The sequence below is a fragment of the Biomphalaria glabrata genome, chromosome 13, assembly GCF_947242115.1.
Source record: "Biomphalaria glabrata chromosome 13, xgBioGlab47.1, whole genome shotgun sequence".
NCBI lineage: Eukaryota > Metazoa > Mollusca > Gastropoda > Planorbidae > Biomphalaria > Biomphalaria glabrata.
The window spans coordinates 37830830-37975008 of record NC_074723.1 but is presented as its reverse complement, the minus strand read 5'-3'; the positions used below and the strand labels follow the sequence as shown (position 1 = coordinate 37975008).

Sequence of the window (144179 nt, the reverse complement as noted above, 5' to 3'; positions counted from 1 at the left end):
CCCTCCCTGATGGGCCAAGGAGTCTGTTGCCAGTCACACCTATGTGACTCGGTACCCACTGCATTATTACAGGAGTGCCATAGCGCTGCTTTATGTTGTGTGAGGCCATGATGACAGTGTCGATATTGGGTGCCCATGGTCCAGGGCTTTGCAAAGCCTGTAATACAGATTTTGAGTCAGTGACCACAACGATCTGTGTTGCCCTCAAATGTCCCTCGCCGAGTTGAGAGTCGATGACTTTGAAGGCTTCACAGACCGCTAAATACTCAGCATTTCCGACGTGTTCCGTTAAGGAAGATGTTTGGGAAGCACTGATCTAGATAATACTCAGAGTGAATCTAGTGATCCTCCTTAGATCAGAGTGATTGTCAATTTTTTTTTGCAAACAATACGAAACATCTGTGGGAAAACTCTGTGAGAAAGCGTGTGTGTGTTTGAGTGAATAAATCGTCTACAGATTGAAATGTCCAGAGTTTAATTAACACTAACTTGCTGAACAATTTAGAACGACTAGATCTAGACCTACACGTTGGCCTCTATTCTGAATCAATAATTATAAATCCTAAAACATTGTCCCAGTGAATATAAGAGCCAAAAAAAAGTATGTGTATGTTTTTTTCTTTGGAAAAAAACGGGGGGGGGGGGTGTATAATGCGGTTTGTGGAGTTGTTGTTTTTTTCTTAATGACTGACAAAATATTTTTTTAAAAATGTGTAAAGAATGGACTAAGCTGCGAATCGGTTCTTATTTCTGTTCCGTGTTAAGAGCAAAGCTTCAATGATCTACTTATCAGTAATTTACGGGTACAAATATGTTTGTAGTACTTGGGGGCAACATGTGATTCAAAGAGTTGTATTTTTACTACTTAAAAGGATTGAAGAGACGTTGACGATTTAAATGTAACATTCAAACTAATAATGTAACACAATAATATAATAAAACTAAAGTGAAAACGTGAGAATTTGATCACAAACAAAAAAAAGAGAACAAAGGAAAAAAAAAGAAACATGCAGAAGAGAACATAAAAATTGGGGTAAGGTTATTAGAGATACATGGGAATTAAAAGTGTGGTGTTGTATGTGCAGTCATTGCTTGAAACTTTTGATGCAGCAACAACTGTTGTGAATGTCTGAGAGTTTCACTTACCTTACGGCTAATTGGATTACTCTTTCCAACCTTACAGTGGCAGACGTCAATTGCAGCACGATTAAGGAGATTAAGCATCATTGTGTGTGTGTGTGTGTGTGAGTGCATTAAGTGTGTACGTGTGTGTCCAGGGCCGGCCTTATGCAAAGTGAATTTGGTATCCCCATATCAAATCGAAAAATAAAATAAAAAACAGCGAAAAAGAAAAGAAAATTAAGCAATTTATTTAAAACCTAGTCAGGCTGCCTGGCTAGTGTATACTAACAATAAGATTGGGCACACAAGTTTTGCTATTTTTTCTTTTAAAAAATGTTTTAAGTCCTGTGCGATGCCCCCGCCAATTGTAGCCCCCCTAGGCCTTGGCGGCTGTCTTGTTTGCCTATGCCAAAGGCCGACCCTGATATATGTGTTTTAAGTGCGTGCGTATAATAATTAGTAATTTAAATAATTAAAAGTTCTTGGGACGGGTAAGATGCATTCGATTATATTTTTAAAAAGAAGAAAAATAGAAGAAAAAAATCTTCTGCATTTTAGCTATAAATTAAATCTAGAGAACGAAGAAGATCTATATAGATTCTAGTAGATAGACTAAATATATAAATTTAGATCTAGTTAAACTAGTAGATGTAGATCTAGAGATCTTTATTTCATTGAGCATCAAATGAAAACTGGAAAATGCTAAAAGTAAAAGATCTAGATCTAGTAATCGATCTAGACTCTATATGACTATATCAGTATATCTAGATCTACAATAAATCTCTCACAGATCTAGAGTCTATAATGAGTATGTTTATATAATTTCTTCATTATTTGTAAGATTTCATCAATACTTAATGTTATAGACAAATCATTTAGATCTAGAAGCTAGTAGACTCTATCAGTCTATGTAGTATGTATCTAATGATCTAATCTTGCCTACTCTAGTCTCTACATTTAATCATTTAGATCTAGATAATAGATCTACAATCATCTAGATATATATAATATAGTATATAGATCTATTAATCTAGATCTAGAATCTAGTTCTCGATTCTCCTTATGTAGATCTACAAGCTCTCCCGACAAGTCAGTTGATCTAGATCTATCTAGATTCTATATATCTAGAATCTAAAGTCTAAAGATAGATGTAGTCATCTGTCATGCGAGTGAATTTTAAACTTACGAGGTTCAAAGTTAGTTTTTTCTTCTATTTTTGATTCTAAGAAGAGTCCTACCTTTGAGTAATAAATAATCCAATCTGCTCCAATAATCCGTGCTATTTCAATAATCCAATTTGTAAGGAATATCCAATAGTTGAATCACATTAAATTATCCAAAAAAGAAATATTGTACACAAGAACACCAATTATGCCAATAACAACAACACGTCTGCTTCCACTCAAAGTAGGTCTATTCTAGATCTAGAGGTGGCCTCAAACTATTAACTTCCGGTCAATGCAATGTTTTGCTTCGCTTGAATGAATTACGTTACGTGTAAAACTAATGTAGCAGTTGGAATTCGTTCAATATACTGATAATAAGGCGTGTCTTCGAGTCCGAAGATTAATTAGGTATGCAGTATTTCTCGTGGTTAACCAGTCCCAGCTGCGGCCTACATATTTTGCCACATTCAGCGTAGACAAAACCATTTTCCATTTTGGTGGATTTAGATTTTCTTTTCGCCGTCGACATCAGTCCTCGGCAGTAGATTTTCGTTTGGCCTTAAATGTGTGTCCCGCGGCCTTTGAAAGAGAAAATCCAGCTGTCTGCTTTCTTTATTATAAATATGTAATGAGAGAAATTTGTAGTGATGGGAACTAAACTAAATTTTTTTAGTTAAACTAAAACTAAGTTTGAACTAAAAAAAAGTAATTAAACTTTTAGTTAATCACAAATTGAAAAAAATTAGTTTAACTAAACTAAGAAACTTTAGTTAAACTTTTACTAACTATTTTGACCTTTTTTAAGGATGAAACAGCCAAAAATGAAAAATATAAACAACAACCAATCTCTTTAGCAAAATGTAATAAACATTTACTTGTGCACATGAAAAAAGATTTAAATGTCTTTATGGGATAGATGTAGATCTTAATAGAATCACTAGATTAGACTAGAATGATACTATTATAGAAAGAAATTAGAAGTAATTGTCCAAGTTCTAATATAAGTTACCTTTTTAGAAGTAATGATAAAACTGCATGTTGACTCGCTAACTAACTCTAGATTCTAGAATATTCTGGATCTAATATCTTCTACAAACGAAATGATCAGAAATATAATCTGGATCTAGAATTAGATCTAGCTACTAGAGTCTAGTAGATATCTTAGTAACTCATCTATCTAGAGATTTTAGATTATTATAATTATGATTATAACAAGATATGGGTATTTAGATCTATAATATACTATAATATAATATACTCTAGTAGATAATACTAGATCTAGATCTAATAAATTCTAATAGATCTAGATTCTAGATAGTAGATATAAGTATAAATTATAATAGAAGTAGATGTAGATCTAGTCTGGATTTAGTTAATTTAATAATCTAATAAGTAATCTAGAATTTTCTAGATATATCTAGATCTAATCTAGACTCTAATTCTAGAATAGTAGAATCTCTAAACTAATAGATTTATATTATTGACTTATAATTTTAAATTTACATTTAGATCTAAGACTACTAAGAGTTAGACTCTACTTAAGACTAAGAGACTAAAATAATTAAATATAGACTATTACGACTATGGATCTAATAGTAGTAATAGATTAATACTAATACTAATAGTAGTAATAGACTAGACGTCATTAGTCTAGACTCTAACTTTAGATCTAGTCTAGATCTATCTAGACTAGTAAAAAGTTTTTAAATAAAAAGAGTCGACATTTCTTTTAGAACTATATAGTAAAGCAAAATTATTTGCCTGCAGCTATACAGGAACACACTGGTGTTTAATAAAAAAAAAAAAAAAAGCAGCAAAATGTAGATCTATAGAAGCAAGGAATTATCAGGATTTATCAAGCAGCGAAACTTGCTAGAAATATAATGAACATGTTTATTTTTTTTTAAAAGGCGGGAATAGCGGCCATTATAGGGTAAAGGTCAAAAGGCTTTCTATTGACCTGTGCACCCTCTAGTTTATTCTCCTCTCTATCCTTCATTATATATATTCTCCGAATTACATATATATCTAAATATTTATTGGTTTTGACCGTAGGCCTATGTATGTTAAATAAGTTTGTAAAATTTGTAATTAAACTTTTTAGTTTGTAACTAAAAAAAAATTAATTAAACTAGGATTTTAACTACACTATTTTTTTTTAAATTAAACTTTGGCCTTAACTAATTTTTTTTTAGTTAAACTAAAAGTTAGCAACTTTCCAGTTCACTCTTGCCCATCACTAGAAATTTGACAGTTCTCAAATAAAAAAAAAAGAAACAAAAATGTTTGTAAAATGTTTTGTAAAATGTTTTACATGTTTCGGATGTTCCTTCAGAGTTGAAGATAATTACTTCCTAGTCCAAACCTCCCGCAGGACGACGGGGGATGGGAGCGGGCAGGGTTTGAACCCTCGACCATCGATAAATGTGAACGACAGTCCAGCGCGCAAACCGCACGACCAGGCAGCCATCCTGTCGAGCCTATCTAGTATAGCAAGGTCTTATTTTTTTTTACTCAAAAGACGTCTTTGTTTACTTTTTTTTTTTTTTTTTTTTTTGAGGTTTATGTTCCAAAATTTATTTATAATTTAAATAGAAATAAAATTAGTTTTTTTCCCCTGGCAACATTAATAAAACTCCCCTCTCCTTATCACAGGGTTCTTAGCGCTCCTAAAATCTCCTAAAAAATTAAAATTCTACTAAAAATTGCCATAATTCTCCTAAAATGTTGTCCACTCTCCTAAAATTGTTACCCAATATTTTTTTTTTAAATTAGAATTTTGCTTATTTCTTGCTAAAAATGTGGGTGGAAAAAAACAACAACAGCGTAACTAGGCATTCTTGATCGCATGACGTTACGGGCTGGCTCTGTTAATGAGCTGACATGTGACGCGTTTACACCGATAGTAACCCCACGAAAAAACAAGAGGGGGGAGAACAAGTGGGTATTCACATGTCGCTACGAATGGCTGCGCGCTGGACTGTTAAACCCGCACTACAAACAGCGATATTCTTGCGGACGTTGGTATGGACAGTATAGATGGACTTTTTATAGTCCGACAATTATGCTTGGCAGAGTTCGTCTCCCTTATGGGGGACGACAGTATGCCAAAGGCAATCTTTTTTGTTGAGCTGAATTGGTCAGCGTAACAGAGATGTCCCGCAGAAACGCTTTAAAGATTGCTTAGGCACCAAATTACTTTAACTGACATAGAAGAGAGCTCCTGGTTGCAGGCGGCTTCGGAACGAGACAGATGGAGATCACTTACAAAGGCCTCGGGATACATATTTCAGACCAAAAGAAAATCCGCTGCCGATGACAGACGTAGACGGCGTAAAGAAAATCTAAATCGACACGCAGTAGACAATTTTTATGCCTGCGCTGGATGTGGCAAAATATGTTGGTCACAGCTGTATCCACGAGAAATTATGCAATCCTCTTTAATATTCAGACTCGAAGACAAGTTTCATATTTAATGTTAAGTAAATGTAATAAAAAGAAGATGAGAAATAAATCCAACATTTTGCAAATGCATTTTTCATTTTATTTACTAGATCTAGATTTTATAAACTCCTAATTGTTATCAATACTTTTTTTTTTATCTACTTTTTTTTTTCATTGCAATGTGGATTTTTTTTTTTACAAAAACTCTTTTTAGTCTTTTATTCAACATGGACATTTTTTGCTTTGGTCGCTAAACGAGTGTCATATCAGACACTAATATTCGTACGATGCCCTGACAGTGAGAAAGTATTCTCCATTCCCCTCTATGTCGCTGGGCTATGATCCGCTTTGGGATCATGTTAGAACGGTGCATTTATTTCTTTTGGTGGCGATAAAATTTATCCCACAGAGACATGGATTAAAACATTATTTACGTGTATTTCCTGACTTTTCCGTTGAAAGTTGAAAGTTTGAAAGCCTTACATATTTATTCTGTAGGTCTACCCCTCCCCCTTCCCCTACTCACCCTGTATCATCTTAGAACTTGAATAGATTCTAGTTCTTCTTTTTGGCATAGTTTTCTGTTTTAAATGGCCTACCATAGCTTGGCTAAATCTGCACCCGTCACCGAATTAATGTGTATTTCTACCTCCTTCGCCTCCCGTCCCATATACAGCTGTTTACAATTATTCGGTATTCGCGATAAGTTTACATTGTTTGAATAATTAGTTTCTTTTCCTCTTCTACTAGTAATAAATCTCCCCCCTCCCCTCCCAATTTCACACGATTCACAAAAATTGAAATTGTCATCTAGAACCGAATTACAATCTAGGCGAGACATACTGCAGTGGCGTAGCTAGAGTGTATGATGCCTGGTGCGGTACCTCATCTTGATGCCCCCCCCCAAAAAAAAAAAAACAACTAACTAATTAATAACATTGCAAAACCTGTTCAAAATAATATGTATTCATAAATCAAATATTGTTAATTCAAAAAAAAAATCACTTTTACAAAAACATACTACAAATGAATTTTACGCGCTTTCTTGCTGGCAAAAGTATCAATAATTTTATCGAAATCCATTTTTTTTCCACCAGCTCTTGTTCAATGAACAAAAAGGCCAAATTAGTGAGTCATCGTTGATCGCAAGTAATTCTTGATCAGTTTAAGTTTGGAAAAACTTCTCTCGCGTGTAGCGACGCTTACCGCAATAGTCAAAAATATGCGAATCATGATGACGATATTCGGGACTGAATCATCAGGCTGATATTTATTTATAAATTTCAAGGGCTCAACAGGTTTTGGAAGTTCGGAGGCTTCTGATGAAACTGTGACAAACCGTTGAAGCCTCTTTCGCTCCAGCAGAAATTTGTTTTTATCAATGTCGCTAGGAGTACTATCGAGATTGATTTCGACCTGAGGATTTAATAGCTGGGAAGGCGACAAAAATTCATATCTATCTGCTACATCATGAAGTTGCTCGAATCGGGTGATTATTTCTTGGACAATCCTGTCCAAGGTAGTATAAATTTCCCTTAGTAGCTCTTATTTGTGTGTAAGTACAGAGTAGTTTCTTTTCTCACCAAACATCTTTTTCTTATGGCCAATACGTTTTTGAGGTTCTGTACTGATTCTCAGATCTGAACACACGCTTTCGGCAAAGGTAATGCTGGCTTCAGCGATGTCCTCTCGATTACTACTTAAAAATGTCTCTAATGTTTTTAGTTTGAGTGAGCAGTCTCGAATAGACAATCCTTTTTGTTTGAAGGTAGAATTGCGCATCACTAATTTCAGTTAATACAGGAGCCCAAAATCCAAGATAGGTGAGAAAATTAAAAGACTGAACAGCAACAGCAATGAATAGTGACTTCTAGAATACGTTTTTGGACACCGTAGTTTTGACCTTTCATGACCGCAGCATTATCATAGCCTTGACCCCTGCAGTCCATTATGTCTAAGCCATCCGAACGCAGTTTCTCTAGAATCATCTCAGCGATTCAAGCAGCATGCTTGTCCTTTGTGTCGATGAAGTCAATAAAAGACTCACGAACCTGCACCCCGTCATTCTCCATGACAACGTACCGTAAAATTTTGGAAGTTTGATCCAGCTTTAAGATGTCAGGTGTACTGTCAAAAATAATAGAGAAATATTTGGCTTGTTTTACTTGCTGTATGATTTGTTTTTTAGCGTGATCCCTCCAAGCAAGCGATGTGAGCTCTGCTGGTCTCATGTTTTTCTATTTTCGGGGATAACCTCCACCACTCATTGAATCCATCTTTGGATTTAAATGAAGATGATGAAATCTTAACAAACGTGGCCCCTTTACATTTAAGGAGGGAGAGGGCGGTACTTACGGCCTACGAGCGCTACAAAAGGGGCGACCTGGCTACCCACCACAATCTTAGTGCAACAGTGGAGAGAGAGGAACCGCATAAAAATGCGATCGTTCCTCCACATTGCGGCCAATTTGTCAAAATCATCTGGGCTCTCCACTGATAGAATTCCTATTAGAAGTATTAATACTTGCTCTCCGTGGAGGAGATTGCCAGCCCCACAAATAAACATGTCCCTTATAGGGCAAGAGGGAGCCACCAAGAGGCGATTAACACCTGCCATACTCCAAAACTTGGCATCAGCTACACTAAAGTCCTACCCATCAGATGCCATTTTCTGCTACACCGATGGGTCGGTAATGAGGGACCCCGATAGATCTGGGTATGGGGCCCTTATAGACTACACAGACTGGACAGAACCAGAGATGCCGATTTCTCCGTCTGAGCTTAAAAGGATTTGAGGCGCCAGCCAGACTAGCCAGTCTTGAGCACTGTTCATCATTTTGTTTACGTTACAATATTACAATTAACTAGTTAGTTAAAAAAAAAACTCGTAGAAAACAAAGTTTAGCTTATTTAAAAATATTGACATTACAATAGAATTATTTCAAAAATTAAACTATTAAGAATCATAAAGAAATGAATAAACTAAGACAATTGTTTAGAGCTAGAGTTTAGAAATATATTTGTAAACTCAATATCTAGATTAAACCAATGGACTAAACAATGAAGTAAAAAAAAAGGTTGGCCTATCTTCTTCTTCTTCTTTATATTACAGAGCATTGATCAGTGTAGTAACAACATGTACCGTGTGTCCGAAATAAATGTAGTAAATTAGATTCAAACTGTTCTATAGCTTACATTGTATTGAAGAAATAGTCTAGGAGATGAAACAAAATAGCGACATGACTAGTTTATAAATCGTTAGTTCATGTTTAAAATACAGTAGTTTATGTTTGTTCGTGTCTATACAATTAGTCGTTTTTACTGAAAAGCTCAGGGAAATAGGAAATTAATACACACTGGGGGAATTTTGGTGCCCCTCTCCACTTGGTGCCCTGTGCGGCATCACCTATTTTTTGGTGTACAAAATTGACACAAAAAAATTATATCTTCACAGTGTTGCCTACAAGTATCTTGCGTATTTTTGTACGCAAATGGACACGGAAATACGCGATTACGGTTTAACATCTGAAAAGGAAATGCGCATTCCTCCCGCGAAAGCAAAAAAAAAAAGTTTTAAAAATTTTTATAAAAATTTATAAAAAAAATTAATACAAAAAACAACAACAACAACAAACTAACAAAAACAAAAAGAACAAAACCAAAAACAAAAAATTGTTTCAATCATATAGAACTATATAGATCAGTGCATCCATGCCGGAAGTGGATTATTCTTACCACGAGATTTAACTTTTTCTTTTCTTGCGCTGATGCGCGAAGATTTCAACTAATTATTACTAGAATAGATCTAATTAGACCTAGAATATCTAGATCTAGATCTTGCTGATGCCAACAAAGTGGAGTACCTTTCAATGTGTCAGCTTATTCCTAGACTTGTTATCTAATGGTAAGTACTAGACTTAATTAATTTTTATCTATTTTGACTACTAACTACTATAGTAGTATAGTACTATATTTAATATTACTAGATCTAGATCTAGTCTAGACTCTATTAATTATACTCTATATTAATATTTATTTTATATTATTAGTATTATTATTAGACTAGATAGATCATAGTGATAGTCTACTACTAGATTACTAGATCTAGATCTAGACTAATCTAGAGTCAAATCTAGACTCCTAGACTAATCTAGAGTCTAGATCTAGATCTGATCTACTTCTAGATTCTAGAATCTAGATCTATAATTATAATCTATATATCATAATATATGTCTAGAATCTAGATTCTAGATCTATATTATATAGAATTTATAGATCTAGAGTCTAGATCTAGAGTAATCTAGACTCTACTCTCTAGTCATCTAGTCTCTCTGTCTCTAGACTCTAACTCTAGTCCTAGTAATAAGTAATTCCTACTAATAGTAAATAGATCTAGTAGTATTAGTATTTACTACTAGAATAGATCTAGTTACTAGAATACTAGATCTAGTATTCTAGTTAATTCTAGTATATAGGCTATAGCCATAGATCTGATCCTGATCATAGATTATGATAGATAGGTCTACTACTATTCTAACTACTAGTACTAGATCTACTACTAGAACTAGAGAGTCTATATTTATTAGTATATATACTAGACAATATAATATAGATATAGATCTAGTATATATATTTATATATATAGTTAATATAGATCTAGAAAAGTAGAACCAGTTACCAGTATCGAGTATCCTGAGTATCATGAGTATGACTATGCCGTATGAGTATAGATCTATATATTATATAAATATGAATCTAACTCCAACCTCACAAAGTATATCTTATTATCTAGATTGAAATTTTGAATCTAGAATCTAGATCTATTTATTAAATTCTTTTAGTTTTAGCATTACTACAAGTAGTACAAGTAAGTACTAAGAGTCTAAGTATTAGTATTTTATTTATCGACCTAAAAAAAAAGGCTAAATTTAACTGACTAGGTACATTGTAGCTTTAAAAATTGGGCAAATATAGGTCTAGTGACTAGTCTAGTAGTAGATCTAGAATTCTAGATTCTAGTATTTAACATTCAGGACACATTTCCATTTTGGCATGTAGGCATCTCTTGAGTCTTTATAATTCGTCCTATTGCGACGGCCTAGTTCTTTGGGAGATGGTATTACTACTTCTAATCTTTAAAATGAGTAAAGCATCTTTAAATGGTATTTTATTTCTCAAGGGTGGCCAGTCTTCAGAGACGACTTTAGCATTGGATGAGGCCCTGATCAGGTGTCTTTAGGGGCACGAATATTTGTTTGATGAGCTGTAGATGACGAAAGATTCTCTTTGTGGCGGGGCTCCGATCTCTCTCTCTCTCTCTCTATATATATATATATATTTATCTCTTTCCCTCTGTATCTTTCTCTTTCTATGTCTATTTTTTCTTTCCCTCTCTTGTTATCTTAAAATAATGATACACTCATTAGCCTAATATAACACTAAAGCACGCTAGATACATGAGACTCTTTCATAACACACTCTCTTACATTTACGTTTACAGCATTATTGCTCGTACCCACTGAAGCTTCTATATGTAATGTGTTTATGTTGTCCACTTGTCTTTGTGAGGGATAAACAATTAGATAGAGCCATCGTTTGTCTAATACATGCCTAACGGCTGTCTGTGTCTGTGTCATCTGTGGGGCAGAGGATAGCTGGGCTTGTGACCTTTGACCACTGGGGTGGTAATTTGTATACGGGCGAAATGACTCTGGATCAGAAGAATGTTTTTTTGGACATTCCGATGGTCTAGAGCAGTGATTCCCAAAGTGGTCTATATAGACCCCCAGGGGTCTACGAAGACTTCCAAGGGGTCTACGAAAGTGAAAAAATAAATTGGGGGTCTATGAGATGTCCACGGGGGTCTACGATAATAGATTTCACTTAAGTAGGTCGTGAATTAAATTTTCACATCCCATTAAATGTAATTATTTCATACACAAATATATGATTTATCATTTTACCTTAGTTAAACCTTTCAATATTTATTCTGCTATTCTAAATAAATTATTGTTGTATTTGATTTTAATACTTATTTTAATTAATTTAATGGCTTAATTTTGTCTTAATGAAGCTGATGTTTAACAAAAAGAAATTTTAACGCGTTGATTATTAAAAATCTGGATTCATTCCTTCTTTGTCAAACAAGCGGTTGCCTAAGTGCCTTTTTATGATGATATGAAACTAATTATGCTGGAGGATCATTTAAGATGACACCGCCCTGACGAAAAGATAAATATTTAAACAACTTTTGAACTAACACAAACTCTCTCTTCAACATCATAGAGTGAAGAGGTTTTGTGAAGTTAATTGATTTTACCAGCTGTTGAAGTAGTTTTAAATCTGTTTTACACAAACCTGCATCTGATATTATGAACGAATTGCTTAAAGCAACAATACAATTCAAGGACACATCGGTGGTATAAGTTATAACAGCTAAAGCTTTTTATGGAATTCTTTGCAAACAACATACACAAATTAGGATCAGCGGCGTCACCAGCTCTGACAGGGTGTAGCACTGTGTGCTGCATACTGCCTAACGTTCGCCGGCTCCTTATTTTTCATGTTTGGGTATAGCTGCAAAGCAGCAGAGGTAGGTTTGAATTCAGTTTACCTTCTGTCAGTTGGGTTGCAAGCCAAAGCTAAATGAGTTCCTCTTGCCCAAAGCTTACTAGTTTAGGCACCAGTTACTCGCCTTTGCCCCTTCTCCTATAAATGAAAACAGTTCCGCGAACCCAACATTTGAGCCTGACATGAAAGATCAATAAATACATGAGAAACTACTCAATGCGAAAACTTTTGCAATATTACTCAAGCCAAATTAATTTTTTTTTAATTTAAGCTTTAATAATACCGCTACTTTCATGGACCAGTGGGGGAGAGGGGGTACTTCAGTAAAAACAACTCTGCTCGAGTGGGGTGTCGAACCTCAAGCCCCATTCATATGTAGTCAAGCCAAGTTCAAGCTTTCACAGAACAAAAGAATTCCTATTGAAACATAATATCCATAGCAATGAATGATGAAACAGCAACAACAACAAAAAAGTATAATAAAATTTTCAGTTTGTTTAATGATTCTAGTGATACATATTGCTATTTTAATTGGTTTAAATCTAAATATTTTATCATAAAAAAAGGATAGACCTCTATAACGAATATGTAGCTTTTAATTACCTCCTCACTCTTCGATTCACTACATTTGGAATTTGTTTAAATGTTGGAGTTGATGAATTTGCGAAAATGCAATATAAATTAAGCAGGGGTCTACCGAAAACCATAAAACATGGCAAGGGGTCCACCAGACAAAAAAGTTATGGAACCACTGGTCTAGAGGCTAGTTTCGCTTGGTGCGTTATCGCTAGGCGGTGGTGTCGATTCCAGTGTCACAGGTTCGAGCCTCGGTCGGCGCATGCCCTTATTTTCGTAGCATTTTAGTTCACTACTTTCTCTCTTAAAAACTTGGTCCCTGGTGCTGTTATTCATTTATGTTTAATATATGTATACACAGTATGAACTTTCTTACCAAGGGGAACAACTACATACAAACACATACACATAAATAAAATGTCAACATGTCTATTTTTTCTCTCTCTTTCTTTCTCTCTGTCTCTCGTTGTCTCTGCCTCTCTCGTTTGGTATGCTTTGAGTCTAGTATCCTCATTTGGTTTCTAATAAAATTTATTTTTAAAAAATGAGGACAGCATTACTACAATAACGCATTGGACGGGGCGCTGGGCGAGTATCATCGGGGCTCCAATCTCTCTCTTTTTCTCTTTCCCTCTTATGTTAGCTTAAATAATAATAATAAGGCTTGTCTTCGAGTCCCAAGATAAACGAGGAATGCAATACTTCTCGTGGATACGCAGTCCCATCTGTGACCTACATATTTTGCCACTTCATTGTCCGCCGGTAGTCGATATTAGATTTTCTGTATGCGACGCTGGGTACATCAAACTCTTTCATAACACACAACACACAATAGGAGCTTTCTTACCAAGGGGAATAACTCTATATACAAACACATTCACATAAGCACAGTGTCAACATCTCTATATTTTTCTTTCTCTTATTCTCTCTGTCTCTCTCTCTCTCTCGTCGTTTAGTATGCAATTATTCTTGTATCCTCCTTTGGTTCCTACAAAAATTTGTTTAAAAAAAATGAAAATAGCATCACTACAATAACAAATAATCAGAGACTGTCTCATCACTGGACCTGGCCCTGGGCGAGTGTCGTTAGGGACACGAATATTTGTACGATGGGCTGAAGGGGACAAAAGATTCTCTTTGAGGCGGGCTTCAATCTTTCTCTTTCTCTTTTTTTTCTTTCTGGTTTTCTATTTCCCTCTCGGTTTAGCGAATTTAGGAAATTTAGGCACCCGGATAATTAGGCACTTTTTTGACAATACGGAAAATTAGGCACTGGAAAATAGGCACTCTTTAATTAGCGACCTTAATTTTGAAAATAATTTTAAAATTTTAACGTATATTTCATCCTTAGACCATGGGCTATCGGTGACGTTATAAAAAAAATAGCAACTATAACGATTCTTTCTGAATTTTCTTGATATAAAAGAAAAGCTGACAAAACGGGGGAAAATGACAATCACGAGAATGTGTGGAAAAAATGACTCCGGATTAAGAGCCATTATAAAATGATGATTCTCCTCTCATTTCTTCACCTCCTTAGCCCTCCCCCCTCCACGCACTTCCACTAAAAGGAGAGGATTTGTCGCGGGTAGATGTTGAGCTAGGTCGTGAAAATTACGCAATGAGTCTCAAGGCTACACACTGAAATTAAGGGCAGGGAACAGCATTGTACCAAGGTGTTAAAATTAGAGTGGGAATGAGGAGGAAGGCTTTATGCGCGTTACTTATAGGAATTAAAATATACTGATCAACTTACGTAGTATTCATATTTTATAAACAGTCTTAATCTCTTTTATCAAAACTCCTTCTTTCTATTGTTAATGGGTAGGCCCTTTGTGAAGATCTATTGTGTGAGTGTATAGGTGTGTTACCTCCTTCAAATATTATTTGTGGTAATTAATTTTTTTTGAATATATATGTAAATTTATGTAATATAATATTTGTATAAAATGTATATGTTTGGAAATTGCAAAACGGCTAGAAATCACGATCAAATATGTTTTGAAAAGACAGATGAGTTGAACATTTCTATGTCATGTTTTTTTTTAATGGAATATTGGTCTCTTGTAGATACTTAGTCTGCTTATAGCAGATCGTTGATGTTCCAATTTAACCCCGCCTTCTCTATCATAAACCAAATTTAATATATGACCTATTTACTACAATTTTCGAGAAGGTATGATATTCCCCCATTCCTTTTATGTTCAGTACCACATACAATTTTTTTGCTCTTTAGAATGAAAAATAAAAAAGTCAAAAAAGGTTTCATACACTCATTATTAAACAAACACTTACACACACACACATATATATGATTAAAACAACAACAACAAAACATTCGTTTCCCTTTCAACACTGCCCAATGAAATTTAACTATCTGCATTTCCTTTATATTATTATTTGTATTACTGTTATTAACATTATGATGGTTAAAACTGAAATTCGTCTACCAAAGTTTTTGAAAGCTCTGCAAAGCCTATAAAATTGAAATCCCCAAACGTCCATTTGTACTATATGCTGATCTACTTTCCTTACACCGCCAGTGTGTAGCCTTGAGACTCATTACGTAATTTTCACGGCCACGTTCAACATCTACCCACGACTAATCCTCTCCTTTTAGTGGGAGTGCGTGGAAAAAAGGGGGGGGGGCTAAAGGGCATTACGCGCGTTACTTCGAGGTTTAAACAAGACCAATCGTTGGTATCGCTATAACAATAGGCAATATGTCTCGATTTTTATGTTAATAAACTAATACAAGTATTTAGTTTATATACAATATACAATAGTAATCCAAATATCTATAGTTCTCTCTTTTTATATTAATTAAAAATGAACAATTCTACTTGGAAGAGGTAGTTCCGAATTCCCCCCCCCCCGAGTCACGTGGTTGTGTGTATACAACGCGCACCGTGCTTAGTTTTAGTTAGTTTGTACTGGGACTCTGGAGCGTTTTAAGTCAATATTTAGTGGTTTCAATTTACTCATTAGCGCTAAACTATAATTTGTTAATAACAGGAGAATCTAGAGATACGTTTTTTAAATAGTTTCAACTAAAACAAATAGTTACGTTGGCCTATAATCTGCCATACTGAGATCAAGATTACTTGATCTACAATGAATGATTACACTTACAGTTCTTAGCATTCGGGTAACCAGTCCTAGAAAAAAAAAGTAACACTTTCATCCCCCCCCCCCTTTTTCCTCTGCCCAAAAGTAAACAAGCTTGAACTTGAGTAGAACACTAAAAGTTGGACAGCAGACCAATGTGTATTGGTCAGATAGCTCTAGGGCTAGTATGTAGTCGATATGTCGACTAGTTGTTATAAAAGATAAAAAGACTGCCATGAGTTTTCCTTGTGCGTAATAGGCTTGAGTTGTTTAGCGAACCAATAACACATCTGATAGTCAAGGATAAATCGAGATCTACTCTAAAAGTTACACAGGCCAAATGTGTCTTACCCCGCCCTTTCATTGTTAAATTTGGTTTCTAAGTAATAAAATGGATCTAGATCTATTTCGTAGACGCATTTTTGAAACTTTAATGTAACATTTTGTGAATTTGTTAAAAATGATAGAACTTTTAATAACATAATAATGCATCATGTATCCAACACAAAAAATAATTCTTAATGTTATCGATGTGCATAATATATTAACGATTGGCGGAATATGAAATACATATAACGTTAAAAAATAGCTGAAGTTTATGAAAATAACAATGTTTCAACTAATATGCATATTATCCCATATATAGGCCTATAAATATAAATAAATGAATAAATAAAAAATTAATAAAAAAAAATATACATGTATGTGTGTGTGTGCGTGCGTGCATGCGCGCGTGTGTGTGTGTTTTGTGTAGTTTATACCAAGCCTTTTTTTAATCTTACAAGAACGTTTGTAAAAACATCTTTTTCTGAATGTATCATCGGCAATGTGTTGACGCTTGCTGTGGACTATAAAGGAAATATCATTGAATGATTGATAATTTAAACCAGGGGTGGGCAACATTTTTCTACCGAGGGCCGCATTAAAAACAATTGGGGACTGGCGGGCCGCATAATTTTTTTTTTTACTCTCAATTGAGGAATTACAAAAAAAAGTTAGCAATAACTAATTTTATGAATAGTTTTTTAAATTTTGGTATTGTCCTTTTACATCACAACATTTCACCACAAATGTACAATTGCACTTAATGTGAAGCATTTAAATGTTTACATCCAGTGCATCTGTAACTGTAGAACTAGCCTACTAGTTTTTTTATTCTTGCGACTGCTGTCAAATTACAGTCAGTGAGCATCGGCCTGTTATAACACTTGATAATTTTGAAACAAACGAAATAAAGCGTGTTCACAGATAAATCAGGTTCAGAATAATGTGAAAGCTTCGCAGCAAAGTTTTCATAAGTATAGGAATACAGCTTCTGGCAGTCATGAAACTTCTGTGGAAGAACTCACTGGAATTACTCTTTCATGTCATATTTTGCTTGGAGGTATGTCATCTGGAGCTGAATCAGCTTCTGCATTAAATGGTGAGCTGATGGTATAAAAACTAGTTCCAATTTTTAAAATTTATTTTTAAATTCCACAATAAAGGAATCCAAATAAGTCTTGTACTTTCAACCATTTCAGTAGAAATAGTTTCACCTTTCAGCTAAGGAAAATGATAAGACCCAATTTCACTCGCCGCCTCAAGAAGTGGAATAACTTTGTTTGAAAAAATTTAAGATGCAGTTACATTTCATTTGCAAACAAAACATTGCAATGTCTCCAATGATAAGCATGAAGTTTGTCTTCAACTTTTCATTAGAAATATCAGTAACACAGTCAATGTCCTTCAATGAACCTAACTATTTCTTCCTTGAGATTCCATATTCTTCTAGTCCAGCGGATGTAACCGAACATCGGAATGTTTTGTTTCCAAATCGTCAAGTACTTCTCGGAACTGCCAGTCATGGCCGGCAGATAATTGGAAGCCCTTGGCAAAGTGACAACAGTAAAATATTCAATTTATTAAAAACCTATTGTTCTTCAACAATAACATTGAGGACAAGTTTCGCTATTTCTTCTCTAAATAATAAAACAGTAGTTAGTGCAAGGCCCTCACCAATTGGGGACCCTAAGCTGTTTGTCTATGCCTAAGGCTGGCCATGTGCCAATAATAAGATCATTGAGAAATCAATTCCAACAATATATTTGATATTCAATGCTTTATTTAATTAAAAAGCCTGTTTTTCTTAGTCAAAGCACGAGCTCCGTTAGTTGTTACACTTGCCATCTTGTACAAGCCGACCCAACACTTTCAACACAGTTTTTGATAGAATTGAATAAATACTGGCCCGTGTTTGTCTTTGACTTAATGCTTCGAAATATTGCCATTTTAAATAATCTTCGCTTACTTTAAACTTTTTAGAATGACGTTTAATGATGTTTATTTTGCCCCTTCGTGATAAGTGATAAGAATCAAAAGTTTCAATAATTTCTAGATCTATAGATATTTACAATTATTTATTTAAATATTTTTTGCATTTTTATATGTGTAATGTGTGGAAACATCTGATCGAATTAGGCGTCGGCGGACCGCATAAAACACTTCGGCGGGCCGTAATTTGCCCACCCCTGATTTAAACCCATCCTTAAACAGTTCTTGGCCCTTTATGAAAACATTTGTAAAGTTATTTGAAAATTCAGGGAGTTCGTTGATGTACTCTATATATTTTAAAATGTTTGTAAGTGTAAAATTTCGTAAAAATATTGGATCAACAGCAATGGAATTATAAGAAGACAAGGCCATTCTCCTCTTTGTTGTCCAACAATCACGTGACTTTGGTTAAAGTAGGTCAGAAATAAGGAACTACCTCATTCAGCGGTAGAGTTCTTACTATGAGTATTACCTTGAGTTCTTAAAATAAAATAACCAATGAATCAGGCTCCCTTACACAGGCGACTATCTCACAAGAAATAAAGGTTTATGTGCCGATCATCAACATCCACATTTTTACCGCCCCCTCCCCGTTTCAAAAGTACGAGCCCCCCTTTCCTTTTTCAGTAGCACTTCTTAAGGGTTAAAGTAGATGAGGAGAGAGCGATTATATTTATCACCAACACTCTCCGACATAATATACAATAAATATTTTATAATATTATTTAATCTAACGTATTTACATTGGTAACTAAACATGTACACAAATCGCGCAATTATCAATTTCAAAAACTCATCCGACAACCATGGGGGTTGGTGATGGAGGTGAAGCAATGAGCGGAGAATCATCTCTACCTCCCCTCCCCTGAATCATGTGATGTCTATATTATATAATGACTCTTAATTGGGAGTCTTTTTTTTTTTGCCACACATTCTCATGATTATATTTTTTCCCCGTTTTGTTTCAGGTTTTCTTTTGTATCATGAAAAGTAGTAAGAATCGTTATATTTATTTTTAGGTCAACGATAGCCCATAGCCTAATGATAAAATATCCGTTAAAATTGTTTAATTATGTTCAAAATGAAGGTCGCTAAATAAAGAGTGCCTAATTTTCCGCCTTGTCAAAAAGTGTCTAATTATCGGGTGCCTAATTATCCGGTAGCCTAAATATCCGGTGCCTAAATTTCCAGACATCCATGTTAGCTTAAATAATAATAAAAAAATAAGGCTTGTCTTCGAGTCCGAATATTAAGGAGGAATGCAACATTTCTCGTGGATACACAGTCCCAGCTGTGACCTACATATTTTGCATAACAATTGTTCGCCGGTGGTCGATTAGATTTTCTATATGCGACGCTAACACTCGATGCTGGGTACATCAAACTCTTTAATAACACATAACACACAATAGGAGCTTGCTTACCGAGGGGAATAGCTCTATATACAAACACATTCACATAAGCACAATGTCAACATCTCTATATTTTTCTTTCTCTTATTCTCTTTCTCTCTCTCGTCGATCGGTATGCTTTGATTCTACTATCCTCCCCGGTATGCTTTGATTCTACTATCCTCCCTTTGTTTCTACAAAACTTTATTTAAAAAAAAAACAACGAAGATATTGTTACTACAAGAGCAATTAATCAATGGCGTCTCAGCATTGCACGGGACCCTGGGCGAGTACCAAAAGGGACACGAATATTTGTACGATGGACTAAAGGTGTCGAAAGATTCTCTTTGTGGTGGGGCTCCAATCTCTCTCTTTCTTTTTCCCTCTAAGCCTTAATCTCTCTCTTATTCTCTATCTCTTCCCCCCTTTCTATCTCATTCCTTCGCTCTATCTCTTTTCTCTCTCTCTTTTTCTCTCCTTTTCCTCTCTTTGACCCACTCTCTCTCTCTCTCTCCCTCTTTCTCTCTCTATATCTCTCGCTCTCTCGTTGTAGTTTTGACCTGGTATGCTTTTCGCGCCATTTGTCACGTGAGCCATTTGTCGATAAACTCTTTGTCCAGTGAACTAATTATTGTTTTCAAAGAATTGTCATTGAATCTTCTTCAGAGTTAACATACGTTTTATATTTGACGGACAGGCGTGGGAGCTCCAGTTGCACACGTTCACAGACCACGGGGACCGCCACTCTAGCCACGGGTATCTGATGACGGCCCCATTTGTGGAACGGCGTGTCGGACTTTTTGGACTGGGGTGTACCTTTCATTCTCAACATGGAGATTAAAAAAAAAAACATAAACAAAACACATAACAAAAACAAAAAAAAAACCCGGACAGAAGCGAGGCTCACTACCCGATGTTCGCCTATCTGCTTCCACTAACATTTCTACCGAGGCGCCACCTTAAAGGTCAGGGAGATCTGGAATTAACTCGGTGTCATTGAACCAGCTGTCTCTGCACCATTTGTCGTGGCGCCTTTATTGACCTCAACCTATCCCTTGGTTTGTTAGCCCGTTGGGGCACCACTAATGATCGGTCAACCGTCTTCCTCCTTCCCTCTCTGTCCTTTGCTTTGTATAAAATCTCTTCCAAAGACAGGCACGTCCATTCTTTTTGTTGTTTTCTAATCGCTTTCTCTGTCTGCCATATTTTTTTTTTTACAATGGTAGCAGGCCTTCATTAACCTATTATAATGTCTTGAATTACTTCCCTTATTTCCGACCCAGTGCAGTCTTGCCAATGTTGGCATTATTTTGACGAGAAACTCGTGCGCTAATGGACACACGCGATGGCTGTGTTGAAGCACGGAGATACTTTTGGGCTGTATGACACGTTGCGGGGTTGACTGCAGACGCTTGGTACTAGATTGACACGTGATATGACGTAATTATTTTCCTTTTTTGAGGAACGTTTGTTAATATGTAAGATAACTTTATTGATCCAATCGAATGGAAATTCAGTTTGACTACAATTGACACCCTCAGCGCAACTCCTGTACAATAACAATATAGATGCACATACGAACAACATTCACACACTAAAAACACATACACACTCATAACCAGCGCTTTATAAATAGACTTCTATGAATTCTCGATGACGGAATGTTTTGTTTTATGTTGGTCATCCAGGCCAAGTCCAGGGTCTATTATTACTGAATGTTTTAATTTTCTTCGTTGATAAATTATAGTTTCCACAGAACTGGATGTACGAATTAACAGTTGTGGTAAGTTCATCTGTCTGGGCAGTTGTTTACAAACATGTCCCAATCTGTTTGCTCCAGGCAACTTTGTGGCTGTAAAACAGCGTCGTCAGACCATGACTGAATGGACTGTACTTCGGGTTTTTTTTGTTTTTAAAACCGATTTGTACACGGGTGTAAGTGTGGTCCGACTCTCCGAGGGGAAATAACGATCGAGATGTGTAGGCCATTTTTATGTTGCTATAACAAATGTCCAAGGTTTTATCGTGCCTTGTGGGACAATTAACATATTGACTATGTGTTGGCAAGTGTTGAGCTAACGAAAGATGATTGAAATCTCCCATAACTAGTCGGACAGCATCAGACCTTTTTGTCCCAATTATATGTACAATGTTTAGTACCGGGTATATGTTTTGCTGCTTTCTCTGTGTTGGCTGTGGGTTTTATATACTCAAGTATGACGTAAAATTGTGTAAACTCTCTCGGCAGGTAGTATAGCCTGAGATTGTTACATAGTAGTTCAATATCGGTCGTGCACACTTTAGTTTTGATTGAGATATTGAGATATAAGATAATATAAGGTTGCGCAACAAGATCCACTTTATTTAGAATCTTAGAATGGCAAGCTAGGAAGATTGATTTATGTGTTAAGTTATGAACCTTGTTGATGTCCAAGGGCTCTAAGTTTGAAAAAAAAAACCTGTTTGGACGCCAAACAGTAAAAAAAAAAACCCTGTGAGAACACAGTTCTGTTTGAGAGAGACCCGAGTCAATGCCTATGTAAAGCATTGCTGTTTCCAATGCCTTTGGCCCCCGACGCATGCTTGGCTGCACATGGCCGAAGACCGATGACACCGGGAGCCTCCGCCATTTTCCTTCGTTATACCAAGCTAACCGTGGGGGACTCGCCATTTATGTAACGGTCCCTTTGAGGAACAGCGCATGGGTGTGTGACAGGTTTGTGGGGACTTTTTTACAACCCCGCCCGTGCAAGAGGTGGACTCTCGTCTACCCGTGGGCATCCCCACGGGAGTTATGTTTCGCCATTCATTTAGCCTAGCTACCCCCTCAAGTAGCCGTTTCCACCCAGGTGCCACGATGAGACAGAACAGCGTACCCGGGAAATTATGGACCTAGATTTAGTCTAGAATCTAGACTTGAAAAAGGTGTGGGGATATTATAGATCTAATTGTTATAACAATAAGCTACATATTAGAAATTTAGTTTTCGGTTTTTCAACACCGGGAAATATAGATCTATTTGAATATGAATTTTTTACAATTTATTGTAGTAGCGGTATCGTAATATTATTGGGTTGGAAAGATTCCATGTCTCTTGCAAAGCAACACCAAGTATGCAACGACATCTCCAACCATTAATAACCTTGACCTTGTGCTAGTACACGTAGGGAAAAGAATTAGGCCATCAGACGTCTGCACACCCACGCAGACAACTCTTGCTACCTGTCATGTCTGAGTGTCAAGTTTTAGTGTCGCCGCTAGGGGTGGGGGAGTTAGAATATCCATTCAGAGACAAGACAACAAGTTTATAATAAATGTCTTTAAAAACATAGATTTTAAAAAAATCGGCTCATAATTTATGGCTGTGTACCAACCAATGATTGTAAATAGCCTACTAGGTAATGTACCAATCAATATCTTTCTTATCTTATCTAATACAGTCGTTGCTTCAAAAAAGAGGATGATTACACAATTGTAGGTAATCAGTAGTGTAGCAATGAATCAGTGTTGGTAATTAACAATAGACCAGTCAGTGATTGTAGGTAAAAGATTGTTTGATTTGGAATAGTTTATTTTGATTTGATTTGGAATAGTTTTGTCACCGTGTGATTTTATATGTTATGAATGTGGCTGTGGTTATCAATGTAGGCGTGGTGGTGACATTGGGTTCTTGTTATAAATCACTGAATAATGAAATGACGCTGGGTGTAGCAGATACAATAAGTTTAATATAACACCACATAGTGAATACACCATACAATTCGACCCAGGAATGGTCAGTATTAATCCAACAGTAATATACGAATATCACAACTTAGTACTTGTTCTATAACCAACTACTTTAAACATCTAACTCTACTGCTTATATCTTAAGTGACTCAATACAAGTGCTTGCTACAAGATCTCTATGTGGACTGACTGCCTTTAACTCTCTCTGGTTCACCTAAGGTCAAAAGTGTTCACCTTAGTGCAACATGGGTTGTGAATAAGATTCACAATATGGAATTAACATACACAATACAGAATTAGGGTTTCTACTCTATGGCACCAACTTTGAGGTGGTGACAAGTTTATTTTGGGAAAGGGGGCGATATGGTATGACCATTACTTTTCTTTTGACGCTACGCACCGCTACGGCGTACTGGCACCTTTTTCAATGTGGGCAAAAAATTGCTTTTCTTGTATTTTAACGTTTATTATTAATTTATAAATAGTTAAAAGTAAGGCAATCCATCACTGAGTGCCGGCATCTATTTTCTTTTTACAAAAATAAAAAGCAGTGGGTAAGACCATTAACTTATTGGCACGAGTCGCCGTGGTCAATATTAAATCACGATGTTTTGCACTGAGCCAACTTCTGCACTGATCGCGAAGGTCCCGCTCGGGAAAGACAGCCTTATGAACTCTCCGTGACTTACGCCTTCTTCGATGTAGCGCAACCAGAAAAAAAAAAAAATCTCAAGCATAGAAGATTACTTCATAGACGGTTGTGATGGTAGACTGGCAGACGTCTGTAGCGCGGGAAGACCTGTAAGACTAAGACGGAACTGTTCGATGGGTCAACCGAACTGGACACTTCGTAACAGTATAAATGTCAGTTGGTCGACACAGGGGAACGTGGGTGGGTGCACTATGAGCTACAACCCCAGCTCCATTTTGTTTTATCCGCTCTAAAAACTCCAAGGGGGGGATAAGTACCTGTATGGTGAAGCACTTGGCTTCCTAGGGTTCTCAGCAAGAATTTCTGAAGACTGGTATTTTTAATTTCGTGATAATTATGACGCCTGTGTCTACACAACTCTAATGGGTACCTGGCATTAATGGGGCGGGGTAAAGGAGGTTGGTCGTTGTGCTGGCCACATGACACTATCGTTAAGCGTTGGCTTTTTAAACAGACAGGGCCGGATTAAAATGCGTCCAGGCCCCGTGGCAGGATTTTGTCCCATACACTTTTTGGAAAAGCTTTAAAAAGACTTATATGATTATTATGAATAACAATACCGGTACTTAAATCCGGAGCTACATTTACATATTATTATTATTATTATTAAAGACTCATGAGCATGCAACAAGCGGGCACTTGTAAATCACGACAATGTTGCCAACCGACGTAAGATTGTGGTGGCAAAAATACAAATAGAATGTTTGACCCAAAAAAAAAGTTCAGACCCGTCATAATTCGGTAATATTTTTCTTTTTTTTTTTATAGAGGCTGTAGCCCGGCATGATCTCACTTAAATCCGGCCCTGAAAACAATGGCCTTTACATCATCTGACCTACAAATGGTGAGGTCTGAAAGGATACTTTTTATAATACCGGTACTAAAAACAAGAGAGAGAAAGCATGTTTGTTTTCACAAATTCAGTTAAAAAAAAAAAAGTCTAATTATGCTTCCTAACGATTTTCTACATGTTTCACTTTTGTTCATTTCCCCATTATTATAACATGTAGTTGATAAAGTTTAGACCTGACCCTGAATTCTGAGATCCAGCTAGGCGCTCACAATCTCGGGGACTTTAAACCAGTCGTGCAGACCGACCTCCGTCTCTATTTCGTAGGTGTTGACTCGCACCCTCTTTTTTTTCAACACACACAAATGAAGAGATGGGGCGAGAATGGATAAGTAGGCCTATTGCAACAGTGGGCATCTGTTCATTAACAGCACATCAATCTCTGGTCAGGTGTGTTGTGGGGTCACGGAGGTCACGGTTGTGGCAGCGAGCAGTGAGAAAAGATTACATCATACGAGATCACCAGCTGCTTGCTTCATAGTAACTTTATACATACTCATCTCTTTGCCTTTGATTCCGAAGATTGTGTGACTAAAGATGAATGCCCCATTTTACGTGGCAAAGCAGACCCAGTTGCGACCTGCATATTTTGCCACAACTTATGCATAAAAAGCAGGTTCTCTGAGGCCTACGTTCTTTTTTTTTTCGTCGACTGCGCCTGTCTTATCTGATGAATTACAGACGTTACTTCAAAGGAAAATTGCGGCCTATGAGAATCCAGTTATCTAGTTAATTAGTGATTTAGTATTTTCCAAGTCATTGCTTTTCCTGGCTGATTCAGACAACCCATTCCATGCTCTAATAGCACCATTGAAGAAGGAGCACTTGTACACATTTGTCCTAGCACGTGGAACAAGTAATGTGGTTTACCCTGCTGTCTTTCTGAGTATTTTATTTTGTTTTCAGAAAACTTTAAGACTAGATAATTTTTATTGATCCAATCAAATGGAAATTGTTTGTCTAGAACTGTCTTTGTCTTTGACCACCTCAAGTAACTACTGTAACAATAACAATATAGATGCAAATGCGAACACCATTCACACACGGAACACATACACCCTAACAACCAGCGCTTTATCAGTTAGACTTCTATAGACTTCACAACCAGCGTTTTATAAATTAGACTTCTATTGACTTCACAACCAGCGTTTTAAAAGTTAGACTTGTATGGACTTCTCGATGAAGAGAGATGACCTTTCGTGTTTGTAAATTATGGTACAGCTAGTGTCATGTAGTATTGCTACTTTACTTTTTAACCTTTTGAGTGATTTCGATCATTGTGCTACTCTAATCAAATGTATTCTTTTCTGGCAGTTGTTTTTCTCTGTCGCCTCGATCAAAATGGCGCCTCATTTGATCTTTATAGCGCCTGGGGGAAGGTGGTCTCTGTTACGCCATCCTTCATTACGCTTGGTTTAAAGATCGCATTTGGCATGCAATCATTCCAATACACAATACTCATATATAATAGAATAATTTTGGGATTAATTTCCAATTGAATGACTAATACGTGATGTAGATTTAGCAAATTTTATAACTAAGTGCTTTAAAAATTAATTCCATTAGGAAAAATAAGAGTTTAGATTTCAACAATTCCCGAAATTCGCAAAGTAGACATACTTGAATTGTATCTAGTGATCTTTATCTTCGCACATTTTAAGAATTTTTAATTGAAGTAGAGCGAGAGAGAGTGTGTGTGTGTATCTATGATGCAGATATTCTGCCCTATGACAAAGTTCGTTGGTTATAGAGAGAGTGGGTGTCTATGATGCAGATATTCTGCCCTTTGACAAAGTTCGTTGGTTATAGAGAGAGTGTGTGTCTATGATGCAGATATTCTGCCCTATGACAAAGTTCGTTGGTTATAGAGAGAGTGTGTGTCTATGATGCAGATATTCTGCCCTATGACAAAGTTCGTTGGTTATAGAGAGAAACATTTTAAGCTTCAATTTTTACCGATAAAAAAAAATCATCTTATTATTCACTATTCACTGTGCAGAGATAACGAACGATCTGTAGATGACAGCTCTTTTATTTTTATTACGAACATGTAATGCTAATTTAAAAAAGATCAACAACGTCATAAACATAGTCAATATTTGATGGAATGGTTATTAATTATTTACGATGGGGGATTATTTACGAGGATGGTAGTGCGGTATGCGCGCTGGACTGTCGTTCGCGATGGTCCCGGGTTCAAACCCAGCTCGCTCCCCTCTCCCGTCGTCCTGAGGACGGTTTGGACTAGGAAGTAAATTATCTTCAACTCTGAATGAACATCCGAAACATGTAAAACATTTTACAAACAAACATAATAATTTAGTGAAAAAAAAAAGGACATGTTATTACGCAATCCTTTGTGTAATCTAACCATCGAATTTGTCGGCACATCTGGGAAGCGTGGTCGAGAGACTAAGAACGCTTGAACTTAACTTTGCTTGGCCACCTATAAAAGGGGCTCGAGGTTCGACACCCGACTCGAGCAGTTAACAAACAAAAAATGTAGGCTCAAGGCCATTACAAACATTAACAGGAGAGCTAAAATGACACAAACTAATCTAAATAAAAAGTTTTAAACAGATATGTCTTATTAATGTTCTTCTTGAATTTAGTGTAGCATGTCTGTCTGAGATCAATGGGGAGTGAGTTCCAAACCTTTGGTCCGTGCACAGAAATTGCCCGCAGACCGTAGCATGTGAGGAAGTTATAGTTCTAACATGTGTTGCCTATAGGTAAATCCGGCCCTGGTACTAAGTTTAATTTGATGTAGGCCCCCCAACCTAAGACAAAGGTAACGGTAGTCGCGAGATTGTACTTTAAATCCTAATTATTTCAAATAAAAGTGTCTCCAGGGCTACTAACTCTGATCAAACTTCAATTTTGTATTGTTTATATTGCTCTCTTTTGGATGACGAGTTTGCCGACCACTGGTTAGTATATTGTGTGTATGTGTATTGAGGTTTCACGGGTCAGAGTAATTTAAGCGATCTATTGTGTCATAGCAACTAAACGTCGAAGTGTGGGTCTATCTAGTTCCGGATGTAACAAATGCACATGTCTCGGATAAACTGGCCAATCCCAATCTATTAGACCTAATCTCGGTCAAGTTTTGACACAGAAGCCTATTGGTCACGTGCGGTCGAAGTGAATAGAGCTCAGTGTGTTGCCAGCATTCAAATGAAATGGGACGCTCCTATGAGGCTAATCCTATCTATTGCCTATCTCGTTATGTCCCTTGTGTCTAATCTTCGGTTCCAGGTATGTTTGCAGTGTCTTCTAGATCTAATTTAAATTTAGTAATGCCATCTTATTATCTAGTCAATATTTAGATCTACTTGCTTTGGCAACTAACTCTTTATCAACTTTATTAGACTTTATGGTAATTCTGTCAAAGATTAAATAACTTTTATAACATGATTAATTTATGTCTAGATTCTATAGACTATAATATGGATTATAGATATAGACTATTCACTCTTATAGGGAATATAGGCCTTTTAGATAAAGTAAATTTGCTTACGTCACGATAACCGGCTCATCTGTATCTAGATCTAGAGACTCTTAGTATCTAGAAGTCTAGATAGATCTAGCTCTAATCTAGATTGAGATTCTAGTGGTCTATAAGCCTAGATCTACATATTTATTACTATATATTTCTAGGCTAAAGATCTATATATATAGTATATTATATATATATATATATATATATATATATATATATATATATATATATATATATATATATATATATATATATATATATATATATATATATATATATATGGAGGCGCAGCGGCTGAGCCGTAAAGCGCTTGCCTTCTGAACCTGGGGTCCCGGGTTTGAATCCCGGTGAAGGCTGGGATTTTTATATCGGGATCCTTGGGCGCCTCTGAGTCCACCCAGCTCTAATGGGTACCTGACATTAGTTGGGGAAAAGTAAAGGCGGTTGGTCGTTGTGCTGGCCACATGACACCCTCGTTAACCGTAGGCCACAGAATCAGATGACCTTTACATCATCTGCCCTATAGACCACAAGGTCTAAAAGGGGAAATTTACTTTATATATATCTATATATATCTATATATATATATATATATATATATATAGAGAGAGAGAGAGAGAGAGAGAATTCTAGATCTAGTAAACATCTAACTACTGTTGTGTTATTGTTACCTGCATCAAGTGTATCCTAGGCCTAGTCTTACTTTGTACTTATCATATTTGTGAAAAGAAAATGCTGCCTTAATAACATAACTAGTTACTTAGTTTAGATTTTAGGTCTTAAGTTGTTCATTTGTGTCGAAATATGCATTGACAACTTGGTCTGCATAGCCATGTGAAATACTGCAGGCCTACTCATCCATAATCTTTGTATTAAAGATGGTGTCACTCATCCATAATCTTTGTATTAAAGATGGTGTCACTCATCCATAATCTTTGTATTAAAGATGGTGTTACTCATCCATAATCTTGGTATTAAAGATGGTGTCACTCATCCATAATTTTTGTATTAAAGATGGTGTCACTCATCCATAATAATCTTTGTTTTAAAGATGGTGTCACTCATCCATCATCTTTGTATTAAAGATGGTGTCATTCATCCATAATCTTTGTATTAAAGACTGTCTGCTTATCCATAACCTTCAGTCCTTTGTATTAAAGATGGTGCCTTATTATGCTAGAAATATAACTTAGATCTAGTGGGAAGCGTGGTCGAGAGACTAAGTGTGCTTGACCTTGTCTTGTCTTGGCTACTTAGAAGGGGGCTCGAAGTTCGACACCCGACTCGGGCAGAGTTGCGCTTACTGAGCGCCTAAAGGCAGCACGGAAAACCAATTCCTAGATACCCCCCCACTGGTCCACAAATAAGATTGGACCAAAGCGCTCTGAGCATGCTATAGGCATGAAAGTAGCGCTATATAAAAGCTATAATAATAGTGTTTAAAAAATTTAGCAACCATTTATATTTTAAACAGGAGTGTTGTAATGAATAGTTTTTAACTTTTCTTTTCAGATCAAAACACATCTCTTCTTTGTAATATAAAAAGGGAACATCATACAGATTGCTAGAAATTATTACCTCTGAGAAGCAGACAGTAAATAAAAACGCTAACAAAATTGGTGTATCAAGGATGCCGGCATTCTTTAAGGCAAGTAGTCATTGACAAAGGTAGAATTTAACAATTTTGAATTTAATGTCATTGTCATAAAATTTTCCTAATAAGCAAGGGCAAGCTATTAAACCACTGATTTAGCAAAGCAAATATCTGTAAGTTTCATTCTTTTTTTGTGTGTTGCTTTATCTTTTGTGTTATTGCATGCAAATTGAGCATGTTTTTAATTGAAGTTATTTAAAGAATAATTATGTTAATTAATAACTCATTAAGCTTCATATAGTTTTTATAGATCTATTTTTAATAGTTAAGTTGAAATTTTATCTTCAAAAAAACTTAACAACTCTGATTTCATAGTCCAATGTTTTATATATTCATTATCATAATTAAATTTGTGAACATTTTCAGATCAATGTCTAGTTATCAGATGATTATAACCATCACTTGTGAGGAACTGGTCAGAAGTTAAAACATGTGTAAAGTGTTATGCTACAAAGTGTTATTTAAGGCAAGTAATCCATTCATTGTGATTTAGGCATTTTTCATTTAAATTCATTGTTTCATTTGAAGTATGCTAATTAGGAACAGGAAAGCTGTGGAACTACTGATCTAGCAAGTTGGTTTTTTTTTGTTTTTTTTTTTTAATGTTTCAGTTATGTTTTTTTTTTTTTTTTTTTTTTGCATGCAATTTGAGAATATATTTTTAATGTTTATATAACATTTAAAGAATAATTTTCTGATTTTATAGAACATTTTGTAATTAAAAATATATGCATAACAATGGTTGAATTTCATAATGCTTGATGTGCATCTCGAAATAATGAATTCAAACTTTTTTTTGTTAGCAGCCAAAGTTTCAACACAAGCTTCATATCACATTAAAAATGTTCAGAACGAGATATTAAGGTGTACAGCCTTGTGAGCGAAGTGAAGGACAGTTGACAGATTGTGTGTGGTGCCCCAGCAGTTCAACAAAGGAACAGGTGAGGGTGTTGTGATGGAAAGTAGTGAAGATAAGATGATCAATTTTTTTTTTCCAAAGACATTGCTTCAAATGCTATAATTTATGTAATTTAGACTTAAGTTTCTTTTGATGCTTGCTTAATAAAGAATAGGCAGGCAGTTGGTATATATAGATATTGAGCAGCACAGTAAGTAATAGTATAGTTTTTTTGACTTTGTACTGCATGCTAATTAAACTTGTTTTTAATATTAACATAACACTTTGTATATTTTTCTGTTATCTTAGTTTTTGGAAACTAGTTTTAAATATATGCATATTAGAAAAGCCTGATTATGATTGATGTATTATTTATGAGATAGGTAAACTCAGGTTTAGCCTTACTAACTTGATAATAAAGTCAATATCTTCAAAATAAACTCTTTCTCTTTGCAGTCATAACATCCATATTCTCATATTTTATAAATTTTCAGTTCCAAATGCAGTTTACAGCCAAGTGATCTAGAAATGGGATCTAGATTATGAGAACTATGACTAAGAGACATCTGAGAAATAAAAAGCACCTATAATCAGAATTGTAGCAAGCTTGTACCATATTTCTCTTTTTAAGGCAAGTGGTTCTTTCCAATGTTACATTTAACTACTTTAATTTAATTCATTTCTTTTCATGTATGTTAAATAAGAACCAGTTTCTTACTACAGACCTATCAAAGCAAGTATATTTTTTTTCTATGTATTTGTATATTTTAATTGCATTTTTTTTTTTTTTTTTTTTTTTTTTTTTTTATTGCATGCTAATTGAAAATGTTTTAAATATTTTCCTAACAATTTAAGAATATTTGTTTTCTGTTATCTCTTAGCCTTATGGTAATTAGTTTCAAATGTATACATAACAACTTTAATAAATTTTCTTCACTTTAACATTTAAAGTGCTAGATCCAATTGGGGATTATCTCATTATGAAGCTTAGTCAAAATCCCAGTATCTTCACTAAGACTTTTGAATAGCAATTTTTTATTAGATGCCATTTATTTGTTTAAATGCTCAGCTACTTGATATCTAATTGAATTCAAATGATAATAATTGCATCTTAATGTGTAATTATACAATTATTTATTTACCTTGTAGTTGTTTTTTTAATCAGTTCAAGATGAGTATTGATTACTAATCAACTACTAGCCTGGAAGATAAAAGCCAAAGCTGTAAACAGACAGGTCAGGTAAATATATGAATGAAGAAATTGAAACTAGAAGTAAACATCATGGGAAGTCTAATTATAGGGCAAGTATTTTTCCTTCATATCTTATTTAACATAGTCAAACCATGCAATACTTATAGGCTTAACTATTGTTTTCATAGAAATAATGTTATTTTAAATATCATGAGATAGCAACAAATATTCCTTGGTAATCTGCTATCAGATGACAGTTATCTCTTTGGCATTTTTATGAATTAAAGCTTTCAAAGCCAAAGTAAGACTTAATTTTTTCTTTTCTTTAACTGCTAATTCTAAAATAATTTATCATTGCATGTTAAAAATAACTTGTTATACATTTTTCTGTGTTTTTGGTCAAGCTTCAGATTTGCTTAGCATATTCCTGTACTACATATCAACAAATGTTTGATGGTTTGTCTGGTTCATCTCTTAACAGTATGAAGATGGCTACACTGTGAGTACAAAGTTTTAATTTCATTCAAATCACATTTTACAAAAAAGATAATGGAAATTAAATGAATTATTTTACTATTATTATATAACAATGTTATTTTAATATCATGAGATAGTGTATTTTAAGAGAGATTCTAATTCAGTATATGATGTTTCCATATTTCAGAATCTTAACAAGCAAACATTCTGTTGCCAACAGTACCAATTTGTCATCCTATCCAAGCAACTACTATTCCTTGGTAATCTGCTATCAGATGATTACAGTTTTCTCTTTGGCATTTGTATGAATTAAAGCTTTCAAAGCCAAAGTAAGACATTTTTTTTCTTCAACAGTTAATTCTGAAACAATTTATTCAAATTTTTTAAACATTATTCTGAACTATTTTCTGTGTTTTGGTCAAGCCTTAGATTTGGTTAGCATAACCCTGAACTGCATATCAACAAATGTCTAATGGTCTGTCTGGTTCATTTCTCAAGACTATGAAGATGGCTACACAGTGAGTACAAAGTTTTATTTTCATTCACCAAACAAATTTTACAAAAGAAGAAAATATTAAAAGCTATAGGTATTTATTTTGTTAGATAACTATCTTTGTTATTTGATGCATTACTTAGCCTTGGACAATGCATCATCATAACTAATATAATATTAAAAGGCATTTATTAATTTACCACATTTAGGTCAATCAAATAAGATTATGTAATCACAAACTGTTTTCAGGGTATCAGCTATCAGCAGTGCACCCCTATGATACACAAGTCTTCATTGCCAAGTCACTCTGCCAAACAGTGTGTACACCTTTCTTGCATTGGTAGTGACCCACTTTACTGTCATGAGTCTGGATATGTCAGGCCAAGGAGATCAAGTTTGTGTCCAAGGTTACTTAGTTAATTCTCTAAGAACAATAGGTGAGTTGAATTCTAGTGTACCAGTCAAATATCTTAAAGCAAAGTAAAAAAAAATAAATTTTAAAAGCATATAAAAATCTGTTATAAAAACATAAAATGTTAGTTTTAGAGTACTAGTTTTAGAGTACTCGTTTCAGACCAAGTGATCATGGGTCAGATAGTGTCAAGCTCAACTGTTTCTATGGCCATTGGTTAACCATGGGTTGTTTGGCCAGCAAATTTTCAAACATTGCTCTAGTTTTAGGTTTATAAGCTACATGTTTTCTTCTAAAGTTAACAAATTAGGACCAAAATGTGAACTTTTAATAAGGTGGTGTAGTTGCAACCACACAAGAGCTGCTTCACATTTACTGTTTGAATGGTGCATACATTTTTATAATAACTTACCTTCTGATTTGTAAGGTTGATATTTTATTAATATATATATATATATATTATATAAAGCAGAATGTTTGGCGTATGTATGTATGTATGTTCCAGTATAGAAATAAAAACTTGATAAAACTTGGCAGAAATGTTCCTTGGGTACCAACTTAGACCGTAGTGTATGTATTGTGGCCCTAAAACAAACTTAAGACCATCAAAAAAAAAAAAAAAAAGACCAGCTCTATTACAGCTATAGTATTTTATGGATCTAGGCGATGTTTACAATGTTGACATGAGAAAAGATCGAAAGGATTTAGATCTAGATCTAATTTTTAGAACTAAACTTTGCACTTATTTTTTTTTTTTTTGACACATGAAAATACAAAATATAGTTTATTTATTTCATTATTTAATAAAATTAACCTTCAAATTTGTGTTACAAAATCATTTTTACATTAGTTCGTTATAGTCTATGCCTAGGTCTAAAACTCTTATTGAACTCTAAGATGATAAAACTTTTTTTTGCAAAGATAGTTTTATGCTTTAACACATGAACATACTAATTATAGTCCATTCATTTCATATTTTAATGAAAGTAACATTTAAATTTTTTTAATACATTCGTTCGCTGTTCGCTAAAGCTGCGTAGCCGTGTTGAGATAGGCCTATATTCATTCATGAAAAAAGTTCACGCATGCGCAGCACAGAATGACTCTATAAAAGCCAATTTTTAACTCTAGATTAGTCTAGATCTAGATCTTTGTCTACCTCAAGATCTACTTTATACTTTAACACATGAACATACAAAATTAAGTCTATTCATTTCAAATTTTAATCAAATATATGTAGGCCTACAAGCAAATGTTTTAATTTGAAAAAATGGATTTAAGTAGATTAGCTATTTTGATTTGATGGCTTCATTTATACTATTTTTACATTTACACATTCGCTTTATTTATTACATTATTATTTCGTTTAAATGTTTTAAAAACACTATGTCGACAGTAATAAGCAAATAAAGACCCGCGGGTCGCTGGTAAAATATATCTAGTATATATATATATATTAATACACTTGGGCAAGGGCTATTACTGTTTCCTTTTTTTTTTTTTTTTTTTTTTTAAGATTGACATTTTTCTTTCAATTTGTAAATTTGCTTCAACATTCAAGTTTTTTTTTTTTAAAGACAGACTCTACATGCTACTGATCTGGAGGTTAGTGGCTCAATCATTGTGCACTGATTCTTCACTGATGCCTTGATTCCCCACTGTCAACTTTATTGTCATAAAGTTTATCTAGTGATCTACATATCAAGGTAATAAATATTTTTTTACACTATAACCCAAGAGCTTTTGCTTTAAGATGCATTGTTTTTACAATAGGAGCCTAATTCTGATGTATTTTTTTAGGACCCTAGCAATAGTTTCTTAAACTTTCAGACAATAAGAGCTAGTTTAGAACCGAAACACAAAACTTAAGCCAGATCTGTATAGTCTTTTGTTTTTCTAAAAATATTTTAAATAAAAGTCTAGATAGGGTAGCTTATAAGGCCTACTTGTGAAATTAGATATTTTTAAAATGTGTACTTATACTTTTGATATTTGAAGTATTTTAAAACTAGCTATATTTTTCTATTTATGTAATTTATTTATTTTGTTTGTATTATTTACTTATTTATTTATTTATTTAATTATTATTTTAAAAAAAAATTAGTTACCTCCTTTTGTTTAATTGGATAGCATTTCAAAACCTAAAAGATGGAGCTGTTGGGTTAAAAACACAAATTAATGAACTCACATTAGACTGCATTACTTCCTAAAAATTTAAAATAAGCAATTTGCTTCATTCTTCGTGGCATATTTATGTATATAGCCAAATGAAAAGTTGAATGTGATTTTCTTATTTAAAAAAATGTTCCCCTTTCAGACCTTGCGATCTATAGGAAGGATGATGTAAAGGTCATGTTTTGTGGCCCACAGTTAACCAGGGTGTCATGTGGCCAGCTCAACAACCAACCGCCTTAACTTTCCCCAACTAATGTCAGGTACCCATTAGAGTTGGGTAGAATCTTGACGTACCCAAAGGTCCCAAAATTTAAAATATCAGGATTCAAACCTGGGACATCAACTTTATAAGCTAAGTGTGTTACCGCTCAGCCACTATACCTCCTATCAAAGAGAGATACATAAAAAAATTGACATTAAAATACCATGAAGTCTCATAAACCTTTTCTATTTTTCCATCACACAGTGAGATAGTATGACTATTATTTGAAAACAAAATGACCATCACTAAAAAACACATTCTTTTTAAACATTAGGTCTGAGACAGAAAAAGCTCTTCTTGAATGAAAAGAAATTTTATCAATATTGCATTTAAAGGTTATGCATTTAAATGTGATGTATTTGTTAAACAGTGCATTTTTCTTATCTCACTTATAGACTAAATGGTCAATTAAACATGAGGTCAAGGAAAAAGGATGAACATTTCAAGGCTACTGAAGGAACATTAAACGTCTCTCTCACTGTGAAAAGATTCTACCGATCTACAAATGATCAACATGTTTTATCTTAAGTTCGTCTGCCATTTCTTCAAATGGAGCCATATTAAGAATAAGGTAAGAAATATTCTTATACTTCACAGCATTTATTTTTTTGTAAAGTGATGATCCTGCATTAGTTGTATGTTGTTTGTGTATGTTACTTTAAATATCCTGCATTAGTTTTATGTTGTATGTGCATGATAATTTAAATATCCTGCATTAGTTGTATATGTATGCATGGTTCCTGTATTTGTTTTGTATATTATGATGTCAGTAATTACTTCACAAACACTTCACACACAACTTGTAAGTTCACCTGTCTAGTTAAAGAAATCTGTATTGTATTTGTTTTAGTAGTGTCTAGTTATGAAAGTAAACTGAATTTTCATTTGTTGAACTTAAATTTTTCAGAAAAACTGCATTGCTCTGAAATAATTCCAACTGTATAAATGTAAATATATTTCAACAAATAATGGAATTGGATTCTTTGTCATCTGGATTAATTCAATAGTAATGTATTCTAAATATGGAATTCAAACACAAAAATGAAAAGTTGTGAATCACCATCAACTTTCACTTTGCCACTTGGAGATTGGGATGATTCAAGTTACTGGAGATTGGGATGATTAAAGTTACTATTGTAGCAACTATGTGTTAATGTGCATGGTCTTAACACCCCAGTACTTAATTGGACAAAAAAAAAAGGATCTCCAATTCACAGTGATATGTACTATTGCATAAACAAGTTGACTTGACTTCAAGTAGATCTTAAACTAAATAAACTGTTACAATTCTTCAGTGTGTGATAGTGTGAAAAAAAACATTTATGGTTTCTTGTGATTATGTGCAATATAATGACATATTAAGTTGACTTGAATACTCTTAAAATGTTTCATTTCTAAGGTGTGGAAAAATGTGCATTATATTTTCATGTTGGGAGTTAATGTGAAAACAAAAATCTACTATTCCATGTGATACAATTGCATGCAAAAAATCCTAACCCTAACACATTCAATGAACAATCAGTATGAACGTTTCCACCAAAGGAAATGTTGCCGCTCATGATGCATCTATTTATTTGGCTCCAGATATTCAACTGATGCACATTCGCAAAACAAATGTAAAAAAAAAAGATTTAATCCATTACATGTATATAATTGTGCAGGAACATTTGGGATTGTCATTTGTATCACACTCATCTCTCATTCATTGAGACTCTACACTTAATCTGGTGATCTAGATGTATTTGCAATTCACAGTGAAATCATTCTTTGAGTGCTTAAAAAAGAAATTCATACGGATGTATAACTGTGTTAGACGTCTTCATTTATATTCCAATTGAACGTTTGTAACAATAAATATAACAAAAAATGTGTGATAATTAGCAGGTCTTTGACCTCTGCACTTAATGTGGTGATCAAAATGTGTTTGCAATTCCCAGTGAAATCATTCTTTGAGTGCTTAAAAAAGAAATTCATACGGATGTATAACTGTGTTAGACGTCTTCATTTATATTCCGATTGAACGTTTGTAAAAAATCAATAATTAAGTCACACTCAAGGAACATATGAACGTGTCCATCAAAGGAAATATCGCCGCTCGTGATGCAGCGCACACTAATCAACATTTGCACTTGCAGACCAACTAAATAGTTGCGGAGAAAACACATTTAATTGATGACATTACTGTGTTTAGCTTAGGACTTTTCAAAAGCGAAGACTGGACTCTTTAGCCATCTTCGTGTTTATAGGAATGATTAATGGAGGACTTTTAAAAGCGAAGACTGGACTCTTAGCCATCTTCGTGTTCATAGGAATGATTAATGGAGGAATTTTTAAAAGCGAAGACTGGACTCCTTAGCCATCTTTGTGTTCATAGGAATGATTAATGGAGGAATTTTTAAAAGCGAAGACTGGACTCCTTAGCCATCTTTGTGTTCATAGGAATGATTAATGGAGGAATTTTAAAAGCGAAGACTGGACTCCTTAGCCATCTTTGTGTTCATAGGAATGATTAATGGAGGAATTTTAAAAGTGAAGACTGGGCTCTTTAGCCATCTTCATGTTTAAAGGATGTAGTTGAGGATTTTTTTTCAAAGAAGATCGGTCTCCATGACCATCTTCGTACTTATAGGACAGGATATTGTATTCATTTTTGAAAAATGGAGGATTTTTAGCTGAGGACTAGATGTAGTAATATTGTCATCAATTGAATTGTTGATCCAAGACGAAATTGTTGGTTATGTCTGTGCATTTGTAGACAACCCAACAGTGCACATCCTTTTTCTTGTTTTGCATTTTTTTCACGTGCTACAATGCCTTGGACAAAGCATCATCATAACTTGGAATGTTAAAAGGCATTCAAAAAAACAACAAAGAAGAATGAGTTTGTAAAATAACCGGTTATTTCGGCTCAGTTGAATAATAGTTGGGACATAATTAGTTGAGTGCAAGCTTTGACGCTGATTCAACTCACTCGACATTAGTTGAGTGCGAAGTTTGTGAGGCTGATTCAGCCCTCAAACCGGATGCTTGTAGACCACCTTCAATAGCTTGAACACGACGTCATCAAAAATATTGTTACAGTCAGTTCATCAAAATGAAGCTGTAGGTCAACAAGCTCAAAACAGGAGTCAGTGAAAAAAGCAAGCCTGAAACTTTTTATTGGGCTCCAACTATTCAACTGATGCACGTTTGCAAAACAAGAGTTAAAAAAAAAGGATGAAAATATAAGCCATCAGATATATGATGATTGTGCAGGAACAGTTGGGATTGTCGTTTGTATCACGCTCATCTCTACCCTATCCATTGAGACACTGTGAAGTGATGTAACCAGTGAGGTTTTGTAACAACTTTATTGAATTGTAATGAGGATATCTACAAACATTTGTGTACAAATGTGTGCTAATTAGCAGGTCTTTGACCTCTGCACTTAATGTGGTGATCAAAATGTATTTGCAATTCCCAGTGAAATCATTCTTTGAGTGCTTAGAAAAGGAAATTCATACGGATGTATAACTGTGTTAGACGTCTTCATTTATATTCCGATTGAACGTTTGTAAAAATCAATAATTAAGTCACACTCAAGGAACATATAAACGTGTCCATCAAAGGAAATATCGCCGCTCGTGATGCAGCGCACACTAATCAACATTTGCACTTGCAGACCAACTAAATAGTTGCGGAGAAAACACATTTAATTGATGACATTACTATGTTTAGCTTAGGACTTTTCAAAAGCGAAGACTGGACTCTTTAGCCATCTTCGTGTTTATGGGAATGATTAATGGAGGACTTTTAAAAGCGAAGACTGGACTCCTTAGCCATCTTCGTGTTCATAGGAATGATTAATGGAGGAATTTAAAAAGCGAAGACTGGACTCCTTAGCCATCTTTGTGTTCATAGGAATGATTAATGGAGGAATTTTAAAAGCGAAGACTGGACTCCTTAGCCATCTTTGTGTTCATAGGAATGATTAATGGAAGAATTTTAAAAGTGAAGACTGGGCTCTTTAGCCATCTTCATGTTTAAAGGATGTAGTTGAGGATTTTTTTTCAAAGAAGATCGGTCTCCATGACCATCTTCGTACTTATAGGACAGGATATTGTATTCATTTTTGAAAAATGGAGGATTTTTAGCTGAGGACTAGATGTAGTAATATTGTCATCAATTGAATTGTTGATCCAAGACGAAATTGTTGGTTATGTCTGTGCATTTGTAGACAACCCAACAGTGCACATCCTTTTTCTTGTTTTGCATTTTTTTCACGTGCTACAATGCCTTGGACAAAGCATCATCATAACTTGGAATGTTAAAAGGCATTCAAAAAAACAACAAAGAAGAATGAGTTTGTAAAATAACCGGTTATTTCGGCTCAGTTGAATAATAGTTGGGACATAATTAGTTGAGTGCAAGCTTTGACGCTGATTCAACTCACTCGACATTAGTTGAGTGCGAAGTTTGTGAGGCTGATTCAGCCCTCAAACCGGATGCTTGTAGACCACCTTCAATAGCTTGAACACGACGTCATCAAAAATATTGTTACAGTCAGTTCATCAAAATGAAGCTGTAGGTCAACAAGCTCAAAACAGGAGTCAGTGAAAAAAGCAAGCCTGAAACTTTTTATTGGGCTCCAACTATTCAACTGATGCACGTTTGCAAAACAAGAGTTAAAAAAAAAAGGATGAAAATATAAGCCATCAGATATATGATGATTGTGCAGGAACAGTTGGGATTGTCGTTTGTATCACGCTCATCTCTACCCTATCCATTGAGACACTGTGAAGTGATGTAACCAGTGAGGTTTTGTAACAACTTTATTGAATTGTAATGAGGATATCTACAAACATTTGTGTACAAATGTGTGCTAATTAGCAGGTCTTTGACCTCTGCACTTAATGTGGTGATCAAAATGTATTTGCAATTCCCAGTGAAATCATTCTTTGAGTGCTTAGAAAAGGAAATTCATACGGATGTATAACTGTGTTAGACGTCTTCATTTATATTCCGATTGAACGTTTGTAAAAATCAATAATTAAGTCACACTCAAGGAACATATAAACGTGTCCATCAAAGGAAATATCGCCGCTCGTGATGCAGCGCACACTAATCAACATTTGCACTTGCAGACCAACTAAATAGTTGCGGAGAAAACACATTTAATTGATGACATTACTATGTTTAGCTTAGGACTTTTCAAAAGCGAAGACTGGACTCTTTAGCCATCTTCGTGTTTATAGGAATGATTAATGGAGGACTTTTAAAAGCGAAGACTGGACTCCTTAGCCATCTTCGTGTTCATAGGAATGATTAATGGAGGAATTTAAAAAGCGAAGACTGGACTCCTTAGCCATCTTTGTGTTCATAGGAATGATTAATGGAGGAATTTTAAAAGCGAAGACTGGACTCCTTAGCCATCTTTGTGTTCATAGGAATGATTAATGGAAGAATTTTAAAAGTGAAGACTGGGCTCTTTAGCCATCTTCATGTTTAAAGGATGTAGTTGAGGATTTTTTTTCAAAGAAGATCGGTCTCCATGACCATCTTCGTACTTATAGGACAGGATATTGTATTCATTTTTGAAAAATGGAGGATTTTTAGCTGAGGACTAGATGTAGTAATATTGTCATCAATTGAATTGTTGATCCAAGACGAAATTGTTGGTTATGTCTGTGCATTTGTAGACAACCCAACAGTGCACATCCTTTTTCTTGTTTTGCATTTTTTTCACGTGCTACAATGCCTTGGACAAAGCATCATCATAACTTGGAATGTTAAAAGGCATTCAAAAAAACAACAAAGAAGAATGAGTTTGTAAAATAACCGGTTATTTCGGCTCAGTTGAATAATAGTTGGGACATAATTAGTTGAGTGCAAGCTTTGACGCTGATTCAACTCACTCGACATTAGTTGAGTGCGAAGTTTGTGAGGCTGATTCAGCCCTCAAACCGGATGCTTGTAGACCACCTTCAATAGCTTGAACACGACGTCATCAAAAATATTGTTACAGTCAGTTCATCAAAATGAAGCTGTAGGTCAACAAGCTCAAAACAGGAGTCAGTGAAAAAAGCAAGCCTGAAACTTTTTATTGGGCTCCAACTATTCAACTGATGCACGTTTGCAAAACAAGAGTTAAAAAAAAAAGGATGAAAATATAAGCCATCAGATATATGATGATTGTGCAGGAACAGTTGGGATTGTCGTTTGTATCACGCTCATCTCTACCCTATCCATTGAGACACTGTGAAGTGATGTAACCAGTGAGGTTTTGTAACAACTTTATTGAATTGTAATGAGGATATCTACAAACATTTGTGTACAAATGTGTGCTAATTAGCAGGTCTTTGACCTCTGCACTTAATGTGGTGATCAAAATGTATTTGCAATTCCCAGTGAAATCATTCTTTGAGTGCTTAGAAAAGGAAATTCATACGGATGTATAACTGTGTTAGACGTCTTCATTTATATTCCGATTGAACGTTTGTAAAAATCAATAATTAAGTCACACTCAAGGAACATATAAACGTGTCCATCAAAGGAAATATCGCCGCTCGTGATGCAGCGCACACTAATCAACATTTGCACTTGCAGACCAACTAAATAGTTGCGGAGAAAACACATTTAATTGATGACATTACTATGTTTAGCTTAGGACTTTTCAAAAGCGAAGACTGGACTCTTTAGCCATCTTCGTGTTTATAGGAATGATTAATGGAGGACTTTTAAAAGCGAAGACTGGACTCCTTAGCCATCTTCGTGTTCATAGGAATGATTAATGGAGGAATTTAAAAAGCGAAGACTGGACTCCTTAGCCATCTTTGTGTTCATAGGAATGATTAATGGAGGAATTTTAAAAGCGAAGACTGGACTCCTTAGCCATCTTTGTGTTCATAGGAATGATTAATGGAAGAATTTTAAAAGTGAAGACTGGGCTCTTTAGCCATCTTCATGTTTAAAGGATGTAGTTGAGGATTTTTTTTCAAAGAAGATCGGTCTCCATGACCATCTTCGTACTTATAGGACAGGATATTGTATTCATTTTTGAAAAATGGAGGATTTTTAGCTGAGGACTAGATGTAGTAATATTGTCATCAATTGAATTGTTGATCCAAGACGAAATTGTTGGTTATGTCTGTGCATTTGTAGACAACCCAACAGTGCACATCCTTTTTCTTGTTTTGCATTTTTTTCACGTGCTACAATGCCTTGGACAAAGCATCATCATAACTTGGAATGTTAAAAGGCATTCAAAAAAACAACAAAGAAGAATGAGTTTGTAAAATAACCGGTTATTTCGGCTCAGTTGAATAATAGTTGGGACATAATTAGTTGAGTGCAAGCTTTGACGCTGATTCAACTCACTCGACATTAGTTGAGTGCGAAGTTTGTGAGGCTGATTCAGCCCTCAAACCGGATGCTTGTAGACCACCTTCAATAGCTTGAACACGACGTCATCAAAAATATTGTTACAGTCAGTTCATCAAAATGAAGCTGTAGGTCAACAAGCTCAAAACAGGAGTCAGTGAAAAAAGCAAGCCTGAAACTTTTTATTGGGCTCCAACTATTCAACTGATGCACGTTTGCAAAACAAGAGTTAAAAAAAAAAGGATGAAAATATAAGCCATCAGATATATGATGATTGTGCAGGAACAGTTGGGATTGTCGTTTGTATCACGCTCATCTCTTATCCATTGAGACACTGTGAAGTGATGTAACCAGTGAGGTTTTGAACTTTATTGAATTGTAATGAGGATATCTACAAACATTTGTGTACAAATGTGTGCTAATTAGCAGGTCTTTGACCTCTGCACTTAATGTGGTGATCAAAATGTATTTGCAATTCCCAGTGAAATCATTCTTTGAGTGCTTAGAAAAGGAAATTCATACGGATGTATAACTGTGTTAGACGTCTTCATTTATATTCCAATTGAACGTTTGTAACAATAAATATAACAACAAATGTGTGATAATTAGCAGGTCTTTGACCTCTGCACTTAATGTGGTGATCAAAATGTGTTTGCAATTCCCAGTGAAATCATTCTTTGAGTGCCTAAAAAGAAATTCATACGGATGTATAACTGTGTTAGACGTCTTCATTTATATTCCGACTGAACGTTTGTAACAATAAATATAACAACAAATGTGTATTAATTAGCAGGTCTTTGACCTCTGCACTTAATGTGTTTATCAAAATGTGTTTGCAATTCCCAGTGAAATCATTCTTTGAGTGCTTAAAAAAGAAATTCATACGGATGTATAACTGTGTTAGATGTCTTCATCTATATTCCATTGAACGTTTGTAACAATAAATATTACAACAAATGTGTGATAATTAGCTTGTCTTTGACCTCTGCATTTAATGTGGTGATCAAAATATATTTGCAATTCCCAGTGAAATCATTCTTTGAGTGCTTAATAAAGAAATTTGTCTTATATTTACCTGTCATATTTTCTTAGTTTTACCTGTCATATTTTCTTAGTTTAACATGTCATATTTTCTTTGTTATGCCTTTCATATTTTCTTAGTTTTACTTGTCCATTTTTCTTAGTTTTTCCTGTCATTTTTTTCTTAGTTTTACCTGTCATATTTTTTTAGTTTTACCTGTCATAAGTTCTAGTTTTACCTGTCATATTTTCATAGTATTACCTGTCTTTTTTTCTTAGTTTTACTTGTCATATTATCTTAGTTAAGCCTGTCATATGTTCTTAGTTATACCTGTCATAGTATCTTGTGTAACACGTTTATCATTTGTAATGACTGTGGTATATTTCACTAGTACACCATTAACATATGTTGGAAGAAATTATAGTTCTAGTTTAATATTATACACTGTTGCTTGAACTTCATTTATATTAACATTATTACTTTGTTACCTATTCTGATTTCCGATTCCTTATCTATTTATTTCTTGGTACATTATAGTTTGGAGAATTAGATTCTTGTCTTTGATGTTGATAATAAATTTCTCTTTGGTGATCTAGATTCCAATAATATTGCTTTTAACAGGATGCATTTCTTTCTTTGTTCTTCTATTAATGAGTTAATAACACTCAAAGTCTTGCCACTTAGTTTACAGATGAATATATTAGAACAAGTATCTTCATTGTAATTGCAAGTTTTACAGATAGTCTGAAAATAACTATTTATTTCATCAGTTTCATAAGGTCCCTCATTTTTTGCCTATAAATATTCTCTTTATGTTCACGCTTGGTAGTTTTTTTTGTCTCCCTTGTTTTGAATTGCAGCTTTTATTTTTCAGTTGTTTTTTTTTTTTAATTTCTGATTCTTTGTCTGGTTTTGCATCCTTTTAATTTCTTTCAGCATCTAGTTGCATTTCACTCTTCTCTTTGTGCTTTGTAAATATTCTCTATATGTTCACGCTTGGTAGTTTCTGTTTTGTCTCCCTTGTTTTGAATTGCAGCTTTTATTTTTCAGTTTTTTTTTTTTTATTTCTGATTCTTTGTCTGGTTTTGCTTCCTTTTAATTTATTTCAGCATCTAGTTGCATTTCTCTCTTCTCTTTGTGCTCTCGCCAACTCTTTCAATATCAACTTGATTTTCTTTCCTTTCCATTTATGTCAAAACATCTTTCTTTTCTTCATCTTTAAGACCAAACGATTCAGCAACTTTCTTTAGTTCAGTATATCCATCCAAGTATCTAATACTTATCAAAAGTACAATGGCATTCTATACTTTTTTATAGATAATAATGATATCTAATATCTTTTATAGTTTACAATCACTTACAATATTATCAAGCCAATACTATTGTGATTAACATAACACACTAAATTGTCAACAATCTAATAATCAATGTCATAATCAATTATTATGTTTTTACAATATATTATTTGGTCATATAGAAAGAGAAAACAAAATTAATAAAATATTATAATGTAAAAAAAAAATGTAACAAAGTTTATACCAAAATGTTACAATTATATAAATGATGATATGATGATGACTCAGTGCACTGAAAACTTTGATTAAATTGAGGAGGATTCGAGCAACACATTGACCTCACTCTCTTACCCTAAAGCACATCCTGTTCCAAAAGCAAGATTTGGTCAATATATAAAAACAAACAAGTACAGCAGGAAAAAAAGACAGAAAATTTTCAAGAAATACTACATATACTTACAAATATAAATAAAAATGACTTAAAGACCCCAAGAAATTGTGCACAATATTAATACAATGTAAACATTAAAATAAACAATAGTCTAAACACAAAAATCTACTAGTGTTAAATCTGCGACCTCTAAAACCTTATGTTCTGATCATATATATATATTTTTTTTACACATTGAAAAAAGACAAAATTTAACAAGGACACAATATCAGTGATACCAAATTTTGACAAGAACAATACTGTCAACAGCTTTCTAAATATAGAACATAAAAATTAAAAATGAAAATCAAAATTATCAGTAATATATTTCAATACTGATTATCTTCCTGTAATGTCATTGAATACTAGCACTGATATAGCTCATCACTTTGAAGAGTGCTTCTTAATCTTTTCACTGTCCAACTTCAATAGAATGTATATATAAATATATATACTTTTACTGCACAAAATTACTGACTATTACTTGAGATGTATAATATACATCAGCACAAAATTACTGCCTGTGTCCAAATTTACAATTACTGTCCAACTTCAATACAATTTTATATACTTGTACTGCACAAAATTACTATTATTTGATGAGATATATAATATACACAAATGTAATGTCTGCCTGTGTCAAAATTTACAATTACAGTTCAACTTCAATGCAATATATATATTTGTACTGCACAAAATTACTGACTATTACTTGATGAGATATATAATATACATTGGCATAAAAATATTGTCTGCCTGTGTCAAAATTTACACTGTCCAACTTCAATATACTATTTACTAATTAATTGTTGGTGCACCTGAAGTGTCTGGTCGATTTTTGGGGCACCTTTTTCATCCTTCAACTGTCTACGAGTGTTTACATACTATTTACTAATGAGATATATAATATACACAAATTTACTGTCTGCCTGTGTCAAAATTTACAATTACAAATCAACTTCAATGCAATATATATACTTGTACTGCACAAAATTACTGACTATTACTTGATGAGATATATAATATACATTGGCATAAAAATATTGTCTGCCTGTGTCAAAATTTACACTGTCCAACTTCAATATACTATTTACTAATTAATTGTTGGTGCACCTGAAGTGTCTGGTCAATTTTTGGGGCACCTTTTTCATCCTTCAACTGTCTACGAGTGTTTACATACTATTTACTAATGAGATATAAAATATACACAAATTTACTGTCTGCCTGTGTCAAAATTTACAATTACAAATCAACTTCAATGCAATATATATACTTGTACTGCACAAAATTACTGACTATTACTTGATGAGATATATAATATACATTGGCATAAAAATATTGTCTGCCTGTGTCAAAATTTACACTGTCCAACTTCAATATACTATTTACTTATTAATTGTTGGTGCACCTGAAGTGTCTGGTCGATTTTTGGGGCACCTTTTTCATCCTTTAACTGTCTACGAGTGTTTACATACTATTTACTAATGAGATATATAATATACACAAATGTAATGTCTGCCTGTGTCAAAATTTACAATTACAGTTCAACTTCAATGCAATATATATACTTGTACTGCACAAAATTACTGACTATTACTTGATGAGATATATAATATACATTGGCATAAAAATATTGTCTGCCTGTGTCAAAATTTACACTGTCCAACTTCAATATACTATTTACTAATTAATTGTTGGTGCACCTGAAGTGTCTGGTCGATTTTTGGGGCACCTTTTTCATCCTTCAACTGTCTACGAGTGTTTACATACTATTTACTAATGAGATATAAAATATACACAAATTTACTGTCTATGGTGTCAAAATTTACAATTACAAATCAACTTCAATGCAATATATATACTTGTACTGCACAAAATTACTGACTATTACTTGATGAGATATATAATATACATTGGCATAAAAATATTGTCTGCCTGTGTCAAAATTTACACTGTCCAACTTCAATATACTATTTACTAATTAATTGTTGGTGCACCTGAAGTGTCTGGTCAATTTTTGGGGCACCTTTTTCATCCTTCAACTGTCTACGAGTGTTTACATACTATTTACTAATGAGATATATAATATACACAAATTTACTGTCTGCCTGTGTCAAAATTTACAATTACAGTTCAACTTCAATTCAATATATATACTTGTACTGCACAAAATTACTGACTATTACTTGATGTGATATATAATATACATTGGCATAAAAATATTGTCTGCCTGTGTCAAAATTTACACTGTCCAACTTCAATATACTATTTACTAATTAATTGTTGGTGCACTTGAAGTGTCTGGTCGATTTTTGGGGCACCTTTTTCATCCTTCAACTGTCTACGAGTGTTTACATACTATTTACTAATGAGATATATAATATACACAAATTTACTGTCTGCCTGTGTCAAAATTTACAATTACAGTTCAACTTCAATTCAATATATATACTTGTACTGCACAAAATTACTGACTATTACTTGATGAGATATATAATATACATTGGCATAAAAATATTGTCTGCCTGTGTCAAAATTTACACTGTCCAACTTCAATATACTATTTACTAATTAATTGTTGGTGCACCTGAAGTGTCTGGTCGATTTTTGGGGCACCTTTTTCATCCTTTAACTGTCTACGAGTGTTTACATACTATTTACTAATGAGATATATAATATACACAAATTTACTGTCTGCCTGTGTCAAAATTTACAATTACAGTTCAACTTCAATTCAATATATATACTTGTACTGCACAAAATTACTGACTATTACTTGATGTGATATATAATATACATTGGCATAAAAATGTCTGCCTGTGTCAAAATTTACACTGTCCAACTTCAATATACTATTTACTAATTAATTGTTGGTGCACCTGAAGTGTCTGGTCGATTTTTGGGGCACCTTTTTCATCCTTCAACTGTCTACGAGTGTTTACATACTATTTACTAATGAGATATATAATATACACAAATTTACTGTCTGCCTGTGTCAAAATTTACAATTACAAATCAACTTCAATGCAATATATATATTTGTACTGCACAAAATTACTGACTATTACTTGATGAGATATATAATATACATTGGCATAAAAATATTGTCTGCCTGTGTCAAAATTTACACTGTCCAACTTCAATATACTATTTACTAATTAATTGTTGGTGCACCTGAAGTGTCTGGTCGATTTTTGGGGCACCTTTTTCATCCTTCAACTATCTACGAGTGTTTACATACTATTTACTAATGAGATATATAATATACACAAATTTACTGTCTATGGTGTCAAAATTTACAATTACAAATCAACTTCAATGCAATATATATACTTGTACTGCACAAAATTACTGACTATTACTTGATGAGATATATAATATACATTGGCATAAAAATATTGTCTGCCTGTGTCAAAATTTACACTGTCCAACTTCAATATACTATTTACTAATTAATTGTTGGTGCACCTGAAGTGTCTGGTCAATTTTTGGGGCACCTTTTTCATCCTTCAACTGTCTACGAGTGTTTACATACTATTTACTAATGAGATATAAAATATACACAAATTTACTGTCTGCCTGTGTCAAAATTTACAATTACTGTTCAACTTCAATGCAATATATATACTTGTACTGCACAAAATTACTGACTATTACTTGATGAGATATATAATATACATTGGCATAAAAATATTGTCTGCCTGTGTCAAAATTTACACTGTCCAACTTCAATATACTATTTACTAATTAATTGTTGGTGCACCTGAAGTGTCTGGTCGATTTTTGGGGCACCTTTTTCATCCTTCAACTGTCTACGAGTGTTTACATACTATTTACTAATGAGATATAAAATATACACAAATTTACTGTCTATGGTGTCAAAATTTACAATTACTGTTCAACTTCAATGCAATATATATACTTGTACTGCACAAAATTACTGACTATTACTTGATGAGATATATAATATACATTGGCATAAAAATATTGTCTGCCTGTGTCAAAATTTACACTGTCCAACTTCAATATACTATTTACTTATTAATTGTTGGTGCACCTGAAGTGTCTGGTCGATTTTTGGGGCACCTTTTTCATCCTTCAACTGTCTAAGAGTGCTTACATACTATTTACTAATGAGATATATAATATACACAAATTTATTGTCTGCCTGTGTCAAAATTTACAATTACAGTTCAACTTCAATGCAATATATATACTTGTACTGCACAAAATTACTGACTATTACTTGATGAGATATGTAATATACATTGGCATAAAAATATTGTCTGCCTGTGTCAAAATTTACACTGTCCAACTTCAATATACTATTTACTAATTAATTGTTGGTGCACCTGAAGTGTCTGGTCGATTTTTGGGGCACCTTTTTCATCCTTTAACTGTCTACGAGTGTTTGATTTGTGATAGGGCAAAGCAATTGTGAATATATAATATTAAAAATAGATTTTTATTAATTTATGTAAATGTTTACTATTTTCACCATCTGAGCTGTGAATGAATCTTGTTTTTAATGACCCAACTGTATAAAACTTAGCTCTTGAGCTATGAAGGGGGAATAACCCTTGAGAGATTATGGGCATGACATAGCCTTAATTGTGCTGATGTGCCAAAAACAAAAAATATCAATACCTTCCAACTGTTGGGCACCTATATGGTCATCAATTGTTGGAATACTTCATCCCTCATACCAACTGCTGGGCACCTCAAGTGTGTCCTGTCAGCTATTGGGGCACCACAAGTGTCCTAACAACTGTTTGGGCACCTCAAATATCCTTTTAACTGTTGAGGCACCTTAGGTATCGTATCTATTGTTGAAGCACTTCAAATGTCCTATCATTTGTTGGGGCATCTCATTTATCCTAACAACTGTTCGGCACTTCAATAATCTTATTTTTGGGCACTCCAAGTGTTCTATCAATTGTTTGGGCACTCCCAAGTGTCCTATCAATTGTTAGGCACCTCATCGATCATACCAACTGTTGTCCACCTCAAGTTTGTCCAATCAGGTGTTGGGGCACCACAAGTGTTTCAACACTTTTTAGGCACCTCAAATGTCCTTATAACTGATGGGGCACCTCAATATCCTATCAATTGGTAGGGCACCTTAAGTATCCTAACAATTGGTAGAGCACCTCTAGTGTCCTATCAATTTGTAGGGCACCTCTTGTCCTATTGTTTGGTAGGGCACTTCAAGTATCCTATCAGTTGGTAAGGCACCTCTTTTTCCTACCAACTGTTAGATAACCACAAGTCTCCTATTAACTGTTGGGGTACCTAAAGTATCCTATCATGGGGCATCTCATTCATCCTAACAACTCAATGGTCTTATTGTTGGGGCACTCTAAGTTTCCTATCAATTGTTGGGCACCTCATCCATCATACCAACTGTTGTTCACCTCATGTTTGTCCTATCAGTTGTTGGGGCACCACAAGTGTCCTAACAACTGCTTGTCCTTTTAACTTATGTGGCACCTCAAGTGTCCTATTAACTGTTGGGGCACATCAAGTATTCATTCAACTCTCTCTCTATATATATATATTATATTATATTATGTTAGTTTTGATTACCATTATAAATAAATATATATGATTATGGTTATTATATATTATATATAATCTGCAGTGTTTTTACAAATGTGTAGTCCTGCTTATTACTCCCAGAACCACTTTTTTTTTTTCATTAGCAACATATGAATTTATATATTTGAAATGTTTAATCACACTTCTTTTTACTGAAGTTTAATTTTTTGTTAACAGATATCAAGCTACAAAATAAAATTCCAATTTTTTAGGTTCTCGCCTATATCTGCAATTTATATCTATATATTAAGTTTTGTTACCTTGAACTCTTTCAAGTTTTTGTTACACAACTTTATATTTCATATTCTTTTTGTTCTTCCTTAGGTTCAAATGTATCAGTTGTTTTTGTTGACAGATATCAAGGTACAGAAATAAGAATCTAATTTAGAGTTTTTTAAAGCTTGATTAGTCATAATATTTGCACTATTATTTCCAATATGTGCCAGAGTGTCTGCTAAATGTAACTAGTATGATTAAAAACATGGTCATTGCAAAGTCTAACATATGGACAAGTAGGATGCTTGGGGCTTGATTCAGTGAAAGAATGTTGGACAAGCAGAAGTGTTATGGAGTGTGTGTGTTTTTATGGTGACTGTGGTAAGAGGTAAGCGATTGAATGTGAATGATGCAAAAGTGGCATTGTCGTCACTGGGTCTTAGTTAGGGGAGACGACTCCAGAATGTAAGACTGAAAGGTTGTGTTATTGTAGTGAGTTAGATTGTAAGAAATTTTATTACTTAAGTCTACTACATTTATTTCATGTGATCACAAGTATTATAAATGTTCTTATTAGCTAAGATATATTATGCCTTCAACAGTTTAGTTGCCTACCAGCAGTTTGGTGCTACAAGTCAACAACAGTCATACTAAATTAAATAAAGCCATGTCTATTTCTACATGATTTTGTTGCTACTAACCTGGTGTTACTAACAACTAACTCGAAAAGGGAGAGGGGAATTATCATCTTATTCATGTACTATTTACATTAGATTTTTACCAAATTATTAATTTTTTACTACCCTTACTATTTTAACTGTGAATAGACCTTGATTTTAATGATTTAACTGTATAGAATTTAGCCCCTGTTATGTAGAGAGAGAGAGTAGTCTTTAAGGGACTGCAGGCACGACATGGCCTAAATTGTGCAGATGTGCATAAAATCAAAGAAATAAAACATTAACAAAATGTGTATTATAATTGTCACTTTTCCTCTACTTAGAATTTTTTTCTCTCCTAGATTTTCATAATTTTTTGTTGAAGTCATTTCAGTTCTCAATTATTTTGTGCACCAAGTTACAAGAAAAAATTTAAGCAAGAGAGGTCACTACACTAAGACTTTGTCTTCTCATAAGAAAGGATGGCTGCCTGGTCATGTGATATGTGCACTGGACTGTGTATGGTCATCTTGATGCTCATATCTTGCCTGATGACATTTATTCTGCTGAACATTTGGTCAAGGAAGTAGATTCTCTTCAGCTCTCAAGAAACATTCAAAACATGTCAAACATTCGACAAGAATATCAAGTGCAATGTACATGTAAGTAATGTTGAAACATCTGATCTCATTTATGCATTCTTGAGGACAATCTGCAGCCACTAAACCAGTTACATCAGATCTGGATAAAGTGGTCGCTTCCTCTTCATTAAGGCTAGAACAGAAAGATTTTATAACTCTTTTACTCCATTTTCTGTCAGTGTGTTTCATGGTCATTAGTCACATCACAAAGAGGTTTAGTTTATTAACCAGTGGTTGTGTATGACTGTGTCTTTGTATATTTTGTGTGTGAATGTTGTTCCTGTTTGTATCTATATTGTCGTTGCTATAGTGGTAATCCTCCGGGTAATCATAATCAAACTAAATTTTCATTTGTTTGGATCTTATCTGGTGGGAATTTTAAACTTAGTAATTTGCTCTTAGCTTACTTTTTGATTTTTAAGTACATTCTAAAAGAAATACAATAGATAAGGATAGAAAAAGAAAAGCAAACAATAAAGAGATTTGCTGAAACAATATAAAGTGAAATAAAAATATATATATAAAAAAAAAGAATAAACCTGGAGATTTTGAAGGAAAGACTGCTGTTGCCAACTCAACAAAACCAATGAGTTTGTACTGCAAGCAAAAGAACTTAGTTGTGATTTCATTTTGCTAGAAATGCACAAACTTAATAGCATAATTTTCACTCTAAATATTAAAGCTTTCTGTATTCTGTACACCAGATACACTACATAGCTAGTTATTTATTGTTTTCTGGCATAATTGAAAATCTCCAATAAGTTCCTTAGACTTAAATGACTTAATTAACCTTAAAATTTTTAAAACTTTATTTGTTTGTTATTCTTTGCTGCTGTATTAGATGTCTTGGGTGTATTTTTTTTTTCTTAAAAGTTTATTCATAAAATACTAAGTTAAAACATAAAGTGAAACCTGCATCATCATAATAGTTTTGTTTAACATGAAAAGAAAAGCAACAAAAGAATTTTTTTTTTCCTTTTCAAGGCAAAAGTTTTTCTTATTAATTTTTAAATTCTTATTTAGACCAACATGATGAAAAGGTAGACAACATGAAGATGTAGACCAACATGATGAAGATGTAGACCAACATGAAGAGGTAGACCAGCATGATGAAGATGTAGACCAACATGATGAAGATGTAGACCAACATGAAGATGAAATGTAAACCAAAAAATGGGTCAAGAGATGTATGGAATACAATGGTAAGCAATGCTGTGTATATCTCTTTATATTTTCTTTATACTAAACCCCTGAGTAAAGCTTTGCCAAGTTTTGTGTTTCACTGACTATAAAAATGTTTTTATCAAATTTTGTTCTCTTGTATTGACAGTGAACATCTTGAGAAGTAAAACAATTCCTAGAGGCAAAGACACAGACACACCGGATCTATTAGAGATTTTCCTTTTCTACCATCATTTAGAGACTTCCTTGTGCTCTAAGGGAATATGTCATTATCTTTTGATTGCTAATTGGCATTGATGTTTTTACATTCCTACTGCGTCTGAAAGAAATTAACATTTCCCTAATGCTACTTCAAAACCAGACCTTCTCAAGACAATTTTAGTGACCAAGCTGCAATATGGGACTCAGTAGGAAACAATGAAGAATGCTCCTAACCTCAGGTTGAGTAACCATGCTCACCTACTAGAGTGGCGACAAATACTTCTACACCCACAGTTATACATCCTGAACCCTGTAACCCAACCTCACAACATGGTTACATTACCGGAAGTGGTCGCAAGGTCAGAAAACCTAACAGATACAATGGATAGAACAATGAACAGGTACAAGTACTCAAGTGATGTACTTTGTGAGAACTATTTAGGTGGAATCACCATAATTGACTTGTATAAATCTTGTTCTATATTTAGGTATATCTTGACAATCAGTCCAGTCATTTGTTCATTTTTTTTTTAAATATTCCTTTTTTTTCCCTCAATCTTCTTGTTGTTTCAGTTACATGTTTTTGTATTTTGAAGGAGGAAGGTGCTTTGGTATATTATCGTTATTATTATTGTACCAGTATTAAGCAAACTTGTATATCTTTAATTATTCATGAATTCTAAAGCAGAGCGTCACTTCCACCGGAAAATGTTGTAACAACTATACATGTCTTCAGTTAACATTCAATACTCTGTACAGTCACAACGCCAAAGCCATGCTAGATTATGCTTTTAATTCAATTTGTTATCTCCCCTGCTTTAGTGTGCTATCATATAATTTTTTGTGTCACATCCCTGCACAATTTGTTCTATGCTTTTTTACAGTATAAATAGCGACTTGACATTATTTAGCTCTATTATAATATTGTTATATTATTATATTTAAAATAAAACTGTTAACATATACTATGCTGTTATAATATAAATGTTTTGCTGTTAACCATGAATACAGTTTTGAGTTTTTGTCAGATTTCTTAGAGGAGAAATTTTTCATAAATAATAATAATAAGGCTTATCTTCAAGTCCGAAGATTAGTGAGAAGTATGCAGTATTCCCCAGCTAGGACCTACATATTTTGCTATAAATAAAGAGTATAATAATATTTACTACTTGGTATTGTCAGTCTTCACTAAAGCAATGAGTTTATCCCCTTAGTGTGTTTAAAATTTTCAAATACTAATTCACTTTGTATTATCTATTGGTGATCATGGGGTATCCACTTTGTCATCTCCATAGTCTCTGGTGTTAACACTCAGTGTCCTGTTGGAGGTTACGGCTAAGATGTTATCTCTCTTTCTGATGGAACACATGTAAAACCTACAAAACAAACATTAGACCTAGACTTTATTAACAGGTAAATTTTTATAATTGTGAACTGGCGCTCCCAAAGCTACTTTTATGTATTTTAAATTTTACTTCTGTAGGCTAGTGCTAAGCTGTATACTTGTATTTCTGCCTATTATATGGGTTAGGGTGGAGTACTTAAAATAGAGCCTATGCTGTTTCCTGTACTGTTGACCAGTGGTCTCTGTGTCAGTTTTAATTATTCTGTACCTGGGACTGCCTGTAAGTTTCAGAATTTTTCTTTTATTTTTTAAAATTTTACTATGTGTAAATCTGTTTTATATTTGAACAACTGTCAAAATAACTAGCAGTTTTTTTTTTCTAAAGTTTGTTTTAAAACTATGGCCAAGCCCTGCCCAGTGCTGTCATGATGGCCACTTCTAATGTTTATGTACTAGATTGTAACTGCTGCCTTAGTCATTGAAATTAAAGTCTCATTTTTGAATTTCTTCTTTATGTTTCTAGATTTCTTTTAGTTCGCTAGTTTAGTTTAGTTTAGTTGTCTGGTTGCTTAGATGACTCAAACCCCTTGGTCACAGAGGTGCACAGATACAACCCACCCAGTAGTGTTACAATCTGGCAACTGTAACCCTTTGTTATCCCAGGCTAGACATGACCTTAGGCCCCGCCAGGCTAACATATTCTCTCATTCCAGACAGCATTGTCCCTAACAATACATAATTACCTTGCTTTAGTTGTAGAATGAAAGATGAGCAAACAGTTAAAAGTTTCTATAGAATTCACTTGGAGGTGTGGTGGCTAAGTGGTAAAGTGCTTGGCTGCCAAACATAGGTCTAGGGTTTGAAGACCATTTTTTTTATAATAGTCCTAATATAAAGAAAAACAATTAGGCACCTTTCAGTCCACCCAGCTCAAATGGGTTCCTGACATTTAATGGAGAAAAGTAAAGGCGGTTGGTCATTGTGGTGGCCACCTGATACCCTCATTGACCATAAGACACAGAAACATGATTTTTGTATCATCTGTCTTACAGATGGCAAAGTCTGAAAAGGGAAATTTATTTTAACTTGAATATTTTCACATTTTGCCCTACATCAAAAAGCTTCTATTTTTTGTCTATCATTCACTTTGTCTTTGGAATGGTTTATTTTTTAAAATGATTGAATATTGAAGTCAATTAGATTAGTTGACTATGACTTTGTAGAGGGTAATCACTGACTAGATGTTAGTAGCATTTCCTGTCATATCTTTTTTGGTAATTTCATTGCTGATTAATTTCTTCTTGTTCATTGAAGTAATTACTGTACATTTCAAGGTGTATTGAGACCAGCACAATGACCTATTTTCCCTTTACCATTAACTTTCAAATACATTAATAGTTATCTCTTAATATGAATTCAGTAATTTAGCACAGACCAGTTACAATTTAAAAAAAAAAATGCCACTTTGATTGCAAGGTATACATATACATCAAAATGAGTCAATCAAATCAATGTATACGATATCACAATAAAACAAAGTGCTGCACAAATAAATATTTAGTTGTACATTGGTAGTCCTGATATTACTTTTAGTAGTAGAAATAACTTAATTCATTTAGATCAGGGGTGGGCAAATTACAGACCACGGGCCACATGCGGCCTGCCAAAGTGTTTTTTGCGGCCCGCGGAAACCTACAGAATTCAGGTGAGCCCACAGATTAAACATATAAAAATGCAAATATATTAAAAATAAATAATTTTAAATATCTTATCAATTATGATACTTAAATGGCCTAAATTGTGCCGATGTGCCTAAAATCAAATCAATCAATTATGATGATGAAGCTAAATAAACATTCTCTAAAGTTTTAAGCAAATGAAGATTATGCTTATTGGTAATATTTCGAAACAAGACACACACTCAGACCAGTATTTATGTAGAACTGTGTTGAAAGTGTTGGGTTGGCTTGGAACAAGATGTCAAGTGTAACAACTGATGGAGCCCATGCTTTGACTGAGAAAAACAGTGAATATCAAACATATTATTGACCTAATCATCTCAGTGATCAAACTTATCAGAGCTACAGACAGTTTCAAGAAGTACCACATGGGCAAGGTATTGAAAAGAATATGGGGTCTCAAGGAAAATTTTTTTTTTCCTTAATGACACTGACAGTGGCTTTCTTACTAATGTTTCTAATGAAGAGTTGCAATGGGCTACTTGCACATCATGAAATTTATGAGCATCTTTTCAAGCTTTTCCATTTCTCCAGTCAAGCAAGTGAAAACAGGTTTTATCATTTTGTAAATGTTAAACATACTATACCACTGACTCAAGTCCGTTTCAGCAGACAACATGAAGTTTATTTTACCATAATAATAATAATAGTACACTGCACTCCTTGTTAGTGCTACAAGTCAAGAAATAATAACAATCCTATCCACATAACAGCGGTATCAAAAGTATCCAATATATGTTAGTTACAAATCACATCCGCATCTCAGCGGGTAACAATAAGAACAATTGCTACTAGTGACACTGGAGCTCCAACTATAGATATCCATTGCAATACGAATAATACTTTAATATTCAATAAGCACATGATGAAATCAACTCTCAAATATAATTAATCAACAATCATTAGTTCATCGACTTTCATGCTATATACATATATATACACCAGTCAAGGAAGCAACGTCCAACCTTCCTGGACCGGGAGCAAAACCTTACTGACTTTATTCATTCTACTTCCTGTTTTCTACATCAGGAATTCCACGTGTCTTTTAAACTCTTAACATGACGTGAACTTTAGATCATGCAATGTCAACTAAGACTGTGACACATTTTCCTTTGCTGAAAGGTGAAACTATTTCTAGTAAAAAGAAAAGAACAAGACTTATGGAATTTGAAAACAAATGTTAAGACGTCAAGAACTTAAACCATTTTTGAATATCCTCACTTCACCATTTAGTACAGAAGCTGATTCAGCTCCCGAGGAAATACTTCCTAGCAAATTATGACCCAAAAGAGAAGCAGTTTGAAGGGTGCATAAGCTGTATTTCCACACTTAAAAAGACTTGATGCTAAACTTTGACATTTTTGGATGCACAAGAATATTTTCTTTTGTTTGAACATATGCAACCAGAGGAACAAGTGGATGCTGAGTGGCTGTATTTTAACAGCAGTCACAAAGATAAGAACTAGTAAAGCTAGTTCCAGAGTTCCAGAACATTATGCACAATTAAATACTTCACATTAAGTATAACTGGATTGTTGTGAAGAATGAATGTGATGTAAAAAGACAGTAACAAAATTTTTTAAAATATTAGTTAAATTAGTTTCAAAAATTGCTAAATCTTGTTATAATTCCTCAATTTGAATGTCTAATACAGTATACAAGTAAATTAATAGACAGCTAGCATATTTTTCTAAGTTGTAAATACAAATTATATATATGTGGCCCCCTATTCCTAAAAAAAAAAATTTAATGCGGCCCTCAACAGAAAAAGTTTGCCATCCCTAATTTAGATGGTTGATTTTAAAAGGGAGACAATTAAATTAGAAGTTATACTACTTAGACATAAAAAAAAAAAAGATACAAAGGGATAAAATAAAGTACCAGTTGTTATTCTTAAAATAAAAAAAAATGTATTTAACACATTAGCATATTCTGTTCCAAAAATATAAACTTGATCAGAATATTTATTGCTAGAGTTGTATACTCTAAACATTACTACAACAGATATATTGACATGCTGATCTATTGGTTCCCATGGGATAAAACACCGTCAGGCAGTCATCTAATGAACAACGTAGTTAACACCCAGGACTATACATAAATACTTCCATGTTGGCATTGAGGGAAACGAAGCCGCAGACAGAGAAGCAAAGAGAGCCCTAAATCATGCGGTGTCAGGAACCCAAATTCCCTACTCGGACCTGAGACAAAGTATTGCCTCTGCCACCTATCGAGAGTGGCAGAACCGATGGGAGGCTGAGACTCACAGTAAACTCAGGCAGATTGTGGCGGATGTCAGGTGGCGGCCCACATCTAAGGGTCTGACAAGGCGTGGTAGCACAAACATGTCCAGACTTAGGATTGGCCACACCTACATCACGCACTCTTTTGTACTGAAGAGAGAGGAGCCCCCACTTTGTGAGTACTGTGACTCTCGCCTCACCGTGGAACATATCCTCGTTGATTGCCCCAGATACCAGGATGTCAGGGCGAAACATTTTAGAGCCACTAATCTAAAAACACTATTTAATAATGTCGACCCTGGGAAGGTACTGGGCTTTATTCGGGAAGTGGGGCTATCTACGAAGATCTGATTTCTGAATTTGTGAACATGCACTATTTACATTAGATTTTTACCAAATATTTAAATTTTTACTACCTTTACTATTTTAACTGTGAATAGACCTTAATTTTAATTATATTACTGTATAGAATCTGGCCCTTGTTGTTTAGAGAGAGAGTAGTCCTTAGGGGACTGCAGGCACGACATGGCCTAAATTGTGCCGATGTGCCTCAAATCAACAAACCAAACCAAACCATAAATACTTCATGTCAACTTAATAACATTGTCACTACCAACGAGGTTCAATGTACAATGAATTTACACTGAATTCTATAAATGATTATAAAAACTAAAATGCAAGTAAATAAATGCTTTCACTATGATATACATATTCTACATATATACAAACAAAACAAACTTGATATGAATAAACCAAAATTTTTATCACTTAAAAAAAAATTGTTCAGTGCAGAGAGTACATTAAATATGAGATGTTTTTAATATATAGCTATAAAAACCTTAATTATGTAATACAATAAATATGCCATTGCACAATATTTCATTTACAAAACATAGTTGAAAAAAGTCTAGTAATATAGCAGTGTTCAGTGGTAACATTTTCATAAAGAACTCTTAAAAGAAAACTACAGTTGATAATCTTATCTTATATAATACAGATGTTACTTCAAAATAGAAGATAACGCATATATTAAAAAGTAAATTAAGTTATTAGTAATAAGTAAAATACAAGCCAGTGGTTTCAAATACAAATATATCCAGTTATCATTTATTAATAGGTCTAATCACCTGTACAGGTACCATTTATTCAAAAAACATTCCACATAAAGATGATGTAATCTCAAAAATGAAATGTTTTCTTTTTAAATTTCTTAATGGAATCCTGTGGTTAATTAACTGTACTTATACCTATTTAAATTTCAATGACAAATATTCTAAAATCCAAAGTAAATGAATAATAGGTACCTGGTAAATTTAAATTAACAAACATAGCAAGTTGTCTTAAAAAACAAACACCCAAATTGACCTTTGATCCCTCTTTCATGAACACTCTCAGCATCAAGAAAACTAAACCATTCATGAACAGTATTGCTTGAGCATAAAAGTGTGTTATTTGGCGACTACAAAAAGTTGTATACAATTAATCTCAATCTTTTATCACTAAACGGATAGAAATCTTTCTGCTAGACAAGTAAGCAATGGATTTCAGATATCCCTCACAGCTTCTGTGGTTGAATGATTCTCAGAATAAAAGCTGCTTAGAATAATATCAGTTGAGCTTGACCATCACTAAACAGAATTGACAGGTAAGGGGACACACAATTCGTTCACTGAAATTTATAATGCAGAAATTTTCAATAGTAATTATGAAATTTTTAGAAAAGATAGGGCTTAAAATCATGGAGGAGTTCTTTTAGCAATAAAAAACACTCTTAAAGCAGAAGAAATTACCTTACCTAACTCAAAAATATAGAATCTACATTTTGTAAAATTAATACCACCTCAACATCCCTAACAATAGGCAGCATTTACAGACTACATGCAGGAACTATGTAATCAGATTACTACACTTAAAGAGACAGATAAAAATGCAGTTTTTTGGATTATGGGTGATTTCAACATACCTGATATAAATTGGAAAACACTAACCATAGATAAACACCAAAACCCTAAGGACATAAATGAGCTTTTCATAGAAACTTTACACAACCTAAGTTTATATCAAATCATTAAAAAGCCAACTAGATTAAACAACACATTAGATCTCTTCTTAACCAACAGACCTGGATTAGTAGTTTATTATGATATTATCCCTGGTCTATCAGACCATGAGATCATAAAAATACACAGTCAGATAAAAGCAGTAGCCAATACAAAACCCCAAAGAAAAATTTTACTCTGGAATAAATGTAACCTAACACAACTACACCAAGCTGCATTAAACTTTCAACAAACATTCTTATTAGAAAAAGACATTAACCAACCAGTCGATGACCTCTGGAATTTCATTAAAAACCATCTTAAAGGCATTATAGAAAATCATATACCAACTAAATACACATCAAACAAAATAAATAAATGCTGGTTTAATAATAGACTAAAGAAGCTTTGTAAACAGAAGGAAAACCTATATAGAAAATTTAAAGAAACCAAGGCAGAAAGAGTTTACAAAAAGTATATAAAAATTAAACACCTAACCCAAAAAGTAAGCAGACAGCTGCAGAGTGAATACATAAACAATGTAATATCTAAAGATAACAACAAAAACCTATGGTCATACATTAAGTCTAAGAAAATGGAAACAACAGGCATAGCACCTTAAAAGATGAACATAACATAATACATAATGATAATGAAACTAAAGCAAACATCCTAAACAAATACTTTGCATCAGCATTCTCAGCCCCAGGAGACAAAGACATATTACTTAATTTGAACCAAGTAGACAACATAGAAGATTTAGTAGTACAAGAAAATGGAATTCAAAAACTATTAGCCAACACCAAACCAAATAAAGCGTCTGGACCTGAAGGTATTCCAGCTAGATTACTCAAAGAACTAAGCAATGAACTAGCCCCAGTGTTCAAAATACTCTTTCAGGCATCGCTTAACCAGGGCAGAGTACCAAAGGACTAGAAAGAAGCTAATGTCACCCCCCTATTTAAAAAAGGAGAAAAATATGACCCAGGAAACTACAGACCAGTATCACTTACCAGCATCACATGTAAAATCCTAGAACACATAATATGTAGCAACATCATAAACCACTTAGACAAACATAATGTCCTCACCCCATACCAACATGGCTTTAGGAAATATAGATCATGTGAAACACAACTAATAGGACTAATTGATGATTTTTCAAAAGGTTTAGATAATAGTGAACAAATAGATGCTATCTTACTAGATTTTTCCAAGGCTTTTGACAAAGTTCACCACTATAGTTTGCTTAAACAATTAAAATAGTTCGGCATTAATGGTCCACTGCATCAGTGGATTAAAGATTTTCTGATAGGGAGAGAACAAACTGTAATAATAAATGGCTCTAAATCAACACCGATAACAGTAAACTCAGGTGTACCTCAAGGAACAGTCTTGGGTCCACCACTATTTTTAATTTACATAAATGATTTACCAAATTGCATTACTTCAGGAACAAAAGTCAGATTATTTGCAGACGATTGCATAATATATAGAACAATAAAAACAACACAAGACACAGATATTTTACAAAGAGAATTAGATGAATTACAGAAAAGGGAATCAAATTGGAGCATGTCTTTCCACCCAGAACAATTGCTATAACTTAGCCAAATAACCTCAACGAAAGGAGTATAAAATAACAAAATAGAATGTTTAATAACCAAATAGGAAACTAGATCTAGAATTACACTAATCACATCACAAGCGTCGTTTTCATCTCTAATCATCGGCCATCTTGACTTCCTCTCTTATTTCATGTCTCTGTCCTGTGTCTCATGGTGCGCAGTCTCACACCTAATGACAGCGTGCATTGTAGAGTCATAACACCAATTGTTGCAACTCTTGGCTAGGCACTCAACGAATAGGCATGCAACTCAACACAGTGTAACAGGAAATAAAGACAGGTGTTTATTCACTAGGACAATCACATAGCATCCTTCAGCTTCCTCAGAGTCTTTCTACTAATTTACCAGTCCTTTAGACAGCAACCCGAATGTGGACCAACGACAGCCTTCCCCGCTTCGTTCCAGGTCCCTTCTACAACCTTCAGGCAGCACCAACAGCTTGCTTCTTAGTTTCCAAACATTCAGACTCTTCACAATCCCTGATGCCCTGTTCTTCTCTTCATTCTAGTCTCTTCCTGTTTACGTTCACTAGTGCGCTAGTGCGCACCTCAAGCACTGGTGCAAGGCAGGGTTACAACACTACCCCCATGTTTACACAACATTTGAATAGTAACACAACGATTATATAGGAAACTAAAAGCAGTGATAAATCTAGGAATAAAAAATACTGATAACAGTGAAAATAATTTCACAACAGTTTTACAAGTTTTAATTAATCTTTTAGACATTTAAAACAATGTTTAATGATTATAAATCTGTCTACTAAAGCAAAAAAAATTTCTTTAATTTTCAAAATAAATTATTGTGACCAAAAAAGCTATCACCCTAACTTCAATACTGCTTACCAAGACAGATTGCAACTTATAGTTCGTCCATCGTGGTTCGATGATGACCACTTTGTCATCCAGGGGGCTGAGGGCTTTGCACTGGGGTTTTATGCCTCCTCATGTGGCTGGTAAGACCTATGTGAGCCCGGAATGTTCGGCCGCACACTGGGCAGGTTATTCCAGCTGGAGCTAGTGTCGTGGGCCTTGCTTTTCTTTTCTGGCGTTTTTCTTCTGCCAGCATTGTTCTTTTTTCCCCAGCAACCTGTGCGCCAGTTTTCACAGCGCGACACCATGATGCTCTGTCATGTGCCTCTGTCTCCCAGGTGCCTGGGTCTATGCTGAACGCCTTCAGAGAAGCATTGAGGGTGTCCCTGAAGCGCTTTCTTTGACCACCTTGCGAGCGCTTTCCTTCGCTTAGTTGGCCATACAGGAGTCGTTTAGGGATGCGGTGGTCTTCCATTCTGTAGACGTGACCTGCCCATCGCAGCTGGGACTGCATCAGGATTGTGTGGATGCTTTGCAGACACACTCTGGTATTTTGTCTTGCCATTTGACATTTAGTATTTTTCTCAGACATGTCATGTGGAAGTGGTTTAGTTTCTTTGCATGTTTACTGTACACTGTCCATGTTTCTGAGGCATATAGCAATGTAGGGAGGATGACGGCTCTATATTCCCCTAGCTTGGTGTTTGTGGAGATACCACGTCTGTTCCAGACATTTGTAGACAATCTGCCGTAGGATGCACTGGCCTTGGCGATACGCAGGTCAATTTCACTATCGATTTTTCCATTTCTGGAGAGTGTGCTGCCAAGATATGTGAATTTGTCCACTGCGTTTATATCCTGTCCATTTATAGTAATGCTTGGATCCATGTAGGCTTTCCCAGGAGCAGGTAAATATAAGACTTCAGTCTTGTTCGTATTGATGGTAAGGCCAAAGTCTGAGCATGCTCTTGAGAAGTCACTGACGATGCTCTGCAGATCGTTTTCAGAGCAGGCATTTAGGGCACAGTCGTCAGCAAATAGCAAGTCTCTGATTACTGCTGCATTTGTTTTTGTTTTTGCTTTAAGCCGCCTCGGGTTGAGTAGGCCACCATTAAATCTGTATGATATATTTATCAAGACAGATTGCAACTTAGTTTCTGGATCAATGACAACAACCACTTCATGATTTTCTCATACAATGTAGATCAGAGATTTCTGTGTAAAGAAAGGAGATTCTATTCAGAAGTTGCAAGTCAGAAATACAAAAAGCAACACAAATATGTATTTGCAAATACAGACAAAAATATACCACTCAAGGCTGAATTCATTCATAGAAATTTATGGCAGAATACATAGAAATATGAGAAGTAAATAGCTTGATAGACAGAAACATGACCTGTAAATTACTTGATAGGGTTAATGTTATAATTGAAATTTAACAGTAGACTTCAAATAAGAAAAGAATGTTAATGTATGTTAAATTACAGGTTTCACTAGTTTAGCTAATAGCAATTTGAATATTATTTTACACTTGGTAACTACATGCTTCAACTTTACTCTGTGCAAAAGTGCAGTCCTACCTTGATTTCTATCAAGTGATCTCCAGCCTACATGTTTCAGTTCTTTACCAGCCATTAACATAAGACAATCAAAGCCATATTGTAAATCATGTGAACTATCTGAATTGTTCTTCTCTTCTACAGCAAGATGTCTTCACTCAATGCATAATTCCCCTAGAATGAAGAAGATAAGATAATCCATGCATTGTTAACAGAAAGATGTCAATTAACTGTGATGTCATCCTCTGAGCTGAGTCAGCTAGAGCTGCTCCCAATGTTTATTCCTGTCAAGAATGCCTTGCTTTGGCAAGTCTTTCAAAACCTTTTACAACTTACACCTTCAAGTGTCTTTCAATGAACAAATCATGTTGATCCTCTGCCAACATAAAGAAGTATACATAGATATTAGCATTTCAAAGTCATGGGCCAAAAGCTCAGTCATTTTTCATTTCATTTCTATATCAATATTTTGATTTTTTGTCGGCTAAAGGATTTGTGTACCTCATAGGAAAACAATGGGGTCCTGGGTTTGAACCTCCAGCCTCAATGAAGATTGGGATTTTGAATTTTTAGGGTGCCCCTCAGTAACCCAACTCTAATGGGTAACTGATTTTAGGTGGGGAAAATTAAGGTGGTTAGTCATTGTGCTGGACACATGACGACCTGCTCATTAACCACTAGCCATAGAAACATAACCTTGACATCATTAGCTCCATAGATCGCAAGGTCTGAAAGGTAAACTTTACTTTTTTTTTTTATTAATATCCACTGTGCATACTGCATCCCATTACTTCTTACTTATGTACAATAGATTTCTCTTTTCCCTTCCTTGTGTTTCTTGAATCTAGTATCTTTTTATAGAGCATTCTGATACCTCCACAAAGCTAATGGATTATATTATTTGTCATAATGTCCAAAAATAGAAATTAATTATTTTATAATGAGAATGTGGGTATGTGTGTTGTCTATCCAGTATCCAAAACTACACATTTTTCAAGAAAAAATCAACAAATTAAACATATTGAAAAGGTAATAAAAATTAACAAGGCTTATGTGAAGGTCTTTCTAAATTTTATTAAGATTTGTGGTTAAACAGTAGAGTTCTTTTTATTTATTTAAATAGATCATTGAGTGTAATACTTCAAGACCTATATCTAGTTCCTAATCTTCAGACAGGTGATCATGGATAAAATCTGAACATTTTCATTTCAATGTATGGATTCCATGGTGGAAAGGTGTTCTACAGCTTCTGCAAAGATCATGCAGTATCCACCCTAGACAAACAGTATCCACCTTAGACAAACAGTATCCATTTCTATATAAAAAAAAATACATACATATAATTTTCTTTACATATTAAAAGAAAAAGAGAAAGATTACCTGAGGTGACTAGACACCATCAATAAAGCAATATTTTTTTGAGATATCAGTTACTGGTTCGGAAACTGCAGATGGATCAGTCACTGTACAAAACTTGGTCAGTAAAATTTGAAAAGTAGACAACTCCATGGTAAACAATAAAATCGCCACCTGAAAACACAAATAAACAATAAGAGGATGTAGACACACACAAAAATTATTACAATGTATGATTTTAATTCAATGTGAGCCAAAGGAATAGTTATAACCTTATATAGCCTTAAACACATCAAACATTTGAACTAGTGACCAATACTGCACCACATTTTAAGGATAAATGTATAAAATATACAGCTATTTTATTTGAATAAATGTGAATATTAAAGTCAATATAAACAAATATGAGACTGTGTGACAAAAGTGTAACTTAAATATTACATCCTGTTTGTGTTTTTTTTTTCTCTGTGTTCTCATTATAAATTGTAGGGTTCAGATATATATATATATTTATCGAAGATGAACTCCATTATTTTCAGATCAGGCAGCTTCCCATACAATGTTTATTCTAAAGGACTGTTGGGGGCCAGTATTTTGTTTGGGCCTCATGATAAAACAAGGCCATGTGTTTCAACATTCAGAATAAGTGTTGCCTCATTATGTTGTGCCCTGTTCAAAGGTGAAAAATAATTCATTGACTGTGTCCTGATAGAATGTAACAAACATCCTTAATCCTGATGTTTGAGTGACAACTGTTATATTTTTGGTTTATACTACTCTTTTTTTCTTTTTCTATTCTCTTCCAGATATAGTAGAATTTAAGAAAAGAAAAAGTAAAGTACCCCTTTCAGACCTTGTGGTCTATAGGGCAGATGATGTAAAGGGCATCTGTTTCTGTGGCCTATGGTTAATGAGGGTGTCATGTGTCCAACCACCTCTACTTTTCCCTAACTAATGTCAGGTACCCACTAGAGCTGGGTGGATTCAAGAGGTGCCCAAAGATCACAAAATTAAAAACCCCAGTCTTCAGCAGGATTCAAACCCTGCACCCTGGTTCAGTAGCCAAGTGCTTTACCACTTAGCAACTGCACCTCCCATGGAATTTAAGACTGCTTAGTTATTCTTCCATTTTGGCAGTGTCAGATTTTTCTTCTCCTCTATTTGAAAGTGTGCTGGGACCCATTGAAGAACAGTTTTCTTGCTATTATTGTTGAGATTTATAAGAGCTGTCCTGATTTTTTTGATAGAGGAGGCATCAGATTTTTTTAAACATTAGAAAGAAATGTTTATTCAGTAGAAAGTGTGCATGAGAGATCGCCAGTGGCAATTAAATTTTCTAATCTTTCTCAATTGAGCCATTTATTGAATAAGACAGCTCCTCTGTTACTGGTGGATTCTTAAGATGATCCATCTGTATAATTGACCCACTAGTTATTGGTTTATTAGATTTGTAGAAAAATATTCACCATTTTCTTGAGATCTTTCTGATTGTGATAAGATGTTTTGGTTATGTTTTCAATACTGTCTCTTACAGCAGAAAGAGAGCTTAGGTCCCAGGGGAGAGAGTCATTGCACTGTCTAACTGATTCATAAATTATATTTTATAAGTGGTGTTTCTTTGAGATTCTTGTATGAAATGAGGTCTTTTCAGTTAGTTTGAGTGCCAGACTTGTGGGTTTAAGTTTTGAGTTGTTTGTTTGGAGTTAGGTTTTTGTTTTACTTTTTTACTTTGACAATTTTCTGTAGAATTGACTGCTGTAGCACTGTGTTCTAGAGTGATGTAGCTGGTATATTTCTTTTTCAAAATGTAATTTGCTTATGGAAGCTCACAGCCTGCTAGGTGGTTGGTGTTAGCCTTCCCTGGTTGTCCAAGAAGTCTACATCTGAGTTGCCAGTTACACTGATGTGATTTGGTATCCACTGCATCTAGCATGATGTAGCTGGTACATTTCTATTTCAAAATGTTGTGACTTGGTATCCACTGCATCTACCGTGATGTAGCTGGTATTTTTCTATTTCAAAATGTTGTGACTTGGTATTCACTGCATCTAACGTGATGTAGCTGGTACATTTCTATTTCAAAATGTTGTGACTTGGTATCCATTGCATCTAGCATGATGTAGCTGGTACATTTCTATTTCAAAATGTTGTGATTTGCTCCCAATTAATATTTCCATTTTATATCTTTTTCAATTTCACTTTTTTTTTTAGTTGACTTTAAAGACTGTCATTTTAATCATACTGCCATGTAAGATCTATAAATTTGTTGAACCATGGATTGGGCAATCATAAATCTATAAAGGTTAGTATGAGTGAAAGCATAAATGAGTTTGAATATAACTATATCAAACAGATTAAAAAAGTAAAAGTTCTCCTTTCAGACCTTGTGGTCTATAGGGCAGATGATGTTAAGGTCATCTGTATCTGTGGCCTATGATTTATGAGGGTGTCATGTGGCCAGCACAACGACCAATCACCTTTACTTTTCCCCAACCAATGTCAGGTACCCATTAGAGCTGGGTGGACTCAGAGGCGCCCAAACATCCAGAAATTAGAAATCCCAGTTTTCACCAGGATTCATAGCTGGGACCCCCAGCATGGAAGCCAAGAGCTTTACCACTCAGCCACCACGCCTCCATCAAATTGATTAGGCTAAAAGTAGTCCTATAGTTCTTTGAGTGAAAAGAACACAAGAAAACAGTGTTTAATGAATAAAAAATGGAAGAAGAAACTTTTTTTTTTCCACTAAAGTAAATCAAAGTAAAGTTCCCCTTTCAGACCTTACAATCTATGGGGCTGAGGATGTAAAGGTCATCTGTTTCTGTGGCCCATGGTTAATGAGGTTGTCAGCACAGCAACCACCCGCCTTTACCTTCCCATCACATCAGGTACCTTTAGGTTGGTAGACATAGTCATGTGATCAGGGCACGGCACACATATTGTTGGTAAAAATCTGGTTTCTATGCACAGTCAACACACGCTTTTAGGCACTTACCATGGATAAGTCGAGCAAAGAAAGATATAGTCAGGAAATTACAGAAATAAATAATATTGATCCTTACACTTTGAAAGCAAGCCATCATAATAAAGAAAATGATTTGCTGCCCTCCTTGTGTTATCCAGATCTCTTCTTTGAAAATGTCTACAGGCTTACAAGAGTTTAGCAGCTTACAACCAGTTCCTAGATGGTTGGGTTCAAGATATTATGGCTTTTAAACCACTAGCAAAGGTAAGTAATAAATATTGTTATATTATACTAAATATCTTGATATTCATTGTATTTGCATGTATATGAGATCAATGTCTTGATATGAGCAGGTATTTTTAATTTTTTTTTTCTTTTCATTAGGTTCTTCACTCTCAGTGGTTAGCAGAAAAGGTACTGCAGCCCTGGATAAGTCGAGATGGTATTATTCTATCAGCCCACTGTTCTTGTACAGTTGGACTTGGAGAGTCCTGCACTCATGTGGCAGCCACTTTATTTATGCTGGAAGCCAACACCAGACTAAAAGAGAGTAAGTTAGATACAGGTTGTCATCTTACTGGATAAATCCATCAGAGCTTAAAAAAGTTTTGCCAACTAAGGTTTCTGAGATTGACTTCACCTCATCAAAAACAAAAAGTTAAATTTGATTCTCTTGTGAACAACATCACTTCTAAAAATAAAAATGTAAAGGCTATTAAATCTAAAGAAACTATAAAGCTTAGTCTAAATATTTTTAATTCATTTATTGAAAGTAATGTGACAACACCTTGAGGTGTTATTCCAATCAGATATTTTACTATGTTGTGCTTATAGGATGGTTGCCTGGTCGTGCGGTTTGCGCGCTGGACTGTCGTTCGGATTTATCGACGGTCGAGGGTTAAACCCTACCCGCTCCCATCCCCCGTCGTCCTGCGGGAGGTTTGGACTAGGAAGTAAACTATCTTCAACTCTGAAGGAACATCCGAAACATGTAAAACATTTTACAAATATTTTTTTACAGGAAGAATAGGTTTGTGCCTGTGCTTTAATGCTGCTAGGTCTTTCAATGAAAATTTCAAAACAGTCATTTATAACTGTCACCTTCCTGCCATAAGTACTAATAATTTCTTTGGGCCTGAGACTCTCCTTATTGGGCCAGAAAATCAAATCTCGTTGAAGACTGGTAATTTGAATTTTGGGATACCTCTAAGTCCAACCAGATTTAAATGGTATTTGACATTAGTTGGGGAAAAGTAAGGTGGTTGGTCATTGTGCTGGACAAGACATCCTCGTTAACCTAGTCCACAGAAACAGGTGACCTTTACATCATCTGCCTTATAGATCGTAAGGTCTTTAAAGTTAACTTGTTTATTAAAAAAAACATTTTATTTCTAGATCAATACCTGTTCTATGTAACTGTTTGAATAACAATGGATGCCAAGAACTAGTTGTTTTTTTTTATAAAGTATCTTAGTTATTAATTCAAATCAAGATGTCTGCCTGGTCATGCATTTTGCGCAATGGACTGTTCAGACTTACCGATGGTTCCGGGTTTAAACCCTGCCCATTCCCATCCCCTAAGGAAATCCTTTCTAAAAAGTTAAATCTAAATCTAATCTAGATTGAAAGATTCTAGTCAATCTAGCTAGAGCTTGAGAGTCGAGTACTATGTCACATGCTATGTGTGGGGATCTAGTATGTATGTTTAGAGCATACTATTATGTAGAATCTATTTATATTGACTCAAGCTCTATACTAGATCTAGACCAATTACAGACTATTTATAATACTATCACGATCTAGATGCATGTTTATAATCTAGACTTGTATTAATTATTAGATCTAGCTCTAGATTCTAGATACAGTTTTAAGTCTTAGATCTAGACCATGAAAAAACCTTCTAGATACGAATCTTGATTAGATTTCTAACTTACAACTTGTATTTGACCTACATGTTACTTTATTGTTGTTTTTTTAAATTACTATTTAGATCAGTAGATCTACTAAATGTAGCCTGAGAAGATTTACCTATAAATCCTATAAGTTAAGATATATAATCTAAATCTGTAGCATTTACTTTTGACTTTAGCCATAGGAGTAAGTGATACACTATTGTTGGAGCATAGTGATATGAAATCTAGTCTTTATACTAGAATATAGTATAAATAACTAGCATTCCAGACTAACATAGGTGGACATAGGTTTCACCAGTCACATGAGGAAGCACTAAACCCCAGTGTAAAGCCCTCAGCCATGATGGACAAACTATTTATTGTATCATCTAGTTAATATAGATCTATCTACTTTATCTTATTATAATTAAATCCACTAAATTGTACTGTAAAATGTTTTACATTTTGGAAGTTCCTTCGTAGTCCAAACCTCCCCAGGACAACAGCCAAGTCTTTTCGAAGTAATCTCTTTTTGAAGTAATCTCTTTATCCCTAGAGCCTTGCCAAGTTCTAGGCCTAGGTCATCTAGGAATGCTAAAAAATCTCATTCCTTTCTTGTTTATTGACGTATATGAGGTTTTTTTTTAGCACCCTTTTATGCAGCAGTAGCTAGGCATTTTGTTTAAATTAATGCACTAAAAAGGTCAAAGTAGAGATTGTGTTTTGGAAACTTAAACCCGATTGTATTAGATCTAGATTTACTATAGTCAGTATAGCCAGAGTAAGGCTACTAATGTAAACTTACAAACAAAAAGGCGGATCAGCTTAGTACGCAGAAACTGTCGCATCATATGTCTACCAACCCAAAGGGTGGAATGACCTAAAGATCTGAAATCCAAAATCCCAGCCGTTACTGGGATTCGTACCGGAGACCTTTTAAAACATTATCATTAATCATGGCTAGATTTGAAAGAAAAATTATTTTGTTAATTATTTACCTCCATATTCATGAATTATTTATAATCTGGATTAATAGGGCTGGCTCAGTCCTTTTGCTATTAGTATTAGTAAGGGTCTTACCAGCATTCTGAGCATTGCACAGTCTGTCTCCATACTCATTATCATACTGTCTGATCTTAGACAGTTTTCTCACATACTGTCACTGAGTATCAGTATATTTATATTGAGTATAAGTATAATGTCTGTAGTCTAGTCTGATTGAAGTTTGAAGGCATCACTCAGAATCACTGTAAGTTAGACGTAAGTCTAGTCTAGAATTCAATTAAAAAACGTATTCTTAGAATATTATAGGTAGTCCACAACATCAGTGGCCACAACCGTGGCCCAGTAATTTGGGTAAAACTTCCCATCGAAAACCCCTAGTTATTAGACTGTCATGGTGGATCTTAGTTTACTAAGTAGACCTAGACTAATCAGTGATCTTTTTGAAAAGAGACGATTAAAGAATTATTTGGAAAGGGATCAATCATGTAAAGAAAATCGTTGAGAGGTGTAATTGTTTATTATTTAATTTTTCGCGTCAACGACAGCTGATTTTATTTATTTATTTTTATTTGTACGTATTAAATACTAAAATAAGATATATAAATTAAATTATATGCGCTGTCTACGTATAATTAGGATTAAGGTCTCATTAAATAACAATTTTATTAGAAGAAGAAAAGAAAAACTTTATGCTACTTATAAAAAGGACTTGAATAAAACGAAAAATTAAGTTATGGCGTTATGTCGACTAGATCTAAATCATATATATATATAGTTCGTCCATCGTGGTTCGATGATGACCACTTTGTCATCCAGGGGACTGAGGGCTTTGCACTGGGGTTTTATGTCTCCCCATGTGGCTGGAGAGACCTATGTGAGCCCGGAATGTTCGGCCGCACACTGGGCAGGTTATTCCAGCTGGAGCTAGTGTCGTGGGCCTTGCTTTTCTTTTCTGGCGTTTTTCTTCTGCCAGCATTGTTCTTTTTTCCTCAGCAACCTGTGCGCCAGTTTTCACAGCGCGACGCCATGATGCTCTGTCATGTGCCTCTGTCTCCTAGGTGCCTGGGTCTATGCTGAACGCCTTCAGAGAAGCTTTGAGGGTGTCCCTGAAGCACTTTCTTTGACCACCTTGCGAGCGCTTTCCTTCGCTTAGTTGGCCATACAAGAGATCTAAATCATATATCATATAGTTTGTCCATCGTTGTTCCATGATGACCACTTTTGTCATCCAGGTGTCTGGGGGCGTTGCACTGGGGTTTTGTGCTTCCTCGTGTGGCTGTTGAAACCTATGTTAGCCCGGAATATTAACCTGCACACTGGGCAGGTTATTCCAGATGGACTTAATTTTTTTTTAGTGGAGTAAAGTAGTGCCATTAGAGAATGAAATGGGTTGCCTGAATAAGCAAGAAAACCAACGAATTAGCAGAGTTTAAGTCACTTATTAACACGCATGACTAGAATGGCACATTAAACACGTTGGACGTAGATCTTCTTCTTCGTTCTCATTATGTTGGAATGTTCAGATGAGTAGACCAATAGGCCCTACATGAGATGAACTGCGCAGTGGTTTCCAAATCAGGGAGCTCTCCATATAGTTTCCTTTCTATTGGGGTGATTTGGGGCCAATGACTTATACTGGCCTCTTGGTAAAGAGAGCAGTTTTGGAGGACGTGGTCTGCATTCTCTGGTGATACTCCACATGGGCAGATTTCACTGGTTCCAATTTTGAGCTTTCGGACGTAGATCTAATTATCTTCTTTTTTGAAGTAACCTCTCTTTTATAGAATAATATAAGACAAACGCTAATTTATTTATTTTGTCATTTTTGTCATCATTCGTTTTATAAAAAATAAACGGGATATAAAATTATTTATAGTTTTTTGAAAGTCAATTGCAACAATAACAATAGCTTTGCACATTTCATAAGATCTCATAGATCTAATTTTACGTATTTAAATGTAATATCAATATATTGACACCTTTTCAGACCTTGCGATTTATGGGATATAAATGATCTAAAAGTAATCTGCTTCTATGGCTGATAGCTAATTAACGAGGATGTCATGTGGCCAGCACAACAACCAACTTTACCCATCTACTTCGGGTTTTACTTATCTTATATAATGCAGACCTTACTTCAAAAAAAGAGATGATTACCTCATACGTCCTACGCGTCATGCATTTAGTCATGATTGTTAACCAATGACTTAAATTCTACCAAGTCACTGGTTTTTCTGGCTGGCTCAGGCAACCCATTCAATGCTCTAATAGAACTAGGGAAGAATGATAATTTGAAACCTAAGAATAGATGTAATTAAGTCTTTTTTTTTTATAAAGGGATGAATCATATATATTTAAAAAAAAAACGAGATTCAATCGCTTATTTTTGCCCGTGAAGCGTGCTACGAAACATCCCAAGTATATGCACATTACTGCTTATTGTCGAATGGCTACAATGGGCAGCGCATATGAACGCAACACATTCTCAAGGATGACAAAAATACAAGAGAAATTAAGGGGGATACTAGAGGTTGATCACAGAAAGCCCTAGGGAAGATGATCCAGTTAGTAACTAGAGCCAGCTAAAAACGTTACCACGTGACGTGTCAGCCTAACCCAATAGAGACTGGTGTGAGGAGAACAAGGAAGAAATTCAAGAACTGCTAAAGAAAAAGCACAACTGCTATTGTTCTGTTCTTGCAAACAATAATGGCAGTGCAGCCAGATCTCTCTATAAAGCTTCTTGTAACACTCCGCAGTCAAAGGTCCGGGCATAGAAGTAAATGGTGGCTTAAAGTTGAACTGTCCGGGTTTATGCTAACACTGGTGACACACGCTCTTTCCACGAGTCGCTTCTATGTGCCTATAGCTCTCATCTTACCAGACTGTAACCATACTACGTCGCCGCTAAAATCTTCCGATGATTCCACTCTTTTAACTAGCAAGACGGATACACAAAATTGCTGGACAGAACACTATGGCTTGCTATTTGGTGACAAATGGTTTTTATCGAAGGGATCCGTGGTAAATATTCCAAAAAAAAAAAGCTATAGGAGAGGAGCTCAATGATTCACCATTTGAGAAACTTGAAACTGCAATTCTCATATACAAAAGGAGTGACAAGTCTAACTGCTCCAACTATAGAGGCATCACACTTCAATCAGTAGCATGAAAGCTCTTTGCATGAGTTTTGCTTGACCGCCTAACCCATTTTTTTAGTGGAGAACCAATGTGACTTTAGAGCCGGTATATTTGGATATTTGTTTTGCGACAGTTACAAGAAAATGCAGAGAGCGGAACTTAAATATATATGCTGCCTTTGTGGATCTCACCAAGGCTTTCGACACGGTTAGTTGCGATGGCTTATAATCTTCTGCTATAATAGCAAATGGTGATTTTCACGATAAACTGAACAATAACCAGAGGCGTAGCTAGGGTGGGGCCACATGTCGGTGGCCCCTAAATGAGTGGGTTTGTTTTTTTTTACACTAAATATCAAATATTACTCAAAATGCAGGGGCCACCAAAGAAGTAACTCCAGGGCCCCCAAAGAACGGCAGATTCCCAGCTACGCCACTGACACTAACAATGAATTCACTGTTGCTAACAAAAGAATAAGAAAAGAAACGGAGGCAAAATTGAGCCTTGAGATTTGTAAAATGTTTGTTTGTTAAATGTTTGTTTGTAAAATGTTTGTTTCTAAAATGTTTGTTTCTAAAATGTTTGTTTCTAAAAATGTTTCTAAAATGTTTGTTTGTAAAATGCTTGTTTGTAAAATGCTTGTTTGTAAAATGTTTGTTTGTAATATGTTTGTTTGTAAAATGTTTGTTTGTAAAATGACTGTAAAGTGTTTATTTGTAAAATGTTTGTTTCTAAATTGTCTGTAAAATGTTTGTTTGTAAAATGTTTGTTTGTAAAATGTTTGTTTGTAAAATGACTGTAAAATGTTTATTTGTAAAATGTTTGTTTGTATATGTTTGTTTGTAAAATGTTTGTTTGTAAAATGACTGTAAAGTGTTTATTTGTAAAATGTTTGTTTCTAAATTGTCTGTAAAATGTTTGTTTGTAAAATTTTTGTTTGTAAAATGTTTGTTTGTAAAATGTTTGTTTGTAAAATGTTTGTTTGTAAATTGTTTTACTTGTTTTGGATGTTGAAGATGATTTACTTCCTAGTCCAAACATCCCGCAGGGCGACGGGGGATGGCAGCGGGCAGGGTTTGAACCGAGGAACATCGAGACGACCGAACGCACATACCGCACCACCAGGCAACCCTCCTTGTAACCATTTATAACAAACGAATATTCACACTTGAGTAGAGTTACCCTACTAAAAATATTACTAAATTCAGACAATTCAGGAGAACATCTATGACACAAGGTGAGAATACAGAGAAACACAAAACCCAGAAACAAAGACATAGACACATTTCTTATTTCATATGCTAGGACAAATTCGTACAAGTGCTCCTTCTTTTCGGTGCTTTTAGTGCATGTATTGGGTTGTCTAAATTAGCTAGGAAAACCAACAACTTAAAGGAATTTTTAGTCTTTGATTAACATACTTGGCTATTTAGGCGTAATTATATTTCTTAATGAAGTAACGTCAGTAATTTATAAGATAAGTAAAAAAAATTGAGTTATAATTTTAACAATAGCTCAATGCGTGACAGTTGATCTTCGTATCAAATCTCCTTTAATACACTAGTCAGTTGCCATTTTTACGAAGCGTATATCAACTTACTCTGTCTGTCAGTCTGTCTGTCTGGATAAAATTTTGTGCCCCTTGTTTCTCCAGCATCCATTCTCGGAACAAGTTGAAACTTTGCACGATTATTCTTTGGCAAAGACAAGACACGAATCAGTAAAAAAAAAACAACATAATCCGATTAGTCTATTAATTACTTGTCAATAATTATTTTGTTTGAAACTAACAAGAGAAATTAATTCCATCAGTAGTCACAGATACGGCTAAATATGCAGAATTTCGTCCCCTTAGATTATTGAACATGTTATTTCTACCTCGCCCGTTCTCGAATCAAGTTGAAAATTGAAACCATTATTTATTGTAGCTAATAAAAAATAAATCAAAAACAAAATTAAACAATTAGTCATTTGAATATAGGTAATTAATTATTTTGTTTGATATCGCATAAGGAAAATAATTTTTACATTAACGAGAGATATGCTTGCAAGGTGGAATTCTTTCCCTTAGATAAGGTTTGTATTTCATAATTGGATTTAAAAAAAAAAAAGACTTTCTCCCTTATCTTATCTTATATAATACAGACGTTACTTCAAAAAAAGAAGATGATTACGTCCTACGCGTCATGCATTTAGTCATGCATATTAACCAATGACTTAAATTCTGCCAAGTCACAGGTTTTCCTGGCTAGCTCAGGCAACCCATTCCATGCTCTAATAGCATTAGGGAAGAAGGAGTGTTTGTACAAATTTGTCCTAGCATATGGGACGAAGAATGTGCCTTTATCTTTGTGTCTTTCAGAGTATTTTATTAAATTTGGTTTTTGTATTTGAAGATTATGGTTCAGTGTTTTATGTATGATTGCTACTTTACTTTTGAGCCTTCTGTCCTCTCTAATAGACTTATTTAGTGCTATCAAGGGACGAGCTTCGAAAATTCAACTCTACAGTGCTACAGTGTGTAAAAACAAATCATATAGGCCTAACCTTTCAATAAAACAACCGTATCAATGCTGCCTTAGTTTTTATACACCGGAGACACCAAAGATAGCCGCATATAGTTGTATCGCCTTTTTATGGAAATGTCCAATGACAGACGTAAACAATGAGAAGAAGACAAAAAACAAAAGCACTGCACGTGTGTGAGTGATTCTCTTATTATTGTGTTTCGTGTTTAAACAATACGTTTTTCCTTTCAGATCTTGCGATCTATGGGGCGAATGTCATCTGTCTCTAACATGAGTATGGTGTCATGTGGCCAGCACAAGATCTATGGGGCAGATGTCATCTGTCTCTAACATGAGCATGGTGTCATGTGGCCAGCACAAGATCTATGGGGCAGATGTCATCTGTCTCTAACATGAGTATGGTGTCATGTGGCCAGCACAAGATCTATGGGGCAGATGTCATCTGTCTCTAACATGAGCATGGTGTCATGTGGCCAGCACAAGATCTATGGGGCGGATGATGTTAATGTCATTTGTCTCTAACTTGAGCAGGGTGTCATGTGGCCAGCACAAGATCTATGGGGCGGATGTCTTCTGTCTCTAACATGAGTATGGTGTCATGTGGCCAGCACAAGATCTATGGGGCGGATGATGTTAATGTCATTTGTCTCTAACATGAGTATGGTGTCATGTGGCCAGCACAAGATCTATGGGGCGGATGATGTTAATGTCATTTGTCTCTAACTTGAGCATGGTGTCATGTGGCCAGCACAAGAGCTATGGGGCGGATGTCATCTGTCTCTAACATGAGCAGGGTGTCATGTGGCCAGCACAAGATCTATGGGGCGGATGTCATCTGTCTCTAACTTGAGCAGGGTGTCATGTGGCCAGCACAAGATCTATGGGGCGGATGTCATCTGTCTCTAACTTGAGCATGGTGTCAAGTGGCCAGCACAAGATCTATGGGGCGGATGTCATATGTCTCTAACTTGAGCAGGGTGTCATGTGGCCAGCACAAAATCTATGGGGCGGATGTCATCTGTCTTTAACTTGAGCAGGGTGTCGTGTGGCCAGCACAAGATCTATGGGGCGGATGTCATCTGTCTCTAACATGAGCATGGTGTCATGTGGCCAGAACAAGATCTATAGGGCCGATGATGTTAATGTCATCTGTCTCTAACTTGAGCAGGGTGTCATGTTGCCAGCACAAGATCTATGGGGCGGATGATGTTAATGTCATCTGTCTCTAACATGAGCATGGTGTCATGTGGCCAGCACAAGATCTATGGGGCAGATGATGTTAATGTCATCTGTCTCTAACATGAGCATGGTGTCATGTGGCCAGCACAAGATCTATGGGGCGGATGTCATCTGTCTTTAACTTGAGCAGGGTGTCATGTGGCCAGCACAAGATCTATGGGGCGGATGATGTTAATGTCATCTGTCTCTAACATGAGCATGGTGTCATGTGGCCAGCACAAGATCTATGGGGCGGATGATGTTAATGTCATCTGTCTCTAACTTGAGCAGGGTGTCATGTGGCCAGCACAAGATCTATGGGGCGGATGTCATCTGTCTCTAACTTGAGCAGGGTGTCATGTGGCCAGCACAAGATCTATGGGGCGGATGTCATCTGTCTCTAACTTGAGCAGGGTGTCATGTGGCCAGCACAAGATCTATGGGGCGGATCTCATCTGTCTCTAACTTGAGCAGGGTGTCATGTGGCCAGCACAAGATCTATGGGGCGGATGTCATCTGTCTCTAACATGAGCAGGGTGTCATGTGGCCAGCACAAGATCTATGGGGCGGATGATGTTAATGTCATCTGTCTCTAACTTGATCATGGTGTCAAGTGGCCAGCACAAGATCTATGGGGCGGATGATGTTAATGTCATCTGTCTCTAACATGAGCATTGTGTCATGTGGCCAGCACAAGATCTATAGGGCAGATGATGTTAATGTCATCTGTCTCTAACATGAGCATGGTGTCATGTGGCCAGCACAAGATCTATGGGGCGGATGATGTTAATGTCATCTGTCTCTAACATGAGCATGGTGTCATGTGGCCAGCACAAAATCTATGGGGCGGATGATGTTAATGTCATCTGTCTCTAACATGAGCATGGTGTCATGTGGCCAGCACAAGATCTATGGGGCGGATGATGTTAATGTCATCTGTCTCTAACTTGAGCAGGGTGTCATGTGGCCAGCACAAGATCTATGGGGCGGATGTCATCTGTCTCTAACTTGAGCAGGGTGTCATGTGGCCAGCACAAGATCTATGGGGCGGATCTCATCTGTCTCTAACTTGAGCAGGGTGTCATGTGGCCAGCACAAGATCTATGGGGCGGATGTCATCTGTCTCTAACATGAGCAGGGTGTCATGTGGCCAGCACAAGATCTATGGGGCGGATGATGTTAATGTCATCTGTCTCTAACTTGAGCATGGTGTCAAGTGGCCAGCACAAGATCTATGGGGCGGATGATGTTAATGTCATCTGTCTCTAACATGAGCATTGTGTCATGTGGCCAGCACAAGATCTATAGGGCGGATGTCATCTGTCTCTAACATGAGCATGGTGTCATGTGGCCAGCACAAGATCTATGGGGCAGATGATGTTAATGTCATCTGTCTCTAACATGAGCATGGTGTCATGTGGCCAGCACAAGATCTATGGGGCAGATGATGTTAATGTCATCTGTCTCTAACATGAGCATGGTGTCATTTGGCAAGCACAAGATCTATGGGGCGGATGATGTTAATGTCATCTGTCTCTAACATGGTGTCAATGATAAACCGTTTTTACTTTCTCCAACTACAGTCAGGTACCCATTATAGTTGAATGGACAAACATCCTGAAACTGAAAATCTCTGTCTTCGCCGAGATTGGAACTCAGAACCACACGTTCGGAAGCCAGGCGCTTAATCACTCAGCCACCGCGCCCATCCAAACAATTTTGCTATTAATGTTTGTTTCTTAATATATGAATAAATGTGTCCTCAAAAAAAATAAATTGTTTTGAAATTAATATATTCCTAGCCATCGGTATAAATTATCAGATAATATCTGCTTGAAATACTTGTATTAGGATCTGTCGTCATTGAGAAGTACTAAGAAGTAGAACTGTTTTTTTTTAGTGTGTAATTCTTTCGTGCGTGAATGTTGTTTGTATTTGCATCTATATTATAGCTATTATTACAGTAGTTACGCTGAGGTGTTCAATTGTAGTTAAACTGAATTTCCATTTGATTGGATTAATAAACATTATCTTATCTTTAACTTTATCTATCCCTAAGTCTAAAGGACCGTCGTGGACGTCTTTCTCCATTCCTCTCTATCTTTTGCCTTAGTTAGAACTTCTTTCAATGGCAGGTCCGTCCATTCTCTTATGTTGTATCGTATCTTATCTTATCTTAAATAAAGTTTACATATCTAAACATAATTTAGAAAATCTTCTTTCATATTTCTCTATGCCCTTGACTGGCAAGTTTCAAGTACTCTGAGATCTGCCCACCTAGTATAGTCTCAAGATGACACCTACAGACGACTTCTCTGTTGCCTCCTGCGGAATGGACGATGACATCCCCCCCCCCCTTACAGCTACAGCAGCAGACAGCATAAGAAAGACGAACCCATCCAAGGCATTCTTATCTTCTTATCTTATATAATACAGACGTTACTTCAAAAAAAGAAGATGATTACGTCCTACGCGTTATGCATTTAGTCATGCATATTAACATGACATCCACTCCTGCTGTCACGCATGGCCGTTAAGTTGGTATGACTGTTGGATAAATGCGTTAGTTCAAATTTTTGTGACAGCATAGCGTTCGGTCTACCAATAAAAAGTTAGTATACCAATTTGCTGTGGAAAAAAAAGAAACTCTACATTATTCCAAGGTATAGGTTTGACATATGTCTACTAATTCATGCACAAATAAACTAAATCTAGATCTACATATCGAGGCATGGCGACCGGATGTTAAAGCGCTTGGCTACCTAAAAGTAGGTAAGATTATATCTTGGCAAAAGCAAACATAAACAAATCTATCTATCTATCTATCTATCTATCTATCTATCTATCTATCTATCTATCTATCTATCTATCTATCTATCTATCTATCTATCTATCTATCTATCTATCTATCTATCTATCTATCTATCCATCCATCCATCCCTCCGTCCGTCCGTCCGCCTGTCTGTCTGTCTATCTATCTATCTATCTATCTATCTATCTATCTATCTATCTATCTATCTATCTATCTATCTATCTATCTATCTATCTATCTATCTATCTATCTATCTATCTATCTATCTATCCCTCCATCCCTCCGTCTGTCCGTCTGCCTGTCTGTCTATCTATCTATCTATCTATCTATCTATCTATCTATCTATCTATCTATCTATCTATCTATCTATCTTTCTGTCTGTCTGTCTGTCTGTCTATTCCCGAAAATACACATCTACTAAAGTAATCTAGTTGTATATATTTATTTTGGCCTTGTTATATTTTTTGTCTGTACAAATATCCTAGACGTTACTGCTTACAAAGAGGAAATACAAAGGCGCCATTCTTGGAAAAACAAACTCAAAAATGGTTGCATTTGAATTGTGTTTTACGGGATACACATTTGAGACCAAACGAAAATCCACTGCCGAGGACAGATGTAGACGGCGAAAAGAAAATCTAAATCGAACACCGGTGGACAACGGTTAAGCTTACGCTAGATGTGGCAAAATATGTAGGTCACAGCTGGGGCTGCTTAGCCACGGGAAATACTGCATTCCCCACTAATCTTCGGACTCGAAGAGAAGCTTATAATTATATCTGAGTAAAAGCGCTATTATTAAAATGTAAAAAAAAAAATTAAAAAATTAAAATATCCATTTCAGTTACGTCGTTTCATCTTCTAAATAGAACTTTTCTATCTAAGCGACAAGATTGATTCACAACATTGGCGTATCTAGTGTTTGGGAGCCCTGGCAGCTCCTTCATTTTGACATTTGACATCATGATATGAGATAATGGGAAGCGTGGTCGAGAGGCCAAGTACGCTTGAACTTGGCTTGGCTTGGCTACCTAGAAGGGGGCTCGAGGTTCGACACCCGACTCGGGCAGAGTTGCGTGTACTGAGCGCCTAAAGGCAGCACGGAAAACCAACTCCTAGATACCCCCCTCCCCTCACTGGTCCACAAATGAGATTGGACCAAAAGCGTTAGGGTTTCATGCTATAAGCTTGAAAGTAGCGCTATATAAAAGCTATAATAATAATATTTAATCTAAAAACAAATTTCGGGCTCTCATTTTAAGGATCCCTCCAGTGGTGGGCCCTGGGGTGTTTAAAATGTGGACCTCCCCTTCCCCCACCCTAGCTACGCCACTGATTCACTAGGTTCTTTTGAATAAAACAATTTAATGCCTCTTCACCAACGCGATTCTATGGTCTACCTCCTTTTTACGGCAGAACGGACCAATTTCTTCCGACTAACAAACTATCATACTATTGATGTTTTTTTTTTGAGTGAACAAAAAAGGCCGGTAGAGGTCTCGCTAAACAGGAGGATGGTCTCTACCATTTATACATCCTTCTTTTACTGTTTCTTAATTTCATTTTCTTTAACATGTTTAATTACACATTTACCACACTAAAATTGACCCAGTCCTTTTTTAGATCCCTCCAGAAGATGCACAGTATGCGTCGCATGCAGCGTAGGTGGAAGCTATTTAATCTGTGTTCTTGACGCATGTAAGTTGCCCAGCTCTCACTGCCATAAAGAAGTGTGCTCAGAACGCAGGCATTGTAGACAAGGATTTTTGTTGCCGTGGTCAATTGGGTATTTTCCCACACACGCTTGGAGAGTTTTGCCATTGCTGCAGAAGCCTTCCTTATTCTTTTTGTCAGCTCAGTGTCTAAGTCTAGGTTGCTTGCTATTGTTGTTCTCAAGTATGTTAATTCCTGCACCACCGCAAGTGTATGATTTCCAATGTGTATCACTGGTATTTCTGCAACACCTTGTGCCAGGATTTCAGTCTTGGAGAGGCTGATTGTGAGGCCAAACTCTTGACAAGCAGCTGCCAGTGCATTCACAAGCCTCTGCAATCCTTCTTGTGAATGAGACATGAGTGCAGTATCGTCGGCGAACAGCAGTTCTCTAATCAAGATAAGCCGTCTCTTATATATATATATTAGTATTATGAGAATAGAGTAAGAAAGTATAAAGAGAATAGACAAAGAAAGTATAAGATAAGATAACTTACTACTATACAACAATGTAGATGCACAATATAGATGCACAATATAGATGCACAATATAGATGCAGAATATAGATGCACAATATAGATGCACGATATAGATGCACAATATAGATGCACAAAATATAGATGCACAATATAGATGCACGATATAGATGCACGATATAGATGCACGATATAGATGCACGATATAGATGCACAATATAGATTCACAATATAGATGCACAATATAGATGCACAATATAGATGCACAATATAGATGCACAATATAGATGCACAATATAGATGCACATACGAACGACATTCACACACGAAAAACACATACACATAACCAGCGCTTTATAAATAGACTTCTATGTACTTCTCGATGACGACAGAATGTTAATTTTCAATGTTGGTAATCCAGGGTCTATTATTACTGAATGTTTTAATTTTCTTCTTTGGTACAATCATGCTTTCACAGAACTGGATGTACGAATTAACAGTTGTGGTAAGTTCATCTGACTGGGCAGTTGTTTACAAACATGCCCCAATCTGTTTTGCTCCAGACAACTTTGTGGCTGTAAAACAGCGTCGTCAGACCATGACTGGATGGACCGTACTTCGGGTTTTGTTGTTTTTAAAACCGGTTTGTACGTTGGTGTAAGATGGATTGTGTGGTCCGACTCTCCAAGGGGAAATAACGATCGAGATGTGTAGGCCACTTCTATGTTGCTATAACACATGTCCAAGGTTTAATCGTGCCTTGTGGGACAATTAACATATTGACTATGTGTTGGCAAGTGTTGAGCTAACGAAAGATGATTGAAATCTCCCATAACTAGTAGGGAGGAACCATAGGAAGGGATTCTCGGAGAGGTACAGGGAACCCACCTCCTCCGGCCCGAGCCTCAAGGAGGCGACGATGGACGCCATCGAAGCTCTGACTGCTCCCTATCCGGACAATTTTAGTAGCAGAGTGCCTGGTGGGTGGACCAAGCCACCCTCCAGATCCTTGCGTTCAATCAAAAATGTCTTTATAGACATAGCGGAAAAAAAAATGCAAACAAAAAAAAAAAAAATGGAAACGAAGACACCACACTCCTCGCGGAATCGAAAGTAATCTAAACGGAAGTTGAACCCTTAAAGTGCTGAGTGGAGTCTACTGTCTACAAGCAGAGCCTGCCTTACATAATTGGAGGTAAAACGAATAGGGCGGCCCAATGCGAAGTGAATAATGTGGCCTCAATTGAAATAGAAAAGCAAAAAATGAATACCTAAAATATGCAATGAATAATAAACTTTCCTGTATCACCTGTATTCATATCAAAATCAACAAATAAGTTAAATTCACATAGCTCCTACGGCGCTATTGTCCTTCGTGGACGATCCATGAGACTAGAAATAACGTTTCCATTATGTCAACAGAGGGAAGACATAACGGTCTTCTAACATATGTCATCTAACAAGTACATCTAAATAGTTGTGACTAAACCTTGACTCGTAGTAGAGACTTACAATTAGAGATAGGGGAGAGGACGTAGAGTTCTGCTTGAGATTTAATTCACGTTTCGCGATTTTTTTTTTCTGAAAAAATTCTTTGAGTGTGACAAAGGATGGTCCAGCTACAAGATTGGGGGGGGGGGATATAGGTCGAGTGTAACCTGATCAAGAAAAGAAAACTGGCTCCTCTTTTACACTAAATTTGTTTAACAATGTGTGGTTGGGGGTGGGTAGTGATTCCACTTACCGCTTCCCCCTCTATTTCCATTAATCCACTAGTACTTACATTCTTCTATGGAGACAGTTTTTCTCTTCTACCGTACCGGTGGCTATTTTTACCTTTTCTTCTTCCGTACCTTTCAACACGCGCCGACACGTAGGCCTACTATCGTAGTTTTCACGGCAGAACTAGGTGTGATGTAATCACCTTTCCCTGTTCGGAGCTTCGCCAGCGCCGGCTCCGTATTACATCAGTTACTGTTAGGATCACCGGCAGGCTCGTAAAGGGGAAGGGCAAGGTACGGTGAGTTATCTTGGTCAATACTGATCTCGTCGTTCACTTTCTTTGTTAGATCACCGACATACAGTTCAACTGAGGTCTAAGTCTAAAATGTGACGTAACATAAACGATGTCCCGATCAAATCTCTCTAGTTTGGATCCTATATCGTCGGCCAGCTTCAAAAGCAGTTGTGTATGACTAATTCACTCTGCTTGTCACACTCATAAATAAAATAAATTATAGCTTTTGTATAGCGCTACTTTCATGCTTATAGCGTGCTCAGCTATGGTCCAATCTCATTTGTGGACCAGTGGGAGGAGGGGACAACTGGGAGAAATTTTCCGTGCTGGCTTTTAGGCGCTCAGTAACCACAACTCTGCTCGCGTCGGGTGTCGAACCTCGCACGCTTCTCACAGTGTCTCCCCCCCCCTCCCCTATTTGGTCCAGAGAAGTAGTAACACTCATACTATTTCATCTTGCTGCTCTTTCATCTCATTGAAGAGATTTAATAAAATCATTGATTTTTTTATCGGCCCAGTCTCTACTTGGAGCTATCACAAAGTTACAAACTCCGATGCCATTGTAACATTTGCCGAATCTTCCCTTCCATGCCACAATCCAATCATGACTTTCTCAACTTTGTTGTAGATATTGCTTATTTTTATATTGTTCACTGTTTTACATTCAATAGTTTTATTATTATTATTATTATTTCTCTTTATTCCATTACGGTTTGTGTGTGTGTCAGGCCTACCCGTGTATCTAATTAACCCTGTGCATCAAGCAGTCATTTAACATTAGCCAATTTGTTTGCTAACTATTGGTAATTAATTATTTTGTTTGGAATCGAAAAAGTGAAAGAAATTGTACTTGAATGGTGTGGTGGTGTAAATATTTGTTCTTATTATATATTAAAATATACATATATATTATATAAAAACAACGAAGATTAAATTACGCTATGACTACAACATGTCAAGCTTAAAGTTGAGGGTTATATATTTGATGTTAATATTTTTTCTATTATTTTTTTCGCCTTTGTAGATCTATGCTATTACTTTTATTACATAATTTATATATAGTTTTTAGTTATTGCTTAAAGTACAAAAGCTTGTTTGCAAAACAGCAACAGAAAAAAGTTGGCAAGTAATTCAAGGGAGATAGTCTAAAAATCAAAATGGCGTATTTCCAATGACAATATATGGTAATAAGAAATAAAACTTAAAAATATATATTTTAAAAACTATTTATCTCCGAAGAAATCAAATTACATATTTGTATTCATGGGCGCCCGCAAGGGGGTGAACTGGATTTTGAGTATCGAAATTTTAGCCATTTGTTCGCGCCATCAAATCAATTAACTTCTAGTAGCAACTGAACAAGTAGTGCTTCCAACTTCCACTGGTTAATGTAGTAGTGATTAGCCTAGGCGTATGGAAAGGATGGCCAACCATGTAATTGCGCGCCTCTGAATTCTGAGTAGCCACGTTTTAGCCAATTTAAAAATTTTTTTTTATAATGAAATGCATCTTCCAGAACTGTTTTTTTTTTTTTTTGGTTTATTACGTAGATGTAGATTTAGTCAAAATCCGGGGTGGGGGTGGGGCGGGTTGAAGTGCATCACAATGTACCCCTCAGGGTGCCCATGTATTATAGATTCAAGAGTTTAATAAATTAATGTTTAGGAAAACTTTTCGCATCGGATCGTCTTCTAAGTCTAAATCATGCGCCTGTCTCACAGGTGGCTGTAGCAATGCTGAAGGCTTTCAGAGAAGCTTTGAGGGTGTCCCTAAAGCATTTGCTTTGTCCACCTTGTGAGCGCTTTCCTTCCCTTAATTGGCCATACAGGAGTCGTTTAGGGATGCGGCGGTCTTCCACTCTGCAGATGGGTGCTGCCCATCGAAGCCTGAACTGCATCAAGATTGTGTGGGTGCTTTGCAGGCCGCTTTTCGAAGGACTTCAGTATTGGCTATTTTTTCTTGCCATTTAACATTACGTATTTTTATTAGATAGTTCATGTGGAAGTGGTTCAGTTTTCTTTTTGCATGTTTTTTATAGACACACTTGAGACCAAATCAAAATCCGCGACAAAGGACAGACGTAGACGACGAAAAGAAAATCTTAATCGATCACCGGCGGACAATATTTTTGCCTGCTCTGGATTTGGCAAAATATGTAGGCTACAGCTGGGGCTGAGTAGCCACGGGAAATATTGCATTCTTCATTAATCTTCGGACTCGAACACAAGCCTTATGATTATTATGTAGGTCTGTGATCTTATATATGTAGCATTATTTAAATCAGTCCCCCTCCCCATTGTACTGCTGATTCCTTGCTTTACTTAAGTCTGTAATGACAATTGAAGTAATTACCTTGTGTTCCTTATGTTTCTTGTTTCTTGTGTTCCTCGTGTTCCTTCTCTCTATCTGTTAGTTTCTGCAGACTTCTACTTATAAGAAAAGAGTCCTTGTAATCACAACAAATTTCCACAAGGATCAATAAAGCAGTCTAGTCTTAGTTGTAATTCATATGTTGCATATATTGGGCCATAACAATACAGGGCCAGGTAGGCAGTACTGGCTAGTCCACGATATGTAGTCTTGACTTGTAATGGACCACCCTACACTCATACACACACATGTTATTTTATAATGAAATGCGACATCCTTTTGGTGCATTCTTTGTCATGTATTTAGCTGAATATTGGTCAGTGTTTATCACATTGACAACTTTATAAGAAAAAATTGTTATTTAACGAAAGGGATATAATGGACACAAATATTCACCAATATTCTGGCACTGTAGTTCCAATGAGCTGAAGATTAAATGTCTCGCTATACAAGGAAACAGATTGTTTACTAGCCTGCATCCTTGACCTTAAATCGGACTACTCTGGACTTGCTAGGAACATGTTCCAAATCTTGACATTTCCTGTTTTTACTGTATGCAGGCAGACCTTTTTCAATGACGTCCAGTCTTGACTTGTCCAATAAAAGCTGGCTACATTCTGAAACTGCAAGATGGAGAGCAGTCCAACCTAAGTAATCACTATTGAGACAAGTTAGAATCAGTGGCGTGCCAAATGTGGGGAGAGAAGAGCATCCGCCTCTGGTGCCGGGGCGTCCGGAGGAATTCGCTACCCGTCGCCTCAGCGTGGCCCTCCGGTGGATACGTCTAGTGGGTGGATACTAGATAGGCTAAGTACGAGTAGCAAACCAGGCCCGGCCGGGCTTCCTTGGGTGAGCTTTTGTTTTTTTTTTTTCTCTCACTCGAGGTTGGGATGGAAAGAACGCCCGGAACCCAGTCCAAAAAGTCCGCCACGCCGTTCCACAAAGGGGTCGTCATCAGACCCGTGGCTGGAGTGGCGGTCCCTGCACGGAACAGTGGCGGTTACAGTATAGGAATATGAGACAAGCTCCCCGCAGTTAGCGCTGCTCTCGGCCACTTATAGCGAGTGGACCCAGGACCGGGGACGGTGCGCTGTGTACACGGCACGGCCCGGTTTTCCCATTCAGTCAACCAATATGGCCGCCTACCGTTGGGTGCCCTCAGACAGGACAGGGGTGAAGAGCCCCATGTCCAGGCCTGGTGGTTGGATAAAAGCCTTTCTAACCATCAACGGGATAATGGCGCCTTCGGACTTCATTGAAGGTGCCGGGGCGTAAGGGGGTGGCGCCAAAACATTACAAAACATATATTTCACTAATTCAGATAAGCTAGCATGAATAATTGTATTAATCATTTCACTGATTTGTATCCGCTTTGTTAATTTTCAACCCCAGCCGAATGCAAAGTAAGCAAGTAAGTCAGACACTTAACTTTTTAAGCAGCATGGCTAAATGTACATGTATTTCTAGGACTGTGACTGTTACTACAGATAGTTCATTAGCTAGCTTCATTTTCATTATTTGTAAGTTATGTATTTCTCACATGACTATGCAAATATGAATGACGTACACTATTTTAAGGTTGGGGGGGGGGTCGCTGACAGCACGAGCCACTCCGGTTTGCTGGCATCCTTGGTACGCCTTTAGATATAATCCTAATATAAAAATAATTGTTAACTTATTAACGAAAGAGACTCACTATCTTAGTCGGAACTGAATGTCCATGTTAGTGATAAAGTGCCCAATCCATGTCATCTTTAGAATCCCAACAAGAAGAAAATTAATGAGAAGTACAGTATTTCACGTAGGCACGCAGTCCCAGCTGCGACCTACATATTTTTCCATAGTCAGCGCAGGCATAACTATTGTCCGATGGTGGTCGATTTAGGTTCCAGAGAGCGAAAAAGAGAGAGAGATAGAAGGACAGAGAGGGAGCGGGTCGTTAAACTTCATTGTTACAGATAAACTAATTCACTTGCTGAAAAGTACGTTAGGGTGATCATTAACATGTAGGCCATTTATTCAAATAATTTTTAAAAAGAAGTGGGTTCCGGCCATAATGAACAATATTAACTAATAAAACCTTGGAACAAAGCAACGGGTGTAGCCGGTGTGAACTGCTAGCATGATATATATTTAATATTTTTGTTTTTTTTGCCTGAAATGAATTGGGGTCTATTATGTTTGCCTACAATGGCTTAAGTATTTGATGAAACATCAATGAAAAATAAAGATAAAATTTAAAAAATAGCAAGGTTACAAAGACAGTCTGTGGAAAACAAACTGAAAATCGGCCCCCGACTTTGTCAAACCAGGCAAGTAACAAAGGCAGGGTTCAATATTATCAGAATGAAATTTTATCAAAGACAAATGACAGAGAAGAATGGAGAAAAAGGGTTAACAGATCTTGTGTGGTGCCCCATCGGTCCAGCAGACCAAAGGATAGGTGAAAGTGAATGTGAAATTATATACGAACCTGGCCTAACTGATGTCTTATAATAAATATTTAATTGATCGATTTATTTGGGGGCTAGAACAACAAAGATATATTCACGATTGAAGCCGCAGCGGTTTAATGTACCAAATAAGAAGTCAGAAAACCAAGAAGTATAATGTGTGTAATTCTGTACATTAGTCACAAGACAAGAGTTGAATGTTCTTTTTTTAAATGCATTAAATTTGCAAATTTTATATTGCAAAAACTTTTATATATCAACAGACTGTAATTGAGAGAACATATTGGAAGAATGTCTATTATTGTTGTAATTTTCTCTGTTTTCATCTGTCATATCTCAAGTACTGACGGTCAGTGTCATCTATTAATATAAACACTATTCTAATAACTTAGACTCTACTGTTCTGCCTTATATACAAAAGTCGTTAGAATCTCTGGTGTTATAACGTAATAGAAGAGAGATTTGTATTTGGCTAATAACGTGAGAATGTATTACCTTGTATAAGAGCTCATTGGAGTCTCTTTTGTAATTACATGTAAACAAAAATTAACTAATAACATTGTGCTAAAGGTATTAGCAGTGAGAGACACATTTAATGCCAATCTATAAGGCTTGACTTCCGATTCGAAGATTAAGGAGGAGTATTTTACTTGGCAACGCAGCCTTGCTGTCATCTACTTAGTTTGTCACACCCAAAGCAGACGTAACCGTGTGTCTTCCTGTGGTCGGTTTTGGGTTCTCTTTCCGCCTGCTACTGAAAGGGGTTCTAACCAAGACAAAAGAAAGGAATGGAGAAAGACGGTCAACTAATCGTGTATGGTGCCCCAATTGTCCAACAGACTAAGGCAGTGTTTCCCAAACTTTTGACCTATGTGTACCTCATTTATAATTTTTGTAACCTTGATTACCCCTCGCCCCCCCCCCCCCAAAAAAAAAGAATAAAAAAAAAACCCAATCAAAATACATTATTTAATTAAACACTAAATAATAATGAACGAACAATGCAATTATAAGTAAAAGTTATTGTATAAATAACAATCTATGTGGATCAATGTTGATAATGTTTGTGTGCTGAGATAACAGATCTTCGTTCTCTGGTTCTTCATGTTAATTTAAGAGGCGTTTGCTTTTTGACGTGATTTCTAGAAATGCTGACAGAGCATCTTAATGTACACATAAAGTTGGAAAAAGCAAGAAATTTTTTTGGAATGTTTTCAATCACACAACAGTTACCCCCCCCCCCCCCCCATTCGGCTAGTGTTTCCTATGGAAATATCCGATACAATTTGAGATCAACAGACATAGCTCGTATAGAGTAACATATTCAAATATTTATCAGTTATTGAACTTAAGCCGCCTTCGATATTCATTTTCACTCCACCCACATTTAACTTCTTCTCTCCGTTTTTATTTGTCTTCATTTTGCTCATTACTATTTCACTTCCCTGTTATGACCAAGCTTCAATAGCTTTGTTGTTTGTTATCAGAAAAAGTTGTATCTGGTACAGAATTAAAGGGAATAGCATGCTCTTTTTATTTAACACAAAGTCAAGTTTATAAAATTAAACATTAATTTAATTTAATTAGGTCAAATCAACGATGGTATCGTCGATTAGGAGAGAAAGAGTTAATCATTGTTATTATTCATAAGAACTTTATAAAAATCATTTAATGGATGTCATAGTAACAGCTCTTATATATCGTCATGTAAATTTAAGCCTTATTTTTTCTTCACAGTTATGCTTCAATATGAGGCGAGTGAAGTCACTGGAGATCAAATGCCTGACCAGGTCAATGTAACTTTTAGCACAGAAACAAAATCTCTAACCAAACTTAATCTCAGACGCTCGCGGCATTTTAACCTCGATATTCCTTTGTATAGTTTGGACACCGACCAGGAAGGAATTTTCCATAGGCATAAAGTGAAAACCAGACCCAAAAAGGTAAAAACAGTACATTTTAAATTATTTTTTTTAAAGAAATAGTTCCAATAGTCAACATACAAATTACAATGAAGAAAAACTTATTGTGCGAAACTTACTGAAAAGAATGTGATTGTGTTGCGAGCAAGTGTCTGGAGTAATGCACCCCTAAATTATTGTCTACATGTCCAGTGGTCAAGTGTGGGATTTAGGAAATGTAAGCATTGGAATATTTGACACCGGACATTAAGGAACCCGGTAATTTATCGACCCAGAAATTTAGGTACCGGTCAATTAGGGATAGTTTATCATTAGAATAGTTTCTTGATTTCATTCAAAAAAAAAATTAATATCAACAGTGAAAAATACACTCACACACACACACAAGACTGGCTGCTCGAGTAAAATGTACACACATCGGCATACCATTCCACACGCTTAACACACGCAAAAAAAAAATAAAATAGATAACTCAATTGCTCAACAAGACTACTGCTATTAACTCTTTCTCTTCGTAATTATTTTCCTCGTTTTGATAGTATTATTCGTTTTGCTCATTTGTACGTAATTTCACTATACTGTTTTGTTTAAACTTCAAAAACTTAACGTTTCTGTTTGTTATCAGAAAATGTTGTATTTGGTATCAAAATGCTCTTTTAACATAACACATATTAAAGCTTATAAATCTAAAAATCAATTTAGTTTAATGGGGATCAAATCAACGTTGGCATCGTCAATTAGGAGAAAGAGTTAAAGCGAGACGACTTTTGGACGTCTGATAGAAATGTGAAGAAAGCCTGTGCATTAGAGATGGTTGGAATGACATCGCCTCCCTCTCCATGCAGCTGTTCGTGGTACAGCTGCGTCGCAGGTTAAAGGCAGGTGCTGGTACAGCTGCGTCGCAGGTTAAAGGCAGGTGCTGGTACAGCTGCGTCGCAGGTTAAAGTCAGGTGCTGGTACAGCTGCGTCGCAGGTTAAAGGCAGATGCTGGTACAGCTGCGTCGCAGGTTAAAGTCAGCGACTCTCTGATTTTTTCCTCAGGGTTGATTTTCTAAGCCTTTACCAAGTTTGGATATCACAACAAAATTAATGTGTATTATTTAGTTGGCCACGGGGATTTCGCCCCACAGTGTTTATTATGTGTATTTCATTAAAAATATATTTTTTTTATTATTATAGCTTTTATATAGCGCTACTTTCATGCTTATAGCATGCTCAGAGCGGTTTTGGTCCAATCTCATTTGTGAGCCAGAGGGGGTATATATTTATAGCTTTTATAGCTTTTATATAGCGCTACTTTCATGCTTATAGCATGCTCAGAACGCTTTTGGTCCAATCTCATTTGTGAGCCAGAGAGGGGTATCTAGGAGTTGGTTTTCCGTGCTGCCTTTAGGCGCTCAGTAAACACAACTCTGCCCGAGTCGGGTGTCGAACCTCGAGCCCCCTTCTAGGTAGCCAAGCCAAGCCAAGCCAAGTGCACTTGGCCTCTCGACCACGCTTCCAATGTTATTTTGTTCATATTTGTACGTTGTTCACTAGAACACAGTATATCGCCCTGATTTTTTTTTCCATAACGCCTGTGTATTTTTCAATAAAAATCCAGATCTTACAAATGGAAAGGTAATCAAATTACTATGATCAATTCATTTTTTTCATGAAAATGAAGCCTCTCTTGTATCTAACATATTTTAAACATCCTACAGCTAACAAGAAAGGTTTCTGTAGACATAAAATGAATATAATTGATTATAACTTAATTAGCTACAATAGCGGAGTCGTTAGTGGAGTCATGAGTTCGAATCCTGGTGAACTTATGGATCCAGAGTACTTCTCTCATCTCACTCAAGTTTAATCTGTGCCTAATATTAGCTGGATAGAGTAAAAGCATTTGGTCGTTCGGCTGGCCACACAACGCTCTCATTCACTGTCGACCACAGCAACAGTTAAATTTTGCATCTACTCTATCTCTGGGAGTTCAATTTTTATTAATCTTTTTTTTGTGGAAACAATAGACCACATTCTTTATGAATGTCGCGTTCTGCATAAAGGGAGATCGGGACAAGGATTTGAAAGAGAACTGGTTCATGTGCGGTGTGCGGCTTTTGGTCTGTCCTCGTACGGGGACAAGGCGACCTTAGAACTTACTGACCGCTTCCTTTCACGTGCTCTAAACGAGTTATCTTAGCATGGTTCATTACTAATACAGTTTCTGATTCGGTTGCGCTGGTCTATGATGCCCGTGTAGGCGGGTACTCTGCCCCAACGTGGCACTCGGGTGGAAACGATCGCTAGAGGAAGGGATTCGGCAAAATGAGTAGCAAGACAAGATTCATGTGTCTAAGAGAATGCGAGAGATTTCTCATTGCATATTACGGAGTTGTTGTTTATAAATATATATCAATTGCTTGGATTAGACTGTAGAATTTTTTTAAAACTTTCTAAGGCAGCGGTTCTCAACCTTTTAAGCTCGGTGACCCCTTTTTACAATCCCCCACTCTGCCACGACCCCCCCCCCACACACACACCTACACACAGCAATAGAAGAATAGACAATAACAATCCATATTTTCGATGGTCTTAGGCGACCCCTGGCAAGTCGTTAATCGACCCCCAAGGGGGTCGCGACCCACAGGCTGAGAACCCCTGTTCTAAGGCCTGTGTCAATTTTTTTAGGCCTGAAAGTTTTAAAGTTTCATCAATTTAATTTGAGAGTTACGATGTATGCATAGTAAATTAGACCTTCTTGCTTCTTAAGTTAACATAACATGTAGATGGTTGGAGGTGCTATAAGAAAAACAATATTGAATTTGTTTAGAGTTAATATTTTTAAACCCCATTCAATAAAATAAACGTTTCAGCAAGGACAAATATTTCCATCAAACACAATTAACTTGTTGAAATCATAGAAGTAGTTTTTAAAAAAAAAACTTGACTAACAAAAACTATCCCAGGACAGTGATTTAAGAATAAGCATCATTGACTTTGCTAATAACTAACCAATGACTTCTATTTACTGACCAAAGACTTTACTAATTACTGACCAATGACTTTACTAAGTATTGGCCAATTACTTAACAAAGACTTTATTCATTACTGACCAATGACTATACTAATTACTGACCTATAAACCGAAATCTAAATCTATAAATATAGTACCACAAAAAAAAATGTTGGTAATGTTTTGTTTTACATGTTTCGCATGTTCCCTCATTTGTTCTGAAGATAATTCTATCCTATCCCAAATTGTAGTGAGTGCTGGTCTATTCCGCGGTTAATCTACTCTATTGTTTTCTTTCTTTCTTCCGGATAGAGAGGAATTTACATTTGTTAGCTCAAAAGTTATTTATTTATGTATTCTATCTTGGTCCAGAATGTCTAGTTTTTTTTTATTGCCTTCGTTTTTAATATGTGCTGTTCTTCATTGAAGAGCCTTACAAATTGTTTGCATTTTTTTTTCTTTTCTTCTTATCTTCTTATCTTATATAATACCTAACAATAAAGAGTAACCGATTTTTCCCCAGACGGTCGCTTCTTCAAGCTTTATAGACAGGGACGCTAGTTACGATGAGATGAATGCGGACACAGCGATAGATAATCTACAAGCATTTAACATATAGGCTCCGGGAGTAGCATCGTTGGCATTTATGATCACGTGATGCTGTTAACAGGGTAAGAATTACCCTACATTACTTAGTAGCCCCGACCCCCCCCCCCCACCTAAAAAAAAAACAGAAAAAGCCGCTAATAGTCTTGCATGGTTGGTCCGGCCCTTGTTTAAGCCCCCCACCCCCCAAAAAAAAAAAAAAAACAAACTAGAAAGATATTTTAAAAATCTGATATTATGATATTTTAAATATTACAAAGTTCTAGTGCAATGGCTTTTTAAAAATCTTTTGAAAAAATACTGCTACGAATCTCCACTATCTAGACTCTGCAGACTGCACCACACGACACAACGAACTTAAAGAACCTCACAACTCAAAGCTCCTAAGTATTATTAACAGTTCAATTTCAAATACATCACAATTGGCGACAACATTAACACAGAGTAAACAAATCTCTCTTATATAGCGTCTCAACTGGCCTTCTCGAACCTTCTTGACCACTCCAGTTGATCACTTCCGCCGTGACCTGCGTGCGTAATATTTACAACACTGGTCCTTGCCGAACTGGCGAGTATTGTCGCTGGTCACGGTTGACCGCTCGTCCTGTGCTAGACTGGGGCGATTTGGGTAGGCTAAAAACACATACAGTTACGACCACCTGTGTCACCACCAAGTTTCAAACAATACCTTTTTTTTTTAAATTAATGATGCAAGTTGTTTTTTTCGCATAAATATACTCTTTTGAAAACAATTCATCAATTAAAGACACACAGATAAAGGCACATTTCTTATTCCATATGAAAGTTTGTACAAGTGCTCCCTCTTCCCTAGTGCTATTAGAGGAAGTAGGGGTTGCCTTAATCAGCCAGGAAAACCAACGACTTGGCATATTTTAAGTGACTTATAAACATGTATGACTAGATTGATACATGAATACGCGTAAAATCTTATCATCTTCTCTATTGAAGTAACGTCTTTGATTTATAAGAAAATTAATACATCCTTGCCTTTCTTAAGTCGTAGAACGACTGTGGTTTATCTCGTAGAACGACTGTGGTTTATCTCGTAGAACGACTGTGGTTTATTGTGGTTTATCTCGTAGAACGACTGTGGTTTATCTCGTAGAACGACTGTGGTTTATTGTTGTTTATCTCGTAGAACGACTGTGGTTTATTGTGGTTTATCTCGTAGAACGACTGTGGTTTATTGTGGTTTATCTCGTAGAACGACTGTGGTTTATCTCGTAGAACAACTGTGGTTTATCTCGTAGAACGACTGTGGTTTATTGTGGTTTATCTCGTAAAACGACTGTGGTTTATCTCGTAGAACGACTGTGGTTTATTGTGGTTTATCTCATAGAACGACTGTGGTTTATCTCGTAGAACGACTGTGGTTTATTGTGGTTTATCTCGTAAAACGACTGTGGTTTATCTCGTAAAACGACTGTGGTTTATCTCGTAGAACGACTGTGGTTTATTGTTGTTTATCTCGTAGAACGACTGTGGTTTATTGTGGTTTATCTCGTAGAACAACTGTGGTTTATCTCGTAGAACGACTGTGGTTTATTGTGGTTTATCTCGTAAAACGACTGTGGTTTATCTCGTAGAACGACTGTGGTTTATTGTGGTTTATCTCATAGAACGACTGTGGTTTATCTCGTAGAACGACTGTGGTTTATTGTGGTTTATCTCGTAAAACGACTGTGGTTTATCTCGTAAAACGACTGTGGTTTATCTCGTAGAACGACTGTGGTTTATTGTGGTTTATCTCGTAGAACGACTGTGGTTTATCTCGTAGAACGACTGTGGTTTTTCTCGTAGAACGACTGTGGTTTATTGTGGTTTATCTCGTAGAACGACTGTGGTTTATTGTGGTTTATCTCGTAGAACGACTGTGGTTTATCTCGTAGATCGACTGTGGTTTATCTCGTAGAACGACTGTGGTTTATTGTGGTTAATCTCGTAGAACGACTGTGGTTTATTGTGGTTTATCTCGTAGAACGACTGTGGTTTATCTCGTAGATCGACTGTGGTTTATCTCGTAGAACGACTGTGGTTTATCTCGTAGAACGACTGTGGTTTATTGTGGTTTATCTCGTAGAACGACTGTGGTTTATTGTGGTTTATCTCGTAGAACGACTGTGGTTTATCTCGTAGATCGACTGTGGTTTATCTCGTAGAACGACTGTGGTTTATTGTGGTTTATCTCGTAGAACGACTGTGGTTTATCTCGTAGAACGACTGTGGTTCATCTCACTGCTGACACCTATTCTCGAGACTAATTTCTATGATGATGAATACAAGAATGTAAGGTAAATTATATTAAAAGGAAAAAATATTTTTTTGTATATGCTGAGTAACATTTATCCATACAATTTAGCTATTAGTTGAAAAAAAATGTCATAAATTATATATTTCATTTGGTTTTCCTGATCAGTATCTCGCTGATCTTGGTATCTGAACAAACGTCGAATCCAGACCTTGTTGGTGAGTTTGCTAGTACTCGATTCTCTCCGTGAGACTCAGCTTTTGTTAAACGCTTGAGTGCAGAATTCAAGTTGACATCCTCAGGACTGTGCAAGTTCACATCATTCGTAGGCTTCCTGTCGTGGAAGCTACATTCGTAGGCTTCCTGTCGTGGAAGCTACATTCGTAGGCTTCCTGTCGTGGAAGCTACATTCGTAGGCTTCCTGTCGTGGAAGCTACATTCGTAGGCTTCCTGTCGTGGAAGCTACATTCGTAGGAATTGCTATCACAAACAGCGCTAATATCACTAGCGTCTCGGTTAAGTAAATGATCGTATCTCTTTTTGACATGGTAGCCATTATGGTACCTATCGGTTTATCTGTCTTGTTAAGCATGGTATCTATCGGTTTATCTGTCTTGTTAAGCTTGGTTCCTGTCAGTTCATCTGTCTTGTTATACATGGCACCTATTGATTCATCTGTCTTGTTAAGCATAGTTCCTATTAGTTCATCTGTCGTGTTAAGCATGGTTCCTGTCAAATCATCTGTCTTGTTAAGCATGGTACCTATCAGTTCATCTGTCTTGTTAAGTATGGTACCTATCAGTTCATCTGTCTTGTTAAGTATGGTACCTATCAGTTCATCTGTCTTGTTAAGCATGGTACCAATCAGTTCATCTGTCTTGCTAAGCATGGTACCTATCAGTTCATCTGTCTTGTTAAGCATGGTACCAATCAGTTCATCTGTCTTGTTAAGCATGGTTCCTATCAGTTCATCTGTCTTGTTAAGCATGGTTCCTATCAGTTCATCTGTCTTGTTAAGTATGGTACCTATAAGTTCATCTGTCTTGTTAAGCATGGTACCAATCAGTTCATCTGTCTTGCTAAGCATGGTACCTATAAGTTTATATGTCCTGTTAAGCATGGTACCAATCAGTTCATCTGTCTTGTTAAGCATGGTTCCTATCAGTTCATCTGTCTTGTTAAGCATGGTTCCTATCAGTTCATCTGTCTTGTTAAGCATGGTTCCTATCAGTTCATCTGTCTTGTTAAGCATGGTACCAATCAGTTCATCTGTCTTGCTAAGCATGGTACCTATAAGTTTATATGTCCTGTTAAGCATGGTACCAATCAGTTCATCTGTCTTGTTAAGCATGGTTCCTATCAGTTCATCTGTCTTGTTAAGCATGGTTCCTATCAGTTCATCTGTCTTGTTAAGCATGGTTCCTATCAGTTCATCTGTCTTGTTAAGCATGGTTCCTATCAGTTCATCTGTCTTGTTAAGCATGGTTCCTATCAGTTCATCTGTCTTGTTAAGCATGGTTCCTATCAGTTCATCTGTGTTGTTAAGCCCTAGGGGAACTGCTTTTGGTGGCCCTAAATGAAATGAACAGTACTGTCTCTTGGAAGAATTTCAATCTGCATTTAGGACGTGCCATAGCACAGAGACAGCAATGGTCAGGGTACTAAACGACTTACTTTACAATTCCGACAAAGGCCACATATCAATTCTTTCCATGTTGGACTTGTCCGAAGCCTTTGATACGCTAGACTATGAAATTATGATGGCCAGATTCTCTGCCACTTTTGGTTTAGCAGGAATCGTCCTAAAGTGGTTTTTATCTTACCTGACCGGACGCACCCCAAGTGTGTTTGTTAATGGGACAGAATCAATAAGCTTACTTTTGAAGTACGGAGTACCCCAAGGATCAGTTCTAAGCCCAATACTGTTCACTATGTATACATATCCACTCAGCGGTGTCATACGTCCAACCGGCATCTTATACCATTTCTTTGCCGATGACTCACAGTTATACGATACCTCAGTACCCTCAGAGGTGTCGCATCTGTCAGAGAAAATCAGTAGTACTGTTGCAAAGGTGAGCGATTGGATGGTTGAAAATAAGCTCAAGTTGAACGAAGATAAGACAGAAATAATTAAGATTGGCACTCGGAACAACGCCTCAAAAGTTGACAGCACAGATTCTCTTTTTATCACAAACTGCCAGGTTCCTTATGTCCATGTAGTGCGAAATCTTGGAGTTTTCTTCGACTCAACACTATTTTTCGACCCACACATAAGTCAGCTCTGCAAAGGTTTTTATCTGCAGCTGGGCAAATTAGGCCAGATCCGACCATATTTAACAACGGAGTCAACAAAAACGCTAGCTGTGGCATTCATACCCTCCCGCCTTGACTACTGCAACGCCGTGCTAGCAGGTATACCTGATGACAAAATAGCCAAGCTGCAACGTATACAGTACAACGCCGCACGAATAGTACTTAAAAAACAAAACGAGATTCTGCTACTACGCTCTTGCGCACGCTTCATTGGCTTCCCATGAAAGCGAGAATCGATTACAAGGTCGCCACACTTTGCCATCAGTGTATATATAACAACGAGATGCCCTTGTACCTTAGCGAACTGATTACTCCATATGTCCCCCAGAGAGCCCTGCGCTCAATGGACTCAACGCTTTTAGTGGTGCCACGTTTCTCCCTCAAAAGCTACGGTCTGCGGGCTTTTTCAGTGCACGGACCAAAGGTTTGGAACTCAATCCCCACTGATCTCAGACAGACAACATGCTACACCACTTTTAAGAAGAACATTAAGACTTATCTGTTTAAAACTTTTTTAGATTAGTTTGTCATTGTAGCTGTCGTGTTTGTGTTTGTAATGTTATTACAGCGCATGGAGCCTACATTTTGTTTGTTAACAGCGCTTTATAAATAAAATTGTTATTATGTAAAGGCAAAGTATTAGCCCTCGACAACAAATCAGACTGATACGCTCCCTTGTCATGGCCGCATTTGTAGTGTGAGTCTTGGACGTTGACGAGGAGGATCCTAACAATGGAATAGAGATGCTACAGAAGGATCCTAGGTATCATATTCAAAGACTGCATCACAAACCAAGCGATAAGAGACAGGGTTACCGCAACGATTGGACCCCATGATGACCTGTTAACTAGCGTTAAAAAATGTATATTCATATTAAAAAATTATCGGGGCTCGCAAAGTCCTTCCTTTAGGGAACAGTACCAATAAAAAAAAAAGAAGAAGAGGCAGACAGAGAAAGCGATGGGAGGACAACATAAAAGAATTGACGGGCCTGTCATTGAAAGAGGTTCTAAAGCAAAAGACATAGAGAAATGGAGAAAGACTGTCGACGAATCTTGCATGGTGCCCCTACGGTCCAACAGACTAAGGAATAGGTAAAGGTAAAAAGTAAATGAAAAAAAGCAATATTTCACTTGGATACGAAACCCAGTTGCAGCCTTCATAGTTTGTTACATCTAGTGTCGACAAATCCTTTTTTTTTTGTAGAGTGTTCTTGAGTTATAGATAGATTTAGGAAATTTAATGAGTAGCAATATAGGAACCACACGTGTAGTTTGACAAAGACAGAAACTACAAGATTAGAGATACTCTAAGAATAGTGACAAGAGAGACACTCAAGTTAGTAGAGCGGAAGACATTAGTCCATGTATATAAATCTGTTCAACTTATTAACACTTTTTTTTAATCCCTTGAGAGCGCCTGAGAAGCCGAGCATGAGGATTGAGTGATCTAAGTAGGAGCATAACTGTCTATTTAAGTTTCCTTTTCGTATTCGGCTCCTGTGGGTTAGGCCTTCTTCTGTCAGCTTTATTCTCCCATGCCAGTTAGGGCAAAATGGAATCTGATTTAATTTAATATGTTATAATTATTCAGTAATATTATACTAATATTATTATTTCAAATAGGTAAAAAAAAAAACACTCATGATATCACAATTTACTTATCCATTTTGTTGTGACTTGCTTACAAATCTGAAAGAACATGTCCAAACCATATCCAGGACAAATCCTTAACCTATGTTCTAATAACGGAATCCTAATTTCTCTCAGGGATTGCTTTTGGTGAAACAATGTGCCGAACAAACGGGAAGAGCTCTTCTGTGATAGAAGATCGCCAAGAAGATCGCTATTCTATCTCTACTTCTCAAACGGTAGCACATGAACTGGCACATGGGTAATCCTTTGCTATTTAGTTTGTTGGAAGGCATTAATGCTGCTATAAGGAAACTCGCAACAATTTGTCCAGATTCAGCGACATGTCTAAAGTGAATCAAGCTGTTGTGTCACAACAGACGGTGGCCTACTTAAACATCGAGACGTATATAAGATTAGGGTATATCTTATTCCCCATTTCACTTTCTTGTAGCCATCGACGATGTCATAAAAATACATTAAACGGGCTGCATTCGGATTTCAATCGAGTTGGATTTTGCAGACGACATAGCATTACTTTGAAATACAATTTAATGTATACTCGAGATGACGGATAAAGACGCCCTCAAAGTTATGCATATTGGGTGCAGGTTACCCAATACACCCATAAGCATTGGTTATACAGATCTTGAACAAATAGAAAAGCCTATTTAGAAGGTGTTATCTCAAGCGATGAAGATCATATCATGGTGTTGCATGTCGGATTTAAAAATTAAGGCCTATCTGAATAAACAAAATTAATTAGCCTGGAGATTAAAATTCAGCTTCTCAATACAATCATTGTCCCAGCGGCCCCCACGCTTCGAGACGTGGAAGGCTGAAACGAGGCTGAGTAGATGGCTGAGAAAGATACTAGGAATAACATACTGAGATAATGTACCCAATAGAGAAATATTTTCCCCTACAGGCCGTCTAAAGAAAGTGGCGACTGAATGTCGATTGACATTTGTGAGACATATCACATTAGACAAGACGAAACACGTTTACCAAAGTCAGACTTAAAGATGAAAGCCGAAAAGAGGAACGCAAAAACATGTCTAACATGGCCTCACACTTTTTTAGAAGTCCTGAATTCCGTGGAGCCAGCTGGGAAAGGGCTGTGGATAGAGCTTGCAGCCCTATACGTCGAATGAGGCGTTTCAGTCTATGTGTTTCTGAACAGTTTAAAATAAACAATGCTAGGTTTGCCACTCAACTGGTTAGATTAGATGATTAGAGTGCCTTAATCTCATTCGTAGTGTTCCGGGACGAAGCCCCGGACGCCGAGCGTTTTTCTACATTTCTGAGCTTCAGAAACTCTTTTCCTGGTGTCTACAAGAAATTATTTTTCTCAAATTCAAGGTATTAATGTTTTAGTTTTAAAAGTTGCATTTTACTCACTTGGGTGTCACCCCCTGGTGGGTGTCACCAGGTGCGGACCGCTAATAGCAAAAATAAAGGAGATGTGTTACATAGATTAGCTGATACGCCTAGCGATAGTGTTAAAAGTTTTGTTTCGTTGGGTACGTCAGCTGTGGGGAGAGGGGTGTCATGCTCTTCCGCATTGTATAGTACTTGAAAATGTAACTAAGTCCAACTGGAGGTAACACTGAACTCAATACTGGAACAGATAACACCAACGAAAGGCCAACAATCGATACATTGAGTCGACGCTGGTGTTAAAACAGCAAACACTTTTAATACTTAAGGTGGATCTAAGGTTAGAGAATAGTAAGAAATGACCAAAATATCACTTTTTCATTCTCATCATATTTATATTGTACAACCATTTCTCTATCAAATTCAGTTTATTTGAGGCAAGTATTCCTTCTAGAAGTATTTTAAAATAATTTTTGTATTAGGTGGGGTAGTGTTTGTTTACCTTAGCAACGACCATAAGCAGGTAAATATTTTTGTTTTTGTTTTTTTGTAAATAATACTTTTTAATTATTTTCTAATGAAGTTAAAATGCGATATGCTTATAGATATAAAGGAAGTAGCTAAGGGAATGTACTCTATTACTTCACTGTCCCAGTCAACAAAAGCATGTTTATTTTCTGTTGGATTTTGTGTAATTTCTAGCAACATTTTTTCGTTTTGGATTGCTGCTGGTGAAAGACTCTTTTGTATATTTTGATATTTAGATCTATATTCATATTGCATTTTTATTTATGTAACAATAATGGCCAATAAGCATAATAAAAGGCAAAGTTGTGGTAGAAAAAGAAAATTTCGTGGGAATAAATACACCTGCAAAGTCTACAAGTAGTACAAGTGATGATCATGGACAAGTTGGTGAACAACAAGAGACACATCAAGCTGCTTCACCTAATGTAGATATTTCATCTGAATCAAGTTTATCAGATAATCCACTGGATTGTAATATCTTTTTAAACCTAGCATGTTTTAATAATTTCTTGGCAAGTTACTTGATATAATATATGTCCTATTTTTTTAAATGCTTCAACTATTCTCTAAATTTTTTTTTGAATGAAAGCGCAAGAATTGGATTTTGTCAGGAACTAATTGTGAAATGCACTTCAGCTGACTGCTCATTTGAAGAAAGCTTTAGATCTTCTAAAGAAAATAGAGATGGTCAAAAAAGAGGATTTAGGGAAATAAATCTCAGAATGGTATCATTTGTAAGATCCATAGGTCGAGGTCACAGTGCGCTCTTGAATTTTTGTCAACACACAAACAGTCCACCTCCTATTTCTGAAACATCTTATCAATCTGTAATGCATACCATAGGCCTTGCATCTAAGAAAGTTGCAGAAGAAAGTATGGAAAAGGCTGCAAGGGAAGTGAAAGAAAAGGTTGGAATCAGCAACGAAGAAGGCATCACTGACTGCGGTGTGAGCATTGATGGGACATGGCAGCGTCGAGGGCACTCGAGCAATCATGGCGTTGTTACAGCCATATCAATAGAAACAGGTAAATGTTTAGACGCAGAAATTCTTACAAATAGCTGTAGACTTTACACAAAATGGTCTAGTAAGAAAGGAACAGCTGATTATGATAAGTGGATTACCAAACACAAATGTAAAGTAAATCATGTTGGTAGTTCAGGGGAACCGTCCGATGTCCTCTATTACTAGCTGTCTATATATAATTCTTCTTATTCTTACTGTAAAGAAGAAAGCGTCTTGATTCTAAAGCGTCGCTTAGAGAGTTCTTGTTTTTTAACTATCTTTCACGTCACTTGTCACTAAGTACAACTTTCCCCTTATTCCCGAAACAAATAACTAAATCCTAATCATGTCATAACAGGGGGAACTGCTGTGGGGAGAGGGGGAAACTACTGTGTCGGTGACATCGTTTCGACTATAGCAAATGACCAGGCATTCATTATCATTTTTATGAGATTATTCCTCATTCCATATGCTAGGACAAATTTGTACAAAATCTCCTTCTTCCCTAGCGCTATTAGAGCATGGAATAGGTTGCCTGAGCTAGCCAGGAAAACTAGTGACTTGGCGGAGTTTAGGTCATTGGTTAATATCCATGACTAAATGCATGACGTGTAGAACGTAATCATCTTCTTTTTTGAAGTAACGTCTGTATCATATAAGATAAGATTCATAGTCGCAATTCACTGTCCTTTACATTGTTTAATTTATCATGAAATTCTTCAATAAAGAATTTTGCTATTACTTTAGTTCGCCTACCCGAGCAGTATTAGATTCAATTGAAAGCCTCCTGTAGGTTATGGCGGGCAGGAGACTTTGATTTTGTAATATATGGAGCGGGGAGTATACCACAAAGCTGCCATGTGAGGCAGGAAAAGACAAGACTTTCTTAAACAACCATACTAGGAAATTTAACTAGTTAATTTATTACAATTTGCAGCCTCTCAGCACGTCACGACGGAGAAAACAATCTCTGCAACGCTTCAGAGAGATACATTAAGGGTTCTCCTGATGCGGAAAAAAAGCCTGGGACAGAGTATAATCCATGGCTGTTCTCTCCCTGCAGTGTCAGTTACTTTACCAGCTTTTTGAAGAAAAAATTGAGCTCCAGGTTGGTTTCTACATTGTTATGAAAACATTTATTTGTTGTTGTTTCAACTCAAGATCTGCATGTGGCTGTTGAAATTTGGTGGTGCCTCGAAAAGAACATGTAAATCGACCACTGGCGGAAAATGGTTATGTCTGCGCTGGTTGTGGCAAAGTATGTAGGTCGCAGATGGGGCTGTTTAGCCACGGAAAATACTGCATTCTTATAAATATTCAGAGTCGAAGACATGCCTTATTATTTACAAAGCTTGTATCAACTCCCTGTGTCTGTCTGGTGAAACGTTTGTACATGTTAATTCTCATGTACTCAATCTTGGAAAAAAAAACTGAAATTTTGCACAATTTCTTTTATCTGCCAGTACAAGAATCAAATAAAAAAAACCCAATTAGTTAGTTAATTATTGTTAATGAATTGTTGGGTGTCTTTGTTTTGGTATCTCGAGCAAGGGAAAGAAATTTCACTTGACTGATATGCTGAATTATTATTATTTGTAGAAAGAAAATTGTGTAAAATCCATTTTTATAGGCATCTCTCAGGCAGAGGGGTTACAGTATTGGCTTGGGGAGGCTGAGGAGACCTCGAGTTCGAACTCAGGCTGCTCATTTTTTTTACAAATACATTTAAAAAGCGATCACCCAGATACTCCCTTTTTTTCTTCCCCTATCCCTTTTCCAACTGGTGCAGACACGTGATAGGATCATAGCGTATTAAAAACCTAAAAGCTAAACAAAAACAGTTGTTGAAAATATTTCTAATCGCGCATATTTATTACTGTTTGTCTAGAATCAAGATAGGCTCCTTATATTATGAATTTAATTACATGACTAATCCAAACTAATTGATATAACTACATTTAATACTTTTTTAAATATTATTTTTATTTTGCTTGTTATTAGGTTATATTTGAGTTTGAGTCTGTCTTTTTTCAATTTTATAAGCTGAAAAACGGACATTTTTAAATAGTATTCGGCATCTGTAAGCATGCTTTCATTATGACACTTAGTTTAGTTTCGAGGCGCACTTCAGTAGACGGACTTTAAAACGCCACATTTTAGTGACGCCCTTGTTAGTGAGTTTGATATTACTGATGTAGACTTTTAGTTTAGTGACTGGCTCGACTGTGTCCAATTCTGTAATAAAGTTAGTCATTGTGCTATCTCAAGTTTGGATTCTGTATCGACTCTCTGTGACTGTGTTAGCTATGTATTGATCTCGCACTGGTAATTCACTACACAGTACACCCAAGCATCTATGATTCTTACCAAGGTAATAGAGAATATATAGAAATATAGAACTCCAATTCACATACACATCAAATCCAATCATGAATAGTAAAGATGACAACTATTATTATTATTATTATTATGTTAGAAAAGAATGACTATTCATTCTCTGGCGCTGCCAGGGTCGAGTTTAGTTAAAGGGAAAGAAAATTCATCGTAGTCACATTATCAGTTTCCACTGACGAATTTTCTGGTGATGTAGCAGGTCTGCAGCAGTACCGTCCTCTGACAGGCAACGAGGATGTTCCTAGGAATGTTAAGGGCCTTTTTATTATTATTATTACAGTGCACAGTCTAGCTCAAACCATTTCATTCCTCCCTTTCTCTCGACCAACACACGAGTCTTGCCTATGTAAAGTAAAGTAAAGATTTGAAGCTAAAATGTAAACTCTATGTATTATATATTGTAAATGTTTATTCCAAGTCGAGGTTACACTTGTCTACGCTGTCGAAGCATCAGCAGACATTCCAGATGTATCTGATAAACTATTGGGTCAGGTGATCAAACCTGATCAACAGTGTCAACAGTTTTTTGGAAATGATTCCTTCTATTGTAGGGTAAGTAACACAACTCGCTAACAGCCCAATTAAATTAACTTCTTTCCTGCTAAGCAGAGTTATCACTCATATCACGCAATATTTGCTTAGTCACTTCATCATGCATTGACTTCTTAGTCACTTTTATTTCCTGCTAAGTCACTTCTTAATCATTGATTATCATCATATTAATTACCGATCCCCTAATTTGATGAGACTCTCCTTGCCCTGCTCTCGGAGGTAAATGAGTATTTCAGAGAATAGAACAAAGAGAAAATTACTGTAGATATAATTTCTATTTCTTAAAATTAAATGTAAATAAATAAATGATAATCGATTTTCGCAGGAAGAAGAAGGAAACCGATATTGTTTCTGTAGCAAAAGAGAACATAAATAATGTAAATTTGTGAATACCTTGGTACTATCTTAGTCAACAAATTAATTTTTAGTGTAAATACTGATTATTTCGGCCAAAAGGGCAGCAAAGATTACGATTATTTAGAAAAAAAAAGTTCCCTTTCACACCTTGTGGTCTATAGGGCAGATTATGTAAAGATCTTCTGTTTCTGTGGCCTATGGTTAACAAGAGTGTCATGTGGCCAGCATAACCACCAACCGCCTTTAGTTTTCCCAACAAATGTCAGGTACCCATTAGAACTCCCAGTCTTCACCAGGAATCGAAACACGGACCCCGGTTTGGAAACCAAGCGCTTTACCGCTCAGCCACCTCACCGCACATAGAAAAATGTCCTCATTTAAAAATCCTGGGCGATGTTTTATCACGCTCACATTTTAAGTTGTTATATCACTGCCTGGTATGGCAATCAGAACTTTAAAAAAGAAAAGAAATTCTTTTATTAAAAAGAAAACCTAATCTAAAGGGGAAGAACTCCACCCTTAAAACTATATCAATAATGTACAAGCTATTTACCTTATAAGATATCAAACAAAATGATTAATTACCAATTATTAATTCACTAATTGTTTTTTTTTAATTGATTCATGTTTTGTTAGGTACAATAAATATTTGTTTAAAGTATCAACTTAATAGGTTCTAGGGGTATGTAATACTCCACAGGGTTCCCCACCTCAACGCTGAGTAGTAAATTCCTGTCGGGGTTACACTTTGGCTCGTCTGCCTGGACACGCCCCACTGTCTATCAATTAATTTATGAAGTAATTACCAAGAGAACGAATAATGGTAATCTGATAACGTATACTAGTCAACAACGAGAATGCGTAAAACAAAGCAAAAGGTTTAATAAAACAATGATATGATATGACACAATAAACGATGGTTATACATCGTGTTCAATATTAAATCAGTGTGCCTAAGATATGAGTATATATATATATATATATATATATATATATATATATATATATACAACAGCGTTAACCGGTAATCACACCTTGGTCATAGAGTGAACAGTCCACTCCGGGCTCTCGACGCCCACGACCCAATGCCATGGATAATGGCCCAGCAGTGTCCAGACAATGCTGTACAGTCGATAATTAAAGTAATTTTTTTTTTATGGAAATGTTTTTTTCTTGAGGATTTGAATAAGAGATCGACCCTTTACAAAACAATTAGATGAATTAGATATTCATTATAAGACATCAGTTAGGCCACGTTCACGTCTGACTACACATTCACTTTCACCTATCCTTTGGTCTGCTGGACCCTTGGTCACCACACAAGATCTGTCAACCTTCTTTCTTCATTCTTCTCTTTCATTTTCAATTTCATTCTGATGTTCTTTCTAAAAATATTGAATCCTGCCCTTTTTACCTGCCTGGGTGGATCACTTCGGGTGCCGATTTTGAGTTTGTGTTTCTACACAAACTGTCTTTGTAACCTTTTTTTATTTTATTAAATCAGGCTTCCGAATCTAGACGCTCTATCACTGAAATCTGCCAAGCAATGTTATGTGCAGATGTTTTAAGAGGGTTATGTTTCCCGCAGATAGCACTCAGTGGAACGTCTTGTGGCGATGGAAAGGTAAGCTTTCATCGATCCTCAATATATATCAGAAACGTTTATCAACCACTGGTTGCATCAGGGTTATTGATCAGTGATGAAACGCTAAGACAATGCGGTTATTGTACTAGAACTAGCAATACAAATCTAAGCCAAAGGAGAAAGAAAAAAATTGTTCACTGAATTAAATTTTAAAAAAATTGTGAGAGGGCAGTAAGGCTTCGTGGTCCAAATGTCGTTCGTTTTACTTGGACCCGCAGGGTCACATCTATGCATGTTTCTTGTAGTTTCTATGCAGTCGTTCACCCTTGCAGCAGTATATCTATGTTTTGGAGCTTCCGTCACTCTCTCGCTCTCTTCCTTACTTCTTTCTCTTTTTATTCCTTCCTTCTTTTCTCTCACTCTTTTCTCTCTTCCTTCTCTCTCCTTTTCATTCATTTTCTCTCTCTCTATCTCTGTTTGTCTTTTCCTTCCTTCCTTCTCTCTCTTTTCATCCTTCCTTTTCTCTCTCTCTCTCTTTCATCTTTCTCTATTCTTTCTTTTCTCTCTGTTCCTACCTTCCTTCTCTCTCTTTTCATCCTTCCTTTTCTCTCTCTCTCTCATCTATCTCTATTCTTTCTTTTCTCTCTGTTTCTACCTTCCTTCTCTCTCTTTTCATCCTTCCTTTTCTCTCTCTCTCTCTCTCATCTATCTCTATTCTTTCTTTTCTCTCTGTTTCTACCTTCCTTCTCTCTCTTTTCATCCTTCCTTTTCTCTCTCTCTCATCTATCTCTATTCTTTCTTTTCTCTCTGTTCCTACCTTCCTTCTCTCTCTTTTTATCCTTCCTTTTCTCTCTCTCACTCATCTATCTCTATTCTTTCTTTTCTCTCTGTTCCTACCTTCCTTCTCTCTCTTTTTATCCTTCCTTTTCTCTCTCTCTCTCATCCATCTCTATTCTTTCTTTTCTCTCTGTTCCTACCTTCCTTCTCTCTCTTTTCATCCTTCCTCCCCTCTTTCTTTTTTTTTCTTCCTTTCTTTCTTCTCTCTTGTTAGATAGCTAGTTTAGTTAGTTGAGTTGCGCACTTTATTAGACCGACAGTGAACGTACATTGTATAGTGACGACATCGACTTTGGGGTTAGATGTTAGGATAGACTTTTAGAAAATCAGTTACTGCTAAACTCTTGAGGGGCAAACATCGCTGTTAGTGACAGACTAGACTGTGGCCCATTCTCTGTATTAAAGATGGTTTATATTGTTCATCTGGATTTAACTTGGTTCTTGAGGCTTTGATCCTGTTGTAGCTGTTCATGTCTTGTAATGTGATGTTCATGTCGAGTTCGCAGTTAAAATACATTCAACAAGGTACGCACGCACTTAGTATAATCAAGTATCTTTAGAAATACTTCAAGTACATCTGATTTACACATGCATCCGCACTCTCTATTTTTCTTCTTTCTCTCTATTTCCTCCTTCTGTCTCTCTTTTTTGCTTCCGCTCTCTTTTCCTTCCTTCTTTCTCTCTATTGTTTCTCCTTCTCTCTTTTTTTTTTCTTTCTTCTCTCTTTTCCTCCCTCCTCTCTCTCTTTTTTCCCTCTTCTCACTTTATTTTCCTTCCTTCTTTCACTCTCTTTTCCTTTTTTTGTTCCCTCCTTTTTTTTTTGTCCTTCACTCTCTCTTTTTCTTCCATCTTTCTCTCTAACCATTTCTCTTGTTTCTGGGTTTAGTCTAGCCCTAAACTCGCTCAGTGTGACTCCACCCACTGCAACTACTATTTCATTGGTTGTACAACTTGTGGCAGAAATAGCCAACGTCGTCCCTTTCCCCCATCCAGAGAAATAAATGAAGCAAAACTAATATTACAGAATCCTTAGTTAATGAGGCTTTAATGTTCAACCCCTACCCAGTGCGTAGCTAGGAATTTCTCATCATTTGGGGGCACTTTTGCATTTTGCGTAATATTTAATATTCAATGGAAAAACACTCATTTTGGGTCCCCCCCCCCCTTCTAGTGGGGGCCGGGGGATTTTCAAATTCACCCTCCCTCCTCTCACACCCCAGCCACAGCCCCTTGTGGCTGCCTGGTGTGCGGTTTGCGCACTGGACTGTTGTTCAGATGTATCGATTGTCCAGGGTTTAAACCCTGCCCGGCCCGCTCCCGTCCCCCGTCGACCTGCGGGAGGTTTGGACTAGGAAGTAATTATCTTCAACTCTGAATGAACATCCGAAACATGTAAAACATTTTACAACATTTTACATTTTACCACCAACAAAAGTCAACGGGTTACATTGATAAAGTAAATATATGAAAACTCAAGCAATAAAATAAGCTTGACTAAAACACAAAAAAATGTAATTCCCTCCACTAAATAAATTGATCTGTTTTGTTATCAGTCGCCCCATGAAACAGTGCAGAGATATGCTCTTTCTATCTTTGGTTCAATTTTGAGTCAGTATCTAGGTCAGTTCAAAGTTCATAGTGATGTTATAGAATTTTTTTGTTACCAGGAAGAGCTAACCAAATCTTTTTTTTTTCTGCATTTACTTAGAAACTAATTCATACGTAGAGATTAATTCACGTGTAGGCCTAAACTATTCCTAATAATTATTTAAATAGTTCGAGGAACACCAAGTCAGGCCTCGCGAAGTGTTCCGCGGAACACTATTAAGAAAACACTGGTCTAAATGTTGATGAAATTTTTTTTTTAATTTACAAATAATAGAAGTACATCATTTTTTTTTACAAAGCTTTTATCAATTCACTCTGTCTGTCTGTCTGTATGGCAAAAAGTTTGTACCTGTTATCTCTCCCACACCCAATCTCGTATTTAGCTGAAATTTTGCTTCATTTTTTTTTACCTGATAACACAAGAATAAAATTATAAAAATAACTTATTAACTATTAATTAACTATTGATAATGAATTATTTTTTTAAATAAGGGAAAGAAATCATACTTAAAAGATGTGGTGGCATAAGTTGAATTAGTCCGCTTGAGGAATCTTTAGCCCTGAGGGAACATTTTTTTTAATTCATTTAAAAGGAGATCATGTAAGCATTCGCCGAAATACTTCCCCCTTCTCCCCTCCCCCTTTCACAACTGGTCCAGACAAGTGATAGGATCATAGCGCATTGATTAAGCTAAATGAAAACCATTGGTGTAAATATTTCTATCACACAGATTTATATATCTAGGTCAGTCTGCTGTACAATTACATAAAGATAGACTAATACTATAGATAAAAACGAGTTATTTATAGAGACATTACACAATTTAAGTTCAGAAATATCATACAGCGCTTTGGTCTGACCACATTCCAGATACAGAAATCCTAAAGTAAGCCAACATGTACAGTATCGATTTCACAGTAAAAAAGATCCCAATTTCGATAGGCGGGAGTTGTAGTCCGCATGCAAGATAATCGCCTTTCCGTACGACCTTTGTGCGGGGAGTTGTGTGTTGGAAAGCGCTCCCAATGGGGGTCAATGCAAGCAGCAAACACTATAAAGACACTCTCAAGAGCTCCAGTGTAATATTGACATTTACCGCTGGGAAGCACTAGCTCTCAATCGCTCCTCATGGCGTGAAGCTGTGAGTGTTGGAGTCTTGAGATTTGAAGCAAGAAGAGTGACCAGCGAGAAAAAGGACCGAACTAACAACTAACAAAAAGCTGAGAGAAAAAAGGCAAGCCTATCTGCAACTGGCCCAACCCACCCCCAGGCCACGTAAGCGGTCGGCTTTTTAAAATGAGGATTGGACTTTACAGTCATATACGAGTCCATAGGATATGAGAAATGTGCTCATCTTCGATCACGAAGGAGGATATATATAAATTATTTCTCTAGTGCTATTAGAGCATGGAATGGGTTGCCAGAGCTAGCTAGGAAAACTAGTGACTTGCAGAGTTTAGGTCATTGGTTAATATGCATGGCTAAATGCATGACGCGAAGTACGTAATCATCTTCTTTTTTGAAGTAACGTCTATATTATATAAAATTAGATATATATTTACATATAAGGAAAAAAAGTAAAGTTTACCTTTTAGACCATACGGTCTATATCTCAGATGTTGTTAAGGTAACCTGTTTCTGTGGCCTATGGTTAAGGAAGGTGTCATGTGGCCAGTACAACGACCAACTGCCTTTAATTTTATTCAACTAATGTCAGGTACTCATTAGAGCTGGGTGGACTCAGAGATGCTCTTAAGCTCCCAAAATTAAAAATCCCAGTCTATAATTACGTTAATGATTTTAACGTAATTGATTCAATTACATTTAATATAACTTTTGTTGTTTTTTTTTAAAGTATTTTTATGTTCTTCTTGGTAAAATCTTGAAACAAAATAAGTAATTTATCACAAAGTTTATAAAATTTTAATCATTGAATTTTTAAATACCTGTCTTTGTTTCAGGTCTGCATAAATGGACAATGTGTCAGCGACCCATACGCTCCTCAAATTGATGGTGTGTAACTTAAAGATCTTAAATATTCTTTTTCTTATTCACCTAATCAGAACTGAATATTGATTTTTTAAAATAAACTAATTTATATTGGTACTATGTGAGGGGTATATAGTATATTTGTACGATAATAGGCCAAATGTTTTTGAAATTATGGTCGCTTTAGTTGTGTCCATTGTAAAACACATTTTTTAAACTGCCATCAATGTACCTTTATGTACATTATAAAGCTAACTTAATTTTCCCAGCAATACTTTTCTCTTTAGAAGTAGTAAATCTTAATTCTGTGCTATTACTGCTACTCTATGGTTAATGCAGCTCTGTTAATTAACTATTGATAATGAATTATTTTTTTTTAATAAGGGAAAGAAATCGTACTTAAAAGATGTGGTGGCATTAAGTTGAATTAGTCCTCTTGAGGAATCTTTTGAGCAGCTCTGTTACATTTTACTATCTATAGAAAACTGTGCATTTGGAGACAGACCGAGCTATTCTTGCAGTTTGTTTATTAATGACTTTATGGGCAACTGTTACTCTACTCTTGGCTATCGAGCATGCTGTGACACGTGTAACAATGTGTCTAGGCCCGTGAAAGGTAAACCTCAATACACACTTTCAATGATCTATTACGTCATACATAATGCCATACATGTCAATCCATGTCTAGTAACGCTTAGAGTATCTTAGAGGAATGTAATCCTTCAGAATTAAGATATATGGCTAAATATGTAGGCTTTGGTCTCCTTAGATAAATGTAGATGTTATTTCTCCAACACTTGAATAATTATTCATTGTAGCTAAGAAAACATGAATCAATTAAAAATAAACCCATTAGTCAATTCATTATTGGCAATTAATTATTGTGTTTGATATCGAATAAAGGAACTACTTCTACATTATTCAGAACTAAAGCTGTAAATGCGGTTTTTTTTCCTTCCTATTGCTAACTGAAGAAGGTGAAGATCCGGACACCTACCTGTTTCGAGTTAGAGCTCGATTTAGTAGAGCTGTTGATTACTTCTAAAGAACAAATGTTGGCTGACTTTTAGAATGTGTTCAAGTGTGAGCTTACAGAACGAGACCTGTGCCAGGGTAGAACAGATGTACACCTCAGTGGAAGAGATGACGAGCTGAAAACGTTAAATGAGGTGGTAGAAACCCAGAGCCACGAAATACGCAGCTAGTGAAGATGGTGCCTTCTGTAACATCAATAGCAAGCCGTATGAAAGTAACTCATATGACAAAAAATGTGGTGATTGCTACGATTTCCTCAACGAGTACAGAATCATTTCACTTCACGTTACCTCGCAATGTGACCAGTACGAGGCGAAGTCAGAACCAGCAAGGTGTGTTAAGTCCGGAGTAAGACTAGGTTTTTGGACATTCAGTTATTGCCAATTGTGATGTATTTGAAATTAAAATGTTACTGTTATTTTGGAGCCCTGAGGTGAGGTTCTTTAAGTTCGTCGTGTCGTGTGGTGCAGTTTGCAGAGAGCCTGGATATGGGAGATTCGTTACAATACTTATGATATGGCACTCAAAATGTTGGCCAATAGTAAGTAATGCCTGGCTGATTTTGACACTCAGTCCGCCTCTGTACCAAACGGTGATAATTATCTATACGAATCCATAATTTTTAAATGGAGTTGACAATTTTCATAGTACAATGCCAAAAAAAAAAAAAAAAAGCACATACATATTTTATAGTTCGTCCATTGTGGTTTTGCACTGGGGTTTTGTGCTTCCTCATGTGGTTGGTCAGACCTATGTGAGCCCGGAATGTTTGGCTGCACGCTGGGCAGGTTATTCCAGCTGGAGCTAGTGTAATTGGCCTTGCTTTTCTTCTCTGGCGTTTTTCTTCTGCCAGCGCTGTTCTATTTTCCTCAGCAATTTGTGCGCCATATATGCTCTATTAAAACACACAGCGAATTGATAGTTCATAACTTTACACACCAGAAAGACTTTTTTAAAAGAATTCTCCATATAGGCCTAATTTAAATTTGAGATTGTACCACTTTAGGCTGTGAATACGGAGATAGAATCATCGATTGTACAAAAGATCACTGCTTGAATTCTCAAGCGGATTGCTGCGGCACGTGTAACTATGGCACCCCCTTTACCCCAACGTACAGCACCAGAAGAAGCACACCTAAAAGATTAGCCACGACAGTAAATCCCCTTGTGCTATTCACTTCAATTAAAGGTAGGAAACTTTGTTGACATTTAATGGGATGTACGAACTCCTAGTTTTTAACAATAAGTATTATCAGGCGTTCATTTGCAATTCTTGCGAAAAGTTTATAAAAGATTGTTTCTATTTAATAATTTGATTACCAGGGCAACAAAGGATTTTTTGTGTCTGTTTGTCTTTGCTATCGGTGTTTTGTATCTCTTTAGTGATGGTAAAATCACAAAATCCTGACCCAAAGGATGACCTTTTATTTCTAGAATCTTTTTAGCTTGTAGCTGCCCGAATGTTTTTTTTTTTTTATTTGCCAATGATTTTACCAGCAGCATTTAGGATTCTATGCAATTCTTGATAGAAATGAGAAAGCTGGGTGAGCTTTGATGTCCTCCATTAGTGACATCCTGATATATATGCGTTTTCGTACTAGCTACTCGGATTTGCAGGCGCTCTCAATTACTCATAAGACTTCGAAGCACTTTAAAATATGTATTCACAAGGGGCAAAGGTCAATGAGTAGCCATACATGGGCGTCATTATCGTTACAAATTGAATCGTCTCTTCTTCTTGCTACACTTTTTAGTTTCGGGATTTGTAGTTAAAGATTTCTTAACTCTACTTGATATCCTAATATCTTCTTTTTTTTTTGTATCTCACTCGATGTGAGGACGTAGCTGGAGCGGTGGTTCTCACACTGTATTGTTGTGGTTACAGTACAAGAACATGAAGACATTTCCGGGCGGGGTACGTAGTTATGATCGCTGCCATTGTGGAACCTTCAGACAAGACTTTGGTCCATGCCTGGTCGTTGAATAAATTTGTTCCCAATGAATTGTCTGGATAATGGCGCTTACCGCGTCGATTATCTACTGGACATTTTACAAGGTGATATTGTAGGTTTACAGCTGTATTGCCCACTGACAGGTAACAAGAACATTCTTAGGGACTTTTAGGGCCTCGAAGGTGGCTGCGTGGTCAGTTGTCATTATCCCCTCGTTTAATATAATAAGGCTTGTCTTTGAGTCCGAAGATTAGTTTCAAATGTGTATCCCGCGGCCTTTGTGAGTGACCTTCATCTGTCTTGTTCCGAGGCCGCATGCAACCAGGTACTCTGTTCTATGTCAGCTAGGGCAAGTTAGCGCCTAAGCTGGTCTTGAAGCGTTTGCATGGGGCGCCTCTGTTACCTCGACCACCTTTTAGCTCACCAAAAAAGACTGCCTTTGGCATAAGTTCGTCCCCCACAGGGGATACGTGCCCTGCCCAGCGTAACTGTCGGACCATAAGAAGTCCCTCTAATATAACTAGGTATAATGTTATTTTATATTATTTCTATAGTCGCTTAGTCTCTAAACTTAGGCTCTCATATTTTATTTTCTATCGATTCACTCTGTCTGTCTGGTAAAAAGTTTGAACACGTTTTTTTTTTCTCACACTCATTCTCGGATCTACGACAAGGAATGTGGCAAAGATTTGGCAATGTTGAAAATTTAATTATTTTTTTTTGTGTGTGGGGATCTGATTTCTGCAGTTTACCAGTATTTTGACATGCTTATCTTTAAATACTTTTATGTCTACAGGTTTTTCTTTAGTTACATTTCCCAGGCCTCATTTAGCATAATTCTTCTTCTTTGTTGCCAAGCAGTGTATATATGCGAATCTAAAACAATAAAACTGTACTTTGCAAAAGCCGCTCTTTTTTTTTTTGAGCATTCAAGATATAGTCTTGTAATGTATTTTTTTAAAATACTGTACAGATTGTGAACAAGGAGATCAAGACTTGAGACCAGAACTGTGTACTAACTTTAGCGTCTGCCTAATACAGCCAACACAGTGCTGTCACTACTGCTCGTCATATTACACGTCTGCAACTACAAGTACCACGACAACGAGACCATTGATACCCTCCACTTCACCCAAAACTAGTAGGCAATGTATTGGTAGTAAATGTGACGTTAAAAAAATACTTTAAAAAAAAAAAACAAAGCTTATATTAATTTCTATCAATTAGTTTGGATCAGTCATGAAATTAAATTTGTAATAGAGCTAGACTAAAATTAATACATCTGCAATTAAATATATTTTATACCAAATGTTTTTGTTTAGCGCTATCTCATCCTTTTGGCGTTCTCAATACACTATGATCCTATCACTTTTATCAACCGGTTGGAAAGAAGGAGAAAGAACAGGGTATCTGGGTGATCGCTTTTAAAGTGTATTTTTAAAAAAAAAAAAAAAGGTAACGACCGAACTTTGGGGCTAAAGCCTTCTCAGGCTTCTCAAGCCAACGCGGTAACCATACTAAGAATCAGACGGCAGCCTAATATAAAGGAGCTTATACCAAGACTTCAATCAAGTACTATTTATTTTCATTGTTTCAGATACCAAACAAGTAATTAATTACCAATAGTTAATTAACAAATTTGGTTAATTAGTTTTTCGTTTTCTTTTGCACCGACGTATGTTTAACAAATTTGGTTAATTAGTTTTTCGTTTTCTTTTGCACCGACGTATGTAAAACAAATTAGGCCATTTACTGCTTCGTACTGCTTCCTGCGAATGCGCGCTGAAAGTGTTAGAGAGAAGAATTCAAGATGGAATAATGTAATATTGTAGAGCTTAGAGCTAGACCAGTAGACATTGAGCTATAGACTTCTGTAAGATTGAGATTTGATCTGGATGATGTAGAGCTTAGAGCTAGACCAGTAGTCATTGAGCTATAGACTTCTGTTAGTTTGAGATTTGATCTGGATGATGTAGAGCTTAGAGCTAGACCAGTAGACATTCTGTTAGTTTGAGATTCTATCTGGATGATTCAGAGCTAGACCATCAGACATTGAGCTATAGACTTCTGTTAGTTTGAGATTTGATCTGGATGATCTAGAGCTTAGAGCTAGACCAGTAGACATTGAGCTATAGACTTCTGTTAGATTGAGATTTGATCTGGATGATGTAGAGCTTAGAGCTAGATCAGTAGACATTGAGCTATAGACTTCTGTTAGTTTGAGATTTGATCTGGATGATGTAGAGCTTAGAGCTAGACCAGTAGACATTCAGCTATAGACTTCTGTTAGTTTGAGATTTGATCTGGATGATGTACAGCTTAGAGCAAGACCAGTAGACATTGAGCTGTAGACTTCTGTTAGTTTGAGATTTGATCTGGATGATGTAGAGCTTAGAGCTAGACCAGTAGACATTGAGCTATAGACTTCTGTTAGTTTGAGATTTGATCTGGATGATGTACAGCTTAGAGCTAGACCAGTAGGGCCTAGACATTGAGCTATAGAACTCTGCTAGTTTGAGATTTGCTTTTTTTTTCTCTAAACATTTTTTTGAGTCCTGTGCGAGGCTACCTTTAATCTAAGGCCAGCCCTGGACGAACTTTCAACCGTGGCGAGGGGCGATTCCTCAGTTCATATGATCATCCAGAAGGAATGGCAATGTTCTAGCGCTTTCGAGAAGGCCTTCCACGACCCTATGAAAAGAGAGAAGGTCAATGACGGTTAAGATTCACGAGTTACATTTAGTCCAGTACAGTCAAGTCCAGTGTGAAGTTGCCCAGTTGAATCCATTACAGTCAAGTCCAGTGTGAAGTCGCCCAGTTGAATCCATTATAGTCAAGTCCAGTGTGAAGTCACCCAGTTGAATCCATTACATTCAAGTCTAGTGTGAAGTCGCCCAGTTGAATCCATTACAGTCAAGTCCAGTGGGAAGTCACCCAGTTGAATCCATTACAGTCAAGTCCAGTGTGAAGTCACCCAGTTGAATCCATTACAGTCAAGTCCAGTGTGAAGTCGCCCAGTTGAATCCATTACAGTCAAGTCCAGTGTGAGGTCACCCAGTTGAATCCATTACAGTCAAGTCCAGTGGGAAGTCGCCCAGTTGAATCCATTACAGTCAAGTCCAGTGTGAAGTCAACCAGTTGAATCCAGTACAGCCAAGTCCAGTGGGAAGTCGCCCAGTTGAATCCAGTACAGTCAAGTCCAGTGGGAAGTCGCCCAGTTGAATCTAGTACGAGTCAAGGACGAGGCGGAGAGGCCAGTAGAGTTTGATAGAACAGTACAGAGTTTATACATCAGTACAGTACGGTTAAGCATTTTTACAGACACTGTTTCGTGTTACCAATTGTACAGTATTGACTAATTGACTCCTTTTTTGAAGTGACACCTTTGTTTCGTAAAGATATTAGACATTAATTAAGTTTTATGGCGCCCGAATTGTCAAGTTGAGTAGGTTGTGAAGTGTTTGCATAAAGCCTGGATAGAAAGAGTGACGTTACAATATTGTAGTCTTTCGATCGTGACTGTGTTATTGTGTAATTGTGTGTGTATATGTATACATAGCTCCTCCATCGTGGTTGAATATGAACACGTTTCTGGTTTTCTATGAACTCGACTATGACTATAAGTCCAATCCTCGTTTTAAAAAGGCAGTATATTTTTCTGCTTCAAAGAATGTAAAATTGTGAATTAATGTGTATTATTGCTTATCAAATGGTATATCAGTCTATACCAACTCTATACCACTGTGTATATTACAGAGAGAGTATCATCGTGATGCGTGCATTAAAGTTTTAAAATTGTGTTAAAAGAATGTGACTTGTATAATTGTAATCAAAAAATGCAAATTATTGTTTCAATTGTGTAGACTACAAAAGTTGTTTTCGCTTAAAGATATTTGTGACGTTATAATACACGAAATTGCTGTTTTAATCGTACCTGCCCCCACTAATCCCTTAGCCTAATCTTTTTCATTAGTTGCTAAACATTTAGATAAAAATAATGTATGCTGAAAGTCACAAATCGAAGAGCATTGAAGACATTCTTGATGATATAGTATGTGTTTTTTACATTGTCTACAGAATGTGAACCAGGAGATCTAGACTTGAGGCGAGAACTGTGCACTAACACTAGTGTCTGCCAGACAAAGTCATCAATATGCTGTCACTATTGCTCGTTACATTACAAGTCTGCAAATACAAGTACCACACAATTAACGTCCCCCAACGGTAGGAAATTTTGTAACAAAATGTGTGTAAATACATTTAACATTTTTCATATGCTTATTCAGTTTTGAAGATGAACTACATCCAGGCCCAAATCTCCCGCAGGACGAAGGGGGAAGGCAGCGGGCAGGGTTTGCACTCATGAACATCGAGACCACCGAACGACAGCCCAGAACGCATAACAAACGATTAAGCAGCCATTCATGTTTTATTACATGTCTTTTATCTGACGTTTGAGCTTTTGGTAGTGTAAGTGATTTGCGATTTGTATCTAGGTTCTAAGCTTTAAACTATTCCTTTGTCTAATAAACGTGTTTTAGAAAAGATACATAGCCATTAAAGGATCTTCTATATACGTAAAAATATTTTGAGTCGAGAAGTTAATTAAAAGATTGTACCTGTACTTTCATTCAATATAGACTCATATGTATCACTGGAAATAAAATAGTTTGTATCTTTATGTATCAAAGATTGTGTATCATTGTGCATTTTTATGAAAAACCGGCTTGCATAATTATTATAACAATAAAAACGGTTAACTTTCAGAAATCATAAAGTAGCCTAAGCAAAAGAGATTTTCCAAGCTGTAAAATCAGATTTTCACAAGATTTTCTATAAGTGTCACAGGTTGAGGAAAGGACAGACTGACAGACCACACAAAGCTATGGCGGCTTTCCTGCCTTTCGGTGGCCAGTAATATTGTCGAGAGAATAATAATAATCTTTATTATCCATTAGGAAATGTATCTTACATTTTGTGCGTCACACCAATTAAAACATCAGAACTATAAAAAAAAACAAAATATACAGTAGGCCTAGATATTTCGATCTGCTTAATTTGCCTTAGCTCTTGTAAGTGGAAACAATTATCATGATGTCAGTTATGGTAGAAACTTTGTTTACAATAAGAAATTTTAATGAGGTTTATAATAATAATAATAAAGCTTGTCTTCGAGTCTGAAGATTAATGAGTAGTGCAGTATTTCACGTGGCTACGTAGCCCTAACTGTGACCAACATATTTTGCCACAATCAGCCATTCAGCGCAGACATAACCATTGAGTGAGGTTTCTACAAAACACGAAATGCCTCGTTTCCTGTTTTATTGAAGTAATTTTTTTCTTTATAATAACAAAAAATATTCAACCATGTATTGGAAATGTTTATTTGTCGTATTCTGTTCAGTCCATAGGTTTGTTGTTTCCTTATTTAAACTAATCCACTTTATCGGTTGCTTAAATTTTGTTTTGTGAGCTAGAGGTATTTGTATTTTTTTGACACATCGCACAATTTAGGCCATGTCCTGCCCATAATCCATCAAAGGAACTAGAGGTCAACATATCTAACTTTGATTAAGTCGTGCAAGAAGCAGTACTGTTTACAGTAGTCGAGACATGATGAAAGTAATGTATAATTATCTGTTTACTTTCAACAGAGTGTGTTCTAGGAGAACCAGATTTAAGTCCACAGCTGTGTACTAGCCGTAGTATCTGCCAGACACAGCCATTGATGTGCTGTAAATATTGTTCTTCCCGAGACAATTCTGCAAGCCATCTCTCTTTATACACTATTTGGATATATTGTTTTTGTATTGCTTTCTTTCTTTATATTAAAACAAATGTCTATTAGGTAGATAAAGTACAAATGTCTATTAAGTAGATAAAGTACAAATGTCTATTAGGTAGCTAAAGTACAAGACTCTTAGGTAGATAAAGTACTTACCCTTGTTCGGAATTTTTTTAAAGTTTTTGTCTATTTCTTATCTTTATACCATTTTAAGCATTGTTTACACAAGGAAATCAATTATAATGAAGCAATCTATCAATCATAATGAAGCAATCGTTGGTGTACTGTGCATGAAATAATAGACCTCTAAAACATGTGGCCAGGGCCGGCCTTAGATAATGAGCCTCCTTGTCCTTATCATTATGAGGAACATTTTGTACATCCTCTTATAATTCTGGATCTAGAGATAAATTATGTTGCTTGTTTTTATTTCTTTTATTAAACAGTTTCAAGTTCTTTATATAATGTGTTGCCTTTTCCATTTATAGTTAGTCTATAGTTTGCTGCACTAATTTGTTTTGTGTCTTTTAAAGTAAATGAGCTTTCCAATTTTATTTTTAAAATCATTGACCAGAAGTATCTAATACCTTATCACCTGATTCTGATTTGCTTTTTAATTTATTTATAATTCTATAAAGAAAACTTAACTAGACCCCACACCAGATGGCTCTGTCTGCACCAGATGTGGAAAAATATACAGGTCATGACTGGGTTCGCATTCATCTTTAATCTTGGAAATTGAAGGCATTGCCATTCATTGTATATCATTTGTTTGTCGTCAGTGAAATTATTACAGGATTGTTTCCACAGTATTTTAAAATTTGCTATGTTGTCTTCTTCATCAGTTATTTTATTTAATGTACCGTACACCTTAATAATGTTGATTCATCTATATTATATTATTTCTGTAAGCAAGTACTCTATAATTAATGTAATTACAAAACAGTGTTATGATGCTGGCGAAAACTTGTTACTGCAGATTACTAAACAGCTGTATGCTGGTATTTGAGTTTGGTGTAAACAAATACAGACAAAACTCCACAAATAAATGACAGAAGAGGGAACTGTTTCAAAATTTTAATCACAACAAATAGTTCATAACAATTACATGCAGGTAATAACCTTAGTACTTTATTTCCTCACATCGATAGTTTGATTATGCAACTCGCAAGTAACATTCCAGAAAAGCTGTGACTCAAACAGTATCCCTACAAAATAACTGTCCAGATATCATGGCTACATTAATTTTTAAAAAGTAAATGTTCGAAGTTAATATGAGAAAAAAAAAAAAGTTGAATACGAAGACAACAGGCACCTTCCAAAGCTTATAAAATAATTTTATATAGTGCAATGCAATGTTGGTAAACAAATTAACAATCAGGCCTTCAAGGGCCATAATTCTGAAATTCATCAGCAGAAGTAGAAAGACAATAGTATAAAGCCTGTGAGGCCACTGATCTTGTATCGACACTTGCTGTTCATTTGGATCTAGATCAGTTGCTTGGAGAGAGGGAAACTGCTGAGGAGATATAGTTTCGACCATTGCCATTGCACAGGGATTCATTTCCATATAGTAGTTTCACAACTGAAGGATCACAATTAAATCAAGCTGGAACTTTTCTCATCTGGAGTCTTTGATCTCCCATCAAACTTTTACTCAGGTAAATGCTCAGGGGAATGCTCTTCAGATATGGCAAATATCGAAGAAATAAAATACTTATGGTATACCAAAATCGAACCTGCTGCCTGTATGAAAAGGAAGGATCCACAAAGATTATGGCACCTTAACTGAAAGTAAAGGCAGCTATCCAGAGAGCTTAATAGGCCACCCCCAGCTGGTTGTGCGCAGGGTTAACAAGTCATATAAAAAAAATATTGTTGGGAAAGCTAAAACAAATATGAATAATATAAAGTTAATTTTAAAAAAATGTTTAGGCTATAATAAAATGCCCTAAATGTTGAAGGAAAAAGCAATGATCACACAATAAGCCTTCTAAGATGGACTAGAAGAATTTATGACAAGGCAACACTGCAGGACATCAAAATAGTTCTAGGAGATTTCAATGCCAAAATTGGAAAAGAATTCGCCTTCAGACCAATAATCGGCAAAAAAAACTTAAATGAAGAGGCAAATAATAATGATCTAACATTACTGGGTTTGGCCTCAGGAAAAGGAATGTTTATCTGTAGCACTAAATTTCCAGCATAAGAAAATTTACAAAGCAACATGGATCTCACCTGATGGAAAAACCGAAATCAAATAGATCATATATGGATAATCATAAGTAAAAGATGTAGATTTGATGTATTTCATGTAAGAAGTTTCAGAGAAACAGATGCAGACCATCTAGTAGCCAAAGCTAAATTTAGACAAAGAGTAAAAGTAAAATATACAATAACCAAAGTAGCACAGCAATATGATACTCAAAAACTCATGATAGACCCACTTGATGCAGAAACTTAAGAATTCCTAACACATCTAACAGCATTGGAAAAGGACAATTACAATCTAGACTATAATTCTAAGGGCACTTACTGATTCCCTCACCTTTCACTAGTTACGGTACCCCGATTGTGGTGAACTAAAAAAATACAAATTTAACTTGTTATTACTTAACTTGTCTCTAGAACAGCAGTCCTCAACCTTTTAAGCTTGGCGACCCCTTTTTAGAATCCCCTACTCGGCCGCAACCCCCCCGCCCCACACACACACAGCAAAAGAATAGATAAAAACAATCCAAATTTTCGATGGTCTTAGGCGACACCCAAGGGGGTCGCGACCCACAGGTTGAGAACCCCTGCTCTAGAACAACTAAGCCAGTTCACAAATGGAAACTACAGCAATTAAAACTTCCCAAAATGATGTTTCATTCCCAATTTTATCTTCAAGTTGCTATAACAAAAAGACAATTTTATACTTCTTTCTGTTTTAATCACCATTTAAAAAAACAACTCCTTTTGAAAGTAAATTTCAATGGCAGTATGTGGCCCCTAACTTGTTTTTGTAGACATTATATGAAAACAATCTTTTTTTTTCTATCAAAGCTAGGACAAAAATTTAGTTTTATGTGTGTAAAATGTTTTAAAAAGAAAAAGCAGATATAGATATTTTATTTTGTGTGTTGGGGTGGTGGTAAAAAAAAAAAAACGGCCAGAAGGATGTGTTTGTGTGTGGGAGATCAATATAAGTGAGCCGCTCTAATTCAAAGTAATATCTTAGAAGAGTATTGAAATTGGATGGGGGATATTGGGTCAAAATGTTACGTGAGAACAGTTCACAGGCCAGAAGTGTGTATGGGAAGGAATTTAAAGCTGGCCACTCCAATTAAATGAAGCATATACTAGAATTCACAGACCAAAATATAAATTGTTGAAGCACAACAACAGACATAGCCTGTGGGGAATCCTAATTATAACAAATGAGCAATAAAAAAACAACAACATGCAATTAAAAGTAAAGCAGATGACATGGTTGGATTTAAGCAAAAGAAAAGGAGAGTCTGACATATAGAATGCAGGCATATTGAACAGACAAATAATGCTAAAGAAAGAAACCAGAAAGCAGTACAAGGAAGCAAGGCGAAGGGTTACAAAATCTGTCAGAAAGAATAAAACTGAGGCAATAAAAAAAAACAAAGAGCACTCATTGAGAACCTTGATGCGAGAGGAATGGGCATGAAAATAAGGGATGACAAGAATGGATTTCAAGCAGATCACACATGTATGAGAACTATAATGGTGTCCTCGTCACAAAAAAAACAGAAGGGTCATTGACAAATGGGTTGAATACTTTGAGGAGTTCCTAAATAAAACAAGATGGAGACAAAGGAAAATATGAACAGCCACCAACACAATAAACCTACCAACACTATAAACTCACCAACTCTAATTTAAACATCAGAAATAAAAAATTACAAAGCACCAAAATTACAACAGAGCTAAAAAAAATGGAGGAAAACACCTGAATTCACAATTAGACTAACCAATATCAAGAATTTTGGAAGAAGTAATACTAACAGATTGAAAGCAGCACTCATAACATAAATACAAACTAAAAAAAATTTCAAGAAAACAATGTACTAGTACATCAACTTAAATCGCTTATGATGGTATCAAAAGGAAATATCTCTATAAAATACTGAAAAACTTAACAAGACTTATGCATATGAAATTAAACAACTCAATTTTACAGTGATAACATATAGATCTAAAACACACACAAAAAATATTTTAAAATTAAAAAAACACAACAATCATTCAAAAAGACCTGAATCAAACATTTTTTAAAAATTGTCCCAAACTTGTTTTTTTTTCCATATAATTGCCCAAAACTTGTTTTTTTTTTCATTCTGAAGGAAGTTACATTTTTGTAGAATAAAATTTCAGTATATTTAAGGCTGCTCAAATGTTTTCATTTATTCATTTCATTGACAGTCTGTGGATAGGTTAAAAACAAAATTTAGTGATATCAAAGACTCTAATAAAAGCAAGTCATTTTAATTAAAAAAAACAAACAAACAAACAAAAAACATAAAATATACTTTAAAAAAATACAAGCTTATATTAAGTGTGATTGTATCAATTAGTTTGGATCAGTCATGTAATTATATGAAATGCCAAGACATAGTAAATCTGTGCAATTAGAAATATTTTTACCAATTGTTTTTGTTTAGCTTTCTCAATGTGCTATGATCCTATCACTTGTTTGGACCAGTTGTGAAAGGGGGAGGGACGAAGGGGGTATCTAGGTGAATGATTCCATGATTGTTATTGAAATGCATACAAATCATTTTCACTGATGTCTCAGGAGTTCTCAGGGGGACTAATTCAACTTATACCACAAAATCTGTCAAGTATGATTTCTTTTTTTTTTTGCTCAAGATACCCAACAAAATCATTAATTACAGTAGCAATAGTTAATTAACTAATTGGTTAATTTTTTAAATTGATTCTTGCATTGTCATGTAAAAGAAATAATTTAGCAAAATTTCAGCTTGACCAGAGATTAGGTGTACGAGAAAAAATGTGTACAAACTTTTTACCATACAGACAGATGGAGTGAGTGTAAAAAAAAAATGACATATAAGTGACATCACGTTTAATTTTCTATAGAGGAGCATTAATTGGATGGGTACTTGGTCATGCTGTACACACTCTGAACAGATGTCATGATGGTCCTATGTACAAACCTGGCCCATCCCCATGTCATCCTGTAAGATTGGACTAGGATGTCGAAATAATGTTTTGATGTAGAATGCAATTTTTCTGTTTGTTTGCACTAAATTTTTTTTGTCAATGTATATTTTTTTCCACCTCATCTTGAGGAATAAATGTTTTGAGATGACAGGGCATTTTGTAAAGAACTCTTTCTATACTATAAAATCATAGAATTGAATAGCTCTTTTTTATATACACACACAATAATATGTAGTGGAACATGTAGCCGTCTAGAAACCATCATAAAAAGGACATCAAAAATTACACTCACAACATTGCCACATTTAAAGGAACTTTTTGAACAAAAGTGTCTAAGGAAAATCGAAAAAATCTTGGAAGACAACAGCCACCGGCTCCATCAGAACTATGTCAGGTCGTCGTGAAGTGGGCGACAACTGTCAATCAAAACAAGAACAGAGGGGTACAAGAACTCGTTCGTACCTCACTCGGTCAGACTATATCAATGCCACTCGTTGATCAAGAAACATGAATAGGACCAAGATGCCTGTGTGTAGTCGCTGAATGAACTTTCTATGTTGTGTCTGTTGTATTTATGTGTATGTTTCTGTTGTGTTGTCTTTATATGAGAAAAAGAGTCCTTGTAATCACAACAAATTTCCATTAGGATCAATAAAGCAGTCTTAGTCTTAGTATTTCTTAAGATTGTGGCATATAAAAATAGTAGCATGTTTATATAAAACTTGAAAGACTTTACAAATATTGTTAAATCACTCACAGTTTGGCAAGCCATATTAATATAAACTGGATCAGTTTCAGTTGGGCATTTGGAATCATTAAGCTGTGGAATGTTCAAACAAGAAAATCAAAGAATGGAGATTAATTCACTAAACAAACTTTAGAGAACTCTATCCTATAAAATCATAAAAAATGATAACTTCACTTTGTGCACAAACACAGTATTATGTAGGATTTTTTTTTATATTAGCCTGAGGCAAATACAATTATAAAAAACAGTATGTTGATAAACTTGAAATAAGACTTTACAAATATTGTTAAATCACTTACAGTTTGGTCAGCAACACAGGTAGAGGTTCTACTAACAGTTGCAGTTTGACTCTCTGAAGTCTTGGGCTGGAACTGGAATGGTCAAATAAAAAATTTGAGATCACAAACACTCTAATAAAAAAAGACAGTCATTTTAACAATAAAATAACATGAAAACTGGACAGCCATTAAGAACACTATCTATCCTATAAGATTATTAAAAAAAAAATAAACAACTACTTTACACAAAGACACATATTACCCTATAGGAACTTTTTTATAATAGTTTGTAGCATATAGAAATAATAAATATAGCATGTTGATAAATTTAAAATTAGGACTTTTAAACATGACTCACAATTCGGACAGCATTGTTTGTAGGTATTTTATAGATGCTTTCAATAAGGCACTCTGAAGATTTGGGCTGGATCTGGTGTTGTCAAACAAAAAAAAAATAGAGAGCTCAAACATTCTAATAAAAAAAAACACAGTCATTTTAATAATTAAAAAAAAACTTGAAATATAGAAATAATAAAATAGCATGTTGATAATAAGCTTAAAATAAGACTAGAAATATTGTTAAATCACTCACAGTTTGGCAAGCCATATTAATATAAACTGGATCTGTTTCAGTTTGGTCAGCAATACGGGTGGAGGTTCCATTAATAGTTATAGTTAGGCACGCTGAAGTCTTGGGCTGGAACAGGAATCGTCAACTAAAAAATTTGAAATCACAAACACTCTAATAAAAAAAAGACATCATTTTAACAATAAAAATACATGAAAACTGGAGCTCAAACATTCTAATAAAAAAAACCAGTCATTTTAATAATAAAAAAAAACACTTTAAAACTCATTTAAGAACTCTATCCTATAAAATCATAGAAAATTATAAATCTACTTTATGCACATATTTACAGTATCAATTTTATTATACAAGTTTGTAATATATATATATAGAAATAACAAGATTACAAAGAGAGTTTGTGTGATCCCCCATTGAAGTCACCAATGGACCAGGAATATTTAAGCCATAGTCTTGTTTTGATCGTTAAAATTAATAAAATTGTAAAAAAATAATTTGGCTTTTTTTCCACAAACAGGACAACACTTCATCTTTGATAAAACTCTTCTGGAATAAGTAGAGTAGAGATCCAACTGATCACCTAAAAACAGAATGGAAACCTCCCAGACAGTGTCTGTGGCACCTGGTACGGTAGCTCAGGGTGTCATCCCTTCCCATCAACTTTCTTCAAATAATGTTCCAATAAACACTATTGCTGGTTAGTTCTTTTTGTGGAACAAATACAGTGAGATGATTACCTACTATTATTGATTTTTACTTAAATGTAAAATGAGTCTCAATTCTTTTATAAAATCCCAGTTTATGACATTTATTCTACTCAAAAGCAGCTATTTCTTATCATTTATGGAATCTAAAATTAAAAAGAGAGGGGGGGGGGAATTGGCTGTTCTAAGCTAACTTTGTACAGATCTAGATCTAGTATTTCACAGCCTACGATTCTGTGGGGTTGATAAAATACCTTTAAATATCCCTATGCGCATTAAAAAATAACTTTATGAAGCTGCTTACAGATCTAGATCTATTCTAGATCTGAATTAGATTTTTTTTTTACATGCAAGTGAGAAGGGCAAAGGTTTTCATAGAAGAAATATTGGTTGAGCTTAATATTATTTCTTTTTTAACATGATAAAGAGAATCAAACTGATGTTCCCTAACTTGCAGAATGTATCTTCTGTGGTAGCTACTGGAATAGTCACTAGTGACTATCTAGGTTCCATTACTTATGAAGGCCTAAATTCAAATAATGAAATCAGGGGCATTTTAGGCAGACTCAATTACTTTTTTTATATTAGAAGCAAGTTCAATGACTAATTAAAATTATCTGCCTGAAAAACAAATATTTAAAATGTTTGTTATTAGTGATTGTAGAGGATGCCAAAGCTTTCATAGCTAACTCTGCAAAAAAAAGGTATGGAAGAAGAAAATCTGAATGATATAAAATATTTCCAGTGTTTGGATACCTTGTAAAGAAATTGCCTATCAACAAAACTTTTTTTTTACAAAACTAGATGTCACTGATCCAGCTAAGCAAACCATTACATCTGGTTTAAGTCTATATTCACTTGTAACAAAAATTCCCATTCTTTTGAATAAAGTTTCTGTTGCTGCTATTATGGAATGTGAAGTACCGTACACAAGAGGCATTATGATTAGTAAATCATTGCCAAGTGACAAGAACATTTTCATTCTAACATTTTCTAGAAAAGTCTAAGACAAAGACTGCAAGTGTAAATATTTTGACAAATGTACAAAATGTCTTATGTAACTTTATGCTGTGTTTAGGATTGCTGCCCTTTGTGTATGTTATGCACTTGAATGATTTAATTTTAGTCTATCCTTAGTATATTTCTTGATATTTAGGAAAATACACATTTTCTTCTTAAAATACACATTTCCAGGTCTGGGAATACACAATTCCCTTTTGGCATGTAAGCATCTCTGCCTATACAAACATTAAAAACAGAGTGTTGATAAACTTGAAATTAGACGTTATTAACATTGTGAAATAACTCACAGTTTGGTCAGCAAGACTGGTTGGGATGCTTTCAGTTAGGCTCTCCGAAGTTTCAGGCTGGATCTGGTGTGGTCAAACAAAAACAAACAAAAATAGAGCTCAAACACTCTAATAAAAAAAAAGTCCCCTTAATATTAAAAAAAAAACTTTGAAAAACTGAACAGTCATTAAAGAACTTTATCCTATAAAATCCTAGAAAATAATAAATCTACTTTATGCACATACACAGTATTGACATTTTTATATTAGCTTGTGATATATAGAAAAAATAAAAACAGCATGTTGATAAACTTGAAATTAGACTTTATTAAATGACTCACACTTAGGTCAGAAATACTTGTAGCATTTGAATTAATCGTTTCAGTTAGGTCGTCTGAAGTCGTGGGCTGGAGCTGTAATGGTCAAATAAAAAAATTTGAGATAACAAACACTTTAATTTAAAAAATAAAAACAACATGAAAACAACTGAATGTTAAATGTTGTTAAAAACCTCAATGAATTGGATGGCTACTTAGTCTAGTTATAAAAACATATTGACTAATAATGTAGTCAATAATAATGTAATCTTTTTTTATACTATAATTTCTTTTTTAATGCTTGCTTGGCCAGTCATTTGTCTAATAACCAAATAAATATATACTAACTAAAGTAGGGCAGAAAAGCGCTTGGTTTCTGAACCGGGGATCCTGGGTTCAAATTCTGTTGAAGGCTGGGAATTTTAATTTCGGGATCTTTGGGCACCTCTGAGTCCACCCAACTCTAATGGCTACCTGACTTTAGTTGGGGAAAAGTAAAGGCAGTTGGTCGTTGTGCTGGCCACTTGACACCCTCATTGACCGTAGGCCACAGAGAAAGATAACCTTAACATCATCTGTCCTATAGACCACAAGGTCTGAAAGGGAAACTTTGTAGTGTAGTGATAAGTGCTCTGGACTGCTGTCATGATGGTCGCTACATCAAACCCACCTAACGGCGGTTTGGACTAGGATTTAATAATCTTCATTTCTGATGTAGTACCCAAACTACAAAAAAAAAAAAAAAATTTAGTTCAATCTTCCTCCATTGTCTGGTGTGAATTTAAACTGCCTATACAAGTTTTGCTTTATGTCTTGGATGTGAAAGTTTGTTAGTTAAAAAAAGTAAATATCTTTTTTTTTTCAGTTCTTTTTAGGGATTTAATGTCTGGAGATTAATTAAATAGTCGCCCTGTAAAGAACTTTTTCTATCCTATTGAGGATTTTCATACATGGCAGAACAACTAAATTTAAGTGTACAAAAAGAAGGAAGTTTTGATCAGTTTTTGTTTTTTAAAATGTATTTTTTTAATGCAGCAGAATTAAATTTTCTTAATTTTTCTGCTTGTAGCAAAAAATATATGTCAATATGGAAGGACATGTAGAGTTCACTCTAACGTAAGATAATATAATTGATATATTGTTAAACTTATATCTTAATCCTTTTTTTAGAGTTGGCAACTGTAATATCCAATTAAGCATTCTTGACATTGTTTATAAAAAATTTTCAATAAATTGTTAGAAAACTAATAGCTCTACTTTCTACAGGCACAATTAGCCTTACCAGTATACATTTCTTTGCACCATAGAGAGATAATGAAAGCAATAAACTTGAAACAAGACTGTTCAAATACTATTTAATGACTTACGGTCTGATATCCTGTATATATTATTGAGTCATAAACATGGTTTTCTTCTGTACTGTTCGCCTAGGGAATGAAAAAAAAAATCTAATAAAATTTTAACAAGTTAAATATAAAAACATTTTTCTTTAAAAGGCATGCATCTCAAATAGCCTCTGACAACCAGACCTTGGGCCGGGTCTAACTATTTATCACTAACAGGAGAAGGGGAAAAGGCGAGTACTGACACTTAAGCAAGTAAGATTTGGGTAGGGAGGGGCTCATTAGCCTGGCTGGCTACACACATGGAGAGGGTGGCATCATTCCATCCAGGATTAAGGCATAAGCTTCATCTCACTTCCATAAGATGATCCATAGTCATATATGGTTGACAGAATCAATGTAGGCAATGACTAGTTGAAAATTCTTTAATAAGAACTCTAAACTTCATCTCTAAACTTTTCACATGATGAATCTCCTCCTCCCCCCCCCCCCATCTCATTGCAATTCTTATATGTTTGTGGAATTAAATAGTAAATAATGTTGATACAAATTTTAAATGGTATTTAAATACTTACAATCTCTATTTCTTCAGCAGCATTGGAGGTGCAGACCACAGCATTGCTTTGAATACTGAAAGAATAAGACCATTTTAAAATTGTTAAAAAAAAACAATAAGAAAAATGTTTAGTGTTAGTGTTGTGCTGGCCACATGACACCCTATTTGTTAAGTGTTGGCCAAAGAAAGAGATGACCTTAACATCATCTGCACTATAGATTGCTAGGACTGAAAGGGGAACTTTATTTACTCTTTTTTTTTAAATTGCCATACAGGGTTTTCATTATACTTGTTTTCTTTAAGGGGAGATAATATGGGACATTTCAAGAAAGATGTTTGACATCCGATAAGGATGCAAACTGTGAGCAAGTAGAATTCCATTTATTGAGTATGAGTACTTATTGAGTACTTATCTTCTCTATAAAGTAACATCTGTCTCTGGACACAAAAAAAAATGATCCTTATTAAATTATTTCATCTAATAAGAGAAGAGACAATTCTCCACACTTTATAATGTCTTATATTTTGAAGTTATTGTTCTCACATCATTATCTATATGTAACTATACAGGCAACTCTTGCTAAATCTAGTAAATCTAAAATAACCAAGTAAGTTAAAGCTAAAATAGCTACACATCTTAAGACTACAGAAATAAACTTTCTAAGTATTCAAAATAAATCACCAGCTTTAGGAATTTTATTATAAAACGAATGGCAGGAACAGAAACTTTGACAAAATCAGACAATTTAAGTTAGAAAATTCTAATTGGTACTATGAAATTTTTTGTACAAAATTTGACATATTCGTAGATGAGTTCTTTTAAGCCATATAAAATATAAAAAGCACAGTAATAGCAGAAGAAATTACTTCATAATATTGAGTACACAGATCATCACACTCTAGCTTAAGAGTACATGCAAGAACTATGTAACCAATTATCAGAACTGAAATTAAACATAAAACGGTTTTTTTTAATTATGGGTGGATGCAGTCATTATGACATCAATGGGAAAATATTGACCATAGACCAACATAAAACCTTAGGATATGAATGAACTATTTTATAGAGACATTACACCATTTAAGTTCGTACCAAATTAAAAAAAAAAAAAAACTAGACTAAACATCAGAGAAATTAAGCACTGGTTGTGTGTGTGTATATTTCATGTTTGATATTGTTAGTTTTTTTTTATCTATTTTGTTATTGTAATAATACTGAGGTAGACTATTGTAATCAAATTGAATTTCCTTTCGCTCAGACTAATACAATTATTCTATAGTATCTTACAGACATGAACTAGTGGTAGATTATGACATTATAGAAATTAACATTAATTAGTACATGGATACACATACAAGGATGTACTTATCTTCTCTATAAAGTAACATCTGTAATTTATAAGATAATCTCTCTGGACTATCTGACCATGATGTCAATAATACAGGGTGCGTCAAAAAAATGTATACACACTTTGAACTGTCATAGACAATTTATTTCCCCTTCTACAATCCTAAATTTCTTGACATGGAAAGCTTAATGTCCGATTGGAAAAATAAATGTGATTAATGTGAGTAATGTTCAAACTGGTGGCCTTCAGCATTGCTGAGTATGAGTTAACACTGATTTCGTACATTGTACCAAGTGTCCACCGAGATTTCTGCGCACACCGCCTGAACCTCACTCCACAATGTGTCCAGGTGACGTGGTTTACGTTTGTACGCCTCATCTTTAACTGTGCCTGATAAGAAGAAATCCAGAGGAGTGAGGTCTGGAGAGCATGCAGGAAACTTGATTGGTCCCCTGCATCCTATCCACTAGCCTGGCACATTGTGATCCAGGTATGCTCGTACTTCCCTATGATAGTGCGGAGGGACGCCATCTTGTTGGAAACAAAACTCATCACCGTATAATGCACGAATGGAAGGGAATATGGAGTCAGCAAGCTCACGTCTCCACTGTCTTTGAACTGCAGCTACATTCTCAAACTTCCAGTACCACGTCATTATCTGCTTCCGCTCTTCAAAACTCAAACGCACGTCCGCCATGTTGCAGTTACTTCCTTGTCACTGCTGCAACTTGTTGAAGAAACATAACATTATTTTCTCACAGAAATTTAACCTTGTAGAACGGGAAATCAATTGTCTATGACAGTTCAAAGTGTGTATACATTTTTTGACGCACCCTGTATATATTTTCAAATAAAAGCAGTTATGACTTAAAGAAATTTAAGTCATGTGAAACTCAACTAATAGTTCTTATTGATGGATTCAAGATTTCCTGCTAGGCAGAGAACTAACTGTACTAATGGCAATGTCTTTGATTCCCAAGATTAAGGACGAGTGCTGTGTAATAATATGAAGGCTCCAAATCTACATCAATAACATTTAACTCAAGATTAGTAGAAGAAACAGTCTTAGGCACACAACTGTGTCAACTGTTCTTAAATGATCTTCTTAATTATAGAACAATATAAACAACACAATATGACAACATGCTGAATTTTTACATTATGGAATTAGATACCTGAATCAACCAAGTCTTATCTAGTTAAGATTAACCAAGAAAACTGAAGCCATAGCTGAGTTTAAATTAACCTTACATACACATAGGATATAACTATCTTCTTTTTTGAAAGAATGTCTGTAATATATATGATGTCAAATGAAGCTCAGAAGATTATAATAATATGTGAGATGATTATTTTTTTTACCATGAAAAATTTATTAGATTTTGCAATATTTAATTTTTGTAAACCAATTATTCTTTGAATTTACAGATGACAAAAAAAATGTTAAAAAGAAGATAATCTTGCTAAATACATCTGTCTATCTACCCACCCATTTTTATATTTGCTAATTGCATTTGACAAACAACATGAAAATAGTGCAAATAAATGTGAACATCATAAAGGCCATCTGTTTCTGTGGCCTATGGTTATCGAAGGTGTCATATGGCCAGCACAATGACCAACCCTCTCTACTTTTCCCCAACTAATGTCAGGCACCCATTATAGCTGGGTGGACTCAGAGGTGCTCGAAGATCCAGAAATTAAAAATCCCAGTCTTCACCAGGATTTGAACCCTGGACCCTGGTTCAGAAGCCAAGAGCTTTACCACTCAGCCACCATGCCTCCAAATATTTCATTGTACATTGTTCAAATTATCCATGCATAAGTTAGGTTTGCAAAAACGCGGGCACGTTGCCCTGCCTCATCGTGGCGCCCGCGTGGAAACGGCCATTAGAGGAAGTGGCTATGCTAAATGGGTAGCAACACAAGACTCCCGTGGGGATGCCCACGGGTAGACGAGAGTCCACCCATTGTACGGGCGGGGTTGTAAAAAAGTCCCCACGAACACGTCCCACATCCATGCGCTGTTCCTCAAAGGGACCGTTACATAAATGGCGGTTCCTGCACAGCTAGCTTGGTACAGCGAAGGAAAATGGCGGAGGCTCCCGGTGCCCTCGGCCTTCGGCCATGTGCAGCCAAGCATGCGTCGGGGCCAAAGGCATTGGAAACAGCAATGTTTTACATAGGCATTGACTCGGGTCTCTCTCAAACAGAACTGTGTTCTCACAGGTTTTTTTTTTTTACTGTTTGACGTCCAAACAGGTTTTTTTTCAAACTTAGAGCTCGAAGAGCCTTCGGCTCAGCTCTTGGACATCAACAAGGTTTGCAAAAAAGAAACATTAAAAAAATAAATAAATTCTTACCTGAATTGAACAGCTGTTGAGGAGCCTGAGAAATTAAAAAAATGAAACAATACTGAAAGAATCTTTTTTGTTGTTATAAAATTGGTTTCAACCAAAATAACAGTGAAAATATATTGTGAATTTTTTTTACATAAGTTTATTTATAACTATTAATTTTTTTTACAAATATGTAACAAATAAAAATCAAACAAATCTTACATTACTAAAACAGAGACAAATGGGCTGCTACAAAGTTTTAAAAATAATGTAAAAATATTAGTAATGCTATATGTATGTGTGTATGTATGTATGTATGTGTATATATGTGTGTGTCTGTGCACACGCATGCGTGTGCATGTATGTGTAATTTCTCTTTTGCATTTCCTTGTATTTATGTATACATAAATATATAGTGTTTTTGCTTTATTGAAACTTGAAACAGAACATTATGCTAGTTTAGAAATTCACCTAGATGCATGTTTAATATTTAAAAAAAGGGATCAGGCTAAAAGCAGCTGTCACATCTTTTTTTTTTTTAAGCACATTTAAGGCCATGGTGAAATAAGTTATTCAATAGCATTTCTAGTTTCTGAGACATTAGCATGACAATAAGCACAAAAAGTAGCTTTTTAATATTGGTGCTGTTAAAAATATACATGAATTGCTGGCTTATGAATCAGAAGGTATTGATATACGAAAATTTGTGTATGATTTAGCTAACTTAAACAATGCTAGGAGGATTCTATCAGCTTTGAAGATATAGGATGATGAATATGTTGTATTTAAGCAAAAAAAACTTCAAATTTCCTTTTGCTTTTATTTTAGTTGAACAAAAAGGAATTATATTTTATTAATATCAAACTTCCGCGAGTGATATCTTAAACAGCTAAAACCTTTCCTTCAAACGTCCTGGTGAAGAATCAGTGGATGGACGTTGGGCTTATATTTGTCAAGTGGCTTCCTTAATATAATAAAAACACACACTAGGTAAGTTGGAAAAATTTAACCCAAAATCAGACATGATTTTCCATTGCGCACATAAAAAAAAGTTTATGGTGAGTAAAACATTTAGCATCATTGTGAGAAATAGGAACTAAAAATACAGAGGACTGCTCTGCGTCGTTCTAGTTTTTCCAGCCAGCTTTTTGCCCTGAGCTCTTTTTGCGGTCTGTACCAAGGAAGAATAGCATAATTTGTTGTTTTCTTTCAGCTGGTTATGCTGGGTTAATGTGGTAAACGGATTTGTGAATTAATTAGGGGCATTTAAAGACTAAGAGGGCCTGGTTTAGAGTTTTATAAAGATGGGAGTAGTGTCTACAAAGGGGTGGGTTTATTTATGCCCAAATAGTAATCATCTTCTTTTTTGAAGTACCGTCTGTATTTATAAGTACCAAACATGGGAAACAGAAAAAGGATGAGAAAGTTGATTTAAAAATCAAAACAAATATAGCTTATAATCCTTTAAATACAAAAAATAATTTCACCTGAACCGACATTGAATACTCTTTTCCAAATGTAAATTAAAATGCCAGTACAAACCAAATGCAACAGCAATCAAGAAAGTTGAGCAAATTGAAATGACCATTAGGATTTTTTTTCCATTGAGCCTAAGAGAAAAAAAAACAAAAAACAATATTATAATTATGAAAAACATTTAGAAAAAAGTAAAGTAAAAAAATAATAATTCCGAAATCACAATATTTGTCTTAAAATCTCAACAAATCTATGATACTCTTCTAAAAACCAATTGTCAGTGTACTTATATTATTCTGGCACCAAGTCTTTTTGTGTGCTGACTCCTAAAACACAATTTTGCTGCTGTATTGCTTTTAGTTATAGACCCTTGTTCTCACTATGATGAATGTTGGTTTGATGGCTCTATAATGCTACCTTACACACTTTTGCTGCTGTATTGCTTTTTGTTATAGACCCTTATTCTCACTATGATGAATGTTGGTTTTATGGCTCTGTAATGCTATCTTACAGTTCTGTTGGTTTTGTGGCTCTATAATGCTATCAGTGATACATATTGGAAATCACACACTTACGGTGGCACAGGAATTCACATATTTGGGAACAACAATAGCCAGCAACCTAGATTTAGACACAGAGCTGACAAAAAGAATAGGAAAGGCTTCTGCAGCAATGGCAAAACTCTCCAAGCATGTGTGGGAAAATACCAAATTGACCACGGTAACAAAAATCCTTGTCTACAATGCCTGCATTCTGAGCACACTTATCTATGGCAGTGAGAGCTGGGCAACTTACATGCCTCAAGAACACAGATTAAATAGCTTCCACCTACGCCGCCTGCGACGCATAATGTGCATCTTCTGGAGGGATCATGTCACCAACCAGAAAGTTTTGACACAGGCCAACATGCATAGCATCTATGCTCTCCTTAAACAGAGAAGACTATGCTGGCTCGGTCATGTCACTCGTATCATCGTATGTCAGATGGAAGAATTCCTAAAGACATGTTACACGCTGAGCTTGCAGAGGGAGCCAGACCCATGCTGCGTCAGCCAAGAGAAAGAAAAAGAAATCTGCCCTGTCAGCTAGCCCTAGGACAGATGTATATGCATGAACTGTGGCAAACTCTGCCGCTCTAGAATTGGCTTGATCAGTCACTCCAGATTCAGCACCATCTCAAGACATAACTAAAGCCAGTGACTCATCTGGGCACATCCATTGTCTTGAGACAGAAAGAGCTATATATATAATGCTATCTTGCAGTACTGTTGGTTTTGTGGCTCTATAGTGCTATCTTGCAGTACTGTTGGCTTACCCTTGTTTAATGTGAGTATGCAAACTGTTACTACAATCTTGCAGCAGTTTTGATGCCATAGTTTTGTACAATAGTATTGCAAGGATATTGCCTTTTGCCTCTCTAAAGGGACTGAACTTTAGGCTTGTATTGGAACTAGAGGTGGCTCATGTTTGTTATTTTTATTATCATGTTACTATCTAAAAAAGGAATGTGAGTCCGTATCGTCCTTACTACTTCTGTGAAGAATGCTGTGAAAGGTACACCCATTGTTTTAAGAGCATTTTATATAGTGATTCATTGTTAATACACTTTTACATATAGTGTGATACATTTGCATCACACATGAAAGTCACCACATGAGATATTACAATGAATTTGCTATCACCTTGTCCATGATTCATTATGAAGCATGAATGTGTACTAGAATTTCCGGGGTCTAAGAAAATAAGGTAAGGCTTAAACATAGATTTAGTAGATAAAAAGTAAAACATACCATCAGCATTAGTTGAATAGGTTGGGTCAGTGGTCTCATTAAGTCTGGTTGTGTTTGAGGCTATGAACAAAGAAATTGAATAATTGTGTTTTATTTTAAATCAAATATCAATTAATTAATTTTTTTTATAAGTTTGCATCATTACAAAGTTGAAACATTATGGCTTTCATTTTTCTAGCTTACTACATAGACTTTCTAGATAAAAAGTAAAACATACCATCAGCATTAGTTGAATACATTGGAATTGGATTTGTAGTCTTGATAAGTCTAGTAGTTTTTGAGGCTATAAATAAAGAAATTGCAAGTTTCTGAATCAATTTTTTTAACTATAAAAAATGTATTCCAAAATAACACTATTGGTGCAAATATCTTTTCAATAGTTTGCTACTGTTTTTATAATTTAGAGAAAAAGAATATAAGGTTCCAGTTTGTTAAAGGTTCTAATGATTCAAATGCTTTTTTGCTATTGCCAGCTTTCAAGCAACTATCGCTTATACTTCGCTGGTCAAAGATTAATTTTTCTTTTGTTGACTTCATTTTCATGCATATTTCTTTGTTGGTTGAACTGCATTCTTCTGCCAGAAAGGGATTCACTTTTTTTTTTGTTTTTAGTTCTCTACTTCCATTACATAAATCAAGGATGTTTGTGTAACCCATGGCTTAAGTTTCCTTTGCTTTGTTCCTAGGATCTCAGAGGCTGACTTGTGCAATATTTTTCTGATAGTATCCATGAGTTAATATCCTCATGTACGGTTTAAGGTTGAGAGTTCAAATTTACTAATGCTAGGTCTGGGTGGACTCAGAGGCGCCCCGAAGATCCAGAAATTAAAAACCAAAGTCTTCACCAGCATTTAAGCTACAGGACCTGCGGTTCAGAAGCCAAGCACTCTATCACTTGGTCAAGCCAAGTCACCAATTCAAAAATCATAAAAAAGATGTTGGATTTCTTTTCTTTCTAAATATCTTTGTGTGTTTGATGCTGTAGACCAAGGTAATCCATGTTTCTGTTTCAAGGGCCAACCTGTGAATGTTTGTATGTGGCTTGGACAGGAGAAGATTCAGAGGTAGAGCGAGAGGCAAGTTGGGGTTTTAGTGTGAGTTTGTTTTGGACGTTTTCAATGTTTGTAAATAATGTGACCTATTTTCAATGAGACTTGATACTTTACATGTATATGTGTTGATCTGTACTATTTCAAGAGCATCACACACAAGTATTCAATTTTTTATTTCAGCTAAAAGTGTTGTACTAATATATTAACAAATGTTTTTACTTTTCAATAAAAAACAAGGGTGAAATTTGTATAACTGTATATCTATTTTTAAGTGTCACTGTATTCTTAAGTGTATTTACTTTACCATAAATAAAAACTTATTGGTGTGATTAATATCTCAGCCAACCCATACCCTCATGTGTTGTTGTTTTAAACTTTTTATAAAAAAGCCAGTCAAGGAATGTATTTTATAAAAAGCTAACTTATGTCTGTTTTAGAGAATACTTC

At 35.6% G+C, this 144179-nt stretch overlaps 2 protein-coding genes and 3 long non-coding RNA genes across 8 annotated transcripts in view; 2 read left to right on the top strand and 3 right to left on the bottom strand.

The window, feature by feature from the left end:
* The window catches only part of LOC129922251 (uncharacterized), a 10829-nt gene extending 8345 nt beyond the window's left edge, over nucleotides 1-2484 (bottom strand). Inside the window, exon 1 of the long non-coding RNA XR_008774188.1 lies at nucleotides 2361-2484. This is a non-coding gene — a long non-coding RNA (uncharacterized LOC129922251). The remainder of the gene's footprint in view (nucleotides 1-2360) is intronic.
* Nucleotides 2485-32201: 29717 nt separating this feature from the next.
* Nucleotides 32202-56500, top strand: LOC129922355 (uncharacterized). Of its 4 annotated transcripts, XR_008774365.1 has the most exons (11): nucleotides 32202-32528; nucleotides 32632-32726; nucleotides 32892-33033; nucleotides 33128-33222; nucleotides 33447-33634; nucleotides 35187-35315; nucleotides 36442-36617; nucleotides 52074-52112; nucleotides 53010-53286; nucleotides 54289-54467; nucleotides 54596-56500. It is a non-coding gene; the product is annotated as an uncharacterized LOC129922355 (long non-coding RNA). The 4 variants fall into 4 exon arrangements; XR_008774364.1 differs by having other exon boundaries at nucleotides 32202-32726; XR_008774366.1 differs by having other exon boundaries at nucleotides 32202-32726; nucleotides 52568-53286.
* A 4051-nt stretch (nucleotides 56501-60551) lies between these two features.
* LOC129922281 (uncharacterized) lies at nucleotides 60552-66902 on the bottom strand. Its single transcript, XR_008774247.1, has 3 exons — nucleotides 66035-66902; nucleotides 64488-65669; nucleotides 60552-61644 (listed from the first exon to the last, which is right to left on the bottom strand). It is a non-coding gene; the product is annotated as an uncharacterized LOC129922281 (long non-coding RNA).
* A 2713-nt stretch (nucleotides 66903-69615) lies between these two features.
* Nucleotides 69616-125174, top strand: LOC129922278 (uncharacterized). The gene is made up of 11 exons (XM_056007571.1): nucleotides 69616-69671; nucleotides 70518-70598; nucleotides 70719-70884; nucleotides 93698-93903; nucleotides 111422-111541; nucleotides 115910-115961; nucleotides 116419-116553; nucleotides 117964-118161; nucleotides 119898-120065; nucleotides 123002-123148; nucleotides 124579-125174. Exons 2-11 carry the CDS (start codon nucleotides 70575-70577, stop codon nucleotides 124770-124772), a joined length of 1410 nt encoding a protein of 469 aa, XP_055863546.1. The 5' UTR covers nucleotides 69616-69671; nucleotides 70518-70574; the 3' UTR covers nucleotides 124773-125174.
* Nucleotides 125175-139646: 14472 nt separating this feature from the next.
* LOC129922279 (uncharacterized) overlaps nucleotides 139647-144179 on the bottom strand; it is a 12572-nt gene continuing 8039 nt past the window's right edge. The window contains exons 6-8 of the mRNA XM_056007572.1: nucleotides 142898-142963; nucleotides 142681-142740; nucleotides 139647-141024 (exon numbers count right to left, since the gene is read on the bottom strand). Of these exons, the coding sequence (XP_055863547.1) occupies nucleotides 141002-141024; nucleotides 142681-142740; nucleotides 142898-142963 (149 nt within the window). The 3' untranslated portion in view covers nucleotides 139647-141001. The remainder of the gene's footprint in view (nucleotides 141025-142680; nucleotides 142741-142897; nucleotides 142964-144179) is intronic.

Excerpts from the sequence above, each read along its gene's own strand:
- LOC129922278 (XM_056007571.1), top strand. The coding sequence starts at position 70,575 with ATGGCTTTTAAACCACTAGCAAAG. Across the intron at positions 70,599-70,718 it reads CTTTTAAACCACTAGCAAAG|GTTCTTCACTCTCAGTGGTT; the intron begins GTAAGTAATAAA and ends TCTTTTCATTAG. Across the intron at positions 116,554-117,963 it reads TGTGTCTAGGCCCGTGAAAG|ATTGTACCACTTTAGGCTGT; the intron begins GTAAACCTCAAT and ends TTTAAATTTGAG.